The sequence below is a fragment of the Notolepis coatsorum genome (assembly GCF_963971535.1).
Source record: "Notolepis coatsorum genome assembly, chromosome: 10".
NCBI classification, from domain to species: Eukaryota; Metazoa; Chordata; class Actinopteri; order Aulopiformes; family Paralepididae; genus Notolepis; species Notolepis coatsorum.
The window spans coordinates 82984381-83128559 of record NC_140174.1 but is presented as its reverse complement, the minus strand read 5'-3'; the positions used below and the strand labels follow the sequence as shown (position 1 = coordinate 83128559).

The window sequence follows — 144179 nt, the reverse complement described above, 5'->3', positions numbered from 1 at the left end:
AACAAGAACGGGAGTGGTTCTTGTATAGTAAACAGATGGATATAGCAAGCTAGCATAAAGACACATCATATAACTGTAGATTGTATAGTATAGGATTGTATAGTAGTGTACATAAGACCCAGTGCCTCATCCGTAGCTAACAGTGTATTGCACTATCGCAGGACCTTAGCATGTCTTACCATGCTTTTTGTAAACTTTATGTACATGTAGCAGGGTGGATTATCCCTGCTTCGTGGGAACGGTTGCTGGCAGTCACAAGGTAGCTGGACACAGTAGAGCTCCGTCTGACTGCACCCTCGTCTTTGGGCCTGGAGTGTCAACCTGGGACCCGGTAGTGGGAGTGAATGGGGCCCGGGATTTACCAACCTGGTTTGGTGCTCTGGTCCTCCTCGCCTCTCTGGGGCGGTCAGCAGTACTCCCCAACTCGCTCTCACTTCCCTGATTACCTCCTTGGGCCCTCCCACACCTAGTGACTGATATACCTAAATAGATTCGTCCCTCCCGCAAGCAGTACCCTCCCTTGATGACCACTAGAAACCTTACAATGAAAAGGGGAGAGTGGGGTAGGAAGGGGTTGATTATGTTAACGTTACCCACACCAAAAGAGTTGTTAAACGGCTCATGGATAGACACGCACACAGAACTCCCATCTAATTCTTTAATGTTAATTCTACTGGTCAGTTACAATGATTTAATAATAGTGACCAAATGGACTGAAGTCCCACTATAGTTCCGTTTGTAACTCCATACCTCATAAACACGTATATTATATACCCACCTCTGGGTTAATATCAGGGATAATATACTTCAATGTGTTTGACTCATCGCCCACGTCTGGGTCTTCACCAGAGTCGGCGCCAGAGCGAATTTAACGGGGGGGCATATGGTCATTTCGGGGGGGCATAAAATATAGGCTTCAGAAAACGAATTTCCCGCAAACCAACATGCATTTCAAAACATGAGTGCGCATAAGAGATAAGACAGTCTCTCTCTCTCTCTTTCTCTCTCTCACGTCACAACAAACACACTGTACTGTATTGTATTTGTACCCATTCTGCAATCGGTTAATAACGTTTTCAATCAATCAATCAACTCGCGTCTTGCGCACACACACACAAATTAAACAGTATGAAATAAGCCAGAGGCTGGGCTTTACATTCATTAATAAGTGAAAGTAACTGTTAACGGTGCTCCTGGTTGAGAACACATTACTCACTGTCTGCATATGCCTTGTTATGTCTGTGCCAGCCAGTACTGTACAGCGGGGCAGGTCCATGGATCCTCTTACAACCACTACGCAACTCTCTGACTCTAAACCCGATCTCCGATTGACCCCCACCGCCCACCCCCTCCCCTCGCATATAATAATCAATAACTACACGCAAGCTTATCATGCAACGAAATAAGATTGGAGAGGGGGGCGAGACTGTTTGCTGTTTTTTATAAACTGGGATCAACACTGCTCAAAACGGCATTATTTCCGTATTTGGCTGCCTGCTGCGCCTGCGCTGTGATCACAGCGCATGCGCATCATGCACCCAATGCTGGAAATAATGCCATTTTGACCAGTTTATAAAAGATATTTAAAATGTTTATTAGCAACGCAGAGCTTTCTAACCCTCCCGTATCTCTGTCCAAGACCCTCGTGCAACTGGGAGTATCTTTGAAATTTCTCTGTGATACTTGTATAACGAATGGTTCGACCAGAACCAGTCCTTCAGGGTAAATCTAGGTTGGTTTCCTATTGAGGAGCAAGTGACTGTGGATTCACTCGGTGCATCAGTCACGAAAGGGGCTACGTGCGATCAAACATACACTTTTTTTAAGACTTTTTTTTGTTTAATTTCGTTTAATAATAGGCCAAATAGCCTATTTATAAAGGAAAACATCTGACTTTTACTATAATAAAAAGAATTAAATGTTTAATTATTTTATTTTTTTATAATAATTGCCTATGACGTTTTGGAGGGGCACAGTGCGTCATCTGGGGGGGCATGGCCCGCGAATGCCCCCCCATGGCGCCGACATTGGTCTTCACCCTGTATAATACCTCTGACAGGCTTTAATTATACGGCAAGAATAATACCTCTCTAGGCTTTATTTATAATACACCAGGGCCCTCATTCATCAACGTGTCTTACGCACAGATTTGTGCTTACCCTGTGCGTACGATCATTTCTAAGCAAAGAGTGGGATTCATCAATTTCAACTTGAACTTGACTCCGTGCTTACGTGTACGCACAGGTCAGAGCACACTTAGCTGACGCCCAGTGGTAGAATATATTATTACAACAAGGAAATGAGCTTCTGTGCATAATAACACTGGCATGTTCTGTATGAACCGTAATTCATTATAGTTCATTGTAAAATAGCAACAGTAGTGTAATTATGGTCAAAACCCTATAAATAGCATTTGGAATAATAGATCTTTCTCTCAGAATGAATGCAGCATGGTTTATATAGCGTTATCGGAATATACGGGGTGTAGGCTACTGACTGACTGCGCTCCGCGTAGCTTGATTGATTGATTGATTGAAAAGTTTATTAACAGATTGCAGAATGGGTACAGTACAGTACAGCTCAGTACATACAATTGTTAAGGGGATGCAGACCAGAGAAAGACTTTCGTCTTGTTTACATCAGGGTCCCCCATTTTCAATTCATCATAAATCATAAAGCTCAACTCGTTATTATTTTGCGCACAGACCGCAGAAACACGGGAACGTTTTGATTATATTTAAAAGGCTTTACGTTAAACGAAACAAGTGGAATTTCGAAGCTGTAAGCAGAATACAAGTCATATGAACACCCACGATATAGTGTTCTTCCCCCTTTTTACTGTATAAGAAAGAATAGAAAACGCATTGCAATGACACCTGGGCCCCGTTCCTTGTACCTGGATAACTGAGTTAGCCGGATAACTTTAACTGGATAACTGAGTTAGCCGGACTTTCCGGTTCCCCGTACGTGGATTTTCCAAATCACCATGACAACAGATCCAAAAGTTTGAGCCTGGTCGAAAGCAGAGTTTAAGTTCAAGTTAGCCTGAACCATCGCCACGCCCCCGCAAAGAAGTGACAGCCCGTTTCCTGAAACTATTCCCACAGTCTACGATCTGCATTATACCATTCTGAATTACGTTTTTGTGCTCCATTCTTCCAGAGGGGGCTTTTGAAATGTAAAATAGACCCAAAATGCTGATACTAAATTCACTTTGTCCTAAATAATGCACGTTATATATACCGTGGCGCTCGCTCGTGCGATGTACACATTATGTGGTTATTTTAATTGTAACTGGGATTAAGATGTCTGATGAGATGCGCTGTTTGACGGATTTGAGAAATTGAATGAGCCGTTGACGTCACATTAATGAATGAGGATAAAGAGATAAACTTAATTCAAAACAAAGGATATTCTAAACACGGGTCTCTCGTTCATTAATGTATAAACAATGAATTTATCCCATCTGGCACAGTGGTGCAGCGGTAGTGCTCAAGCCTGCCAACCCAGCAACCGGGGTTCAAAACCCGGTGTTACCAATATGATTTTTTTGAATATAATATTAATGATTATACGCCAAAGTAGCCTGGTTTTAAGTTAAAATATTATAAATCTACATGCATTGAGGATGTCATTCTTTATATAGCTCTCAACGTGCACCAAATTGAATTATTCCTATATTGCAAAAAGAAGGAAAAGACTAGGGTCTCGAACCCCGGTCGTCTGCGTGATAGTCAAAACAACAACCCGTTAGACCACATTGGAGATAAGTTAAAGATCGACTATACATCAATCAATGGGTAAGAGAGCCGTATCGTAATTCTGTATAAGTTTAACTAATTATTTTCGCTAGCAAGATCTCATTTGATTATTCAATCCAGCAGGCAAGTTTAAAGAAATATAATCTGATTGATTGAGGTAATGAGGGACTTAAAATTAGCCTATAGATAACGCATTTAACTTGTCGGCGAGGCGATTGAGCCGTATTGCAATCTGTCAATAAAGTTTTAAATCAATTAATCAATCAATGCCGTTAGAGAATCAGGATCTCTGCCATCGATACGTGCTGGCTTTTCGCCTGAAGCGGCCGCGCGCATTTAGCCTGAGTCGCAAGTCTGGCTTGAGTTAACGAGACTGAATCCACCTTCGAGGAACAGGAAAATCCCGGCTTCGAACATCGGGTTAACTGAAGCTGGATAATGACATCTTGATCGACTTAGTTGAACCAGGTACAAGAAACAGGGCCCTGATAGTGGACAGACTATGTATATGATGGGATTCAAGTTCGCGTTTATGTTGATCATAGGCATGCTGTCAGAGTATGATATCTTAATCAAACATTCTAGAACATTTGTCGTCACAGATCATGTCCTAATAGAACATAGGCTATGGCATGGTCCATCGTGATATTGTGTGGACTGTTATTACTGTACCGGTACCACCCATTGTGACAACAGCCTTGTGAGTCCCGCACACAAACATGATGGAATTCAAGTTCATGTATTGAAAGGCAGGCTACATCATACATGCAGTGAGATTCATTGTTCTTGTATATGCTCTCGTATTATTGTTTATATAGGCTACCCAATACTGACATCAAAATAGATTGTAGTATGCCTCTAGAAATCATATGCAGCAGGTAGAAAATTGACGGGAGATCCATCGCGATTTGGAATACAAATGAGGAGAACTTTAATCCCTGGGTATTAATCAAACAACACGGGAAAAGGCAGTCATATTCCAGCACGGTCTTTATTAGTGTTTGCGCTGCCCAGGCAGCAATGGTTAATAGATATCATATCCGACATCACCATTCTCATAACACGCTTCCCTCGGCTTAGTCCATTTTTCAACATTTCATGGGGGTATACCATTACCGTATATGGTTAATCGGGGCGGTTCTGGTATGCAAATACTTAAAACAGTGCACGAGCTCAAACGTAGGATCAAAGTCATATTCATCATGACAGGTGTGCGTAGAACCTGCGTACGCACGTGTGGTGAATCCCGATTTTCCTGTGCGTACACTGATTCTACATTCTGTGCTTACGTGTGGAAATAGAACATGTTCTACGCACACGTTGATGAATGAGGGCCCAGGTCTGTAACCTCCCCACAGGGAAAGGGTTAATTAGATGGGAAAATATTATTAAACACAAACACGTTATCACACTTAAAGAAAATGAAAGAAATCACAAGGTGGGCCCACAAATACCTAACCAAGTCCTATGCTAATGCCGGCATGTATTGTTAATGGGGTACCCCTAGAACTGTGGTTAGCAACGTTAGCTCGCCCGCAGGCTGCACCACACTGTGTACTGTGTAATAGATCCGGAGCATTGATGCTCAATTGTACTCAACCCAAAATGGCGGCCGCGCCGCACCACCACCGTCCGGGTGGCAAGATGGCGTCGAACGCTCTCGTCGCGGGTGCTAGCAGGCGGGGCTGGAGCAGGGGCAGTAGTGAGCTGAGAGCGTGTGCTGGGTGTTGGCGACCTCTGCCGGTCGGGACGATCTCCCGTGTTGGCCTGAAGTCAGCCGGTGCAGAACGGTTGTAAACAGCCGGTGCAGAGTCGACGGCGCGCATATATAAACTCGCCCTCACTCACACTGAAGCTACACTCTGGGTCCCAAACAGCCCACCTGCTAAACGATTATACTGTGGCGCAACGTGGTTGACTATACCACCGGTCTTCTTCAGCGCCTCGCGCTAGGGTTGCACTGGAGTCGATATAGCCGTTAGCCGCACGCTAATTATACCGTCACACTGCTACTGTAACCCGACAACTATGGACGTCAGTCCCGTGGCTCAGTCTCTCTTACTCACGCACTATCGCGGATACTCCTATGATAACCCGTCGCTCGCTCCGGCGGGGCTCTCTGGGGGTTCTTTAACGGGGCTATTCCAAAGCACCTCCCGTTGCAGCTGCGACCGTTCACAGCAACATCCCAAACAGAAGAGGCTCGCCTTCCCTCTTCCGCCTCCATATATTTCCTTCCATCTCTCTCCGACACTCTCTGCCTGCCACCGCCCCCTGCTGGTACCGCCAACTAGTCACACAGGGAAAATACTGATAGAGTATGGTCCAGTAACCCTGTTCATAATCCATATTCCAGCGATAGAAGGAGGAGGAGCTCGCGTCATTGTTCGTGAGAATATCAGTGGAAACTAATTAGAATGTCTTGGTGCACAAAGGGGAGATAAAAGGCAAGTCAGCACATCTGAATAATAGGCATATTTTCAGGTTGCTACATACATATACCTGTTATGTCTTATTCTTATTACTTGTATTATTGCACAAAATGTCTTATTCTCATCCTATTCTTATTATTGTATTATTGCACAATCGTTGCGGGCAAGACCCCCCACATTTCACTGTATACTTGTATGCCGTGACAAATAAAACTCTTTACTTGACTTGACTTCCTGCTGACTTGTTGTACACAATTTTTAAGCGTCAGCTTAATGTAAATGTTCCCGTTACTGAATAACATGCAAACTTCTAATCTTATTGTTATTGCAGCGGGTCTGTTTAGTGATGCTATCAGGAAGGTGGGTGGATACTATAGATAGTGGTAAATCCAGAATGTTGAGGGTCACCTCGTCCGGACTGATAATGAGGTGAGGGTTGATAACAGAATTATATGGGGCTGACAGACCAGTATATAAGGCCTGCTATGATCCCAGTTCAGGTGTATCTAAACAGCAGTGCTGTGTGTGTACAGGAGGGATCATGAAGTGTTTCATAGTAGTTTTGGTCTGCGGCGTGCTCGCAGAGGCGCTCATCCAGTAAGTCACCTCCGTCTGCGCCTCTACCTCTCTATACTGTACCTCTCTCTAGACTGTACCTCTCTCTATACTGTACCTCACTAGACTACCTCTCTAGACTGTACATCTCTAGACTGTACATATATCTAGACATCTGTACCTCTCTCTAAACACCTGTACCTCTCTCTAGACTGTACCTCTCTAGACTGTACCTCTCTCTAGACATCTGTACCTCTATAGACTATAGCTTTCTAGACTGTACCTCTCTCTAGACACCTGTACCTCTCTCTAGAGTGTATCTCTCTCTAGACTGTACCTCTCCAGACTGTACCCCTCTCTTGACAGCTGTACCTTTCTATACTGTACCTCTCTAGACTATTCCTCTCTAGACATTTGTACCTCTAAACTGTACTTTCTAGACTGTACCTCTCTAGACTATACCTCTCTAGACATATGTACCTCTCTCAAGACTATAGCTTTCTAGACTGTACCTCTCTCTAGACATCTGTACCTCTCCTTTATTGATCCCCTTGGGGATGACTGTACCTCTCTAGACTATACCTCTCTAGACTGTACCTCTCTGTACCTCTCTAGACTGTACCTATCTCTAGACTGTACCTCTATAGACTGTACCTATCTCTAGACTGTACTTCTCTAGACTGTACCTCTCTCTAGACATCTGTACCTCTATAGACTGTACCTATCTCTAGACTGTACTTCTCTAGACTGTACCTCTCTCTAGACATCTGTACCTCTCCTTTATTGATCCCCTTGGGGATGACTGTACCTCTCTAGACTGTACCTCTCTAGACTGTACCTATCTCTAGACTGTACTTCTCTAGACTGTACCTCTTACTTAACATCTGTACCTTTCTAGACTGTAGACTATAGCTAACCCCTATCTGCGTGTTTGTGTCGTTATTTTCCCAGTATCCCTCTGGTGAGACATAAGTCTATGCGCGAGGCACTCAGAGAGCAGGGAGTCCATCTGCCCTACCAGGACCCAGCTCTCAAATACCAGACAGAGTTTGCTGGCTCCGGCACCAACATGTACATCAACAACTATGCTGATGTACGTAACGAGTCCCTTGTTAAAGCAACTACTGCTGCTAGTAGTTAAGTCACATACACATTATGTTATTTACTTTCTAATCTTACTCTAGTGCTCTAATGCGTTAGTGCTCCTACTGCTGAGCTGAGCTGTTCTCTCGTCCAACACGTTTCATTGTACCGTTGACCTTGTTTTAACATACATGTGACCAATAAAGAAACTTGACTTGACAAACACATTGTAATAACCAATAATAAGTGACTTAACCCTTTCACTGCCACACGACAGAAGATTAACCCTTTACTATCACACAACCGACGGTCGCCGGTTAACCTTCTGTGTATTGTTGCAGTGAAAGGGTTAACAGTCTGGTAGTGTGGCAGTGAAAGGGTTAATGCTTAATTGGCCATCCATACTTCCTCAAACCTCTACAAGTGCTCACGTAACATACTGAGTAAGATAGTTAAAGCTGAGGTTTTTCACTATAGCTATCTGACAATAGAATTAGACAGAATTAGATGCTTTGAAAGTCTGAGAAGGGCAGATGAGAATTAGCAAACCTGATACACACAGAGCGCCTAACTGTTTGTATTCCTAAACAATGTGTTCCATAGACCACCTACTACGGAGCTATTAGCATCGGCACTCCACCCCAGTCCTTCCAGGTGCTGTTTGACACCGGCTCAGCCAACCTGTGGGTTCCTAGTGTCTACTGCAACACACAGGCCTGCAGTAAGTACAGTGTTGTGCTAGTGTAACGGTTGTCATCTGGTCAGAGATTGAAGAGACGGAACTGCTTTCGACTGTTTATTGCCTATAACAGACATGAAACAAAAACAGCTGTAGTGTTTTCCTGGTCACTGTACATCTGGTAGACCTCAAGCAGATGGGTATAACACTGCTCTTTTATAATGTCTCAATGACACAGTATTTATAAAAGTACATGTATTTTACATTCTCATAACAATTAAAATAACAAACCCACTACCCAACACACAGTATAATACCATTAATTCTATAAACCAAATTGGTAAACTTGCACGACCTGCTGGACATAGCAGGAAGTGCATCAGTAGATCCCCAACATATAATGATGTCGAAAATAACATGTTTGCATTGCATATGAAGCCACATACCTATAACAGACATGAAACAAAAACAGCTGTAGTGTTTTCCTGGTCACTGTACATCTGGTAGACCTGCATGTGTAACATGAAACGGTACATTAGACTTCCTTCTCAAGATTATTGTACAAAGAAAGTATTTGCGCCATAACACGTTCCTCCAGTTCCAACATTTGCAAACGCAACACACACATGGAACCAATACCAGCGGTCAAACCAACACAGCTATCATTACATTATGTAATACAGTGAGCGTTATGCACTAGGTTACCACAGTTTAATATTTAGACAAATTCTAACCAGAGAAATTAGTGAAATAGCAGAGCTACACTTCAATGGGGAACCTACCTCAAGCAGATGGGTATAACACTGCTGGGTAGGTACGGTGTCCCCACAGAGACATGCAGCGCGATATACAATGACCTCAACACGTCACCAGGTGGCTCCCAAAACAAATATGGTATGATGTTTCTCAATTTAGATAAAATTCACATGCAAACAAATATCATTTCTAACTCTGTTACACCAGTTACTGAAAAATAGTAACTCAGTTACTTTACTAGTTACTTCATTTCAAAGTAACTTCGTTACTGTACTAGTTACTTACACCCAAAAGTAATGAGTTACTGTGAAAAGTAACTATTTAGTTATTTAAAAAAAAAAGATTGCTCCCGAGTCCCATGCCCCAGATAGTACTCAAAATCGGTTGATCAACTTGACAGTTTCCATTCACATCACCGAACTCTGCTAAGCAATGTGGTCTAGATACAAACACAAATCTGACACAAACAAATGTTGTCCCGAGTCGATATAATAAGAAGTGCGCCGGTTGAAGGAACAGCCTTGATGTCACCGGAGCGTTTCATTATAACCATTATAATTCAAGGGTACTACGACTATGCGTGCACCTCATGGTACCAAAGCACCTCAAAGGCGCTTAAAACAAAATTACAAACATCACAAAACAAACTGGTCAGACTACTACTTGACCTGAACCCCAGAACCCACCTCACCCCTGCCCACTTTGACAACCTAGGATGGCTTAGAGTAGACGACAGAGTACAGCAACTTGCAATGGGCCTGGTCTACAAGATACACTATACGACCGGGGTACCCATGTAAATGTCAAAATACTTCCCAAAGGTCAGTGAATACCACAACCACTACACCAGAGGAAGCTCAACAAATCATGTAAAACCCAGATTCGGCTCAAACAAGGGACTAAACACGTTTCGCAATTATGCCACAACAATGTGGAACGCCCTACCCAAAGCTAGGGGTAACAGTACTGTATATTTGAATACCGTTTATGTCACAAATGTATCAGTACTAAATACCTATATGTCCCTATGCCATAAATGTCATGTATGTTGTGTATGTCATAAATGTCTATATGAATTGAAAATGGGGGACCCTGATGGAAACAAGACAAACGTCTTTCTCAGGTCTGCATCCCCTTAACAATTGTATGTATTGAGTCGTACTGTATTGTACCCATTCTGCAATCTGTTAAATAAAGTTTTCATTCATTCATTCATTCATTCACCATCTTGCAAGTTGCAACGTTGTTTAAGATATCAATCAAAGCGGCGGCTACGTGGCGTAGTGGGCAAGGCGCTCGCCACGAATGCGGAGACGCTGGGCTCGCCTGTTCGAGCCCAGCGCTCCACATTGCTTTCAGTTTAGCTGGTCGTTCATACTAATACACATTGGCCGTATTAGGGGGTGGAAAACTGATGGGTGGGGATCGGGCGTTGTGGACAGCGACTCCTACAGGTCGGTTGGTGCACCTGCGGAGTAGAATCAGGAAGTGTCGGGGGCAGCGTGAGCCTCCCACGCGTTACTCCTCGCCACTGAGAGATCGAGCTGCGCAGGTGAAAAGATGCGACTGCTGTTACCTCAAGTACCGGAGGGGACTTGTGCTATGTATGACTTAGTCCACATTGCAGCCGGCTTGTGGGAGGCAAGAAACAGCGTTCGTGACAGGGGAGGGTTGAATTGGATGATACGAAATTGGGATGGGAGAAAATATAGAAAATGGGAGAAAAAGTGGATAAAAAAAAAAAGATATCAATCAAAGCATTGCAACGTTAGAATAGTTAGGATATCAATTGTGCATGAAAGGACTATATTTATATTGTTTGATTAGTATTATGAGATTCCCTGGCAGATTTCGTACAGTCAAAATCCGTTGATCAACTTGAGTTTCAGTGAACACATTGCACTCACCAAAGTCTGCGGTGGTCGAGATGTAGTAACGTTACGTTAGTCCACTTGACTCCAGCAGCGCCTCAAACATGTTCTTTATCTCGTTTCCATGTTGTATATTAATTATCTCTCCAAGTAGTTGCTAAATGGTTTGTTAGTTTGTTACTGCGTTCTTTTTATGTAGATTCATAGCGAGCGTTTGTTTTGTTTACAATAGAGAGGGTCTATTTCTTTCCGTAGCCGCATTTCTGGTTTGCGCATTTCTGATTGGCCAGTGGCCAGACTCGCCTCGTATCACGCCCCCAGCATAGCGTTCCCCGCAGCCAGGCAGACAGGATATGAGGATAATAATAATAATAATAATAATAATAATAATAATCACTACCGCTCGCTATCAATCTACGCCGTATATAACGCAAATAACGCAGTGACGAACCATTCAGTAACGTAAGTAGCGTTACTGAATTTCAAAAGTAATGCGTTAGAGTACTAGTTGCGGCAAAAAGTAACTTCGTTTCTGTAACGCGTTACTTTGTAACGCGTTAGTCCCAACACTGAGTAAGTATAACTACTGTCTACATAGCTGTGGAAGAACAAACACACAAGGCCTGCAGTAAGTGTAACTACTGTCTACACCAGGGGTTCCAAAACTTTTCAGGCCGCGACCCCCGAAATAACAGTGTCAGAGAGCCGCGACCCCCACTATTATAGCAGGTAAAAAGAAATATATTATATATGGAAATGTATGGTTGAAACATGCAAACGCACACACACTAATAAGCATTGGAGGCTTTTAACCAGGGCCGGACTGGGGAAATCATTCAGGCCAGGAAATATAGTGCGAAATATAGCCCCAGTCAGGCCACTTTTTAAGCAGGGGGTCCCCCACCAGGACATTTTGTTACAAAGACTTCATTTCCTGCAGTCTGGTGTAGGCATTTTTTTTATTTGTATCTGCCAGTGTTTGTGATGGCATCACAAATTATTGTTAAAAAACAGGCTAGCAAGGGCGGTCAGGTGGTGTAGCGGAGATTGCGCTCATCACCAATGCAAGAGGCTGCGGTCTCGACTCCCGGAGTCAGCATTGCCTTGGCTTGGGCTGATCGTCATACTAACTCATTTGGCTGAGTTAGGGGGAGGGAAGTCATGGGTGGGAATCTGGCGTTGTGGACAGCGACGCCTACAGGTCAGGTCTGGGCGCTTGCTCAGCGGAGGCAGGACTTGATGAAGGCAGCGTGACCTCCCACGCGTTATGCTTCACCAATGAGAGTCCTCGCTGCCAGGTAAAAAAAGAGTCACTGGCTGTCGCCGCGTGTGTCGGAGGAAGCGTGCGGATGACTTCAGGGTTCCCTTGTACCGACCAGTAGGAGAACATGCGCACAACAAACAGGCAGGGGAGGGGGGGAATTGGCACAACGACTAAATTGGGACGGGGAGAAAAACAGAGAAAAATCTGAGAAATAGAGGATTAAAAGAAAATTAAAATAGAAAAAAACAGACTAGCATATATGATTAGCAACAACACTGATTTTGATGGATTTTTTGTTTTTTGTAAGGGTCCCGTCTCCACCAATCACATGTGGCTCCCTTTGTGTGTGTGTGTGTGTGTGTGTGAGCAAGAGAGAGAGATAGTTCTCCAACTTGTGTGGGTTGCAGTGATCTCCTGGTTGTTCCCCACCTAGGTTATCTAACTATTGGCCTGGCCTGCTTCTAAGTTCAGTGGCCTGACTGCATTAAAAAAATATATATATTATTTTTTGTATTTTTTTGTGAAATAATTTTTTTTTATTTATTTTTTTTATCTGGCCTCTGTGCCCGTTTTCTTAGGCAATTCGCCTCGCTGGTATGCGCGTCATTAGCGTTAGCCACGCTTTTACACAGTAGGCCTCTTTGCTTTTGGAAAGAATGATAAAAAAACAGCATTCGTTTTGCATTCGACTAAGAGGTTGGCAGTCGACTACGGCTCCTTTCGATCGATTAGTCGAGTCGATTAATTCGACTAGTCGGGGTCAGCCCTAGTAGTAAAAAATTTCTACACAACTGTGGAGGAACGAACACACAAGGCCTGCAGTAAGTAGTAAATAATGTCTACACACAGCTGAACGAACACACGAGGCCTGCAGTAAGTAGTAAATAATGTCTACACACAGCTGAACGAACACACAAGGCCTGCAGTAAGTAGTAAATAATGTCTACACACAGCTGAACGAACACACGAGGCCTGCAGTAAGTAGTAAATAATGTCTACACACAGCTGAACGAACACACAAGGCCTGCAGTAAGTAGTAAATAATGTCTACACACAGCTGAACGAACACACGAGGCCTGCAGTAAGTAGTAAATAATGTCTACACACAGCTGAACGAACACATGAGGCCTGCAGTAAGTAGTAAATAATGGACACAGCTGTGGAGGAACACATAATTGGGCTTCAGCACATCATCAACAACATCATCTTCTATCTACTGTGACTTTCATCTGCTTCTGACCATAATCACATTCATATTCAGTTTGTCATTATGGTCCTAGAAGTATATGCACGCACAAACGCACACATACATACATACATACATATATATACTGTACATACATAGGCTACATGTGTAGAAGGGTGGATTATCCCTGTTTATGGGTGTAGTTATACACAGCCACCTGGTGGCAGGATACAGTAGAGTTCAATCTATCTGCACCCCCGTCTTTGGGCCCGGAACGTCGTTCTGGAGGGCGGGCAGCAGGAGCGGATGGGGCCCAGGATTTACTAACCTGGGGGGTGGTACTCTGGTCTTCCTCGCCTTCCCGGGCGGTCAGCAGTAGCTCCCCACACACTCTCACTTCCCCCAGTACCTCCGTTAGCCCTCCCACACCTGGTGGCTGTTAGTTCAATAAAGTTATTGGGCTTCCCTTTAAGCAGTACCCTTCCTTGACCACCTGTAGAGACCCTTAATAATATGCTGCGAATGGGGTGGAAGGGTTAAATAAATATACCACAGTCATATGTATTTACCCGGTCAACAAGGTTAGCATATGATCAGAAATAGACACTCACACCGTGCTCCCATTTACTTCTCCTTTATGTAAGCCTGGTCAATTAGCAAGTTACAATTTATACTTTATGTGGTTCATATGGCATGTATTCACATTAGGCACCTAGTGCTCAATACATTATTACAAAACCCCGCTTGGATTAGGGGAAGACCCAGGCACATGGTAAGGAGTTCAATGGGAATTCAAGAACGTCACAGTTATCACAATACAAAAGAAATAATTTACATGTGGGCCCACGTTACCAAATAAAAACCTACACTAAAGCCGGCTTATAATGGTTGGGGTACCCCTAGACACTAGTCGTTAGCGTTTGCTCGAATGGATACTGTTTTGGGCACACGAGGTACCGCTGTACTTAGCCAAGATGGCGGATCCACTCTCACCACCCCTCGTCCGGGTGACAAGATGGCGTCGGGCGATCCCGCGAGCACAGCCAGCGGGCTGGGGTAGACAGCATGGGCAGTGGTGGAACTGGAGGAGCGTGCTGTGTTGTGGCAACCTCTGCTGGTGGGATGAGACGTCCACTGCGGGGCTGCTGACTGGGCAGGCGCGCTCTAAACTGTTTGGCTACCTTAAACACAGCTAAACTGTGGGTCTTAGTGAACCCTCCTGCTATCGTCTGTACTACTAACGCAACGTGGCTGTATGCACCACCGGTCTTCAGCGACGCTCGCCTGGTGATATACTTGAGTCACTATAGCCGTTAGCAGCATGCTAATACACCGCCCACACTTCTGGGATAACACGTTATCTATGGACGTTGGTTCTTCTTTCTGTATCGCTAACTCACACACTTCACTATCGCTTGTACTCATAGACGCCTGACCAATGGAGCAATAATAATACGCAATGACACTTAATAGCAAGTTTTTAAGTTTCCAAAGATTGTGTGACCCCCCACATTAATGGTTTGATCCAGTGCCCCACTGTCCCGACTCCCTCGTCATGAGCGTATTCGGGAGAGGCGCTGTTTTTTGAATGCCTGGTGAAGAAAAGTTCACCTCGATATTGGATTTAACATTGGCTTTGTGAGGATTATCCTTCTGCGTTTTACACCAAATGGAGCAAATAATTACGTAAGTCGAACACTGTGACTGTATACTAAATGCGCAAACAGATTGAAACTGAATATGTATCGTATTGGTGATGCGAGCCGAGTCGCTGTGCTTAGCGTTACCTAACCATTAGCTAGTGAATCTTTCATGAATGAATGAATGAAAAGTTTATTTAACAGATTGCAGAATGGGTCCAATACAGTACGGCTCAATACATACAATTGTTAAGGGGATGCAGACCAGAGAAAGACGTTTGTCTTGTTTACATCAGGGTCCCCGTGTTGATGTGGTCATGATGTTGTTGTTGTTGGCTTGTTGCTGCTGGGGATCGGATGTGAACGGAGGGGCTTCGGGAGGATCGGGAAAGTTATTATTATTATTATTATTATTATTATTATTATTATTATTATTATTATTATTATTATTATTATTATTATTATAGTAATTGGCTATCATACTGCAATATAAAGAATGAAAACTTTATTTAACAGATTGCAAAATGGGTCCAATACAGTACGGCTCAATACATACAATTGTTAAGGGGATGCAGACCAGAGAAAGACTTTTGTCTTGTTTACATCAGGGTCCCTGTGTTGACGGTCATGATGTTGTTGTTGTTGGCTTGTTGCTGCTGGTTATCGGATGTGAACGGAGGGGCTTCGGGAGGATCGGGAAAGTTATTATTATTATTATTATTATTATAGTAATTGGCTATCATACTGCAATATATAGAGTTTTATAGTGAAAAGAGCAGCTTTATTGGTCAATATTGAAGGCTCTATATTGCAGGAAATTGCATGTACAGGTGTTCATTAAATGTAAAAAAAATCTGCCGAACCACCCCTTGCCTGTCTTGCACACGCAAAAAAAAAAGGAAAAAAAATGTAAGAATACAAATAAATCTTGCACCCCCACGTTCAACTATAACTAGGCGGCCATGCTTGTACTTCTAGGATAACCCGTGTTATAGCAAGTACTCTCTATCACCCGTTGCTCTCCAACGGGGCTCTTCAACGGGACTCCTCAAACGGGGCTCGTCCAGAGCACACGCCCGTTGCGACCGCTCACGTCCGAGTTCACTGTCAAAGAGGACTTCCTTCTGTTCCACCCTCCAGGTAATCATCTCTTACTCGCTGCTCCTCTCTCCTCCGCTCCACCTGCCACCACTGCCCCCTGCTGGCAACCGCAACTGATCCCACTATAAGACAACTCCAGGCAGGGAGAAAGATGCTTCAATGTCATGTTAATGGTCCATATCGAAGCCGGAGAAAGAAGAGCACCTCGCATCATTAGTAGTCCGGGCGAGATATCAAAAGGAACACTGTTTATCACACTTTATACACACAGGGGAAGTAACAAGTTAGTCAGCACTTCTGAATACTTAGCAGAATATTCAATATGCTACACATGGGATTCTGATGTTCCAGTGTGATTACATGCTTCCACTAAGCTGGTAGTTATTTTTTTGGAACATCGACTACCATGTAGAACTAAGTAAATACATTCTGATGATCAAAAGGGTCCGCAGGCTTAAAGTCATGTTCATATGGTGCAGGCTTCAGTGATAATTCTGCTCTATGTTCTTCTCAGACACGCACAACAAGTTCTACCCCCAGAGGTCCTCTACCTATAGAGCTGATGGAAGGTCTTTCTACCTGCCCTATGGAGCTGGGAGTCTTCAGGGGATCTTTGCATACGACACCGTCAACGTAAGTCTGAGTAATCGTTCATATTATGCTTTAGCCGAAACTAGATAAGCCTCAAAGACATGACACCAACCAACAGACATCTATGTCTGTGGTTTATTAATAATACAATGACTGTGTGGCACAGCGGAATAACAACACAATCATCAAATTAGCTGATGACACAGTAGTGGTGGGCCTGATCTCTGCAAACAACGAGAGGGCCTACCTGGAGGAGGTCAAGGTTCTAGCGGGATGGTGTCAAGAGAACAGCCTCTCCCTGAATGTCAGCAAAACAAAGGAGATGATTGTGGACTTTAGGAGGGCGGGGGTCAGGGACTACAGCCCCCTCAGTATCGACGGGGCACCGGTTGAGAGAGTGAACAGTTTTAAGTACCTCGGAGTCCACATATCCGAGGACTTGACATGGACCACACACATTGACAGTGTTGTGAAGAAGGCATGGCAACGCCTCTACTTCCTCAGGCGCCTAAGGAAGTTCCAAGTCAGTCAGAAGATCCTTAAGAACTTCTACTCATGCACAATAGAGAGCATCCTGACTGGCAATATCACATCCTGGTTTGGGAATAGCACCGCACAAGACCGTAGCAGACTACAGAGAGTGGCCCGTTCAGCCGAACGCACAATTGGAGGGGGGCTTCCCACTCTCCAGGACATTTACAACAAGCGGTGCATGGGTAAGGCTAAGAGAATTATCAAAGACTCCAGCCACCCAACTGCCTCTTTGAACTGCTGCGGTCAGGCAAGCGATACCGGAGTCTCATGGCAAGCACAGAGAGACTCAGAAGAAGCTTCTATCCCCAGGCCATCAGGATCGATGCTCAACGAATAATACCACTATGTAACAACCATCAAATGCACTCACAGCACACACATCCACACACACACACACTCACTTTAAACAAACAACTCACCTAAACACACTTTATATTTATTGGTAAAGAATTTCCACTACAACCCATACCTCATTACACCTTACTGTAAATTGTACCTAAATTGTACCTCATCCCATTTCTGCTTTGCACTGTATAGTATATTGTATGGTAACTCAGTTACTTCTACTCTGCATTGAACATTGTATATATGTATATACTGAACACTTTTGTCTACATACTTGACTTCTATTTTATACTTGCTATACTTATTTTATACTTATCTATTTTTGTCTAGCAGTCTCTGGAGCGTAACAGAAAGAAGCATTTTGTATAAAAGTATTCTGTACTTCTGTATGACAACTAATAAAGAAACTTGAACTTGAACTTGACCAAAAGACCAAAACAAAATCTGACAATAAATCTAGCATTAGTCTATCGAGCATTAGTTTAATACACTAATATTATACTGCCCACTGTTCTGTTTGAATATAATCACTCCAGTCGTGTACTTTGGTGACAGGTCGGTGGCATTGTGATCAACAACCAGGAGATTGGTCTGAGCACTAATGAGCCAGGACAGAACTTTGTGGTGGCCCAGTTTGACGGCATCATGGGCCTGTCCTACCCAGCCATCTCAGCTGGAGGAGAGACCCCAGTCATGGACAACATGATGGCTGATAACCTGCTACCGGCAAACATCTTCTCTTTCTACCTTTCCAGGTCTCTAAACACACTGTGTATCTGCTACTACAAGTGGCCTACTGCTATTCTTGAAGTAAATCATGTACTATGTACAGGCTTGGGTTGGGTTGGATACTATGTGATTACAGTCATCTGATTGAAAGGTTATCCAATTTAAATGTCAGTTACAATATTCCAGTGGGTTACATTTTGACCTTGTTAAGCAGGTCATCACTAATCTTTATTAATTCATTAATTAAAAAAAAGAAAAGAAACGAATCGTCCTGACTAGAACACACGGTCTAGAAAAAAGTATATTTTCTAAAAGTATACTTTGTATAATTTTGATCTATTAAAAGTTGTGTTAAATTGAAGCCACTTAAGTTGTACTTACTGTAGTGTGTTAAAAGCTGTACTACAGATGTTAGTTTTGTATACCAAATTAGAACACTTTTCATACGTTTAGTACAAGTTTGGCAAGTTAAGTATAACTTAAGTTTGGTAAACATTTTTCAAGTGTACTTAGATTACACTCAGTCTCACAGTATATGAATGACTATCATACTAAACATGTGCTTTGAATTAGTACATGAAAGCACACAAATACATTGCAGGTATACTAAACAAAAAGTACATAATGGGTGGAATTCTATTTTCAACACAACTTTGTTTGAGGATGGGGAAATATGAATTTGTTTGACTTGGGTTATACTGACAATGGACCTTGTAATGGCAGAATTTCTTCGGAGTTTCGTTTACCATTTCGTTTTCAGTGCGTGCAGCAAAAAAGTTTCAGACTCGTGTCCAATGGCTAATACAAATCTGTATCCACAGTTATGATGTACACTCACGGACTCCAGGATTACGTTTGAAGGTTCTTTACTTTCTTTGGGCAGTCACACAATATACAACATCATTCTTCAACAGGATATAGATCGAATTAGGATCGGTGGACTACGTTTTGGACTACGGTCAAAAAGTTATGTGTGTAGTGCCGAGAGATGGGAGTCGGAGACGGTAGCTCGAGGTAGAGCGAACAGCATTTATTTGTGAGACAAACACAACATGCTACTGCTACGTTGCTTGCAGTCGACTGACCTGTGGTGGCAGGTAGTGCCACCTCATATAATGTTCGGGCGGAACTCTTGTTCCTAACAATAGTTCCGTGGGTGAATTATGTACAATTAACAATCACTACACAAGCCCCCCCAGAATTCATCCATGGTCAAAATCTCCACGGCGGGGAGAGACAACGACCCGGCCGCGGCGTGAGCGGACAACCGGGGGCGCGGTGCAAGCGATTGCCCCCTCCACGGCGCCCGGGGGCATGAACCGGCCACGGTGAGTGCGGAAAGCCAGGGGCGGGGAGGTAGGGGCGGCGCAAGCGCCCGCGTCCTCCCCGACACCCGGGGGCACAGACGTCGACGAGGCCAACGGCGGCTCCGTCGTTGGCGGGTCTCGGGGTAGCGGCGGACGGCCTCGGCGGGGGGAGAGGGCCAGCTCTAAGGGCTGGGAAATGTCTACGTGGGCGGGTTCAATCTTGTGGTGGTTGTACCCCACCTCAAAGGCGAGCCTTCGCCAGTCCTCAGGGGCCTGTGGGCTAGGGTGTCCGGTGGATAGGTCATTCAGCAGCGTCGGACCCGAGTGACCAATCGCGACGTCCTCCAGGCGTAGACTGGAATCTGCAGTCCCGAGGGCCTGGATGTCGTGGTCGGATGCCTGTTCCGAGCCCCTGTTGACGTAGTCAAGGTCCGGCTGTACAGCTCCGATGACGACGTTGGGCTTCTCGGCGACGTGTCTCGCGGCGCACTCTGAATCGTACGTGAGCTGTTGTCGTGCCGACCTTGGCTCCGCTACCCTTGACTCAGAAAACGTGAGGGGTTTGTGGTCGGTGAAAGCTGTAAGAAGGCCGCCGTATGTCGCCTCATCGCGGACACATGCCAACGAAGCCTGTGTCTGCGCGTTTATTAGGCGGCCATGTCTAATGTCCACGAGGAGCCCGTGTGCACCCAGGAAATCTGCCCCGAGTAGTGGGAACGAAATGTCGGCCGTGATGCAGTCCCACGTGAACCGCTGGCCCCCAAAACACAGTTCCACGGTCCTTGTACCGTAGGTGCGGATAGGGGTATCGTTGGCGGTCGTCAGGCGTGGACCTCTATCATCGCCGGCGGTGTCCTCTTTTGTAGCTGGCAGGACGCTCCTCTGAGCTCCGGTGTCGCAGAGAATTTGCAACCGGAGAGTGTGTCTCTAATGAAAAGCAGCCGGTTCGACATACCTGCGCTCACCGCTGCTACTGGGCGCAGGTGTCTGCGTTTATGCGTTATGACGAAAGTGCAAGGGGAACGGCATCTTGTCGCCCTCGCGCCGAAACGCGCGTGGTAATAACACAGGCCTGCGGCAGCGCTGCTCCTGTTCTTCCTCGCCCCTCCCCCCTGCGGCGTGTAACCGCGAGTCGAGGCTATTAGCCCTGGGGCAAAGTGTCGAGTGGCCAGGTAGAAGCGGTCTGCCTCTTCTGCCAAAGCACGGGGATCAGTAGTCGCTGTATTGGCAAGTGCCGTCTGCACGTGTGGCGGCATGTGCCTGAGAAACAGTTCGATAAACAGGAAATCAGGCCGTTCTGCACCCAGCAGGTTTAACATCATCTCCATGTGCTCCGAAGGTTTGCTGTCCCCCAAGCCTCGTATAGCCAGCAAGCGTCGGGCCCGCTCTGACTGTGACAACTCGAATATTCTGAGTAGGTGCGTCTTAAACGCCTCATATTTATTCCGGGCAGGCGGAGCTGTTATGAAGCCTACCGTCCTCGCCGCTGTAGTGCTCCCGAGGCTCGAGACGACGTGGTAATATCTCGCGGCGTCGTCGTCAACCCCTCGTAGGGCGAACTGCGCCTCTGTTTGAGCGAACCACGCCGCCGCAGAATGCTCCCAAAACTCCGGCAATCGAAGAATAACGGCATCGTTTGCCATGTTTGGTTCGGTCCCTGATACTTCAGCGAGACCAATGTCGGGGTCACCAGTGTAGTGCCGAGAGATGGGAGTCGGAGACGGTAGCTCGAGGTAGAGCGAACAGCATTTATTTGTGAGACAAACACAACATGCTACTGCTACGTTGCTTGCAGTCGACTGACCTGTGGTGGCAGGTAGTGCCACCTCATATAATGTTCGGGCGGAACTCTTGTTCCTAACAATAGTTCCGTGGGTGAATTATGTACAATTAACAATCACTACATGTGCTTCCATACTGCATGGGCACTGTCTTACTACTAACTAGGCACTTCAAGTTCACTGCATATAAAGACTCTCGCACATGCGCAGTAACACATCTAACGTACATGTAATGTTAATTCTTAGAAATAATTCGCAACTAAACTATAAACTTTCAAGGTTTGGCTCTTACAGACCTCATTCTCGAACATCTTCCTAAGTATCTTCGTAAAAGGTTTGTACTAACAAAATCCTCCTCCGGATTCCTGAACGTGTGAAGCGGTCTTCGTAAGTGGCCAAAATCATCGCAGCTGGGTTCCCATGAATGAAGAACATCACTCATACTTAAACTGTAAGTGCGATCTCGTACACCTTCATAAGGAGAGGCTATCCATTGCATCTGGTTCATGTTGATCCTTATGGGGGAAATATTCAACAGGTAGCGCGAAAGCAATTTGCCATGTTGAATTAATATTCCATATACCGTCTTGTTCTGTGTGTGTGTGTGTGTGTGTGTGTGTGTGTGTGTGTGTGTGTGTGTGTGTGTGTGTGTGTGTGTGTGTGTGTGTGTGTGTGTGTGTGTGTGTGCATGCGTGCGTGCGTGCGTGCGTGCGTGTGTGTTTGTGCACTGGGCGCATCTGCATCCTCACCAAGCCGTTTCCCCACTGGCTCTTAGATGTGTGCACTAAGCAATGTAAGAAATAAATAAAATAAAACCAACAATAAATAATATCATAGAGAACAAGACGGTATATGGAATAATAATACAGTCTATTCCACTATAGCTACATCCTCGCGATTGGGTTTAGTTCTTTATTTTCGGACATGGTTCGTTGAGTCAAAAAGGAATTCCGATGATGTCTGTAGAATGAAGTGAACACAATCCGCAAGGATTTCTCCCAAATGAAGCCGTTAAAAACACGGGCGCACACCAGTCTGTCCGACTTACGACTGCCTTTTCGAGTTCGTAAATCCTGTTCATAGCTACGAACGAATTTACGGAAAGAAGCCGTTCGAGAATGCCAAAAAAGTTCGTAAATCAGGTTACAAAGAATTTTTTTGGTAACTTTCTTGTAAGTCCGTTCGAGAATGAGGTCCAATGTCAGCAGAAATGTTACATCAAGGTTGACAGAGAGTGCTGACGAGTGATTTGTGAGTGTTTCTGTTACAGTTGTGTTGTGTTGTGTTGTACAGTGAAGGAGAGCAAGGCAGTGTGCTCTCATTCGGAGGAGTAGACACCAGCATGTACACGGGCAAGATTTACTGGACCCCTGTCACCTCGGAGACCTACTGGCAGATCGGCATTCAAAGGTCTACACCTTCACACACCAAACAGTGACATGATTGTTATACAAATTGCTCATTACTGTTGGAATGTTACTTCTAGGGTAATGGTTGCACCTACTGCTTACATTTGTTTGATTCTGTTCAAGACAATTCATAATATTCAATCGTAGGTTGGTGAACGACAGGTGATTGTAATCAAATAGAAGGTGATCATCATTATCGCATGACATCTGTGGCCAGTGAGCTGTGTCACTGCACCATGAAACGTCACAAGGATGAATAAAGACTCATTTCTGCATAAGAATCTGAATGTAAAAGGAGGACTTGATAACTGATAGTGTGTGTGATGATGACGACCCTGCAGCTTCCAGGTTGGAGGCCGGGCGACTGGTGTGTGCTCTCAGGGCTGCCAGGCCATCGTGGACACTGGGACCTCCACACTGACTGCTCCTCGGCAGATCCTGGGAAGCATAATGCAAGACATCGGAGCCCAGCAGAACCAGTATGGAAGGGTAAGGCCACACACACACACACCCCGCCCCAGTAGCATTCTCCATTGACAAGTATACGACTGGGTCTTGATTTCCCCAGCCTATGCCATTATATGCCATAGAGGTAAAAGAAAATCAAACAACCTCTACACCAAACTGAGTGAAGACAGACACGACCAGTAATGGAGACTATGAACAAACCGGAGGAGTTAGAGCATCACGTTGTGACTATGTCTCCATGTGCTGTTTGTTCCCTAGTACATGGTGGACTGCAGTCAGGTGTCCAACCTGCCAACTCTCACCTTTGTCATAAGTGGTATCGCCTTCCCCCTGCCCCCCGCGGCATACATCTCACAGGTGAGTCATGTGGCGACGCGTTCCGTCAGCGCATGTTGGATGAGTCATGACTCGTTGGGTCATTAACCCTTTCACTGCCACATGACAGAAGGTTAACCCTTTACTGTCACACAACCGATGGTCGCAGTGAAAGGGTTAACCGGCTGCCATGTGGCAGTGAAAGGGTTAACCTTCTGTGTATTGTCGCAGTGAAAGGGTTAGCCGTTTGGTAGTGCGGCGGTGAAAGGGTTAATTAGTGAATGATACATGTATTGTGCCGAATATAAGAAAGAAATATGAAAAAGGCTTTGTTTTATTTCCGCGGTCTAGACTTTTAAATGTCATTATACATTCACAACAGATCACGGCAAACGAGTCACCGCCTTTCTCTCTGTATCTCCCTCTCCATCTCTCACACACACACACACACACACACACACACACACACACACACACACACACACACACACACACACACACACACACACACACACACACACACACACACACACACACACACACACACACACACACACACACACACACACACACACACACACACACACACACACACACACACACACACGAGAACACTCTGCAGTGACAGGTGCAAATCAAAAGTTGGGCAAGTTGACAAACAACAGAGGAGGAGTTACGATGCCAATTTTAAGATCATGGTGATGAATCTGTCGAGCAGCCAAGACATAATGATGTTACAGAGTGTAATGTTATGCTATGATATTGAAAACCAAAATATGTTAAAGGAAAACTCCAACATTTTGGGAAATTCGCTTATTTGGCATCTACCCTGGAGTTAGACAAGAAGATACATACCCTTTTTCTTCTCTGTGCATGCAGTAGGAGTAGGAAGACACGCACCGTTAGCCTAGCTTAGCATCAGTCACTGGAAGTAGGTTCCTCCATTAGCCTAGTTCCAAACGTCTTCCTACTCCTACTGCATGCACAGAGAAGAAAAAGGTATGTATCTTCTTGTCTAACTCCAGGGTAGATGGCAAATAAGCTAATTTCCCAAAATGTTGGAGTTTTCCTTTAACAAGTCATTCGAATAAGAACATGGGCGCACACCAGTCTGTTCTTAGCTATGAACAAATCCCCAAAAATAAACTGTTTGATCGGCCAGAGAAGTTCATAAGTGGAGTGACGAAGAAATGTGTCCGTAACTTTCTCGTAAGTCTGTTCGATCATGAGGACCAATGATTGTGGTTGCAGGCAAGTGCCCTCACCACTAGATTAAGCCACCCATCCACGCTGATATATACACAGCAATATTACGATTATGGTTACTGTTGAGGTTCGTTTTAATGTTCACATAACGGTTATGGTTAAGATATGAAGTGAGAGTTAAGGTTAGTGTTAGGGTTAAACGGTTATGGTTAATTTAAGGTAACAGTGTGGTTAAGGTTAGAGTTTGGTAGTCTTGAGGTAAAGGCACTTGCCTTAGTTGCCTCTCGTGTGGTTTACTCCCCAGCAGGGGAACTTAGGTTTTCTGAAAATGTCAAAAGTTCAAAAACAAAATGTATAATATATGTACTTATTACAGACATACATACACATTGTGCATTTTCGATACAATACTTTATTCACTTTAACACACTTTATATTTATCTATTATTAAAGAGATTTGCACTACATTCATACCTCATTTGCACCCTACCCTGTATACCTCTGCATTGTACCTCACTGTTATATTATCGTATAGCTTACGCTCTGCTCGTAGTGGAACCTTATCCCTTTCAATCTAATTCTGAATAAAATGTCTCCACATGTACACACCCATCCGCCTGGCCACACCCACATCCGCTCCTCTACATAAGTGGGGACATGGCCATACTAACAGCTCCTTCCCTATTTTCACCACCGACAAGTGTCTGTATACACCACTTGAGTTTAGTGCCGAAATAGTTGTTGGAAAGGAGCTACGTGGACATTGTATCTTATTTTTCTCTCTCTCGCCAATTTACGAGAAAAGCTAAGTCATAATGTCTGCACCTTCAGGGGGTTCGAGCGCTCACAACGTCACCCTTCACCAGCGCTTCTCCATTGCCGCGTCCGCCATGCGTCGTGGGGCTGCTCTGACTCCATGGTCGTGGCAGTCAGATACGCCCGGGCGGCACCCGGTGGTGAGTCTGCCTCTCCGAGGGGCCGTTGAGCCGCCGTCTCCCGTGAGATGGCCTAGTTCCGGCCCTGATTCCCCCGCCAGTGGACAGTCGGCCGATAGGCCGACAGCTCCTCTGGTGGCTGGGGATTTGCGACACAGACTCTTCGCCTCTGCTCGCTCCCGTCGTAAGGCGACGAGCTGCAGGGGCGAACGGCCTGGCTTTGGGGTTGTGCTGGAGCCGGACGAGAGTGCTCTTGCCCTGTCTCTGTTTCCGATGGAAACTAAGGATCACATGGAGGGGGCAAGAGCGCTCTTGTTTGATGCCCCAATGAAGTCGTATCATTCTCCCCCTCGGGGTGTGGCAGGGAGTGTTGCGTCTCCTTGGGGTTCCTTGTTCTCCGGTGTTGGGTTAGAACCTCCGACCCTGAGACAAGATGCCCAGCTATCTGCCGCGTCGGATGGTGACGCCCGACATGGCAGCCTCCCGTACGTGAGGGACGTGAGTGACGTGGAGGGAGGTACGCAAGGGGAGTAGCTTGCCTTGTTCCCCGGGCTCATGGCGGCCGCCGCATAATGGCGTGGCTTTGCCGCAGCCTCTGCCTGCACCTGTTCCTGATGACATGATAGGTCATCTCTGGCAACATCGTCCTGTGAGAGAGACGGGCGTTGTCCGCCCATTCTTCCCTTCAATGGAGGCCGCCGCTAGTGACTCTCCCCGTTTATCCCTGTCCCCTTCCCCTCCCCAACATATAATTTTGTTACTAAATAAAAGGTCCCTCCTGGTGGGGGACTGTTTTTTGTTACAAACTGTGTGTTTATTCACTGTTATATATTGGGGATACGATGTGTAAACCCTCACCTAGCTGTGGGGTTGTGTGTTTGTTTAGGAGAGTAGTGCTCCAGGAACAGGTCAAGTTCTTTTGACCTGTTGCCTGGATTGAGGGATCAATCTCTTTGGGGGTTGTCTCCCCGGTTGTCTCCCCTGTAGCCTCTTTGAGTGCTTCAGGGCGGCGTGCTGTAGGGGGGAAGGGCCTGCTCTTCGATGGGCCCTGTCCGATACGCTGGCGATGTGGGGGGTAGTGTCACTAGTGACCGCCTGGTGGGGTCTCGATGCTGCGGCGTCGTTGGCCTCACCAGGCCCCCTTTTCCGGGGGGTCCTGACCCTTCCTGGGAGTGGGTCGTCCTTCGCGCTCCGCTGCTACGGCCTTGCCACAGGGTTGGGTTCTTGATTTTGACCCTGTGATGTTAGGGATTGTAACAGTTTTTTGTCCTTCCCGTTCGTTCCCTAGTGGCATGTGGGATGCGCGCCTGTGTAGTCGCGGGTTCTTCTGTGTGAAGGTAAGTCCCACGATCTGCTCACCCTGTGCGTTTGAGTTGCTAAACCCTCTTCGCACAGTCGGATCCGATTTCCTCCCGTCCCCCTCTAGGGAAGTCCGGGGGCTCGGGTCCTCCCCGGTTCTGATGGTTGTGGGGGGCCTCAGTGGGTACATTTGTCGAGCTTCCGCTCTGCTCAGCTCCTGTGTTCCACTACGAGCAGAGCGTAAGCTATACGATAATATAACATATGGTTATCCTATAACCATAGTTATATGAGTATAGCGAGCGCTCTGCTTGGACTCACTGAGGACCCTGTGGTCTTCGCCTTCGGTGGTGAAAGACTTGGGAAGGAGCTGTTAGTATGGCCATGTCCCCACTTATGTAGAGGAGCGGATGTGGGTGTGGCCAGGCGGATGGGTGTGTACATGTGGAGACATTTTATTCATAATTAGATTGAAAGGGATAAGGTTCCACTACGAGCAGAGCGCTCGCTATACTCATATAACTATGGTTATAGGATAACCGTATGTTACTCATTTTACTCTGTATTGTATATATGTATATAGACTTTACTTACTTTTTTTACTTACTTTCTTTTTACTGTATGTAGCACACTCTCAGGGGCTTATACAGAAACAAGCATTTCATCATAAAGTATTCTGTATTTTGTTGTGACAAATAATAAATAATAAACAAACTACTATAAGATAATGTACAATATGTACCTTTCTTCCTGTGGCCGATTAGTACTTTATTTACATATTTTAAGCGAGATCGGGCTGTAATTATCTGTCTCCATGTACAGCACAACGAGAACGGACAGGAGTACTGCTCAGTGGCCATCGCCCCCACCTACCTGCCCTCTCACGACGGCCTGCCTCTGTGGATCTTTGGAGACGTGTTCCTGAAGCAGTACTACTCCGTCTACGACCGCAGCTACAACCGTGTGGGCTTCGCCAACCTTGCCTGAACATCACAGCTGGAACCTGTAGAGGCTTTCCTCTAAGGACTTCATAGTTTAATTTTGTTAATGCAAATTAAATTAATTGACATCTCAACAATGCAGGTTGTGTTTCGTGTCTCTGTTTTTAGTTTCAAATTAAAGTAGAAACACAACATCTCTAGAGTTACATGTTTCTTTAACAGAGTAGAGATGAGAGAGTAAACCGTCAAATATGAATTACTGTTGTCCACAAGGGCCTGTTATCATGCCACCCGAGGCCATGAAGGAGAGGCCATGCGTGCGTGCATGTGTGCGTGTGTGTGTGCGTGTGCATTCCTAATTACTTTCCTTGACTGACATTGGGATAGTGAATGCCATGCTTACTAGCCCGGGACATAATTACTCTGTTCTAGAAATCAGCGACCTTGGCTGCGAGAGTGTGAGAATGTTTGTCTGATTAGGGTGAAAGCTCATTAACCTCTTAACATTCTGGGGACTGCATACGCTGCACTTTGCTCTCGTCTGCCAGCTCCGGGCAGCATTTTTCAATACATTGTTGGAAAGTTGAATTTGCCGCCTTTCGATCGTCACCACACTCAACCTATTGCGTGCTTCAGGTCTCGAGTTACAAGACTAAATATCTGGCGAGCGTCATTTGACAAGGCGTTCCGACAAGTGACCACGTCCAGTGGTAAATGGTCCTGAACTGACCAGTCACTGCGAAAATGATTGACCACCGTTGTAGCCAATGAGCGTCTGCTCCGAAATCCCAGACGAGCGTCGACAGTGGGGGAAGGTGACACAAGAAGACGAAGAAGTCCATTGTTTTGACTAGAGCATTGAAATAAATGGCAGTGGACGGACATTTTGGATAATCATGCTGAATTTTTACCGGTACACACATTACAAAAACCTTTGTAAAACATTCATCTTCCGTGGGTTTTTTATAAACTTTTGACCTATACTACATAAGACTTCAGGCTATGGAAATTATGTTTTCCAGCTCCTACCTCTCAGCTGGAACCCAAAAACAAATGTGGGGTATGCTTAAGGGGTTAATGACATGTTGGATATTCACCAGTGACATATTTTCACTACAACATTTCAAGGCCTCCATATATGATATACACACACACACACACACACACACGCACGCGCATACAATGTTGTCATTACCAAACAGGGAGATGCTTGTTGGGTCCTTTTAGGACATTATTATTGTCACTTTGAAAGCGTCTATAGGAAAACATCATTCTTATTTAGCATGATAAGCTTTAATCTAGAGATAAACATGATGTTTCATGACGCAAAGGTTATTAATGGTTCAAATCCAAGCAGTTACCATTTCTTTCAAGAGTTTTCTTAAATGGCAATCATTTTCTTAGAATATGCCACCATCTTTTTGTTGTGGATTTGGCCATTCAAAACTGCACCAGTGCTCTGTCTACTCATTATATATACTGTAGACAAACGGTGTCTAAGAAAGGCATGCAGTATCGTCAAGGACACCTCTCACCCCAACCACAGACCCTCTTGGAGGTGCAATAGGAAGGAATCTCTGTTCCAAGTCAAATAGGCTCAGGAACAGCTTCTTCCCTTCAGCTGTCATCTCACTGAACTCTGTACCACGGTCTGTACCTCTCCCTCTCTCTCTCTCTCTCTCTCTCTCTCTCTCTCTCTCTCTCTCTCTCTCTCTCTCTCTCTCTCTCTCTCTCTCTCTCTCTCTCTCTCTCTCTCTCTCTCTCACTATTACTACCATTACTACTACTACTACTACTACTACTACTACTACTACTACTACTACTACTACTACTACTACTACTACTACTACTACTACTACTACTACTACTACTACTACTACTACTACTACTACTACTACTACAAATACTACTACTATTAATACTACTACTACTACTATTAATACTACTTTTTAAGTTTTGTTGACCTTTCTTGTATATTTTGGTTTGTGTTCCTTCCTGTGCTGGACCAACAAGGTATGTAAATCGACTGTTTTCCACTATTACTTTTTATGGAATGGAATGCCAATGCTGCCTTCCAGTTAACTCACTCATACACCCGTTCTGTCCTCACTGTGGTACATGACTGAGATGGAGCTGTGGTACATGACTGAGAGGGGGCTGTGGTACATGACTGAGATGGGGTTGTGGTACATGACTGAGAGGGGGCTGGTACATGACTGAGAGGGGGCTGTGGTACATGACTGAGAGGGGGCTGGTACATGACTGAGAGGGGGCTGGTATACAGGATTGAGAGGGGGGCTGGTATACATGACTGAGAGGGGGCTGGTATACATGACTGCGAGGAGGCTGGTACATGACTGAGAGGGGGATGGCTGGTACATGACTGAGAGGGGGCTGGTACATGACTGAGAGGGGGCTGGCTGGTACATGACTGAGAGGGGGCTGGTACATGACTGAGAGGGGGCTGGTACCATGTATTGTGCATCATTGTAGGTCAAACCATTAAAAAGTTTATTTCCACAGCAGCCATTTTGGATTTTGGTCTCTCACAAATTTCCCCTGCCTTTTTAAAAAATACACCCCGGCTAAATTTGTTTATTAACCCTCCTAGATGACAAATCCATTGAGAAACGAAGTTCCACAGATGACCCAACTACTAGGTCCATATCGTATCATCATAATATTATTTAAAAAATCATTAAGATAAGGGTTCCCTTGATAAAGATGCATGAAAAGGCTGTATAATATACAACACCTGTAGCTCAACTGCAAAAACAGCTTTTTTGATTTGATTAGATTTGTATTTGGAAATTAAAAACACATCATAAAAACAAATTATCTTGACCAATTTGTATTCCTGAGGATATCACCTAAAAGCATTCATTAAAACACTTATTTCCAAGGTGGTCCTCGATGGAAGACATAAAAACACAGCAGATATAGCCTACTCAACTGCACATTTTTGCTCAACTGCAAAAAAAATTGCCTACTTATGTATTAGACAGGCACGTGCACACATAGAGCCCAACGGGTGCACAAGCACCTGCCCTTTTGTGCCTCATAAAAAAGTGCCCTTTTTATGCCAATTATTTTTACCATATTTTCTTTTTTACCTCCATATAGAGAGAGTGATCTGCAATCTGCTTGGGTTGGGGGTGCAATTCCTAACAGGCTCAACCATATGGATAAAAGTTCCCATATTATGTGCATTACACAAACTAAAAACAGATATTACATTACACAAACTAAAAACAGATATTACATTACATTACACAAACTAAAAACAGATATTACATTACATTACACAAACTAAAAACAGATATTACATTACATTACACAAACTAAAAACAGATATTGTCTGAATTACTAGAAGAAAGAAATGCACCACCTTTGGCTGATAGTAATTTATAAATTTCTTAGGATTTCTTTTGGTCTAATAAATGTTTAAGGTATGGATCCCCTGCTGCCTCCTCCTCCTCTTCCTCCTCCTCCTCCTCTTCCTCATCTACATCCTCCTCCTCCTCATCCTACTCTTCCTCCTCTTCCTGCTCCTCTTCCTCCTCCTCTTCCTCCTCTTCCTCCTCCACCTCCTCCTCCTCCTCTTCCTCATCTTCCTCCTCCTCCTCCTAATCCTCCTAAATCAAATCAAATCAAATTTATTTATAAGGCCCAACAACATACGTTAATGTCCCCATGGGCCGTACAGGTCTTCTTTAAACAAGTCAAGAAGAAAACATAACAATAAATCACGAACAGAACAAGGACACCATAAGGTCCAACAAATTTAAAATAAATGCAAATAAATGAAAGAATGCAAGCACTCCCAGACATACCCCACGCGAAGGTAAGGAAAAACTCACTAAAACCTAACAATAGGTAAAAAATAAAAAATGCTCCACAGGCAGTGTGGAGGAGAGAAACCTTAGAAGGGCCATTCAAGGGGGGATCTCCCTTCTTAGATGTCGGTGATAGTAGTGTTGCAGATGGACAGTTGATAAGCATGCACTCAAGTGTGTAGTGAAACACAGATGAGTGCATGCAATAGCAACTGAACATTTTGAAAGATTAAAGATAGAGCTGATAGCGATAGCAACTGAACATTTTGAAAGATTGAAGATAGAGCTGATAGCGAATCTATTTGAGGCACAGGGGCGGCGCAGAGAGGGTCGCGTCCTCCCCGTCTTAATCACAGGACATTCAACACTCCGGTCATTGCTCAGGGACAGCCGGAGACAGGGAGATAGGGGGCGGCGCAGAGAGGGTCGCGAGCTCCCCGACATCATCGCAGGATGTCCGGCACTCCGGTCACCACTACGAGACCTCTGGAGACAGGGGGGCACGCAGAGGGGGTCGCAACCTCCCGGCCTTCATCACGGGACGTCCGACACTCCGGTCAGCACTCCAGGACGGCAACTCACAGGGGGACAGGGAGACGGGACAGGCTTTTGGTCTAATAAATGTTTAAGGTATGGATCCCCTGCTGCCTCCTCCTCCTCTTCCTCCTCCTCCTCCTCTTCCTCATCTACATCCTCCTCCTCCTCATCCTACTCTTCCTCCTCTTCCTGCTCCTCTTCCTCCTCCTCTTCCTCCTCTTCCTCCTCCACCTCCTCCTCCTCCTCTTCCTCATCTTCCTCCTCCTCCTCCTAATCCTCCTAAATCAAATCAAATCAAATTTATTTATAAGGCCCAACAACATACGTTAATGTCCCCATGGGCCGTACAGGTCTTCTTTAAACAAGTCAAGAAGAAAACATAACAATAAATCACGAACAGAACAAGGACACCATAAGGTCCAACAAATTTAAAATAAATGCAAATAAATGAAAGAATGCAAGCACTCCCAGACATACCCCACGCGAAGGTAAGGAAAAACTCACTAAAACCTAACAATAGGTAAAAAATAAAAAATGCTCCACAGGCAGTGTGGAGGAGAGAAACCTTAGAAGGGCCATTCAAGGGGGGATCTCCCTTCTTAGATGTTGGTGATAGTAGTGTTGCAGATGGACAGTTGATAAGCATGCACTCAAGTGTGTAGTGAAACACAGATGAGTGCATGCAATAGCAACTGAACATTTTGAAAGATTAAAGATAGAGCTGATAGCGATAGCAACTGAACATTTTGAAAGATTGAAGATAGAGCTGATAGCGAATCTATTTGAGGCACAGGGGCGGCGCAGAGAGGGTCGCGTCCTCCCCGTCTTAATCACGGGACATTCAACACTCCGGTCATTGCTCAGGGACAGCCGGAGACAGGGAGATAGGGGGCGGCGCAGAGAGGGTCGCGAGCTCCCCGACATCATCGCAGGATGTCCGGCACTCCGGTCACCACTACGAGACCTCTGGAGACAGGGGGGCACGCAGAGGGGGTCGCAACCTCCCGGCCTTCATCACGGGACGTCCGACACTCCGGTCAGCACTCCAGGACGGCAACTCACAGGGGGACAGGGAGACGGGACAGGCGTTAGACAGCTCATGTGATTGTAGTGGGCGGACATAGCAATAGATACAAGTGGTAAGCATATATGTGAGTGGAGTAAATATATGAAGTAAGCATATTATGTGAATAAAATAGAAGTACTTAACCCAGCAATGAAACTGCGTTGACTGTTAATCTGTTAACAGTCTGTTAATACTGTTAATCAGTTGACAGGACCACGGACAGACGACGGTAGATAACTGATCCAAGGCCTCGTGGTGCATGTAGAGCAGTCACTGCAATCTTGGCCAAGACCCCGAGGCATCCATCATCTTAGTCAGCACTAGGAGACGGGCACTCAGAGAGATGGGGGAGGGAAGGGGGGGGGGGGAGGGGGAGGGAGGGAGGGGGGAGGGGGGGGGAGGAGTTAGAGAGTTCCCATGTTTGTGGTGCTGCAAAAGAGCAGACATGTAGTACCCTGTAGTGCCATGTAGTACCATGTAGTACCCTGTAGTGCCATGTAGTACCCTGTAGTACCCTCCTCCTCCTAATCCTCCTCCTCCTCCTACTCTTCCACATCATCGCCCTCCTCCTCTTCTCCTCCTCCTCCTGCTCCTGTTCCTACTCTTCCTCATCTTCCTCCTCCTCCTCCTGCTCCTCCTGCTCCTGCTCCTACTCTTCCTCATCTTCCTCCTCCTCCTCCTGCTCCTCCTCCTCATTCTCCTCCTCCTCCTCCTCTTCCTCCTCCTCCTCCTCCTCTTACTCCTCCTCCTCCTCCTCCTGCTCCTCCTCTTCCTCCTCCTCCTGCTCCTCTTCCTCCTCTCCTCCTCCTCCTCCTCCTCCTCCTGCTCCTCTTCCTCCTTTCCCCCTCCTCCTCCTCCTCCTCCTCCTCCTCCTACTCCTGCTCCTCCTCGTCCTCCTCTTCATCCTCTCCTCCTCCACGGGAGCAGCGTACTGGCTCATGTAAGATGGCAGGCCATGCATTATGCAGCAGCTTAGGCCACCGCGCGGGATATTTATGTCCTCTGCTACAGTCCACCTGTCGCTGCTCTGGTCATAGCGCTCCGCGTTGGAGATGGGGGTAAAGCCATTGTAGCCTCCGACCACGAAAAGCAGGTCGTCCAGCACCGCGATGCCAAAGCAGCTGCGGGGGGTGAGCATGTTGGGCAGGGCGCTCCAGCAGTCAGTCAAGGGGCTGTAGGCCTCCGCGCTATGCAGGTGGTTTCTACGGTCCCACCCTCCCACCTGAGGACAGGACACATGAGAGGAATGTTTTAGTATGTGGTTAAGGCAGGCAGACACTGTATTAATCCATTTAGGGAAATGAGGGCATCACAGAAGCATTGAAAGTCAAATGATACATATCTATAAAAATATTGAGTATAAAGCATTTGTCTCTGTGTGCACCTACCGCATAGACTTGTCCTCCGTATGCAGCGACTCCCACTCCGCCACGCCTGCTGCTCATGGGGGCGATCAGAGTCCACTGGTTGGTGTCTGGGCTGTGAACAGACACTCCGTCCTCCTGTTGAAGCCACCACAGATGTAAACCTGTAATAAGAAAGAATATTCTAATTTAGTTTATATATTCCATTTGATTTCATTCTACTTTAATTGTCTGTTAATGTTGATGCACCAAAGGACCCAGACACATCTTTTGTATGTGCAAGCTTACTTGGCAATAAAGACATTTCTGATTTCTGATCTAACGTTCCTTGTGTTCATCTAGCACCCTGTGTCCCTCAGTTCCACCCACCTTGCCCTGGAGGGCTGCTGCCCCTGCGTCCACTGGTTGGTTTCAGGCTCGTAGCGCTCATCGCTGTTCAGTACCACCACGCGTTCGTCCTTCCCTCCCATGGCGTAGATACAGCCATCCAACGCGACCACGCTGAGCTCACTGTGGCGTGAGTGCATGGGAGCCGCCTGCAGCCAGCTGCGAGTGACAGGGTTGAAGTTGAACCTGCACACACTGTTGAGAGCCTCTACGTAGTCCAAGCCGCCGATGCAGTAGACCAGACCGTGGAGATAAGCGGTGCCGTGGGCGGCCCGGGGACTCTCCCCCTCAACGTTCACGTCCATCCATCCACCGGCTCGGATATCGTAAGCCTCCATGGTCAGGATGCCGCCACTCCAGCCTCCGATGGCCAATAGGACCTCCTGGGGCCGGCGTGGACGCATCAGGGGGTTTGGGAGCCTGTCGGAGCCAGGGGGGTTCAGGACGCTGAGGATGAGGGGCCTGCAGTCGTGGCTGTCCCTCACCACAGGGTTGTTCTGGATGTTGTTCAGCAAGTAGTCAGGCCTCATCAAGCCCATGCGAACCTGGGAAGAGACAAGCAGACAGCGGGTACAACTTAGACATCGGTTGTAGACGGTTTCACTGGAATTCTGTTGCTAGGGAACAGTTTGGACCCAAGTGTTTGAGAACCACTGTACTAGGGAACCTAGTGTTGTTTTAATGTAATGCACAGTAATACAATTAGTTACCTTGGGCAGCAGCAAAGGGATGTGTGTTTTACGCTCCTCACGGGAGTGGTCGATCCAACGGAGGACGGCCTCGAACACCGTCTCCTCGCTCTTCACGTTCAGGTCATCCCTCTCGATGATGTCCACCAGTTGCTGCAGGGACAGCTCCACAAACTCCTGTGAGACGCGCAGCATCTCCTCAAAGTGGCACACGATGCAGAGATGGGCCTTGCGCCTCAGGTCAGGGCAGTTGTAGATGTCCGCCAACCTCCAGATGCCGACAAAGTTTTCCAGAGACAGCTGGCCTTCTAGGAAGTCAGAGCACGCTCCTACTATGCCAGTGACGCGAAGCTGGTCTGCAGCCACCAGAAGCTCTTCCACATTCTCTGCTGTCAACAGCACAAAGCGTGTGTAGGCGTACTGTGGAATAATATATTGATCCCCCAACTCTCATGTAAAGACATTCCCCTCCCCTGTATCTATCCTGTGTCCCCCCCCCCCCATTTGACCTATCAAATGGGACCACCTCCCCCCTTTTAACTATATAATGCTCCTCCCAACAACATTCCAGGGCCCTCATTCATCAACATGTTCTACGCACAGATCTGTGCTTACCCTGTGCGTACGATCATTTCTAAGCAAAGAGTGGGATTCATCAATTTCGATTTGAACTTGACTCCGTGCTTACATCTACGCACAGGTCAGACCACACTTACCTGGCGCCCAGTGGTAGAATATATTATTACAACAAGGAAATGAGCTTCTGTGCATAATAACACTGGCATGTTCTGTACGAACCGTAGTTCATTATAGTTCATTGTAAAATAGCAACAGTAGTGTAATTATGGTCAAAACCCTATAAATAGCATTTGGAATAATAGATCTTTCTCTCAGAATGAATGCAGCATGGTTTATATAGCGTTATCGGAATATACAGGGTGTAGGCTACTGACTGACTGCGCTCCGCGTAGCTTGGTTGATTGATTGATTGAAAAGTTTATTAACAGATTGCAGAATGGGTACAGTACAGTACAGCTCAGTACATACAATTGTTAATTGGGGATGCAGACCAACTTTCGTCTTGTTTACATCAGGGTCCCCCATTTTCAATTCATCATAAATCATAAAGCTCAACTCGTTATTATTTTGCGCACAGACCGCCGAAACACGGGAAAGTTTTGATTATATTTAAAAGGCTTTACGTTAAATGAAACAAGTGGAATTTCGAAGCTGTAAGCAGAATAAGTCATATGAATATAGTGTTCTTCCCCCTTTTTACTGTATAAGAAAGAATAGAAAACGCATTGCAATGACACCATGCAGATAGTGGACAGACTATATGATGGGATTCAAGTTCGCGTTTTTGTTGCTCATAGGCATGCTGTCAGAGTATGATATCTTAATCAAACATTCTAGAACATTTGTCGTCACAGATCATGTCCTAATAGAACATAGGCTATGGCATGGATCGTGATATTGTGTGGACTGTTATTATTACTGTACACCGGTACCACCCATTGTGACAACAGCCTTGTGAGTCCCGCACACAAACATGATGGAATTCAAGTTCATGTATTGAAAGGCAGCTGGCTACATCATACATGCAGTGAGATTCATTGTTCTTGTATATGCTCTCGTATTATATTGTTTATATAGGCTACCCAATACTGACATCAAAATAGATTGTAGTATGCCTCTAGAAATCATATGCAGCAGGTAGAAAATTGACGGAAGATCCATCGCGATTTGGAATAGAATTGAGGAGAACTTTAATCCCTGGGTATCAATCAAACAACACGGGAAAAGGCAGTCATATTCCAGCGCGGTCTTTATTAGCCGACAACAAAATAGATGCCTCTGAAAATCATATAGCCAATCGAACACAACTAATAAAGGCATTCATATTACAGCACGGTTATAATGACACACAACCAACGCCAAACAGTGGTCAACGAACGGTCTTTATTAGTATTTTGAGCTGTCCAGGCAGAATTGCAGCAATGGTCTTAGGGAGCCGTTGATATCTGACATCACCGTTTACAAATCCGCCTTTTATTTATCCCATAATACGCGATAGTATCTTCTTGGTTCGACAGCAGTGAATTCTCCATGGAGTTTCTCGGAGTTCCGCTCGGGTCAGTCCATTATTTCACATCCCATGGGGGGTGTTTCCTCACTTTCATGACCATATATGGATAATCATGCACGAGCATTGACGGTAGAACAAAGTGGTATTCATCAACACGGAGGAGCATAGAGCCTGCGTACGCAGTGTGTGATGAATCCCGACTTCCCTGTGCGTACACTAGTTCTACATTCCGTGCTTACGTGTGGAAATAGAAATGTTCTACGCACACTATTGATGAATGAGGGCCCAGGTCTTTACCTGGGTCATTTCAGCTGATCACCTGGGGCGAGAGCCTCAGCCATTCTCTCTATGTACTATGTATATTTCTATCTGTCCAGTTAATAAACTTGTTATTAACTGAACCTCGGTTGACTGAGTACATTCTTCAGGATATCCATTATATCCCACAATGGCGTACTCTATGATGAGCTGCATCATACCCGGGGACACCCCAGGGATACTGTAGACTGGTTTCTCTGAGTCGCTCCAGCGAGTGAAGAGGGCTCTGTGGGACGCAGAGTATAGAGATATCTAATGCGTAAACAGTAAGCAACATTCTGTCCTGTGTAGTCATATATTTTCACTGTAGAAGTATAGGGTCTTAGCACAGTAGAAGTATAGTATCTTTTTACAGTAGAAGTACAGTATAGTATCTGTTTACAGTAGAAGTACAGTATAGTATCTGTTTACAGTAGAAGTACAGTATAGTATGTGTTTACAGTAGAAGTGCAGTATAGTATATTTTTACAGTAGAAGTACAGTATAGTATCTGTTTACAGTAGAAGTGCAGTATAGTATATTTTACAGTAGAAGTACAGTATAGTATATGTTTACAGTAGAAGTACAGTATAGTATCTGTTTACAGTAGAAGTACAGTATATTATATGTTTACAGTAGAAGTACAGTATAATATCTGTTTACAGTAGAAATACAGTATATTATAGGTTTACAGTAGAAGTACAGTATAGTATATGTTTACAGTAGAAGTGCAGTATAGTATATTTTTACAGTAGAAGTACAGTATAGTATCTGTTTACAGTAGAAGTGCAGTATAGTATATTTTACAGTAGAAGTACAGTATATTATCTGTTTACAGTAAAAGTACATTATAGTATCTGTTTACAGTAGAAGTGCAGTATAGTATCTGTTTACAGTAGAAGTACAGTATAGTATCTTTTTACAGTAGAAGTACAGTATAGTATCATTTTACAGTAGAAGTACAGTATAGTATCTTTTTACAGTAGACACAGTATAGTATCTGTTTACAGTAGAAGTACAGTATAGTATCTGTTTACAGTAGAAGTACTGTATAGTATCTGTTTACAGTAAAAGTACAGTATGGTATCTGTTTACTAACCAAGCGAACCTGACCCAAGCTAACCTAAACCAAGCTAAGCTGAAGCAAGCTAACCTGAACCAAGCTAACCTGAACCAAGCTAAACTTACCTGAAATAGTCACTGCAGTCACACAGGAGGGCCTTGTGGGCATTCAACTCAGTGCTGTTGACTTTAATAACCACATCACAGAACCTTCCCTCCAGACGCAGCTCATTAAGGATTGTGTAAGGGCAACCTAACAAGAAAAGATGCCAGTGAGGGAATACTGGGTGAAGCTCTTTCCAACGCGTGGTGCTTGTTGATAATAAAATTATGTCTTCTCCTTGAGTATGTTTGAGAGTTTTTATTCGTACTTGCAGTGTGGACAAATATAAGCATACTGTAAACTCTGTGTTTAAACTGGAATTTAAACACAGGATAATTGCTACAAAATAAACCCAAAAAGTGACTCAATATAACTGAAAACAAAACAAATGCGCACAGTAAAAAGACAGTGTGGCTTCCCTGTGATAATTACCCAATTCCCTCCCGCTGCACACCTGTGAACACATACATATAGGCTGCGCCTGAGCACATCTGAGCCCCGCCTCCTGTGCCCACTGCCAGCTAATTGGTCAACACTGTCATGGTGACACGGTGCCTTCATACAATAACGTAACTGCAGAAAATCATTAAATTGGCGACAACACACCGGCCCCCAATTGATACTATATAAAAACGTAACAATTCAATGCATGCAAGTGATTGTAGCCAAGTACGTAGTCCACGTTGATATTTAATTCGTAATGTTCAAAGTTCATGTAGTCCAAAGGAAAATGGGTATTAATCTAGTCAGCTTCCAAAAGAAGACAGATCTTGGTGATCGGTCGCTCCAGAATGTTATACTTGGTCTGAACTTTCACAGATCGCACAAGTCCATGTCTGTCGGGAAAGGTCTGCAATACCTTGCCCAACAGCCAGGATCCACAAGGGGCATTAGAGTCCGCAATCATGATGACGTCTCCTGCGACAAAGTTCCTCTTGTCCTTTGTCCACCGTTGTCTCTCCTGCAACAGCGGTACATATTCTCGAATCCACCTGTGCCAAAAGAGGTTGGAGAGGAATTGAACTTGCCTCCATCGACGTTTAGAGTAAGAGTCAATTTTGCTGAAGAGCCCTGGTGGCAGGGAAGGTTTGCCCTTTAACAGGAGAATGTGATTCGGAGTCAATGGTTCAAGATCATTTGGATCCTCTGAGGTTTTTGTAATGGGACGGTCGTTCAATATGGCTTCCACTTCGCACAGGAATGTTTGTAATCCTTCGTCATCCAGATGTTGTTGATGAAGAACAGAGGTCAGCACCTTCCTGACCATGCGAATTACCCTTTCCCACACTCCTCCATGATGGGATGCAGCTGGAGTGTTGAAACTCCACTTTACTCCAAGATGAAGTAGTGAGTTTGATATTTTCTCCTGGTTCAGGTGAGTTAGAGCTTCTCTCAGCTCACGTTCTGCCCCAACAAAGTTGGTTCCGTTGTCGGACTTAATGTGTGACACTTGGCCTCTTCTGGAAATGAATCTGTGTATCGCGTTAATACAAGAACTGGTGTCCAATGAGTAGGCCATTTCCAGATGGACTGCCCGGCTGGCCATGCAGGTGAAAATAACTCCATATCGTTTGATGAGGCTACGGCCTCTCTTCACCTCAAATGGTCCAAAATAGTCTATGCCGACATTTGTGAACGGTGGAAGGTCAGCTTGCAACCTTTCCTTTGGTAAGTCTGCCATCTTTTGCTCACCCAGCTTTCCTCTATTTCGTCGACAGACAACGCAGGAGGTGAGTACTTTTCTGGCAGCAGCATTTGCTCTGGTGATCCAGTACCGTCTGCGAAGTCCCGAAAGCAGGTGGTTCCTTCCACAGTGTCCCAGCTGTTCGTGCACGTGGCGTAAGATGAGAGTGGTGATGTGTTGACCTTTAGCAAGAATGACTGGATGTTTTATATCATCGGGCATTGCTCCTTTGCTAAGTCTTCCTCCCACTCCTCTTTTCCTTCTTTTAAAGCAGTGATTTCATCACTAAACTTGTCCATTTGACAGTATTGAATGATGGCTCTTTCAGCCGTGTCGATGTCTTCAGGACATAAGGTGTGACCACCCATTGTGGCTCTGAAACTCTTCATGTCCTCTTCCACTTTGTTCTTATGAGTTATGTCAAACTCGGTGCGGGACAGAGAAGCTTGTATTTCTTTTCTCCTTTGACGCAGCACCTGCAACGTCTTCCTCAGCTGGAGAAACCATGCAACTGAGGTCTTAAGTCTTTTCCACGAGGAGAAGTAAGTTATCAGCTGATTTGTTGCGTTTGGTGCGTCGTTGATGATGACAGCATTAACTGAGACCTCTCCTTGGACCTCTGGATCATCGCTGTTGACGGAACTTGAATCCATAATGTTAAGAGGCCATTCTTCCTCACTTTTGGAAAGGAACTCCGGGCCGTGGATCCATCTACTGCAGGTGAGAATGTGTTCAACTTTCACCCCGCGGGAGGCCTCGTCTGCTGGGTTCCGTTTTGTGTCAACGTACCTCCATTGTGAGATATCTGTAGCTTCTCTGATAGGGGAAATCCTATTAGCAACAAATGTGTGAAAGCGCTTTGTTTCATTTCTGATGTATTTTAACACTGTTGTGCTGTCTGTCCAGAAGGTCGAGTTCTCCAGCTCCAGTTGTAACTCTGATGTCAGGAGCTTGTCAACTCTTGCAGCCAGCAGCTGTCAGTTCCATCCTTGGAATTGTCACACTCTTTAGAGGAGCAACTCGTGCCTTTCCTAGAACAAAAGACAGATGGATCTTCTCATCATTGTTTTGCAGCCTCAAATATGAAACTGTGCCGTAGCCATTCTCGCTGGCGTCAGAGAAGTGGTGTAGTCTGGCACCTGTGAGCTGTCCAAAATCTTTGGGTTGAAAGCATCTTGGCACACTAAAGGTGCTGAGTCTTTTTAAGTCCTCTAGCCACCCTACCCATTGCAGCTGATACTTTTGAGGAATACGCTCATCCCAACTGTAGTTCATTTTACAGAGGGTTTGCAGCAGCATCTTGGCAGGTAAGGTGAAGGGTGCTAGAACCCCAATAGGGTCGTAGACTGAGCTTACAACAGACAAAATACCTCGCCTTGTGAATGGTCTGTCTTGGACTGACATCTTGAACCTAAAGGTGTCCGTTTCTGCACACCATTGCAGTCCCAGGGTTCTCTCGACAGGAAGGCTGTCCCTGTCGAAGTCCAGTTCTTTTACGTTCTTGGCTCTTTTTTCTACATCAATGGCTTCCAACACAGATCTGCTGTTGCTCATCCACTTCAACAATTGGAACCCTCCCAACTGGCATACAGCTGTCAGGTCTGTAACCAAATATATGGCTTCTGCCTCTGAAGACACAGATTTCAGGCAGTCATCCACATAAAAGTTGTGCTGGATGGTGTCTGTTATGTGGACTGGGAAGTCCACATAAGGAAGGAAGGAAATCCACGTCTCGTTTTGCCACGTGGACTTGATGGTACATAGCCTTTACGTCAGCCATAACTGCTATAGAGTTTAGGCGAAACCTTGTGAGAACTCCAAGCAGGGAATTCGTCAAGTCGGGTCCCTGGAGTAGCTTGGTGTTGAGTGACGCTCCCTTGTAGCTTGCTGTACAGTCAAAAACCACTCTCAAGTCTTTCTTTTTAGGATGGTGTACCCCGTGATGAGGGATGTACCACACCTTTCCCTCTTTTCCTTCCAACTGGTGCTCTGGCACTTTCTCTGCATAGCCGTTGCTTATGACGTTATTGAGAAAGTTAGTGTATTCTTCTTTGAAGGTAGGATTTTTGTTTAATTTCTTTTTTAGGCAGAGGACTCTTTGCTCAGCAAGGTGGCGGTTGTTGGGCATGACAACGTTGTCCTCTCTAAAAGGCAATGGCAAGCAGTAATGTCCATTCTTGAGTTCGGCTGAAGTATTGACAATCTGCATGAACTTGAGGTCTTCTATGGACATTTCTGGCTTGTCTGCTGTTGATTTCTCGTTGAAGTCATGGTTGTATTGTTCAACCAACAATTCCTCTATCTGAGCAATGGAGATGCGGTTGGCTGTGACTGTGGGGCAGCCGATCCCACTGTCATCGCCTTCTCTCAATGGTCCGTTAACAACCCATCCCAACAGGGTTTTAACAGCGTAAGGTCCTTTACCCTTGCTGTTTATCACCTCCCATGGCTCCATTGCGCCTGGAGTGTTAGTTCCAATTAACAACTCCACGTCAGCGACAATAGCAGGAATTTCCACAGTGTTCAAGTATGGCCAAGCATACAAATCCTTCTGTCGCGGGATGTTGTCGCGAGTCACAGGCATCTTGTGTTGGGTATACACATCAGGCAACTCAATGTAGGTGTCACTGTTTAGTGCAGCAACCTCTAGTCCCGAGATGACGTTACTGTTGACGAAGCTTTCTTGGTTCATTGTTTTCATTAGGAATCTAGTGTTCCTTCCTGTCACGTTGAGCTTCCTCATGAGTTGCTCGGAGCAAAAAGTGGATGAACTGCCGGGATCTAGGAATGCATACGTTTTATTATTGCAAAACAAAATTATTAAAAGTCAGTACTCAACACACAATGCATAATGAAACTAACAATTAAGATGGCTGAAATGACATGCAAGCACAGAAACAGAAAGCAAAAAAAATATATAATAATTAGAGGTGGGCATAGATTAATTTTTTTAATCTAGATTAATCTATCTGCAATCCTGGATTTAATCTAGATTAATCTAGATTAAAATGGCTCAAAAAAAAAAAAAAAACTGCCGAAGGCATTCAAAATATGTGTGTTCTACCCAAATAATGACCAGAAGTAAGTCCTTACTTTTTCTTTCCTCCTTATGTTTCTCAGGCCAGGTGGCCCATTACACCATGAGCCCATCTCCCGTTTCCAAAATGCAATACAGACTGTTTGAAAAAGCTGTTTTGCTATGATAATTGGTAATGAAATATCAAAATAATGTTCAATAAGATGTACTTGTGTTTAATAAGTTGTTTTATTCAGAAGTTAACACAAATAAATAATATTACCAGTACAGTACAGTATCTAGCACTCTCAGGAGCAAAACAGAAAGAATCATTTCAAACTTGAACTATGTGACATGGCTTGAATCAACTGCTCCAGTGGAGTTGCTCAGTGGCCAATGGTGTCAACTGTGGTTGTACTGGGCAGCTCCCAGGTGTGAATGGAACTGTGTGAATGTGAAGCAGGGCGTTCCTGAAAAAGAGCATCTGTGCTCAGCGAACCTACCCTGGGTAAATAAAGGTAAAAAAAAAAAAATGTAAAAAAAAAAAGAATTTTAAATTTTTTTTATATTAATGCGTTAATTATATTATCGCGCGATACTAGTATAGCGTTAACGCAGCACGTTAACGCCGTTAACGGCCCAGCTCTAATAATAATACTTTACCGTATACAGTGTATATTCAACGAAATTACCAATTATACCAATGTCTTATACAGGATATACCCCTAATACCTGTTATCTAAAACCCTACACACATATGCTCCAGCTCGAACCCCCCCCTCCCGGACCCCTCTTTGGATAGTACCTCCATTATCCCTCGCTCCTAACCAGACACTACCATTATAAGCTAGCTTTTATTCTCTCCACCACTTCTAACCACATTGACATTTTGGATTCATTGAGACCCAGAATTCTTGCTGTAGATATTTCGAGATATGTAAGAAACCAAACTTTCCGGCAAATTTTTTCCGGTTGAAACCAGCGTGATGCGATCAGCTTTTTAGCTACTGTGATACCCGATAAAACCAATCTCTTTAGCTGTGGATTTACTGCAAACTCAAAAACATCATTCAATAGTAATACAGAGGGGTGTACTGGTATATTCCAAGATACGAGTTTTGATAATTGTTGGGTTACATCTTTCCAGAATGCCTTAACTGGTGGGCAGTCCCAATACATGTGCATAAATGTCCCTTCGTCTCCATTTGTACATTGGGAGCATTTGGAGTCTTGTTTAAGACCCATTCTGTTCAGTCTTATAGGAGTCAAGTATGTCCTGTGAATATAGTTAAGATTGATTTGTTGATGGTCCGGGTTCCTTGATGTAAATCGGACATTTGCCCATGCTCCTTGCCAATCAAAGTCACTTTCCAGGTCTGGTATATCCCTCCTCCAGACAGAGTCTAGTTGGAGGGTTTCATATGAGGACGTTAGTAATTGATGATAAAAACCTGAAACAAAACCTCTCGATGTCTCTCTTTCATAGAAGAATTTGTGGTATCTGTGGTGTTCAATTGGTATGTCTAATGGAACACCGTGAGACTTCAAACATAGCCGTAACGTTAGGTTATGAATATAACCAAGTTCTGTTAACACTAGTGGACGCTCTGTGTCTGTTGCATATATCTCGCTTCAGCATATATACACTGAATAATTTCACAAATGTACCTTTAAATGCCAGCATTCATCTGGCCACACCCCCATCCGCTTACCTATATAAGCAGGGATGGTGCCACACACTCATCTCCTTCCCAACAAATTTCACCACAACGAAAAATCAAGGGCCGCAGCGGCGTCTAGACGCAGAGCGTCCACTAGTGTTAACAGAACTTGGTTATATTCATAACCTAACGTTCTGTATCACACTAGCTCCCGCTCTGCGTCTGTTGCATAATAGGAGCTGAGCGGGAGCTAGAAGCTCGACAAATACACCCCGCTGAGGCCCCCCACAGCCATCAGATCAGGGAGGGCCGAGCCCCCCCGACCCACCCTAATGGAGGGCACCCCCCCTATTGGTGGCTTCACGGGAGAGCGACGGACCTGACCGTGCGAAGAGGCACTCAAGCAACTCAACGCACAGGGTGAGCAGACCGTGGCTTGACCCCACGACTACACACACGCACAACCCGCATGCCACCCGGGAACGAACGGAGGAAACAACCTCGTTACTGCCCACTGAATCACGGGGTCAAGGGCAAACCCAACCCCGTGGCAAGGCCGCAGCAGCGGAGCGCGAAGGAAGACCCATACCCACCAAAGGGACTGGACCCCCTGGAACGGGGGCCCGGAGAAGTCCATGATGCCAGCATCAAGACCCCACCAGGTGGGCACTTAGTGACCCCGCCCCCCACATCGCCAGCGTATTCGGACAAAGGCCCCTCAGCCGAGCGGGCCCCGTCCCCCCAATAGTACACCGCCTGGCACAATGACCCTGCAGAACAGGCAGTCAGCATGGCCGTAATCACACAAAAAAGGTTAACCAACGGAAGCAGGCAGCGCACCGGGGAAAAACCAGGCAACAGGCTGTTAACCCTAGCCTGGAGACTGCGGACGAGACAGGCGCCATAGGGGACAGCTGAACACAGCCGCCCCGGCGGAAGGGGCGTATGCTGGCGTTGTTGTATGACCAAGCCTCCATTAAAAAAAACCCACCCAGAGGGGTTGAGGCAGAGAAGGCTGACACGATTGGCAGACGTCATGAACGTGCAGGGGCACCCTCAACCGGTGAACCCGGGAGTTGACACTGCTCCAACACACCAGGGAATCAACCACCTTGGTGTTACCCAATGCGGTGGTTGTTCCTATAACCCCTCAAGAAAAAACTCCAAAACACACCTGCGGGTATACACCGGCTATACCGCAGTACAAGTGTTTCAGTTTTCAAAAAGGGTTAACCCAGGCCTACGGGTCTGGCGATACGGGAAGCACAGGGTCACCAGAGGAGGTCAAAGACCACCCCAACAGGCCCCTCTTCGCCATGCGTGAGTGAGGAGCGAAAAAGAATGGAGAACCCGCCCCTAAGCACACCGTACTTGGTATTCCCAGACGGTCTCCCAACCAAGTACTAACCAGGACCAACCTGTGTAGCGGCCGAGATCCGACGAGATCGAGCGTGTACAGGTTGGCATGGCCGTAAACCATTACGACAGTGCTGAGTAAAAACGTACCCAACCAGGGTCTCCATAGTGCTTAACCCTGTGACACCCGGACCGACCTGGCATTTTTCCCCCTGAAAAAAGCCCAAGTCCCTCAGGGTACCAGAACAGCAGATCTGCATCCCCGGCGGACAACGGGTTCAACTGATCCGGACCAGCGTGACCAGAACCAGTCCCGTGCCCTAACCACGCAGACACCTACCAGGAGAAAGGGCAGATATGCGTGTTGATCTTAACATGAAAAGAAGGCGCCACCCAGACGTTCGGGCGAACCACGCCCGGTGGCCCACCCCCAGGGCGTGAGACCCCTCTACATATGTTCAGATCCATTCCGTCATCATCCCCCAGACATGAACGAGAATCCGTCGACAACCAACCCAGGTCGTGGGATGTGGTCGTCGGAAGAGGAAAAACCTCCATCTCAGTTGCTCTATAAAAACGCCGTTTTAACCTCAAGCAACCAAGGCGTGCCAGTCAGTCGCCTGTTTACAGCGAGCTAGCACTATATGTGCGTTGGGGCACACCCCCATCAATGAACAGGCTATTTAGACCTGTCATTGAATCCCCAAGGCGCCCAGGGGAACGACAAGAGGGGTGTGACACTTCCTAACTCCAACACTTTTTGAATAGAAAAGAAGGAAGCACCAACAGTATGTATCCCAGTCTACACAGCCGGGGGTAAAAAAATTTCACATTTTTACATCCCACCACCCTCCCATAGGAAGGAGACGGGGATCCCCAGAGAGACTTCCCACGCGAGCTGTACAGATTGAAAAGAATATATTGCACCTTGAGCCATGTAAAAAATTGGTTTTAGGGCTCTCCGGGGAAGAGGCACTGAACCCATACACACTCAATAATCGAATTGAATCGAATACATACACAATAGAATAGGACACCTACTAGAGGGTCCACTCACTTTGACAATCTGAGGAGGAAGGCTCTGTACTCTGATGGAGGCTCCCTCACATGGAAGGAGGAGTCCGAACTCACAGAAGGCCCGAATAGGCGCTTGGTGAGGAGGAGCCCTGACAACCCCCCCGAAACAGATCCATCACATGGACCTGAACAGCACACGGAAGTCCTACCAACAGAGACGCGCACGGTGACGTACTCTATGGCGGGGGAATTTCTGCGGTGCACACGCCCAATATTCCAGGCCGTGGGACCAGGAAACTCCCCCCCCCCCACACCCCGTAACGTGCCGAACCGCAACGTGACAGGAACCTTGAAGGACAGGGGGTGTACCCCTGACCGACAGAAACAAGGGGGAGAGGAAAGGTTACCAGTTCACCCCTTTACGACCCCACACCCATGATACGATGTAATGACAAAAAGAGAATATGACACAGTCATAGTCAGCTCTATGAAGCGTTTGACAGCTTCACACAGCGCATGAGCTAACCTGCTATCTGATTTTTACTAAGGAAAAAACACAGAATAGAGAGGGCTCTCTAAGAGCCCCGGTCCAACATACACATGTGCTTCTGTGGCCAGTCCAACCCAGTTGTAGGTCACATGACACACACAACCCATCATCACCTACAAAAAATGGCAAAAACACTCTACAGAGGAACACCGTTTTTCATAATGAGAGAATACATAATTCTCGATTAGTATCGGCCACAGGCCTTGCTAAGCACACACGACAGCGACCAAACAATCTTTTCTTTTAGGAAAATAAAGTTTCTCCAGCAGTTTTAGCACAACCTCAGCAATCAAGCTAAGGGTTACATCGCATCCCTACCACACAAAAGACACAATGTAGTGCAACAACATGTCTGATAGGAGTATGAAAAAGTCCCAGGGAAAACACAATCCTCCTGCTTTACCCTTAATACGGCCAGTTAAAACAGGAAAACCTGTTAATATGTGAACACACTGTTCATTGTCATCACAGGCTGAGAAAAGAATATTCTTTCACTCATTTGTCACTAAGCATAGCTTCATAGGTTAGTTACCTTAGTTGTGAGTACACGGTACATAACAACACACATGATGTTTCTCACATAACAACCAGATCATTTTCACATCCCGATTTGCACGGAGAAGCTAACTGCCAGTGACAAAGACAGTTCACACATAACTCGCGTCGTATCCTAAATGCATTGCAGCAACACACGTTTTGGGAAAACATCGTTATTCACAAAACATTTAGAAAGGTAAAGCCAGAAGACGTGTTATAAGGTCTGGCCAAACCTTGTCCTACCCGGAACGTAGATCAGCGAAGTGCAGTCTCAAGACCCCGTAGAAAACACAGCCATTCCTGTGTTGTTCGAACTGGGCAGCGCCGCTGCTCCAACCAGTCGCTACAGTCCTCTTTGTTGACGCAATCCCCGTCCTGGCTCAGGGCAGGGTCGACGAACATCCCCTGTCAAAGATGACGTCGTAGTCAAGAGTGTAAAACATGTTATAATCAAAGCACGTTCAACAGAGTAGCATTAAGCTAACGGCCGCCCCAACCGTCGGTCGCTGCCGCCCCTGCTCGCGAGACGCCGAGCGAACGGCACACGCGACCAGAGGGAAGCTCGCGGCGGCGCGCGAGGAGCCGGAGCTACCCCGCGCTGGCCTTGTCCGATAGCAGCAAGCTAACGTTTCCTAGTGATCACAACCGGCTAGCGCCGCAGCTAACAGCTGACTGGCTAACAGTAGGCCCAACCTCTGTAGGCCACGCAGTGATCCCAGCAGGCTAACGCCGCAGCTAACAGCTGACTGGCTAACCGTAAGCTAAGCAGCTATCACCTGAACTTGTACACAATGATATAACACTCACCCAGACAGGCCGCCGTTCTGAAACCCTCCTCACTTTTTAAGAGAAAAGAGAAACAAGATGTCAACACAGCTTTACAACGGTGATTTTACCAACACCCGACGGAATCAGCACAATACCAAACTGGCTTGTGTAGCTGACTTGAACATGGATCTTCCGCTATCGAACATCCATGCACATATCTCCTCGTGAAGGAATACTCTCATTTGGATATGAAAGAAGGGGCTTAACACGGGACAGAGAGATATCCACTCGTCCAGAAAACACAGGGATCACCAGTGTTAATGGTCGCGGCCCACTAGTTAAACTAAAATGGCTTCAGACCAAGGTCTTCTGTCGCCTAGGAGACTGAACAAAGGACCCTAGCCTGGGGCCGGTTTTCATAACATTATCAATTAGCCCCCATAGCACTAACAGACAAGTGGAGCCTGCCAGCAAACAGTACTCACCCAACCTGAAAACCCACCGCTTCTCACAACAGCGGCGCGTCTACAGTTCAGCTGTGCCCTGAAAGGTTTCACCCCAACCAACACAGCAAGGAACTGCAGTTGAGAGGCATGCAGCGGCGTGCTCCCAATACAAAAACCGGTGGAGGATTTTAGAATGATCATCATCTTCCAGACACTCCAGTACGAAGACAATATCGCCGTATTTTCTCGAAAATAGTGAGAGAGAAAATAAAGATATGATGTCAACGTATCTCCTTGTGCTTCCTTTCCTCGTAAACATTGCTTTTCCAGCCAATATTTTTCTCCACGTCAAGTGGGCATATAGCAACACGTTGCTTGTGATGAAATTTGAGAAGGAGATGAGTGTGTGGCACCATCCCTGCTTATATAGGTAAGCGGATGGGGGTGTGGCCAGATGAATGCTGGCATTTACATTTGTGAAATTATTCAGTGTATATATGCTGAAGCGAGATATATGCAACAGACGCAGAGCGGGAGCTAGTGTGATACAGAACTGTATGTAAAAAAGCCATGTGGACTTGGTGAGATAAAATTTTGTGCATATTTCTCCATAACTACAAAAACCCTGGTTGTTAAAAACATCCCCTAATGAGTGTATGCCTTGCTCTTCCCATATAGGGAATCTTATAGGACGTTTTTCAATTAAGAGTGCATTGTTATTGAATAAGGGAGTGTGATTGTGCCATTTTTGTGGGTTAGGATATTTTTTTTGTGTTTCACGCCATATCCGGATCGCATGGGTAATTATGGGGCCAAATTTCCGCTCACAGTGCTTGATTGGTAGTTTAGTGTATGCTATGTCCTTCAGTCTATGTGGGGCTACTATGTTTTCTTCCAATTTTCTCCAGGATACTAATGCTTGGGGATCAAACCATGTTGTCAATGGTCTTAATGTGTACGCCTTAAAATAGTGGAAAAAATCTGGAAATGCCATGCCACCGTCTGCTTTATTTCTCTGTGCGGTGGATCTTTTTATACGTGGTGGTTTGTTATTCCAAATAAATTTGTATGTGGAGGAGTGTAATCTTTTCCAGTAACCCTCTGGAGGGGGTAACGGTAGCATTGAACTGAAGAAGTTGATTCTAGGTAGTACATCCATCTTAACTATTGATATCCTTGCCTGTACTGAGTTTTTAAGTTTTGCCCACCTGTCAAGGTCGTCTTTGATTTTGTTTTGGATTTTTGTGTAATTGTGCTTCACCGTTTGTCTTATGGTGGGGAATATTTCCACTCCCAAGCATCTAAAATGTTTTACCATAGGTATCTCACCTGGGAGGGTTATATCTTTTTTTGCAGGGGTGTTAAGTGGAAGGAAAGCCGACTTCGGCCAATTTATCTTAAATCCCGATAAATCACCAAAGTTCTCAATCAACTTGAGTAGATGAGGCAATGTGGTGTTGGGGCTTTGCATGAACAATATTACGTCGTCCGCATATAAACTAATTTTATGTTGTGTGCCCTTGATTACGATTGGTTCTATGGATTGGGATTGTCTTATATATTGTGCTAAAGGCTCTAATGATAGATCGAATAGTCCGGGACTAAGAGGGCAACCCTGTCTGGCTGAGCGTGATACCGGAAAGATTTTGGAGATGATTGTACCTGTTGTAATCATGGCCGATGGGTCTTTGTATAATACTTTAATCATATCAATGAATCCTTTCCTAACCCCATCCTTTCTAATTTTTGATTGTGCTGCCTTTCTTTGCCTTGATCTTGACAGGCACAATAGACAAAACGCAATTCTGTGCTCCGGCCCCTATGTGGCCACAAGTTTTGGGAATGGTGACTTGACTCATTCTGTTTTCATCTCGTGTGTCATCTTGTCGTGATCTTAGTTCTTTCCATTCCCTTTCATGAATATGGAGAATGGTAGGATGTCTTAGGTTACATATCTTACAAGACAGCCTACTATGGCACTGTGAACTTATGTGCCCGACATATAGACATCCAAAGCAAGCACCCTTTCTTTTTAGAAAATCTATTTTTTCACCATGCCGCTTCTTCTCCATCTTAGGACATGCTTCCAAACTGTGGCCCTCTTCACACAGCAGGCAGGATTCTCTTGTTGGTTTGTCTCTCTCCTCTTGATTGTCAAACTCAACAGGTGCCACTGCTTCCTCTCTCCTGCATGCGTCCTTGTGATGTTTTGTTTCCAATCTTCAATTTTGACATTGAGACAACAGTGTCTAGAATGTCCCCGTACAGTGGATCAGATGCAATAGACACTTGTCTTTCAATGAAGGTGACAACTTCACTGAAACCTGCTTGACGATGATGTCTCTCCTGATACTCAAAAGCAATGTTTCTCCATCTGTCTCTGAGTTTGTAAGGTAGCTTCATGATTATTGCCCGTAGGTTTGATGGCATATTCATCTCAGACATGTAGCTGATGTCCTCCATAGCATTACAGCAGCATTACAGCATCTAGCCTTTTGATACCCCCTGTCGGATGGCATATGTTGACAGCTCTTTACCAGCTCTTTAGGTTGCCCTCGAGTGTACTGCTCCAGGTAGTACAAGCAGTCCACACTGTTAGCAGCCTTTCCTTCCACTCCATGTTCAAAGGCTCTAATGAATGTGTTGTACTCAAAAGGGTTTCCATCAAATATTGGTATATCCCTGGGGGGTAGTGATAGGGAAGATTGCTGTTGCACAAGTAATGCTGTGATGTCATTTTGCTTCTGCATGATCGTGAAAATATTGCCTTGATCCTCACTGCTTTGAATGGGTTGCTGTGGTGGATATACAGCATGAGGTAGGTGTTGAGATCTTTGTGGCATGCTTGCAGTGAGAGTTGGAGCACTTGGTTTTGTTTTGGTTCCTTGAAAAATGATTTCCTTGAGCCGGGTGGCTACAGTACTGAGCTGATTGTATGGGTTTTGGTGTGATTGAGTTGGTCTTGCAGGTTTGCTGCCTCCTGTTGGTAGAAATCTGTATTGCTGTGTTGAATCCATTGGCTGTGCATCAATTTCCATTGCAGGTCCACTCCCTCCTGTTGGTGGATAGTTGACATGACAGTCTGACATTGATGGAATGAATTGTACAGCAGAGGGGTTGAGAGCAGCCTTTTCTTTTGACGCATACGAGTTCATTCCGTCTGTAACTCTGCTTTCAATGTCAGACCCTCTGTTCCTGAGAACAGTCACCTTAGCTGTCTGAGCAGCAATTTGACTTTGTATTTCAAGCAATTGTCTTTTTTTTCTTATTTGTGCCTCCTGGGCTTCCATTTGTGCTTTTAATTGTGCCTGCTGGGCTTCCATTTGTGCCTTTAATTGTGCCTGCTGGGCTTCCATTTGTGCCTTTAATTGTGCCTGCTGGGTTTCCATTTGTGCCTGCTGGGCTTGCATTTGTGCCGTTATTTGTGCGTCCTGGGCTTCCGTTTGTGCCTTTAATTGTGCCTCCTGGGCTTCTTCCAGTTCATGACTTTCTTTTAAAGCCATTCCCAATACCAAGAGTGCCGCCACCTCGGCCTGCGCCAAGATGGATGCAGAAATGTTTGATGACATTGAGTGTCTGGTAGAGCTACCACGTGACACCCTTGATTTACCCGTATTGGAAACACTGTCATCTGGCCCAATACTATCCACCTCCTCATTTCCATTTGACACAGTGTTGAAATTTGAACCGTCATTATCAAGAACCTCGTTTGTATATGACACAGCATTGTTATTTGAACCGTTGTTATTCAGAACCTCATTTGTACTCGACACAGCATTGTTCTTTGGGTCAACCACAATCTCAGTTGCATTGGGCACACCACTGAATTCATAATCATTGTCATCAACTTGTGTGGGTGTGCACTGCTCCCTCTTAGCAAGCACCCATTTCTCCATTTTGTCAATGATTTGATTAACATTGTGCATGTGACCTTGAAACCATTTTGTTTGTTTAGACATTTCGTCGTCAGGCAATAGAGGTTTTAGTGATTCATGCAACCGTGTAGTTTCACCAAACAATTTTCACAGTATGTCGTGCTTAATTTGCATGACGGAAATATTTTCATTTGAGCCCATCATTTGATCCAACTCTTTAGCCATTTTACACAATTGTTTCAGTCCAAAGTTCCTTTCTTTATGCAATAACATGATTTTTGTTTCCAAAGCTTTAAATGTGGGCTTAGAAAGCCTTTTGCCAAGTTCATTTTCTGTTTCATTTTGATTGACAGCTGCATCCATTTCAACGTTAATTTCCTGATTCCCCACGTTACTCATGTTTATAATGTCAAGCAATAGGCGGAGGTTTTACTTAGAATTCTTGATGGGTTTGCCTATATCCAGTTGCGCGAGCCCACTCCTTCCACAACTTTATTTCATTCATTCATGAATCCGACTCACCGTAGCTTCTTTGATGTGTTGTTCCGCGTTGCGCTGCGTGCATGTTGATATCGTGGTTTGAATCGGCAGAAACGTCAATGAAAGGGCCGCTGTTCCTTGACTCCTTCCGTGTCTGTCTGCCTTCAAAACAATCTTGTTTAGAAGCTTGTCTTTTTACTTGTGTAAGGGCAACCTAACAAGAAAAGATGCCAGTGAGGGAATACTGGGTGAAGCTCTTTCCAACGCGTGGTGCTAGTTGATAATAAAATGATGTCTTCTCCTTGAGTATGTTTGAGTTTTTATTTGTACTTGCAGTGTGGACAAATATAAGCATACTGTAAACTCTGTGTTTAAACTGGAATTTAAACACAGGATAATTGCTATAAAATAAACCCAAAAAGTGACTCAATATAACTGAAAACAAAACAAACGCGCACGGTAAAAAGACAGTGTGTCTTCCCTGTGATAATTACCCAATTCCCTCCCGCTGCACATTTGTGAACACATACATATAGGCTGCGCCTGAGCACATCTGAGCCCCGCGTCCTGTGCCCACTGCCAGCTAATTGGTCAACACTTTCATGGTGACACGGTGCCTTCATACAATAACGTAACTGCAGAAAATCATTAAATTGGCTACAACAGATTGTACAGGACATTGTTTCCTTTTCCATATGGGGATTTTAAATTGTATCTACAGAATATATTCAAGCTTACAGACAAATAGCCGGAAACAACAAGTGAGATGTTCACTTGTCTTCTGAGATCTGAGATATTCTTCTTCTTCTTTAGTATTTCCGGCAGTGTAGACGCATCGTGGCGTATTACTGCCCTCCGCAATTCTTTTGATGAGCTCTTCTTCTTCTTTCTTCTTTTGAATTTCCCGCAGGCGTATTACTGCCCTCCTCAGTTCTTATACTACGCTAGTGGTGTGCCATAGTTAGGCCTCTGGTAAACCAACTTTTGATTGTTTACCCTCTTCTTCTTCTCATCTTCAAAACACACTATCTCCTTCTTCTCTGCTCCTCTTGCCTGTCCAATACTAATAAATACAATAACGCTATATCCTCTGGTACAACTCTGAAGCATGCAGAAATGTCAGCACTGCCTCTGTGATCAGCTGGTGGTTCTCATTATCCATGCCAAAGAAAGATTTAAGAGAGAAGGAAGAGACTCCCAACTCTACCAGACTTTTATAAAAGATTTCCCTCTCTTTCCTATACCTTTCACATTCTAGGAAGACATGCCCGACAGTTTCAGTCTCTCCACATTCACACCCCCCATCTGGATGTTTTCCCACAATGCACAAGGTACTGTTCAACCCACAGTGTCCCAGCCTCAATCTACACATCTTCACCCTATCACTCCTAGACCCATATCCATCCACCTTGATTTTGACCCGAGGCTGCAGAGAGAAATAGTGCCTTCCCTTGGTCCCCCTTTCCCACTCAGCCTGCCACTCAGCCTCAACTCCTTTCTTTATCTTCTCTCTGAGTTCTACTCTTCCCATTGAAATGCCTATCTCTTCCTCCCTTCCCAGGCTCTGTTTGGCAAGGGAGTCAGCCATCTCATTTCCCGCAATCCCAGCATGCCCCGGAACCCAACAAAACTCCACTGACCAGCCTGCCTTCGCAATCCTATATAAAACCAACATTATTTCCTGAATGAGATCAGGGCGAGCTTTAGACCCACCTGCACTCAGAGCCATCAGTGCAGCAGCCGAGTCAGAACATATAATCACCTGGCTTGGTCCCACTTCCTCCACCCACCACAATGCCCAGAGAATGGCAAGCAACTCTGTCACAAATACAGATATTCTTTGTCCCTTACCGATCCCTAACCAAGGCACACACCACCCAAAGCCTGCCCTCCCACTTTCAGGATCCACAGAGACATCAGTGAAAACCTCCAGAGACCCTGAGTCCAGAAGGAACCTCTCTATTTCTCCCACAATCTTGCCCTTATCATCCTCCATCAAGAACCTAAATTCAATGACTCGATCAGGAACTAGCCAAAATGGCACTGACAGCCAACGAGTGTGCTCCGCAACCCCCACCTGATGCAATCTCAACTTCCTGGCCACTGATCAATACTGGACAAAAAAGGCTTATACTTATCCCCATCTCCTGAAAGTAAACACCTAGCTGGGAAGGACAGACTTGTCCGACCCAATTTTGCCCAGTACTGTAGCCCTAACTTTACTCTCCTCAGGTTTAAGGGCAACTCCCCCATTTCCACCAATAGTGCTGGAACTGGGGTGGTCTTAAAAGCTCCACAACAGATTCTCAGAGCCTTGCACTGAAGCACATCCAGCTTTCGTAAATTAGACTTGGCCGCAGAGCCGTACACATAACAGCCATAATCAATTACTGACCTGATCATCGCCTGATATATCCTGAGAGAATTGTTGAATATATACTGTACACAAATGTTCTAGAATGTTTGATTATGACATCATACTGTGACATCACAAATGTTCTAGAATGTCCTATTATGACGTGACATCATGAATGTTCTAGAATGTTTGATTATGACATCATACTGTGACATCACAAATGTTCTAGAATGTTTGATAATGACATCATACTGTGACATCCAGTGATGGGAATAACGGCATTAGTTTTTTCAGTAACGAGTAATTTAACGGATTACTCTTCCAATCTTAATAACGCCGTTACCGTTACTGCCAAAAAATGCGGTGCGTTACTATGATTGAAGCTGTTTTTTTCATCAGAAAGATCTCTGCGCTGAGAAGCAATACTTTTTTTCCTTGGTTAGTGGGCAGTGGTTGAGGTTGAGTAGAATGTCATGGTAAGCCAATCAGAGGTAAGTAAGTAAGTAAGTGAGGTGGGCGGGTGTTCGAAATAATCCAGAGTCTGACACACGGCGACAACACAAGCGACTCAGTCAACGACAGACCGCGGTTCCGTGTATGTTTTGATAATTTGTTTGGCGAGCCCAAATAATCCAAAACGAATCCAACGAACAACACAAGCGAGCAGTCAACGACAGACCGCGGGTCCATGAGCATTTTTTGTTCACTCTTGTGGTCATTGTGTTGCAGCGCAGGGCACTACAGTAGTGGAGGCTACAACCTTATCAACAGTGCTGCACTTCCTGGTTTAATAGCACAGTCTTCAGGTGCTCAGAGATATATATATATATCTGTATGTCATGCATGTCTTAAATGTCATGATTAGATTAGTTTAGATGATTAGATTAGATTCTTATAACTGTATGTTGTGTATGTCATAAATGTCATGAATTGAAAATGGGGGACCCTGATGTAAACAAGACGAAAGTCTCTCTGGGCCCTATTCCCCGTACCTGGCTAACTGAGTTAGCCGGATAATTTTCAGCATAGCTTGACTTAAGCTAGACATTTCCGTTCCCCGACGTCGGATTGTCTAAATCGCCATGGTAACAGATCAGAAGGTTTGAACCTGCTCCAGAGCAGGGTTTAGTTCAGTTAGCTGGATAACCTGCATGGCCACACCCTCACAAAGAAATCCCAGCTCGCTTCCTGAAATAATTTTCACAGTCTAGATCCCATTATGCCATTCTGAATTATGTTTTTGTGCTTCGTTTGAAATGTAAAATAATAGGTCTACCTAAAATGCTGATAATAAATCATATTCAGCCTATGAATTTACTTTGTCCTATATAATGCATGTCATATTTATACGGATACGGCGCTCGCGACACACACAGTTATTTTAATAACGGACTAAACGGATCATTGCAAATGTGAATCCCGCTGGGATATTTTTAATGAATGAAACCTATCGGGTGTTTGGCTCTGATTAGTTTAATATTCTTCGCTGTGTATTTGCTTAACGGAGCACCCGGATGCGTTTCATTCAAGCATATGAAGCGTCTATGCGCGGATTGTGGATATGAATTATGAGGAATCTGAATTTGTGGAGTATTTAATTGTATCACTGTCACTGTGACAGTGTCACACGTTATTGTGATATTGTAACTGGGATTAAAATATATGAGGAGATGCGCTGTTTGATGGATTTGATGATGTGACGTGACTTGATAAATTGAATGAGCCTTTGACGTTTTTGATGAAAACGCATTTAATGATTTGAGAAAACGCATTTATCTTTTCAAGCACTCTTATCTGATGATGAACATGAGGTGTCACTGGTATAAACCAAAGGGTAATCAATTCAATGCATGTATGGATTAGGTCCGAAACAGATTAAAACCTGATTAATAGTGTAACTGCAAGCCTCCCTCCAAGCCTCTCTTTGGAAACCATGTATATATATAGTACATAATACCTAAGCACATACAGTACAGATATCCTCATAATATAATTTGTCTCAATTAGATATACTATTTGGGCTTGTTTTTATCCTTATTCTGAAAGAGTTGAACTAATTATTTCCGCTAGCAAGATCTCATTTGATTATTCATTCCATAAGCCTACTGCCAGCAGGCACGTTTAAAGAAATATAATCTGATTGATTGGGGTAATGAGGGACTTAAAATTAGCCTATAGATTATGCATTTAACTTGTCTGTGAGGCTATTGAGCCATACTGCATTGTACCCATTCTGCAATCTGTTAATAAAGTTTTAAATCAATCAATCAATCAATGCCGTTAGAAAATCAGGATTTCTGCGATCGACACCTGCTGTCTTTTCAGCTGAGGCGGCCGCGCGCAATTATCCTGAGTCTCAAGTCTGGTTCGAATGAACGAGACTGAATCAGCGTTCGAGGAACAGGAAAATCCCGGATTCAAACATCGGGTTAATTGAATCTGGATAATGGGACTTTTTATCGACTTAGTTGAACCAGGTACGGGGAATAGGGCCCTGGTCTGCATCCCCTTAACAATTGTGTGTATTGAGCTGTACTGTACCTGTAACTGAGGGGTTACAAAACCCTGACTGTATTAAAGATTGTGATATATTAAACCACTGCTAGTTATGTACTTTAATTACTGGCCAAACAGTACATCAAATATTGATGGTGAACACCCACACAAGAACACGGCATTGACACAGAAATTCTATTGGAGGGTTATTTATTATTAGGCAATGTTAGGTTACAGATTGAGAATTAGGGTCGCGCTTATATGGCGGAGAATATACGTAAAGTCAGTCAAGAGCATAAGTCAATGAGAATAGTAGGAATACTATGATGGGTCTAAGCTGACGCCACCTGTTGTATAGCAATTATATAGGGCAACACCGGTACCAACTGGAGACACTGGGTTCCCTCCGGGGTGTAAAGCCGGGAGGGGTAGAGGAATGTTCGGGTACCCAGTCTGAGACAACGAGGAATAAAGAGGCTCCAAGTACAGGAGCCGGTGCTTGTACTCCCTTGATCAGCAGACAAAAGCAATAGTTGTAATCCAATATGCTCGACAGCATTGACGACAACCAGCCAGCCCCTTCCACGAGGCGGGCCCGAATGGTAATCCTCACGAGGTTAAATCCCAAACGACAGTGGAATCAACGGTGCTCTTCTCCGGTGGTCACGGTCCCAAAGCAATATAATCCAACCAGAAATGGTTCTGCAATCGCCGGTGCCAATTCCCCTGTGTACATGTCCAACGGTTCTCGCCTAGGACTCCTCGGGTGTGGGCACGTATTTAGGCCGCACAGCCTGGATAAGTGCACTAGCTAAAGACACGACGAACCGATGGGTAATGCTACATACGGAAGAACTGTGACCGCATGATATACAATAAATGATCGACTATTACTTCACATTAGATTAAGTCGAACTCAACGTTACTGCGTTAAACTCTGACACTTTAACATTCTATTCGCACGTGGTTCTCAATGCTCTATTTAGATGCAAGGTTGCTCACTTCACTGCACGTTGACTCGTGGTGAAGGTATTACTAGTAATGAACGAATTGCTGCTGTTTACACCTGCGCCGTATTTATACCTAAGTGAATATCTAGTCCCAACCTCAGTTCTTGTCTCGTATTACTACGCAGACTCTGGGCATGTACTGACATGCCCGGAGTTGCCTTTGAACTTGCCGTTGGGGGCTTGGTCGTTGGCGCCTGGGGCCGCTGTCCAATAGGAGAGCGAATATTACTCTGGTCTGTATGCAGGTAAAGGGATATTCCATGTATATATATAAATAATATACAAGGTATATCAAACGATACATATATATATTCAGTTTAATCTGGCCCTTCACAACAGCCGCCTCCTAATTAGTCCGCACCTAATTAGTTAAAAGGAAGACAGATTAATAGTCCAGTCAACTGCTCAATGTCTGTTGTGAGGAGTAGGTCAATCTACAAAGTCAGTGGGTCATGGTCGTCATCAGGGGAGTCAGGGAGCCTCGGCAACTCTATCAGCCTCGCCACGGGTCGGGTGTAGGTCCGCCCCTGGACAATAACTTCTGCCGCTCTGACCTTTCCGTCGGCACCAGTGATCACTTTGCCTACGCGGCCGGCCGGCCACGCAGCTCGGGGTAGTGACTGGTCTATGATCATAACGACTGTGTCCACTTTTAAGTTGTCCCTGTCCTTGACCCGCTTCTGACGGGCTGGAAGGGATGGTAGGGAGCTTAGGAGGAAGCGGGCCTGAGACTGGTTGATCTGTGCTTGGCTGTGTCTCCACATCCTCCGTCTGTTCCTCTTGTTCGGTCTGTACCCCGTCTGAGGAGGGGCCGGTTCCGGCCGCCCCATCAAGAAGTCGTTTGGGGTGCTGGGTTCGAGGTCAGCTACGTCGCTTGGAGCGCAGCTGAGGGGGGTGGAGTTCGGAACTCCCTCTTCTTGGGCCCACGGTTCTCTCACAGGCCTCTCGTCTAATGTCAATAGCCTCTCAACGGGCTGTACGAGAGAGTGGCCGGTGTCACTCACCTTTGTGTGCAGGCAGCGTGTAGACGTGGGTTGACTGTCAAGTCCGTAGAGGGGGCCCTGGAGCGTCCACCCCAGTCGGGTCTGAACCGCGACTGGGCATCCTTTGGGTCCGATGTGGGCCGCCTCAATTGGGAGAATGAGGTCCGCGTGGTCGGAGCCTATGAGCAGGGTCGGTGTGGCGCCGTCGATGAGCGGTATAGGTAGTTGACGTAGGTGCACGTACTTCGCCATCAGCTGTGGGATGGGGTAGTTGTACTGTGACAGGCCTATGTCGTGGCTGGTGAAGACGTTAGTGATGCTATACTGCTTCTCGGGCTGCTCGACCGCTGCTATCGTGAAGGAGACATTTTCACCCTTTATGGTCTTCCGGTCTCTTCTAATGGTACGGATTGTCATTGTTTCTTTGGCACCCCGCAGGCCCAACTGGGCTGCGGCGGAAGCGAGGAGGAGAGTCTTTTCAGACCCATCGTCTAGGACGGCGTAAGTGTCCAGGACCTTGTCCTCGTAACTCAGGAGCACTCTGACCACTTTGATGAGCACTCGGGGGCTCCCGCTATGCTGGTCTATGTGGAGCACTCCTGTTGGTGGGTTGCCTTGGATCTTCTGTAGTGGTGCCGACTCGCGGTAGTCCGAGTAGCACCGTGACTCCCAGTGTCTGCTGTAGCAGTCAGGACACCAGGGGGGGGGTCCAGGACTGGTTTGTGGTGACACCGCCTCGGCCTGATACATCACCGTGACGGGCCCACTTTGGTTTCCTGGCGGACGCTTGTTGCTGTCGTGCAGGACCTCCAAGTGGGCGCCGTCGCACTTGCTGCATTTCTTCTTTAAACGGCACTCAGCTGCCATATGGCTGCGCGCGCAGTGGAAGCAGCGGCGGTTGGCTTTGATCCACTGACTCACCTCGTCCGCGGTCAGCTTCTTGAAAGTGTCACATTGAGACAGCCAATGTTCCTCTTCACAGTACTGGCATACAATCTTCCACTTCTCCTTGACGTGGGTGTTGTGGCTCGTCTGCCGTGGCTCAACCTCGGCTTGGTGCATAACTGTCACGGACCGGCGGTTGTCATTGAACCTCCGCGGTCCATCTCTAGGGCTAGAGTCACTCCACACGAATGTGTCCAGTCGTAGACTGCTGACCTCCCTGGCGAGGAAATCAGCTAGGTCTAGGAGGGATGCTTCTGGGCCGTTGGGGTCGCGGTGGTCTCTCTGCCGCCGAAAACGCTCTTGGCGGGCTGGAGGGAGCTTCTCCAGTATTCGCTCCACATTAGAATTTGCATACAGTTCATGTCTCCCTTTCTCCTTTTGGGACCCCAGCATCCCCACGAGGGATTGTACCTTGATAGAGAGGTCATCCAGTGCTCTATTGTCTTTGGCTGGGGGGAGGCGGTCGATATCCCGTATTTCTTGGATCACGTAATCCCATATGCGTCCATAACGCTGGTCGAGGGCCACTAGAGCCGCGGAGTATGCGGTGCTTGAGTTGGAATATGCCAGCGCTATGTTATGCGCTCTGGGCACCTTGAGATGCTTGAGGAGGATGGCATATTTGTACGACTCGTCGGGGACGTCGGACATCATAGTCTCCAAACACATGCGTAATTCCGTGTACTGTGCTCTGTCCTCGCGCGTAAAGTCGGGGAACGTCGGTGTGCCAAGGTACGATGCCATGGATGGCTGGCACATTGGTGAGCGTAGGGGAATAGGCCTCCTGGGCGAGTCTCCCCGTACGTGTGGTCGTGGGTTAGTACTTGGTGGGTACCAGAGGCCGGGTCCCCAGGTGCTGTTCCTCGGTGCTGACTGTACGTCAAACTCACCCGTGAGTTGGGTCGGGGGTTTGTAGTGCAGTGACTCGGGGCTGGGGTCGGGGCTGTACTGGGCCTCTTGGTCCAGAGTACGTTGCTGCTGGTGGGCTTGACATTCCTCCTCTTCCTCTTCCTCTTCTAGGTCCTGGAGTCTTCTAGTCAGTCTCTCGGCGACGTAGGCCGGTTCTTCCCGTTGGCTGGGTCTCATATGGACCGGTCGGGGAGGGGGGTCGGAGACGTAGACAGGTTCCTCCTGTTGGCCGGGTCCCGGGTCGCTTTGTCGGGTAGGGGAAGGTGCCCTAGACCCTTGTCGTGATGATCTCCGGGAGCTCCGTGCGGAGAGAGGGGGTGTCGCCCTGGCAATCAATTGTTCTATCATCTGCGCCTGCAGCCGGTCGCGCTCTGCTTCGCGCTGGGCATTGGCGGCGTCGCGCTGTGCATTGGCGCGGTCTCGTTCGATGTTCTCTTCCGTCTGAAGGCGCCTCTCCTCCAGTCTTATGCGGTCGTCCTCACTCCTTTGTTGCGCCTGGAAGCGCTCTCGTTCGGTTGCGCTCACTAAGGGCTTGCGCTTGGAGTTGCGTGTGAAGGCGCTCTCGTTCCGCTGCAGAGTGTTCGCGCTCGCTTAATTGTTGCGCCCGGAGGCGCTCTCGTTGTTCGCGCTCGCTCAGGGCTTGCGCTTGGAGTTGCGCGTGGAGGCGCTCTCTTTCCGTGGCGGAGTGTTCGCGCTCACTAAGCGTCTTTGCTTGAAGCCGGTCGCGTTCACCCTGAAGTCGGTCTCTTTCGGTGGAGGCTGTCAGTGTGGCGATCAAGGCTTGCGCCAGTATCTGGTCTGCCTCGCTGGGGGATGACACTGACGGAGGTGATCGGGTTCTGACAGGGCTTGTTGGAGATCTGTTCTCCTGGCGCGCTCCGAGGTCTATCTCCTGGGCGCGGTTCTCTTCTCTTGGTTGTGTGTCGGGTTCTATCCCTGGAGCGCTTTCTTTATCCTGGAGCGCTCCGGGGTCTATCCCGGTGACGCTGTCTGGAGGTATAGTCATGTCATGTCCCACCTGGTCCCCCCCGTGAGCTGAGTCAGTTTGGTCTGAACCCACTGGGGTCTCTACTGGCAGGGTCGCCAAGTCGATAGGATTGGACATGCTTTGACTATCCGCTTTATCCGTATTTAACGTCTGTTTAGATAAGCTAGGGGGTAGAACGAAAGCGAATTCCTCCAGATAGGGAGGTGGCTGACGTTTGCGCTGCGGGCGTTCTAGCTTGGGAGAGCCGCTTGGGGAGTGTTCACCGCTGGCCATGGTTAATATTAATATTATATTAAATAGTACACTGATACCCTCCGGCTCGAAGGACCAATTGTAACTGAGGGGTTACAAAACCCTGACTGTATTAAAGATTGTGATATATTAAACCACTGCTAGTTATGTACTTTAATTACTGGCCAAACAGTACATCAAATATTGATGGTGAACACCCACACAAGAACACGGCATTGACACAGAAATTCTATTGGAGGGTTATTTATTATTAGGCAACGTTAGGTTACAGATTGAGAATTAGGGTTGCGCTTATATGGCGAAGAATATACGTAAAGTCAGTCAAGAGCATAAGTCAATGAGAATAGTAGGAATACTATGATGGGTCTAAGCTGACGCCACCTGTTGTATAGCAATTATATAGGGCAACACCGGTACCAACTGGAGACACTGGGTTCCCTCCGGGGTGTAAAGCCGGGAGGGGTAGAGGAATGTTCGGGTACCCAGTCTGAGACAACAAGGAATAAAGAGGCTCCAAGTACAGGAGCCGGTGCTTGTACTCCCTTGATCAGCAGACAAAAGCAATAGTTGTAATCCAATATGCTCGACAGCATTGACGACAACCAGCCAGCCCCTTCCACGAGGCGGGCCCGAATGGTAATCCTCACGAGGTTAAATCCCAAACGACAGTGGAATCAACGGTGCTCTTCTCCGGTGGTCACGGTCCCAAAGCAATATAATCCAACCAGAAATGGTTCTGCAATCGCCGGTGCCAATTCCCCTGTGTACATGTCCAACGGTTCTCGCCTAGGACTCCTCGGGTGTGGGCACGTATTTAGGCCGCACAGCCTGGATAAGTGCACTAGCTAAAGACACGACGAACCGATGGGTAATGCTACATACGGAAGAACTGTGGCCGCACGATATACAATAAATGATCGACTATTACTTCACATTAGATTAAGTCGAACTCAACGTTACTGCGTTAAACTCTGACACTTTAACATTCTATTCGCACGCGGTTCTCAATGCTCTATTTAGATGCAAGGTTGCTCACTTCACTGCACGTTGACTCATGGTGAAGGTATTACTAGTAATGAACGAATTGCTGCTGTTTACATCTGCGCCGTATTTATACCTAAGTGAATATCTAGTCCCAACCTCAGTTCTTGTCTCGTATTACTACGCAGACTCTGGGCATGTACTGACATGCCCGGAGTTGCCTTTGAACTTGCCGTTGGGGGCTTAGTCGTTGGCGCCTGGGGCCGCTGTCCAATAGGAGAGCGAATATTACTCTGGTCTGTACGCAGGTAAAGGGATATTCCGTGTATATATATAAATAATATACAAGGTATATCAAACGATACATATATATATTCAGTTTAATCTGGCCCTTCACATTCATATATTCATATGTTTTGAGCAGTTCATATATTTGTTATTTATTATTGGTATAGTGCTTAACACTTTGAGTGCCATGCCGGGTTTTCCTTTTTACCCCCTTGATGCCACCATCCACTCCCAATGTTAACGTTAATATCGCCTAATCTATGTTTTAAATGATGGCTATGTGTCTAATCTGCCTGTCGCTTATCAAAGACTCATTTTCCAGTCAACATTGGCAAGGCAGATTGTATTTTTATCGCTTCATTTCCGTTTGATAGCATTTTGAAAATCACCCGTTTTCCGAGGAAAAACAACACATTCTATGATAATCGCCTTTTACTGGAATATTCCAGAACGTTGTCATTTGTCGGCCTATTTATGAATCGTTTTCAAATAAACGCTAGATGATCGATAGTATATGTGTGCGCACGCACGCTCGTGCCGTGCGCTGATAATCGCTGCTGTTATTTCCTCATGGCTTTTACAGTCAAAACAGCTATATCACATATAGTGGAAACGCTTATATCTCCGTGAAAACGAGTCTGATTATCCTAACACTGATAACATAGCTTCCTTACCGGAGGTCAGATGGTATCCAAATGGTTTATTCCAATTTCCGATCGCCATTCGAAAAATTCGATAAATGTATTGATCAACCGTGTATACAGTAGAACACATGATCTGCGTGGTAGACCCCGGCTGCATCAGTGAGAAGTAAAATGTGGAGTCAGAAATCCGTTCTCCCATTCACTTTCATTGAGTCCATTCCAAAAGGGTGATTTACCATCTGGGAGACGATAGGGGGGCGCTTTTTTCAGATCTGAGCGCTGGCGGTCCCTGGATCTCCAACGGTAGGCTCGCGTGATGCAATATGATTTCAGATCGCTAATAAAGAAAAAAGAAAAAATACCCGAGAATAGCCGTGACGTGGCACTCAACGGTCGGGGCGTAAACCCGAATATTCTCGGGCGTGGCACCCAGTTGTGGCCTGTTGAGGGGCAATACATATCAAAAGTTCCAAAACATCTATTGTGTTTGTATTTGTATGATCCACTATATAAACATAGTAATTATAATATCTACATACATGGCATTTGATTGGAGGCTAGTCTCACTATGTCCCACAGCAACATTAAAATAGTTTAGATTTGTGTATGTTGTTTATGTAACAAATTTACTTGAAAGTAACGCAATAGTTACTTTCTGAAGTAACTAGTTACTTTTATAATTTGTAACTGAGTAAGTAATTTAGTTACTTTTTGGAAGAAGTAACTAGTAACTGTAACTAGTTACTTTTTAAAAGTAACTTGCCCAACACTGGTGACATCACAACGGAACATGTTTGAGTCCCATTTGAATAATTAAAATAATATGTTGACATTAAAAAAGAACAAATAAAATGATTAAAAAAAAACTACATAAAACAATTAGTCAAATAATAAAATATTTAAGTCAGTTTTGAGCAGTGCCAACCGAGTCTGCTGTCCTAACAGACTTGGGGTCTGTAGGGTAAGCACTTATTCCCTGAGCCCTGAACATTTATGGAGATGTATGGGCCTTTTAAGTCAGTGATTAAAGTGTCTTTCAAGGATAAGTGAGCTCCTGCACTGATTATTATAGTTCAATATTCAATATTTGATCACCAAAACCCCCCAAAAAGCATAAAAAGGCCCCTCCCCGCCCAAAAAGGGCCCCCAAAAATAGCACAGGCCCAGTGTCCTTTTCAGCCTTTGAGCACCTGCCCCTCTAAAGTCCTGTGCACGTCCCTGGTATTAGCCTACAGGGAAAAACACATTCACAACAGGCAGCAATGTTTATTTTCAGCCAAGTATGGTAATAAGGTAACTAGTAGGATATATGTGGTATGGATTACTTACTCTTATAATTTATTACTATCTGTGGTAGCTCTAGTCTCACCTACACAAATTGTTTTTGTGCTGTCCATTGATCATGCACCTTCATATGGTAGGCACATTAACTGTAGGTCAAACTCCCCCAAACAAACAAGCATATATATATGCTATATAAATCACATACAACGATCTAACTATTACTCCTCTCTGAACATGAATATAAAACAAGAATGTGATCTATTAACTGTGTAAACCTTATGCAATATTCATCATTGATATTTGAATACTTGAAATCTGTATGAACTGAGTAGTTAGTATCAAATGAAATAAGATGGAACAGCTCCATGCATTCATTGAATAAACAACTATTTGCTCATTACCAGTCAGTGCACGTGAGCGGCGTGGCGCGTGAGCGGCGCGGGGAGCAGAGCGGGCGGTTTTGACGTGAGCGAGGAGTGGGTTTTAAAATGGGTCGGCGCGACGTCCGGAGCGAGAGTTCTCCTCCACTCCAATCCACTCCGGGCCGCTCACAGTGGTTTAACACTGATGTAATATACATGTAGTACAATGCCAAAGCAACAGATGGCGATGTACAAACATGAAGGCCATTTTCAACCAATGAGAAGGGTGAACCTGTGATATCCTGTTCAGGCTTTGTCACTCACATCCTGTTAGAAAAAGTTTTGACGCCATTGTTGTTGTTGTTAGCTTACATGCTAACGTTAATGGCAGCGACCATAGCATTGTGGCTAGGCTAGCTATCATCGCTTAATAGAGCTAGTGAATGGATAAACAACGTTATTTAACATTGCAGAATGGGTACAATTACAATGTGGCTCAATACAAACAATTGTTTGGGTAGTTTAGTTAGGGTACAGGGTGCTGCATGGTACTACGGGGTACTGCATGGTACTACATGGCACTACGGGGTACTACATGGCTCTACATGGTACTGCGTGGCACTACATGGCACTACATGGCACTACGGGGTACTACATGGTACTACATGGTACTACAGGGCACTACGGGGTACTACATGGCACTACAGGGTACTACAGGGCACTACAGGGTATTACATGGCACTACAGGGTACTACATGGCACTACAGGGTACTACATGTCTGCTCTATTGCAGCACCACAAACATGGGAACTCTCTAACTCTTCCCCCCTCCCCCCCCCTCCCTCCCCCCTTCCCTCCCCCCCCTCCCTCACCCATCTCTCTGAGTGCTCGTCTCCTGGCGCTGACTAAGGTGATGGATGCCTCGGGGTCTTGGCCAAGATCGTAGTGACTGCTCTACATGCACCTCCGAGGCCTTGGATCAGTTATTTACCGTTGTCTGTCCGTGGTCCTGTCAACTGATTAACAGCATTAACAGACTGTTAACAGATTAACAGTCAACGCGGTTTCATTGCTGGGTTAAGTACTTCTATTCTATTCACATAATATGCTCACTTCATATATCTACTCCATTCACATATATGCTTACCACTTGTATCTATTGCTATGTCCACCCACTACAATCACATGAGCTGTCTAACGCCTGTCCCGTCTCCCTGTCCCCCTATGACTTGCTGTCCTGGAGTGCTGACCGGAGTGTCGGACATCCCGTGATGAAGGCCGGGAGGTTGCGACCCCCTCTGCGTGCCCCCCTGTCTCCGGAGGTCTCGTAGTGGTGACCGGAGTGCCGGACGTCCCGTGATGATGTCGGGGAGTTCGCGACCTTCTCTGCACCGCCGCCTATCTCCCTGTCTCCGGCTGTCCCTGAGCAATGACCGGAGTGTTGAATGTCCCGTGACTAAGACGGGGAGGACGTGACCCTCTTTGCGCCGCCCCTGTGCCTCAAATAGATCCGCTATCAGCTCTATGGTGTTCTTGTTCTGTTCTTGACTTATTGTTATGTTTTCTTCTTGACTTGTTTAAAGAAGACCTGTACGGCCCATGGGGACATTAGCGTGTGTTGTCGGGCCTTATAAATAAATTTGATTTGATTTGATTTGTTAAGGGGCCCAGGGGATGTAGACTGTTGTAGTTTGAGCTAATTTACACCATGCTCCAAAAAAAATTAAAAATCTGCCGAGCGATGTGGCGCGGGGAGCGGGGAGCGCTCGATTCAAGGTGAGCGGTGAGCGAGCAGAGAGCGACTTGGGGGCGGGGTCAACATGAGCGATTAGCGGAGCGGACCAAGCTTTAAAGAGCGAAGAGCGGATTTCTCGCCCGCGCCGATCCGCTCACGTGGCCTGTTACCATTATGGTATTGTTTAAATTGTACAGCTTTTTGCACATCTTTGTCAGGGAATTCCAACAATTCCGGACCTGAATGTACCAGTTAATTGTAATCATCTCTCTCTCCTTATGTTTAGTCAAGCCAGGTTGTGGAGGAGAGAGACAGGGATGAACAGGCTATAGACTACTTTGCCCATCCTGAGCCTGCTATGATGCAGATGTTTTTACATCACCACCCAAAACAAAATTCAGCCAAGAGTGAGTGAGTACACTGGTCCACTTGCACTGGTACACTTGTCCATGGCACTTACTACCCAGCTTTGTAGTGGTTTGGGGGAATAGTACAGTAGGTACGCATATTTAAGGGGACCGCAAGGATGGTGTACTGGTGGGTGGTGTCCGAACGATTATGGTGGGCCGGTCTGGCCAAAAATGCCCGGGCCGATTTTTGGTCCCAGTCCAGCCCTGCCTCACGACACAGGTCTGGCATAAGCTGCCCTTTCAGGTCTTGCTCAAAAAAGAGATCTTTGATCTCAAGTGACTACCTGGTAAAATAAAGGTTAAATAAAATATCCAGGATTTACGTGCACTTAACTTGTTCTAGGCAGCGAGTGTATCACTCTCAGCCAAGCTCTGTGCCCATGCCCACCAATCCAATTTTATCATGTTATTGCAGAAATAATTTGGATATAAGTATTACTATTACTAATACTACTACTACTATTGCTACTAGGCTACTACTAATACTATATACTACTACTAGGCTACTACTACTAGGCTTTGTTGAATCTAGAGGGTGTATGTATGGTTGTAACTAACTGTAATTGCCCTATACTACTCCCATGACTGCATATATATCTGTGTCCACTGGAGGGCGCTATAGGCGGAGCTTCTACTGTCTACGCCAGGTTGGGAGTATATAAGTCTTGGTTCCCTCCTACTTTTTCTTCTTCCCACACATGCCTCTCCCGGAGAGGAGAACACATGAGCTGTTGTGGTATGAGTCAATGTGAATGAATAAACCGCTGCCAGCAGAGCAAGGCCACAGATGGAAACCATGCCTCTTGTACATATTATTGTCGCCCCATAGCCATTTCTGTTAACAGGCTTCCACTGTTACTACTACTACTACTAGGCTACTACTGTTACTACTAGGCGTCTACTGTTAATACTACTACTACTACCACTATTACTACCAGGCTACTGGTCATTTTCCAACGTTATGCGTGTGGAAATCTTATTTTCATGTATAAGCTTTGCTTTGCAAGTCCTATTATTTAGGTGTTGAGATGGAAATGTTGTACTGTTAATGTCCCCCCCCCCCCCCCATTTGAACGTATAATGAATGTACAATAAATTAAGTGTTTCTGAATCTCTGAATGGTTATTTTATTACCAGAGGCTCTTAAAGAATAACATGTATGAATTCTGAAATTGGCCGTAGACCTGTTCCATTGACTGTAGGTGTGTCACAACCATTCCACAGGACCATAATTCATGTTATTATTTACACCTGTGTTTAACCTGTGATAACATGTCAAAATGGCTGATGTGAAAAGGGCATTTTTTTTTTTTACTTCAAAATATTGTACACTATTTGACTGATTCAAATGATTTTAATTATGTCAATGCGGCCTTAACAAGTTCTGTTATCCTTTAATTGTGTTAGGGAATAAAGTCATGTCAGCTACAGTACTGCAGATGGACCACAGCAACAGCAGCATTTTCCTTTTGAAAGGAACTTTATTTTACTTGAGGTGCCCTGTTCTACTATCCTGTTCTATTTATTTCCCCTAGTTGCCATTGTATTTTATTTTTCATATATTTATATATTTTTGTTTTTACGTTTCATTTAACATTTTAAGTGCATATGAAAAAGCCTGCAGGCATGTATTGTAAAGCCCTGATATTACACACTCCGATACAGTAGATGGCGGTATTTTATCACGTGCGATCCACCATTATATTTACAGGAGAAGAAGCGTTGGCAGGCGCAGCAGTTAGTTATTCAATAAATGTGTTTTGCAGGCTGAGTGGAGGACAGTGTTGCAACCAATCTGTCATCATGGCTGCAGCCACTGGGTCACTTTATCTGGGCTTGGATTTTAGTACACAACAGGTAAAGCTTGTGTGATGTCACGTCACGTCACGCTCCTAACCTAAACGTACTATACTGTACCGTACAGATCTATGAATGAAAAAGAGAAGCTCTGCTCTTTTTCATTCATAGATCTTTGTTTCATATCTTCTCATAATGCGTTTGTCAGAGCAACACTTTAAACTATGACTACAGCTAGAACTAGTCGGCATAGACGGTGCCTCTCTAGGGCCAAAAGCCAGCAGTTGCACAGTGATATTTCACTTCAGTAGAATTAGTCAACATCAGCATTTATCTGAAGTTGGTAAACTCGTGACACTGTCGTCAAACTTACAGTACATTGCAATGCATTTGTAATGACATTTTGACATGCTGTGAACTCTTATTAATTTCTCACCAACCTCATGTCTGCAACATGTACATCATTACTAAAACAAGTGCAAATTCGCAAGCTATTTCAATAATAAAGAACTACAATTTTACTTGCAGGTTTCCAAGCAGACTAATTGTTATTTACAAATATTTAGTTTTATCATCAAATAATAATTCCAAATGTGGTTTGGAATTCTACTGCATATTGCAGTAATGAGAGAAAGTGCATTTTAATAAATGTTTATGTAAAAATAAAACTATTTACAGCTTTATGTAATTAACATTCATTTTCACAATTGGTTGAAAAATTGTTATGTAATACGATTGGTAATACGTAGGGATGGGTCTAGAAACTGGGCTTCAAATTGTCAAATTATATTTGCATCAGTGTTCCTAATAATTTAAGACATTTGTTTTTTTATGCCCCAAAGGAACAAAATCCTATCTATAAAGATCTTATATAAACTATTCAGGTGAAATCAAAATGTTGTGAGATTCACCCAGTAGCACAAACATATTTGTGTGTTCAAAGTGTTCAAAAGTGCAAATCCAGCAAAGCGCTCACAAGTAACATGTAGAATGATGCCACACAGCTTGGTGAGGATCGGATCGACTGGGGGAGGAGGAGGAGGAGGGAAAAACTAATCTAAATGACACAAAATCATACTGGTAGGTCCTTATGGCAGACTTCATACTGGTAGGTCATAGCAGACTTCATACTGGTAGGTCCTTATGGTAGACTTCATAATGTTAGGTCCTTATGGCACACTTCCTACTCGTAAGTCCTTATGGCAGACTTCATACTGGTAGGTCCTTATGGCAGACTTCCTACTCGTAAGTCCTTATGGCAGACTTCATACTGGTAGGTCCTTATGGCAGACTTCCTACTGGTAGGTCCTTATGGCAGACTTCATAATGTTAGGTCCTTATGGCAAACTTCATAATGTTAGGTCCTTAATTTAGGGATGCTCGATATTGGCTTTTTTACCGATACCGATATTCCGATATTGTCCAACTCTTAATTTCCGATACCGATATCAACCGATACCGATATATGCAGGGTTTCCCCGTCCAAAAAACTGAATAATTTCAGGTAACTAATAATTTCACTGGATATATATATAACAAATATTGTTATTGTTTTTTTTTTTTTTTTAACCGATATTTTCCGATATCACATTTTACTGCCGATATCAGCCGATAATATCTGACATCCCTAGTCCTTATGGTAGACTGCATACTGGTAGGTCCTTATGGTAGACTTCATACTGGTAGGTCTTTATGGCAGACTTCATAATGTTAGGTCCTTATGGCAGACTTCATAATGTTAGGTCCTTATGGTAGACTGCATACTGGTAGGTCCTTATGGTAGACTTCATACTGGTAGGTCCTTATGGTAGACTTCATACTGGTAGGTCGTTATGGTAGACTTCCTACTCGTAGGTCCTTATGGCAGACTTCATACTGGTAGGTCCTTATGGTAGACTTCATACTGGTAGGTCATTATAGCAGACTTCATACTGGTAGGTCATTGTGGCAGACTTCATACTGGTAGGTCATTATAGCAGACTTCATACTGGTAGGTCATTATAGCAGACTTCATACTGGTAGGTCCTTATGGCAAACATTGTCCAAGAGGAGCATTATTTTTGTGATTTTGTGTATATGCTCGTTTGAAAATGTATAATTTGGTCTGGTGTATACTCGTGTATACTCGTGTATACGGGAAACTATAGGTTTTGAACATCTCAGAGTGATTGCTCTGCAAGAACTCCTCCCCCTCAGAGTGAGTCAGGACAGACAGGGATCAGGAGAGACACTGTCTAAACCAGGGGTAGGCAACCCTAGGCACTTTTTCATAGGCACAGGGGGCAGCATTAAAAAAATATATATATATTATAATTTTAAATTTTTTGCTTTGAAATATTATAGTGAAATATTTTGCACTGTTGTCGCATTTATCTTGTTGAAATCCTCCCACAGGTTCTTTTTACTACCACATATTTAATTGAGACCCTTTATTTGTTTATTATTTCAATTTAGCTGGAAATACATTGCTACATCATTCAGTAACATTTGCAGAGCCTTATAACAAAAACATTATTACGGTCACCATTGTGACCAGTGGGATTAATCAACAAATTGTATTATTTATTTTTCTATTTCATTGAACATTGCACATGTTAAAAGCAATTTTTTTACTCAAAAGGTGAGTATTACCAAGTCAACTTGTGTTCTTAAAACAATGACAATAAACATAGTTTTATTAGGTTGAAATAATGTGGTTGTGTACTTATTTTTCTGTTAACTTATTATGGATTGAAAACTGAACCTTAATGCACAGTAACTGAACTCAATATTTTTAAGTTCTGGTAACTTATTATTATAATTTTTTTTTACAGTGTAGTCTTGCGATCAATCAAAACTTATTTACACGATATACCTCACATTCACCCTCCATTCACATCCTGGTGTTCTCCTGGTGTTCTCCATTAGGCCTGTAGGTGGAGCTATGACAGTACACACACCGATGGTGTGTGATGTGTCCAAAAATGAATGGGCAAATGTGAGTGAAATGGTCGCACTGTATGCAGCTGTTTGTCTGCATTGCATCCCCCCCCCCCCCAACTCAGATTTAGGGTTGATACAACCATCATAATAACATTGTTAATAATAACAATAACAATAATGATGTAATAATGTAAAAATTATCATTAAAAAGACCTGATTATGAGAAAAAAAATTACGATGCATGGAATATTGTTGAGGCACACTAGTTACAACTATATTTCAAACAGGCACTCCATGTCAAAAAGGTTGCTGACCCCTGGTCTAAACTAAACGATCAGAGTTCAAAAGGTAGGCGATATTGCCACCTGGTGAGATTCGATCGTCATTGCAATTCCAACTTAGGCAGATGTGCCAGGGAGACCTAGGGAGCTCCGGCTGAGTGTATAGAACAGGGATCAAAGGAAAAATATCAAAGGATCAAAACCTGCATATACTCGGGTATGGCGCTCAACGCATGTATACTTGGGTTTGGCACAGAAAGTGTTAATCTCTGAAAAGGTTGGAGCAAATAACAGGCGTTATTTGGATGAACTGACAACATATTTGGAATCTAAATGGGTACATTCTCGCCTGAAAAGATATTAAAACTGTATAAAAATGGTTCTAGGTCCGAAATAGGCCGTATGTTAAAACAGCGTTTGGCATCTAATCAGAGTGCAAATGACAGTAAAGTGCATTAACACATTGAGTGCCACGCCCCTTCCGGGAAGTGCATCTGGCCTTGCCGTCCATTAACCTCATGTAAACGCGCACCTTGTTTGTAGAGCTAAACCTATATTTTATATTATAGCTATGGGTCTAATAACACTGTCGATTTGTCAGTGAGTTGCTTCCAGTCAACGTGCAAAAAAATTATTATTTTTTCATCTGTACATTTCCGTTTCATACCGTTTTGAATATGAATATAGTTTGGGTGCTTCTGAGTAATTCCAGGAAAAAGACGCGAAAACAGCGTTTTTGTGTAATTCATTTCATTCAGTAATTTTTTCGCCGAATCTTCCTGAAATCAACGCTAGATTATCATTATTATCCTTCCTCGTGCATACATGAAATGTGCCCTGGAGCATGGCGCTCCCCCCCCTCCCCTCCTGCACCCAACAGTAAAGAGCCACACACATAAAACACAGATAGCTTCAATCGCGGTAGAAACAAATATCAGATCAACGCAAGATTTTATATATAGAGTCCTTACCTGGTCTCTGATGTAATGCAAAAAAAATAATCCAATTATCTGTTTGCCATTCCAGTTATCCACAGCGATCATGTCCCCGACATTACAGAGCGTTACACATGAATGGGCGGGCGGGGTCAGTTGTCCAAGCCATCCCTACAAGCGTGTGTTTTGACGGAGTGTTTAGGACCACGCTGCAGCTCGGTACAGAAAATAAACTACACCGTTTCTAATGGAGTGCAATAGCGGCCGAAGGCGTTAGATGGCGGTATAAGACAGTCTGCCAGCTCAGACATATTCAGAACAGTATGCACAAGGTGCCCCGCTGAATTATGAATGGCAATAGCGATTAAAAGAAATACTGTGAGAAAAACGTAGTTCTTACGTTTCCGGCACTCAACCGTCGGGCAACAGAAACGTAGTTCTACGTGAACGGCACCCAATGTGTTAACAATATACAATGTACAAGTGATTAAATGTGATATATATATATATATATATATATATAACATGCTATATGTAATATATGCTAAACTGATACAGTATTATTATTATACAGTGATACAGGTATAAATATACTATGGTAGTAACTAAGCCATACTGACCAGTGGTATAACTAGTAAGAGTAGGTATGGGATACAGGTATGTAAACGGGTCGGGAATATATGCAGGCATATTCAGACAGGTGTCAAATAAAAATAAATATACATATATGAATATATATACGGTATATACACAGTATTATACATACAGTTATATGTTTTCTTTAGGTAGTTACAGTGCAAGGCAGTTGTGGACAGTGAAGGCAGTAAGTTCAAGTTTGCTTGTATTTGTCACATATAAAGTACGTAGTGTACATTACAGTGAAATGCTTGGTTCTGTATGAGCCCCTGAGAATGTGTTTCATACAGTAAAAGAGGAATAAAGTCCCAACACTATACAATATACAACTAAAGAACAACTAAGTACAATGAAGTAAAAATGCAGGCAATGAGGTACAACAATGCAGACAATCAAATGAGGTACAAAAATGAAAACCTTAAAAAATGCTAAAATGAGGTATGGATGTAGTGCAAATCTCTTTAATAAATAGATCAAATATGGTGTAGTTTTAAAGTGTCTAAAGTGAGTGTTAAGGTGAGTGTTTTTTAAAGTGAGTGTGTGCATGTGGATGTGTGTGCAATGAGTGTAGATGGATGGGTTGATGTTACATAGTCATTGAGCATCCTGATGGCCTGGGCCCAGGAGTTCAAAACATTGAATCCCTATTGATTGATTGATTGAACATTTTAATGAACAGATTGCAGAATGGGTACAGTACAGCTCAATACACACAATTGTTAAGGGGATGCAGACCAGAGAAAGACTTTCATCTTGTTTACATCAGGGTCCCCCATTTTCAATTCATAATGAGTTGAAATTAATTTATACAAATCTGATCCAATCAGATAGGGATTACAAGTTTTGAACTCCTGGGCCCTGGGGATAGAAGCTCCTTCTGAGTCTTTCTGTACTGGTGTTTGACTGGTCCACAGTGAATCCAGTGACTTAAGAGATCCATCTGTTAGCTGGGAGCCAACCTGCCTCTGTGCTCTGCTGTGTTTCTTTCAGCTGAAGGTGGTGGCTATTGATGGGAACCTGAATGTGGTCCACCAGAATAATGTCCAGTTTGACAGTGAGCTGCCTGAGTTCAGGTAAGAGGTTGCTGTATGTAGTCCAGGCATTTTACCTTAAAATGTGGGTCAGCCTCACACAATTTGCAACAAAAACAAACTCAACAGATTTTGTGTCCTCAATATGTTCTGAATGAGAAAATAAACAAACAACAACAAACAAAACAAACATAACTCTGTATGATATAATAATACTGTATATACCGTATATATTTGTATCCACTAGTATGTATATATCCCTTACCTATTTGTATTATATTATGTTATACCACTGACCAGTATGGCTTACTATTACTACTACCATAGTGTAATTATACCTGTGTACATAATAATACTGTAAATTGTTTCAGATTAGCAATGGAGAGAAATAACTATCAAACGGACCAATTAAAATCAAACTGCTGATCAAACTAACATATTCAAATCAAACTGCTGATCAAACTAGCCAATTATCAAAATATCAGTCATATACTTCTTTCTCATCCTCCTCTCTCTCTCTAGTACCCAGGGGGGGGTCCACATACATCCTGACAGGCTGACAGTAACATCTCCTGTACTGATGTGGGTTAAGGTAGGACACACACACACTGTAGGGCAGTGGTCAGCAATAGGCGGCCCGCGGGCCGAAATTGGCCCACCAGCAATAATATCTGGCCCGTCAGATTATTTTGAGAACATGATTTTTTTAAATATATATTTTTTTATATCAGACCGATTAGGCTAGGCTATATATTAACTCATTCAGCGCCAGATATTACCCTCATCCTGTAGTCAATGCGCCAGCTTTCCATTGCCTATTTTCACTGTGCGTCACGATGTTTGCAGAGCTATATCTATATTCTATATTATAGCTATGGAGACAATACTATGGCTCATTTGACAGTCACTATCTCTCGTCCAACATGTAATACGTTCGCGTGTTATCCCGTGGTGAATATTGTATAGTTTCAGAGTGATCCAGGCTAATTCCTGAAGAGCTGAGTTATGGAGCGCTATGTGAATTTAGCTAAAGTCGTTCGCGTTGCTCTCCTGGACACGTTACTATTTCAAAATCAAAGGTATATAATAGGTATTATGTTTCATCATGAATGCATCAAAGGGGGGGGGGGGGTTTGATGCTCTGATCGTCGTCATACGTTTTGGTAGGGCTGGGCGATATAACGATAACGATAAATATCGCGATATATTTTAATAATCGATATCGAATATTTTTTTTTTTTTTTTTTTTTTTTTTGGTGACCTGCAACAGGGCAGTTTTAAAACCAGAGACAGTGGACAGACTTGTCTTTCTTGCCTGCAACTTAAAGTAATGGCTTTGCTTGTCCAAATGACAATACTGACCAAATTGAGATTTATTTTTCTCTTGTACATTTATTTTGTTTGCTTTCTAATTTAAAATACAGTTTGAAACCGTCTGTACACAGTAGGCTATGTGTGCTAGCAGAACTAGACTCCAGTCACGAGTCACGGTGCACATGTGCGGTGGTTTGTCCACCAAAAAAGCGCCAAAAGATCGAAAATAAACTAGCAGAGCCAGAACTGTTCAACTCCCCTGGAGCCACAGCCAGCAGAGAAGCCGGTTTACTTTCGCTTTTAAACCAGCTGCAGCCTGAGAACTGGAGTGTGAGGGGATGTAACACTAAAGATGGCGGCAATGACAAAGAATTGCTGCAAAATAAACATACATCTGTTGTTAAATTTTTTATTTATTTTTTTTAATACTGATAACAATTCGATAATTATCGATATTGAGAAATATGATAACATTATCATATCGTTATCGCGATATGATTTTTTTCCATATCGCCCAGCCCTACGTTTTGGAGTACGTTACATATGATCGTTGCGATTGATGTGAAATCATTGTTGGATCAAAGTAGGTTTGATGTCATATAGTCCTTACCTTTACTAGGAGGTATCCCAAAAAGAATATTCCAATTGTCTGATCGCGTATTCCAGTATTGATGTCCATCGGGTCACCGACATGAAATGGCACACATTACACATGAAGTGTGCTGAACACGTTACAAGGTGCTCGGATGAAGCGTTTAACTTGGCTTGGTCTAAATTCTCCGCCCGGACCATATACAATGTAACACACAGTGTGAAATAAGGTTTCAAAGGGTAGGCGATACTGCCACCTAGCAGGATTCGGCCGGTATTGCACTCTCGGGGTCTCAGAATGAGTTCCAATGATAACACAGAGGTCCATGAGAGTGTATAGGATACTAAAATCGAAAAAAAGGAAAACGGACCAAATAATGTATATATATGTGATTGGCACTCAACGGTTGGCGAGCAAACACGTATATACTGTACGTTAACACATCCACCGCCGTTCACGTTGTACAGCGTTATTGCCCGCCATGCGTTGTCTGCCGAACCACGCTGTACAGCGATATTGAGATCATATTTAATTTTTTCGCCATGGCATTCATAATTCAGCCACCCAGCCTCTGGTGATACAGTGGGACTCTGCACAATATTGCAACGCCTCAATACCGCCACCTGGTGGATGATCGGGCGAGTTACAACCGGAAATGGCAATCGGTGCATCTGGGAAATCTGTCCGGCAGTCACATATTGTTGCGGGACTCCAGACATACACTGGCGTGCATATGGATCGCTGCCATAACTCAATAATCGATATGATTTGGGCGTTTATTGCGCCATACAAACCGGAAATGGATCTAGGAGATCGACGTCAAATAAGGGAGATCTTTTTCCTCCAGTCTCGTCGGCGAACGGTAAGAGGACGCCAACGTCATTTTCAGCCCAATTGTCTATTTATTTCACCGCAAACCGATCTGATCAATATATCACCCATACTACATAAAGCATTTACTGACGATCACGGAATTATAAACGACCCCCCCCCCTTTCATCCGCGCATGATCACGCATAACGTATACGATCATGTACAGTTGAATTTTTTAATATCGCGTGTCTAGGGAATAGACGGCAATCGATAATCTATATATGCGTTTAGGCCTATAGCTCACGTTCTAGGAATTACTGCAGAAAACGATAAAAACATACTTATATTCTAGAAGGTATTTTTGTATGAATATATGAATGAAAAAGTATAACGTTCCTAGATCCTGAATGATAGATAATCGATGTTGAATGGGCCATAGTAATGTCAATTTAGCAATACAATTTAAAAAGTTATAGCCCTGCAAAGAAGGGGAACTTCTCCATAGACAAATAGAGCTGGCGAGGGATGGTAAATTATGAATTTAACCCATGGCGATCAAAGTGTTAAAGTGCAGATTGGCTTAGAGGACGATAATGTCTTGTATGAACTACCAGTAATATAAATCATATTAACAACAAAAATGTGTTCTATCTTCATGTCAGATGATTTTCAAAAAGGTACACGAGTCAATGCAAAAAAAGAACAAGCAAATATACTGCTGAAAGTTCAGAAGGTTGAAAAATGTTAATCTAGATTAAAAAAAATTAACGCTTTCAATCATTTAAATTAATCTCAAATTAAAGCATTAACTTTGACAGCCCTAATATATATATATATATATATAGTCCACAGCACGCGATAATTTGCTGTGTAATTAATTAATCTAATTAACGCGATAAACTGACAGCCCTAATATATATAATATATTTAATTAGATTAATTAATTACACAGCAAATTATCGCGTGATGAAAATTAACTAAAAGTTCATTACAATTTTTTTTTTTTTTTTATATAATTTTTTTTGTATCTCATTCATTCCATAAGAATGTAGAATACACATTTATAGACGTTTTTTTTTAATATGGTCCATTTGCATGTTCTTGGTATCTGATTCTAGTGACATCTATGAATCTCAGGGAATGTATTCCCAGTGTCAGAAATACTGTGGGCTAGATCCACAAAGAATGGATTGCACGGAGCAAGTGGCACCCTTACTTACAATTCATTATGAATAAAAAATGGGGGACCCTGATGTAAACAAGATGAAAGTCTTTCTCTGGTCTGCATCACCTTAACAATTGTGTGCCGTACTGTATTGTACCCATTCTGCAATCTGTTAATAACATTTTCATTCAATCAATCAATCAATCTGCGCGGTGATTGATTGAATGAAAATTTTATTTTGAGTAAATTGTAATGAACCAAATGAGAATATCAATAAATTTTTTTTTATCTTTGACTGTGAATAACACCATGCTCAAATTGACCAGACCTGAAAAATCTAAGCAAATTAATAGATGGAAGATGATTTTGTAGATACAGTACTGAATTCTGCCATCTGACATGCACTTTGAAATATGATTATAGAATATAGAGTATCAGGCATAAAATGGTTATGCGATTAAAATGCGATTAATTAGATTAATTAATTACAAATCCTGTAATTAATTAGATAAATTTTTTTAATCGCCTGACGGCACTAATATATATTAATATATATATATATATTTATTACATGGCGTTTTCACATTCGGCGAAATGCTTGCTTGTGATTGGTCAATAGCCCCCCGACAGCGGTCATTATTTTTCAATAATGACCGCTGTGGGACAATAATGACCGATGTGCGCAGCTGTTCGCAATCAAGCCCACATCAGTGCAGCAAATCAGACACACTGCCGCGGCTGCACTGACAGATTACAGCGGAGCCAGAACAGAGGCTGCCCGCGATAATAATAATCACTTTATTTGGGCTGACACTGACAGAGCCACAGAACAACTGCGATTTGTCAAATGAATTAGGTATATTGTTAGTAAGTTAGCCATGTAATAAGCGGGATAATGTATAGCTTTACTCGGTCATTGTCGCAAAATAATTGACCTTCACTGACGTTTAAAACACCTCGCCGAAGCGGCTCGGTATTTTAAACTACGTGTCGGTCAATTATTTTGCGACAATGACCTCGTAGCTATACATTATCCCTTACATAATATTAGTTCATTATATCTGTATCTATCCCATACCTACTCTTACTAGTTACCACTGGCCAGTATGGCTTACTACTAGGGATGTCCCGATCACATTTTTTTGCTCCCGATCCGATCATGTGATTTTGAGTATCTACCGATACCGATCTTTCCCGATCCGATATTTAAAAAAATTTTATGTAAATTATTATTATTATAATATTTTTTTTCCATCCCAATTTCGCCTCACCAATTCTTCCTTCAATTCTCCCCTCCCCTGTCTCGAACGTTGCTAGACTATGCCTCCCACTGGTCGGCTGCAGTGAGGACCAAGCCTTGCATCACGTGTCCCCTCCGGTACACGAGGAGGCAGCTGTCGCATCTTTTCAACTGAACAGCGCAATCTCTCAGTGGCAAGGAGTAATGCGTGGGAGGCTCACGGTGCCCCCGATACTTCCTGATTCTGCTGTACAGGCGCACCAACCGACCTGTAGGAGTCGCTGTCCACAGTAGCAGTGTGCACCCAGCATCTCCTGCGTTAGTGGCGAGCGCCTTGCCATTAGTAACCGATTTGACGCATTTTTGTCAGAAACTGGCGAAGCGAGACTGTTGCCTCAATAGTCCCTCGAGGGGCTCGAGGTGGCTCGAGCGCCGGTGGCTCACAATACATTCACCCTGAATGTTGACGTTATCCAGGTGAAAAGTTAACTTCATTCAAGCGAGGCATTGCAACCGGAGTAATCTAAAAACTGAATGATGATATGCAATTTAAAACCAAAACTAAGGCCTCAGTATGAGTTTAAGATGTGAACATGGTCATGTTTGTTGAATAAAAAAAATAAGTTAAAAAAATTATAATAAAATAATCCAGATTTTTTTTTATTTTTTTTTATCCCGGGGCCGATCACGTGATCGGATCGGGACATCACTACTTTCTACCATAGTATATTTATACCTGTATCGCTGTACATAATTATACTGTACATACATCAGTTTAGCAAATATTACTCAGTAGTAGCTTGTTATATATATCACAATTAATCATTTGTACATTGTATATTGTTAATGCACTTTACTGTTACCTGAATTGTGTGTTTGCGTTCCCAGGCTCTGGACCTGCTAATGGACAAGATGAAGAGGGCCGGATTTGACTTCTCCAAAGTCAAAGCTCTGTCTGGGAGCGGCCAGGTGAGACGTTTGTCATTACTGTCTCCCAGAGGCTGTAGTGGACTAGATTTTAATCCATAAATATTGCACCAAAAATAATGCACGTGTTTGAGGTTAAGAATTGGCATGGCCCTTGACCTTTCACCTCAAGATATCTTAATGACAATGGGGTCAATAGAACCACAATAGTCTCACTTTTACATCCATGCCCAATTTATGCTAGTTCCATGTAGCTCAGGGTCAAAACTGTGCACTTCTTTGCATACAATACAAATATGCTGTCTTTGCTTTTTGAAAAAAGTTTATATTGACCTATTTCTGCACATTGTGATCCCTTAGGGCATGCGTCCACCTAGCTCACATTTCCAGCTGGAAAACGCTGGCAGTGCGCCGGTAGTGCTGGGGTGGAGCGCTTGCGGTGAGAGAAAAAAACGCAGCGTGAGCCTTTTGTAGCTATGGCAACGAGCTGTCAGTCACCAACCTACCTGATGACGAGAGAGAAAGAACTCTAGCGACAACTACATGACAGCCATCTTGTAATAATAACTTTTATCGTATTTTACTGCCGCGGTTTTGCACATATAGCATATTTTAATACACTTTATTGTATATTAATTATATAGTTATTGCCTGACACCACAGTTCGCCCTTTGCTTTTTATTCGCTTTTTATTAGTGTATTCGTGTAGTTTTTAGTGTATTCGTGCCCTCATACTGCTCCTGTCTCTTGTGGGTAGATAGGCAGGCAGCTCCGGTGTCAGGTTACAAACAGAGTGGTAGATATGACTGGCTGTGATTGGTTGTCTGAAAATGCGCTCAGTGCATCGCTCTGAAAAGTTCAGAAGTGTTCAACTTTAAACGTTGGGTGCTGCTGCACAAAAAAACTGAAAGGCTCTGAAAAAAGAAGCCGACTGCAACGCATTTCCTATAGGCGGCAGCATGCGGCCGCATACGCTCCCTCCCCATTGGGATCAATTGAAAAAAGACGCTTGCGGCCATAAAAATTAGATAGGTGGACCCGGGCCCTTAGTCTCTTGGAATTGCATAAATTGGGTACAAAGCCGAAAAGCATTCACATGTGATGATGTGAGTCTTCACAGTACCGTAGTTTTCTATGCGAGTCACACCATTTTTTGTTTTAAACTTGACCTCATTGTATAAAATTATACTTTTTTTCCACACCTTTCTAAAAGCTCTGTGGATGCATAACTTAAAAAAAATAAGTTTGATGATGATGTGATGTACTGAGATCATGATACAAAAATACTTTCCAAACCTTTTTTTCAAAGACATAAATCTATATGCCAAACAAACATTACATCCTTTTCCTAACTAATTTTAAAACATTGCAGATGTATTGCTCAGATTTCACACAAAGCTAGATATAGAATAGAAATAGAATAAAAATACTTTATTCATCCAGAGGGAAATTTGGCATCCCGTCCCATTCATCATAATAACCCCACAAGATTACACAAATCTCTGCCAGTGTCCCCATAATGATAAAGGTAATGATAATGCCATTGTTGCCAGAGGTTTGCTGTTGGAAGTTTGCCGCTACTAGCAAACATTTGTGAACTTGTGGCAAACTGTTAATCCCATGTAGCCAAACTTAGTTGAGAAAACTTTGCAAACATATCCGCTCTCGTCAGCTAAAAGAATACAAATGCACTTAACGTGACAGTCAACATTGGTGAGACTGTACGAGGGCAGTTAGGTACATTTGGCAAATACAGTTGGAAAAAGCCAGTTTCAAGGAAATGGTAAATACATTGTGTCATGTTGAAGAACGAGAAAACCAATGTTAGCTTTAGGCTAGAGCAGCGTTTATTTAAATTGCATATTCCACCTCTGTGAGATGGTCTACAACATTAAGAAAAAAATCTAACCGTTTTAGTGGCGAAATAAAGAAATAATAATTGATTCTCTCGCTCTCTCTCTCTCTCTCTCTCTCTCTCTCTCTCTCTCTCTCTCTCTCTCTCTCTCTCTCTCTCTCTCTCAGCAACATGGCAGTGTGTATTGGAGGAGAGGAGCCTGTCAAACACTCAGACAGCTAGACCCAGAGAAGACTCTTCATCAGCTGCTGCAGGTGTGTGTGCGTGTGCGTGTGTGTGTGTGCTTGTGGGAGTGTGCAGTAGGCATGTGTTCACACATTAAGTGTCTGTGTTGTGTGTGTGTCTTTGTGCGGCTGCTCCAGGGGAGTTTCTCCGTGGCAGACAGTCCTGTATGGATGGACTCCAGCAGCACTCTGCAGTGTCACCACCTGGAGTCAACACTGGGGGGCGCTCAGAGGCTGGCTGACATCACAGGCTCCAGGGCTTATGAGGTGAAACTCTTTGCTTTTGTTTTTTTCTATGTATGTGCTGGTCTGTGTGTGTGTGTGTATTGCTCTCCATCAAATGTTTGCAGGAGCTCATACCATGGAGGTATTATAGACCTGGGGAGTGAGATTCCACCTGTGATTTCCCCCCATTGAAGATCAAATATAAGTATTACAGCCAAACCGTATTTTTGTGTAGGTTGATAATCTTTGATGGTTATTTAATTCTTATACTGTTACAACCAATAAAGGTAAATGTTTTAACTTCATCTTTGTGATAATGTGTTTTATATTCTACTCTTCACACTTGTTTCCATGGTAACTACTACAGTACCGATATGCCTCGGCATGCATTTGTGTTGTTCTCTGCATTCCCTGCCATCTTTGTTTTCTTTGTAGCTATCAAATTAAAAGGTGCCGATATACACTCTCGGAAGGAATCCTGAACATGTATTCATTTGTGTTTAGCTCTGGTCGCCAGATGAGGCCAGCTGTAGGTGAATGGTGTTGGTGTTGCTGGGTGGCTGTAGTAGGTGCTGACTAGAAAAGAGAGCTCTGGTGCTGGGTGGCTGTAGTAGGTGGCTGACTAGAGAAGAGGACTCTGGTGCTGGGTGGCTGTAGTAGGTGCTGACTAGAGAAGAGGGCTCTGGTGCTGGGTGGCTGTAGTAGGTGCTGACTAGAGAAGAGAGCTCTGGTGCTGGGTGGCTGTAGTAGGTGCTGACTAGAGAAGAGGGCTCTGGTTCTGGGTGGCTGTAGTAGGTGCTGACTAGAGAAGAGAGCTCTGGTGCTGGGTGGCTGTAGTAGGTGCTGACTAGAGAAGAGGGCTCTGGTGCTGGGTGGCTGTAGTACCTGGCTGACTAGAGAAGAGGGCTCTGGTGCTGGGTGGCTGTAGTAGGTGGCTGACTAGAGAAGAGGGCTCTGGTGCTGGGTGGCTGTAGTAGGTGCTGACTAGAGAAGAGGGCTCTGGTGCTGGGTGGCTGTAGTACCTGGCTGACTAGAGAAGAGGGCTCTGGTGCTGGGTGGCTGTAGTAGGTGACTAGAGAAGAGGGCTCTGGTGCTGGGTGGCTGTAGTAGGTGCTGACTAGAGAAGAGGGCTCTGGTGCTGGGTGGCTGTAGTACCTGGCTGACTAGAGAAGAGGGCTCTGGTGCTGGGTGGCTGTAGTAGGTGACTAGAGAAGAGGGCTCTGGTGCTGGGTGGCTGTAGTAGGTGCTGACTAGAGAAGAGAGCTCTGGTGCTGGGTGGCTGTAGTAGGTGACTAGAGAAGAGAGCTCTGGTGCTGGGTGGCTGTAGTAGGTGACTAGAGAAGAGTGCTCTGGTGCTGGGTGGCTGTAGTTGGTGACTAGAGAAGAGGGCTCTGGTGCTGGGTGGCTGTAGGTGACTAGAGAAGAGGGCTCTGGTGCTGGGTGGCTGTAGTACCTGGCTGACTAGAGAAGAGGGCTCTGGTGCTGGGTGGCTGTAGTAGGTGACTAGAGAAGAGAGCTCTGGTGCTGGGTGGCTGTAGTAGGTGGCTAGAGAAGAGGGCTCTGGGGCTGGGTGGCTGTAGTAGGTGGCTAGAGAAGAGGGCTCTGGGGCTGGGTGGCTGTAGTAGGTGACTAGAGAAGAGGGCTCTGGGGCTGGGTAGCTGTAGTAGGTGACTAGAGAAGAGGGCTCTGGGGCTGGGTGGCTGTAGTAGGTGGCTAGAGAAGAGAGCTCTGGTGCTGGGTGGCTGTAGTAGGTGACTAGAGAAGAGGGCTCTGGTGCTGGGTGGCTGTAGTAGGTGGCTGACTAGAGAAGAGGGCTCTGGTGCTGGGTGGCTGTAGTAGGTGGCTGACTAGAGAAGAGGGCTCTGGTGCTGGGTGGCTGTAGTAGGTGGCTCTGGTGCTGCCTTGTCCAGTACTGATAAGATAAGATGAGATATTCCTTTATTGATCTTGACTAGCTCCTCATAGAGGGGGTGGGAGGGATTCTCCAGGATAGTAGCCAGCTTCCTTCTCATCCTCTTCTCCGCCACCACCTCTAGTTTGACCAGCTCGACTCCCACCACGTAGCTAGCCTTCCTCACCAGCTTGTTCAGTTTGTTGGTTGAGTTGATGGTCAGTTGAGTTGATGTAGCCCCCCAGCATACTACAGCATTGGACACTGGCTACTACAGATTGGTAAAACGACTGCATCAGTCTATTGCACGCGTTGAAGGACCTGAGTCTCCTCAGGAAGAACAGCCTGCTCTGTCCCTTCCTGTAGAGGGCGTCTTTTCCAACCAGTCTAATTTATTGTTTAGGTGTACTCCAGGGAACTTGTCTCCACCTCATCCCCTCGGATGGTGAAGATGTTAGAATAGTAGGGGTTAGCAACAGAGAGGGTTTACTTTTAATACATTGTGTTGATCAATCACTAGATACTTATTTATAATATTCATAAGTAAAAATTTAGTTGCACAATATATGTATGTAATTTCTACTTTAGGGTGGATTTTCCATTTTTAAAGATATTTTGCTCAGGTTTGATATTTTCTCTCTTTACATATGTATTCATCAGATGCCAATAAAAACCCATCTTTGAAGCCGTCTCCCTTCTCCACCTCACTCTCTAACTCTCCTCCTTTTTCTCTCCTCCAGAGATTCACAGGTAACCAGATTGCTAAGATCCACCAGACCATGGCAGAGCAGTACCAGGACACAGAGGTGACCTTTAGAGGGATTTACACTAGGGATAGGTACCGAGTCCGGTACTTTTAAGGGTATTGACCGAATCACGTCAGTACTACAGAATTATTTATTTATTATTTAAAAAAAAATTAAGTCCGATAACGTCAACGTTTCGTTTGCCGCTAAACGAAACCTATGAAGTATGCCGCACGTTCACGTCAACGTTCATGCGCACAATACACGCTTACCTATTTGACTTGATTCAACAACAAAGCAGACTAAAGTACAGAAAAAAGCGACCGTTTGGTACCGGTATCGATTCACAGGTACCCAACCCTAATTTACACTAATATAGTGTGGCTTTGTTAGCGGTCAACCTCCTGATATGACCTCCTGAGTGTGTCTTCACCTCCTGATATGACCTGCCCCCAGAGAGGGAGTGTGCCTTCACCTCCTGATATGACCTGCCCCCAGAGAGGGAGTGTAGCAGGGGGCATCAAATGGTGTTTTCAGCTCCGCCGTCAAAGCTTCATGACTGGAGTCCTGATTCAGGGCTAATTTCTAATCTTAAATGGGCACTTCACCAAAAAAACAATGCTGATTTATTTTTGCACATAATCTCACACACTAAGGGCTAGATCCACAAAGAATGGATTGCACCGTGCTAATTGCACCCTTACTTACAATGAATTATTAATTGAAAATGGGGGACCCTGATGTAAACAAGACGAAAGTCTTTCTCTGGTCTGCATCCCCTTAACAATTGTGTGTATTGAGCCGTACTGTATTGTACCCATTCTGCAATCTGTTAATAAAGTTTTCATTCAATCAATCAATATGCGGGCGGGATCCACAAAGAATGGATTGCACGGTGCTAATTGCACCCTTACTTACAATTCATTAGGAATTGAAAATTGGGGACCCTGATGTAAACAAGACGAAAGTCTTTCTCTGGTCTGCATCCCCTTAACCATTGTGTGTATTGAGCCGTACTGTATTGTACCCATTCTGCAATCTGTTAATACAATTTTCAATCAATCAATCACCTGCGCACCCTCGCACTGTAAAAACATACAACAAAGAGCTGACAATGACAAAAGAGGTGATTATTCTGTTAGAGGAAAAAGTGATCACAGCAGAACGTTAAATCAAAAACACTAGACTGAACTTAAATTTCAACTATAAAAACTCTCTCACACACACACACACAGGGAGAGGGGGAGAGACAATAAATACATTTGATGTTGCCTTCATATTTGGACCAATATCTCCCTGCAATTTACCCCCCTCCCCCTCTCCACACACACACACAAAAGGCCCCTCCATAGCTCTCCACACGCGCCTCTCTCTATCCTCTGTTACGCGCAAGCAGTGCGTGTGTCTCTGATGGATGAATCTGTGGAGCGCACTGGAGTAGATGGAGAAACGATAGGAAATATAGAAATAGATGCATTCGTTAGAGAAAACCAATTTCAATAATCTATGCTTTATTCTATGCCTTATTCTATGCGCACTGCCAGCCAGCCTTTATGGGACAGAGAGATACAATTTCAATTTTGACGGAGAGAAGATAATCTCCTGATTCAGATATAATTGAACACAAAGGTTCCAAAGATATTTAATGTTTCTCTGCATATTTTCACACTGCCAACAAAGTACTGGGTCCATGTCCGTTGTCTCTTGTTTGGAATAGATTTGGTGCCAGCTGTAATTTCTGCCTGTCTCCGTCATCGAAACTTGAGGCCGAAAGTACTTAACCACTTCCCTTGGACAAAACTGTAGTTTTTTCACACAGCATGGGAAATAATACAGCCGGATTATCTGACAATAATTAAGATATTTACAAGTCGGATTAAGTTGTAAATAAGGAGACGGATGGAGAAGATTTCAAAGCACTCAAAATTGCCAATATAAAAATGTCGACCTATTTCTGAATTATGCATCATTTTGCCATTTTCTGAGGAATCGTGAGCTCCTTAACACTTTCAGTGCCAGCAGGGGGCGCACAATTTAGCGCTTGAGTGCCAGCGCTCTATTCAATGAGAGGGCGAGCAATTTGCGAACGCATAAACTATATCTTAAATTATGGCTATGTGTCTAATACGCCTGTCGCTTATCAGTGACTTGTTTGCAGTCAACATTGTCGAAACGGATTGTTTTTTAATCGGTACATTTCCGTTTTATACCATTTTGAAAAACGCGAATGTTTTGAAACTTCCAGAAAAAAAGGAGATTCTGCAGGAATCGCCCTTTAGTGGAATACACAAAATACGTTGTCATTTTTCGGCCTATTTATGAATAGTTTTCAAATAAACGCTAGATTATCGATAGTATATGTGTACTTATGCACGCTAGAGAAGCGGGCTGAAAAATCGATTATACATTTCCTGATCAGCCCACACACACACACACACACACACACATATGGGACACGCTGAGATATAGGTGAAAAAAAACTCTGATTACCCCAAGACTGGTAAAATGTATTCCTTACCTCAGATCAGATGTTCTCCAAAAATATTATTCCAATTCCTGATCGCCATTCCAAATATCGATCGCGTTTATTGATCCAACGCTGGGTACTGGAAACACATATTCCACGCTGTTCTGAGGGTGGGCAATGAATGGGATCGTCTCCGGTTACATGCCTGATAAGTAAAATTTGGATTCCGGAGTATTTTTTTCCCATCCATTTCATTCAGTCCAATCCAATGGGTGCAATACCATCCGGAGAGACGATAGGGGGCGGTATTTTCCGCGTTCGAGCTCAAAGCCAGTCCCAATGGTAACGTGAGGCTAGATTGATGAAAAATGAATGGAAATCACTAATAAAAAAAAAAACGATTCAAAGCGAGATTTCTCGTCGTTGGTACTCAACGGTTGGCATGAAATAACGAGAATTCTCATCGTTGGCACTCAAAGTGTTAACACATTCGCGGCCATTCGATTTCCCCATCTAGCTCTAGCTGGGCCAGGTTTCCATTACATAGTTTCACTGTGCGTCACCTTGTTTGTAGAGCTAAATCTATATTTTATATTATAGCTATGGATACAATACCATGGTAATTTGACAGTAACTATCTTCCATTCAAGATGCAAAAAATAATATTTTTTTTCATGAATACGTTCACACGTTATCCCATGGTGAATATAAGTATAATTTCGGAATGATCCGGCTAATTCCTGGGAGGCTGGTTATAGGGCGCAACGTGAATTCTACCAAAACCATTGGCGTTTCGTACCTGGACACGCTACTATTTCTAAATCAAATGTATATAATAGGTATTATGTTTCATTATGAATGCATGAAAGGAGGGGGGGTCATTTCTGATTATTTGATTGCCAGTAACGGCATTCGTTATTACCACAACACACGCCGATCAGGGGGATGGGTATGAAAACCTTGCACGATCAAGCTGAAATTTACATCAGATAGACCTTACCTGTGGTCGGTGGTATTCCAAAAAGAATATTCCAATTGTTTGATCGCCATCTGGTCCATCGTATGTCCATTTGGTCCACGACATAACCCACCACAACATATGGATTGGGGGTCCCGAAAACGATTCAATGCGATCGAGTGAAGCCCTAGGTTTCCCATTACTAGAAAAGTGCGCCCGGAGCGGTTTGAAGTCCCGGTCTGGAACAGGGTTTACTGCACTCTCTATACTGCCTACTAGCAGGATCTGGCCGGTACTGCACCTTCGGAGTCCCAGTATGCCTTTTAACGGCAACATACAGGTCACTGACATTGAATAGGATATTCAAATCGAAAAAAGGGAAACCGTTGGCGCCCAATAACGTATATGTACGTGGTTGCCCGCGAAAGTGTTAAACAAGGCGGGTTAGATGGTGCCGAGTCACAAATGATCTAGATGACACGGTAGCAATATATTGTCTTATAGGGACTGCTACCTTATCATTTCATTGAGCTATAATTAACACAACACAAGGATTCAATGTCCCCAATGACATCACTGGTGGCCATATAAAAAAATATATGTCTCTTTTTTTCTTCAGAGAATTTCCTTGGTCAGTAGCTTCGCTGCCTCTCTGTTCCTTGGGGACTACGCTGCTATTGACTACAGTGACGGTAGAGTTCATTCACCCTTCACATTCACACCCACACATTCATTCATGACTGATTCATATAGAAATTAATCCAATCAATTGAACAACAAAGGCACCACCCTACATGTATGTCTAACTGACATAGAGAACCTGGAGTATATATATATTGATTGATTGATTGATTGATTGATTCCCCAGGTTCGGGGATGAATCTTCTGGACATCGCCACTAGAGACTGGTCTGAGGCATGTTTGGAGGCCTCTGCCCCTCAGCTCAAGACACTCCTGGGTCCACCACAGCCTTCCACATCAATACTGGTAGGGTGTGCGTGCGTGCGTGTGTGTGTGTAATGTTAGTAATTAATGAATTCCACCTTTATAAAGTGGGGACACTTAGATCAAGCTCACACATTTACCCAAATTTAGAGTTACGGACAACTTTCAGTAGTTACTATTTATTTTGATACTGATGAAGGAGAAAGATACACTTGGCTGTGTGGCAGCCCCAGGTCCACAAGTCTTCAGCCCCAGGTCCACAAGTCTTCAGCCCCAGGTCCACAAGTCTTCAGCCCCAGGTCCACAAGTCTTCAGCCTCAGGTCCACAAGTCTTCAGCCCCAGGTCCACAAGTCTTCAGCCCCAGGTCCACAAGTCTTCAGCCCCAGGTCCGAAAGCGATTCAATGCGATCGGGGAGACCCCTCGGTCCAGGCTACTCGAAAACTCAGCCCGGATGAATTTCAATGATACACAGCCACATACACAGTCACAAAGGGAGTGCAACATCGGCTGCATACCACCAGGCGGCGGTATTGTACTTTTGCAAACTTTTGCATTCCATATGGTCACACAGCCTTCCTGGATGATTTATGAATGGAAATAGCAAATAAAAGAAATAACGATCAAATAAGGCGCCTCCCTCAAACTGAACAGTGACATCTCCTTAGCAAATGACCTCAATACCTTCTATGCGAGGTTTGATGCTGGTAATAACAACACCAGCTCACAAGCCACGGCAAGGGGGGGGGGGGGGGGGTCGGCTGCTGATGGAGGCGCAGTGTTCAGGGTAACAGAGCATGAGGTGAGGCGGACCTTTAAAAAAGTGAATATCAGGAAGGCAGCAGGTCCGGACGGCATCCCCGGCCGCGTCCTAAGAGTCTGTGCCGACCAACTGGCCCCAGTATTCACTGACATCTTCAACCTGTCCTTAGAACAGGCTGTCATCCCCACCTGCCTGAAGAAGTCCACTATTATCCCTGTACCCAAAAAATCCAAGCCTGCTTGCCTCAACGACTACCGCCCTGTAGCTCTCACCTCCATAGCCATGAAGTGCTTTGAGAAGCTAGTAAAGGGCTACATCTGCTCCTCCCTCCCCATCAACATGGACCCCCTGCAATTTGCATACCGCCCCAACAGGTCCACGGAGGACGCCATAGCCCATGTGCTGCACACAGCAGCATCACACCTGGACAAGAGGCAGGGGAACTATGTGAGAATGCTATTCATCGACTACAGCTCGGCATTCAATACCATAGTCCCCTCCATACTCATAGCCAAGCTCAGGGACCTGGGCTTTTTTCTATGACCTCTGCCAGTGGGTCTTGGACTTCCTGACTGGCAGACCCCAGGTGGTGAGAGCAGGCAACTGCACCTCCTCATCCATCACCCTCAACATAGGGGCCCCCCAGGGCTGTGTTCTGAGTCCCCTCCTCTACTCCCTGTACACACACGACTGTGTGGCTCAGCGGAGTAGCAATACAATCATCAAATTTGCTGACGACACAGTGGTGGTGGGCCTGATCTCTGCCAACGACGAGAGGGCCTACCTGGAAGAGGTCAAGGTCCTGGCGGGATGGTGCCAGGAAAACAGCCTCTCCCTGAACATCAGCAAAACAAAGGAGATGATTGTGGACTTCAGGAGGTCGGGGGTCAAGGACTACAGCCCCCTCAGCATCGACGGGGCACCGGTTGAGAGAGTCAACAGCTTTAAGTACCTCGGAGCCTACATATCCGAGGACTTGACATGGACCACACACATTGACAGTGTTGTGAAGAAGGCACGACAACGCCTCTACTTCCTCAGGCGCCTAAGGAAGTTCCAAGTCAGTCAGAAGATCCTTAAGAACTTCTACTCATGTACAATAGAGAGCATCTTGACCGGCAACATCACCTCCTGGTTTGGGAATAGCACTGCACAAGACCGAAGCAGACTACAAAGAGTGACACGTTCAGCCGAACGCACAATTGGAGGGGGGCTCCCCACCCTCCAGAACATTTACAACAAGCGTTGCAAGGGCAAGGCTAAGAGAATCATTAAAGACTCCAGTCACCCGAACAACTGCCTCTTTGAACTGCTGCGGTCAGGCAAGCGATACCGGAGTCTCAAGGCGAGCACAGAAAGACTCAGAAGAAGCTTCTATCCCCAGGCCATCAGGCTGCTAAACGAACAATGAATGAACACTACACAACAACAACCACCAAACGCACATAGCACACACATCCACACGCACACACTCACTTTAAACAAACACACTGTAGCACCCACTCCACACACTTTATAGCACACACCCACTTTAAACAAACACACTGTAGCACCCACTCCCCACACTTTATATTTATTGATGAAGGATTGCACTACAACTCGTACACCTTACTGTAAATTGTACCTAAATTGTACCTCATCCCATTTCTGCTTTGCACTAGATAGTACTGTACATTAGTACACTGCATAGTATTGTATATTATATGGTAACTCAGAACATTGTACATATGTCTATACCGAACACTGTGACCTCATTTTCTTCTTCTAAATTACATGCTATACTATGTTATTTGATACTATCTTGTCTAGCACAGTCTCTGGAGCGTAACAGTAAGAAGCATTTTGTATGAAAGTATTCTGTACTTCTGTATGACAACTATTAAAGAAACTTGAAACTTGAAAACTATACGTGGTTGGCGTTATTCGATTGGTGGACAAACACGTATATATGCGTGGACGGCGCTGAATGAGTTAATATAAATGCATTTTTTTATTCCAATCCCGATTTGTATTTGAGATTCCTAAATTCCATCGGACTTGACTTCTTCGTGCCCCTCAGTGAGTGTAATACCAGCATTCAACTGTATGCGCCACAGCGGTTTCTGCCATCATCATCATCACCACCCACGCTATGTATAAAATATATAGGTCCGCGGAGAGGCACGCTGAGGAGGCCGTGCAAACTGCAATGGAATACGGGGCATCTCTCTCTCTCTTTACCTAATATTTTGATTCTATCCTGACATTTTCCAGTTGGAAGGGCAGTCTATATGCGCAACGGTAAAAAAAAAATTTAAAGGGCACTTTTTTATGAGGCTCAAAAGGGCAGGTGCTCGAGCACCCCTTGGGCTCTATGTGTGCACGACTGCACATGCCTGTTGTTGAACCTTAAGGCGTGTTCACACTATCCGCGGATATTCCGGACTTTCTGGTGGACCAAATGTGAAAATGATACATTGTTTGATTTTGGTCTGCGTTCACACTACCCTTTTTGGTGTGGATCTAATTTGTAAACAAAGGACATACAGTCGTTCATCTATTGGACTAATAGCACTCACAAACGTAAACAGTTGCCGACAGCGTAATGAGAGAGATATGTCATTACGAGCGCGGCGCAAGTCGACTAGAGAGTAGAGAGAGAGAGAGAGAGAGACTGTCCGCACGTGGCGCGAGTCTAGAGTAGAGAGAGAGAGAGGAAGAGAGAGACTGCGAGTCTAGAGAGAGAGAGAGAGAGAGGAAGAGAGAGACTGTCCTGTCCACGCGCCTGTCATTCATTTGAGTTGGGTCGCGCGCAAGCTGTCGCTGTCAAGTTGGCGCTGTCAAGTTGGGTCGCGCGGCAGCCGCCACTAGGCGCCTGTCACTCATTAGCTCTAGATTAGGTACTATATAAAGTTTGATCGCGTTCACACCAACAGCAAACGCACCATGGTCCACTTTGAAACGAACCGAGTCCCAACTTTTCAAGAGGACCATGGTTCGGTTGTTTGGTCCTCAAAATAGTTCGGTTTGTGTTCACACCTGTACAAACGAAACGGACTATTGATCTAAAGGGACCATGGTCCACTTAAAGTGGACCAAACAGGGTAGGTGTGAACGCGCCCTAAAAAAACCCAATAAAAACTATTTAAATAATAACAGTGTGAGCGCTCACCCCACCTCTCAAGCACCTGGTGATTTAGTGATTGACAGTGGTGAAGTATCTCTATCTTCATTTATACCTATATCTAAGTTCAGTGATCGTATAGTCTTTTACCCTTTTCCCCTGCATTGTTTGGTATTTCAGATGTTCGGTTCAATTAAAGGAAAGAAGCTGACGAGGTGGTCTAATCAAACAAACTGCTGTGTTTATTACTATTAATAAACCACAGCTTAGGAATCAAAACAAGTAAAAGCTCTTTACTTCAATCTAATTGTCTCTTTGATGTGGCAGTTTGGTCCATGATCCGATCAGCTAGGGCCGATCAGAGCTTTCTTCTCCGGTGCTGGTGTTGTTGTCTCTCGGGTTCCCATGCCAACACGCGGCTTCTCTCGTGGTTGGTGGTCGCCAGGGCAACCTTGGGTCTCCGTGAGTATCAGCGCTCAGGCAGAGAGCGCTTGTTTTCGTCTCTCCTCGGTGGTAGGCTCTCCTGCTGCGAGGCGATCGTCTGTCATCGGGTGTCTCCGTGGCGCTGTGTCTCCGGCTCGGCTCTCGAGTTGCCGGCTTGGTGAATCTCCCTCTGTCGGTGGAGGTTTCAGCGCTCCAGTCTCCAGGTCCCTTCTGGGTGTCTCCGTCTCCAGGATCCCCTCTGTCTCCTCGCCTGCCCTTTTTAATGACATAGAACAAGACCTCTCCCCTGCCTGTCTAGTGACGTCACTCCCACAATCGGGCTTCCCCATTCGCCAAATTCCTTCTAGCAGGAACCCCTTCTGTAGTGACACGTCCTGACACAGCCTTGGTCTGCTGACACAACAGTTTCACAATTAGAATCTGCCGGGCTGTTTTAGCAGTTTAGTCATTACTTTATTAGGGAATCCGTTTCACTGAGTAACACATCCTCATGTTTCTTGTGACACAATGTTTACATTAGATTGTCTAGATTGGAGAAACAGACTACTTTGTTTCTTGATTAACCTCTGACCAATACTGTACAGCCTTATCTTCCAGCATTAAGAGTTTTTTATTCCTTATTGTGACTACCGTTATCCTAATAGTTTTAAGTTATGCCCATTTTGTAACTCATGTATTTGTCTATTTAAATGTTACATCCTACTGTTTGTATTGTCTATTCTAAAGTAATTTGTAATCTAGGTTGTAGCTCTATTTTGATCACTTAAATATTTTGTTCAGTATTAACATTAATTAACAAACGATGTCTTTGTATTCGGTTCACTTATTGTCAACTTTTCTGGTTTTGCTAAACCTTTTATCTAATGTAATTTTGTATGACAGATATCTTTTTAGTACATTAGTAATTTGCACCGTTTTAACTGGTGGCATTTCTACTGTGATGTGAAATGGGAGATTCTCACCTTTCTGACCTCTGTACTTTTAGTCAGCATGCCGTTGTAACCTAAATTGCTTTAGCTTAGTGTAAATATGACATTTGATCCCAACTGTTATTTTCAGTTTGTCTTAGTTCCTTTCTCCATCTATTTGAGATGGCCATTTCCTAACCACAGCTGCTAACCTCATCAGATAAGGTGCTATTCTGCACCGGTGGAATGTACCCTAACGTCATAAACAGTCCTTTGCTTTATCAGCAAACCACCCTCTGTGATTAGCCCTGACGGCAGATGCGTCCTGGAGTTGGCTGAGTGCGGGGTGAGCAGATGTCCTCTCAACCTCTTGCCTAGGGCCACAGAAATAACTCACATGGGGGTTTTCAAAATGGCCCTTCTTATCAAATCAACTTTTCTATCTACTCATTACTTTGTACATTTCAGTTGCTATGTTCAGGTTTCATTTAGAAATATACGACAGTGGCTCAGGAGGTAGAGAGGTCGTCTGGTAATTGGAAGGTTCCTGGTTTAATTCCCGCTCCTCCTGGACAGCGTGGTGAAGTGTCCTTGAGCAAGACACTTAACCACTAATTGCTCCCGATGAGAAAGTTGCCACCTTGCATGGTTTTCAGCGTCTTTGGATTATTGAATAAGATTACTATATAAATATGACTATATAAATAAAATGTATTATTATGGTTGCCTCTGCCGTTGGTGTGTGAGTGAATGTGAGGAACAAATTGTAAAGCGCTTTGGATAAAAGTCCATTTACCATGGCAATAAGCACTCATAATTCTCAAAAATAACCATAATTGAGGCTCCCCTTGCCTATTCTGTTCACTACTCTGTTCACTACTCTGTTCACTATTCAGTTCACTATTCTGTTCACTATTCTGTTCACTACTATGTTCACTATTCAGTTCACTACTCTGTTCACTATTCTGTTCACTACTCTGTTCACTATTCAGTTCACTACTCTGTTCACTATGCTGTTCACTATTCAGTTCACTACTCTGTTCACTATTCTGTTCACTACTGTTACGCACCCCAGTAAGGGGACGCAACACAAGGCCACAGACAGGGTAGGTGAGGGTGCAGTGACACAAAACCACGGAAACAATTTGCTAAATAATAGTATTTATTTTACAAACACAAAAAAAACTCAGCAACACAGAGAGCAAGGAGGACTACCTAGTGGCACCAAATTAAATACAAAAGGAAATGAAAACCCACCCCCCCTTACAGGCGCTGACGCCCAAAAGTACAGGTGGTGGTGCTCACTCTAAAGCTGGTGTCTTTAACATCAGGTCACCTACGTGATGCAAAATGTAGACCCAGGGTATCTTCCTGTCCTCAATGTCCCTGTGTGCGAAACAAAAGTTTAATACACAAGAAAAAAGGAATCACCATAGGCTGGGTGACAAGGGAACAAATATACAAGGGATTAATACAGAAATGTACTACAAACACCAAAAGACACAAGGATTCCAATAAAGAACTATTCACCAAAGGTCCTACTCAAAAGCACACAGCTCTACAATTACAATAATGCTCCAAAAGCCACAGTTCTACAATAATGCTGAACACAAAAGATATCTCCTAAACTAACTAACAGCACAAAGTACCAGAGCCTTCACCAGCTCTACCAAACATACCCCAAAGAGCCACGGCTCTATAGCAAACGACAGAGAGAGAAACTGACACAAAGACTGGGACATATGAAGGGGTGTGGAGGTTGATTGCAGACGAGCCTCAGCTGCTTCTGCTGTTGCTGGAGTGAGATGGTGATTGACCAGCTGCTACTGGAACTGAGAGACACCTGAGAATGGGGATATGTAGACACTTTCACAGTATTATTGTTGTCTCACTCTTCTGTCCCGTCTTGCACTTTACTTACTTAATTATTTATTTACTGTTGTATTGTTCTTAATTTGTGAAAAAAGCATGCACTGTAATGTCAAATCACGTTCCATTTTGTACCTATATAAAATGGCGAATAAAGTAATCTGAATCTGAAGAGGGAGACACAAGACCACAAACAAAACATGCCTATATATACAACAGATAACATACATAACTCCCTCTATATACATACATAAGGACAGGGTCTGTAACAACTACTCTGTTCACTATTCTGTTCACTGCTCAGTTCACTATTCAGTTCACTACTCTGTTCACTATTCTGTTCACTACTCTGTTCACTACTCTGTTCACTACTCTGCTCACTGCTCTGTTCACTATGCTATTCACTATTTAGTTCACTACTCTGCTCACTATTCTGTCCACTGCTCTGTTCACTATGCTGTTCACTACTCTGTTCACTGCTCTGTTCACTACTCTGTTCACTGCTCTGTTCACTACTCTGTTCACTACTCTGTTCACTACTCTGTTCACTGCTCTGTTAACTATGCTGTTCACTGCTCTGTTCACTACTCTGTTCACTGCTCTGTTCACTACTCTGTTCACTGCTCTGTTCACTACTCTGTTCACTACTCTGTTCACTGCTCTGTTAACTATGCTGTTCACTGCTCTGTTCACTACTCTGTTCACTGCTCTGTTCACTATGCTGTTCACTGCTCTGTTCACTACTCTGTTTACTACTCGGTTCACTACTCGGTTCACACGGCCCTGAATAGTTTCTTTACGGACCACAGAACAGACCTGCTAGCTGGACGTTGTCCCGAGGAGGTTAAATACCCACACTCCTTTAACCAGCACTAGTTGTGAATCACTCAGTATTTGTGTAGTAGCCTTGGTGCTTGAGATGGATAATATGAATTTGTTAGTATTAATGAATGAATGAATACTTGTTGGTTCTAGAGGAGAGACAACAACATGGACATTGTACTCTTCTAAAGACCTTTATTTATTGCTCTGTCCTTAGGGCTCTGTCTCCTCCTACTATACAGTATGTCTCTTGTTGGTCTCTGTCTCCTCCTACTATACAGTATGTCTCTTGTTGGTCTCTGTCTCCTCCTACTATACAGTATGTCTCTTGTTGGTCACTGTCTCCTCCTACACAGTACTACCCAGTAATGCCCTGAACAGGCTACAATATGTCCAAAATTCTGCTGCCAGGGTTCTCACCCGCACCAAGTCCTGGCACCACATCACCCCCACCCTCATCCACCTCCACTGGCTTCCAGTCAAGTCCCGCATCAATTTCAAGATCCTCCTCATCACTTACAAAGCCCTTTACTCCCTTGCCCCCCGGTACCTAGCGGACCTCCTCCATCCCTACATTCCGCCCCGGAGGCTGCGGTCCTCTGACTCCGGTCTCCTCTCCATCCCCACCACCAACATGCGGACTGTTGGTCCCAGAGCCTTCTCTGTGGCCGCATCCACCCTCTGGAACTCACTCCCTCCAAACATCCGTAGTGCTACATCCCTGCACTCTTTCAAATCCCAACTCAAAACCCACCTTTTCACCAAATTTGTAAATTACTCTGCCTGATTTCCCCTTTTCTTTCGTTTTCTTTCTTTTCTTTCCTTTTGATTAATATTTTGTTGTTACGTTGTTCCCTGTCCCCCTCCCTTAGCTGTTAAGCGCCTTGGGTCTCCTGAAAGGCGCTATATAAATTTAAGATATAATAATTATTATTATTATTATTATATCTCTTGTTGGTCTCTGTCTCCTCCTACTATACAGTATGTCTCTTGTTGGTCACTGTCTCCTCCTACTATACAGTATGTCTCTTGTTGGTCACTGTCTCCTCCTACTATACAGTATGTCTCTTGTTGGTCTCTGTCTCCTCCTACTATACAGTATGTCTCTTGTTGGTCTCTGTCTCCTCCTACTATACAGTATGTATCTTGTTGGTCTCTGTCTCCTCCTACTATACAGTATGTCTCTTGTTGGTCACTGTCTCCTCCTACTATACAGTATGTCTCTTGTTGGTCACTGTCTCCTCCTACTATACAGTATGTCTCTTGTTGGTCACTGTCTCCTACTATACAGTATGTCTCTTGTTGGTCACTGTCTCCTCCTACTATACAGTGTCTCTTGTTGGTCTCTGTCTCCAGGGCTCTGTGTCCTCCTACTATGTGTCTCGCTACGGCTTCTCTGAAGACTGCAAGGTGGTGGCGTTCACTGGGGACAATCCAGGTAAAAGAAATAGCTTGGTTTGATTTTTTTTTTGGCCATTTTCCCACCCCTCACTTCCTCAATGGCATGCATATCAGGAAGTGAAAGTCAATTGAATCGTCTCTCTTAATCAGATAATCAGAATCAGAAAGGTCTTTATTGCCAAGTAGTTTACAAATTTTGGTAGTTTTTGGTGCGACATTAACGGACAGACAATTACGGTAGAAGGAAATCGGCTGTCCCTGGATTGACTGATGTCTCTGGATTGACTGATGTCTCTGTGTGTTCTGTGTCCTAAGCAGTTCTGACTTCTTTAATTAATTCTTATCTTTCAGGCTAATGAGAATGTTTGAAACTCACAAAGAAATTGACTCATCAGAAAATGTAAATAAAGTAGTAATCGGCCACAGGCCAAGTACATAATGTATGTTATGTTATAGCCATAAGTAATATTACGTATTGTATAAGTCATATATTTACGCTTTGTATTGGCAAAAGTCCAAAACAAACACTGCGACCGGGAGTTGGACCAAAAATGATTGTGGTTGTGGGCGAGTGCCACTAGACTAAGCCACTCACCCACCCTGATGCAAACACAGCAAGACTATGATTATGGTTAGATGGTTAGTTTTAACGTTCTAGCGTCCTCTCTGCCACCACCTCTAGTTTGACCAGTTCGACTCCCACCACAGAGCTAGCCTTCCTCACCAGCTTGTTCAGTTTGTTAGTGTCCCTTGAGTTGACGTACCCCCCCCCCCCCCAGTTTACAATGGTAAAAAAAGTAAGGCTGAGACCATTTATCGATAATTATAGATTTATCGATAATTATCAATAACTGCGTGAAATCGATCGTTAAAAAAAACTATAAGTGACGCCACTTATCGATTTCATGCAGTTATCGATAAGTGGTCTCAGTGAGGCATTCACCTGTAGGGGGTAGGTGCGCGAAAGTTACCATAGCTCAGTGTAGGAAGGTCCGATCGACTCTGGGTTTATCTCTACGTGTTCAGGAGACTCGGGTGCATAAAAACCTGATCATTGTTCATGTCTCTAGTACCCCTACAACCCGACGTACGAGTGAACCTATGAAGGGGAGCAAGATATGGCAGGATACTTATTTTGAGAACTCGTTAACCACTAATAAGCTACAAAACCAAACTGTCTATCATATCGAAACGGGTTGTATAGGAATAAAAAAAAAAAATCACATCTAGAATTTGCCCACCCAATTGATACCAAAAAAGTGTTTGGCCCAAGGACTAGAAGAGCTACAGTATTGATTCGTCAGTACTTCCAATTCGTGACCAGATAATTGAAGCTTCTGTTTTCTGTCTGCCATTGTCCTAGGAGGACATGCATACTGTTGCATGGGCAGTATTTATACTACTTTACCATATCAGGAGCAAATTGCTCTCCGTGAACCAACTGCATTGACGGATATCGGGAGCAAATTGCACACCGTATGGGCCTGTTTGCGCTATATCATCCATGCAATATCTTTAGTGAATAAGTCGCAAAGATGGAGCAAATAGCCGCAGCAAAACACACGCAATTAACACTTTGATCGCCATCGTTAAATTCATAATTTACCACCCCTAGCCAGCTCTATTTGTCTATGGAGAAGTTCCCCTTCTTTGCAGGGCTATAACTTTTTAAATTCTATTGCTAAATTGACATTATTATGGCCCATTCAATGTCATATATCTATTGTTCAGGGTGTAGCAACGTTATACTTTTTCATTCACATATTCATACTAAAATATGGTCTAAAGTATAAGTATGTTTTTATCGTTTTCTGCAGCTTTCTCCAGAACTTGATTTATAGCCCCAAATGCATTATATTGATGATCAAATACAGTTTGGTAGCGATCGGTGCCAGATAAAAAATTTCAACTGGAGGTACTTCTAGAAGTTACTACGTATCATCTGATGTTGACCGGATGGGCGGGGGGTCGTTTCGTGGGCAACGTTATATCATTCATCTAGTGTGGGTCATATGATCATCAGAGCAGTTTATATGGAACACGTTAGAAAATAACGCTGGATCTTACCGTATCTTCCTCGCGCCGTTGGACGATCAGCTTGGAGTAGACAGTTTCCGATTATGGGATGTTGATCTAGATGAACCATTTCCAGGTTGTATAATACTATATACGTCCAAATAACGTTGTTTATTGAGTTAGGGCGAGCGATTGATTATCCAGTGTGTCGAGATGGAGTCCGGCTAACGATCGCGAGTGCCCGGACGAAATATGGATGAGCACTTCCTGTTTGGCGCGTCACTTCCTGTTGGCGATCTGCCGATCGGCCACCAGATGGCGCTCTTGAACCGTTAGAGAGTTGAGAGGAGATCAGCAGTATATCTCAGGTCCCCGGAGGAGAAATATGATTTCGATCACAGATTTTTGAAATATTGATATCAAAGACGAGTTACAGCGTCTTCGGCAGAATGAGCATGGCGGGGAAAGATGAGTTCCAGCGTTTTCGGCGGTTAAAGTGTTAAGGGTGCTATTAGCGGGCGCAATCCATTCCATCCATGTGAATATTTTAACATGTGCACGATTGCCCTGTGTGATTACATTGCAGCCCGTTTTGCGGCTGCTGGCTGAAGTGATCTCTCTCAATACTGGACCAATTACAAAACATTTTGTTCCTATTATTTATTTAGACCACAAAGGATGTTAAAATAGGGTCCAGGTTTAGAAATACCGGAATTATCCTTTAAATAAGTCGTCCTTTTGTTTGTTTGCAGGTTCCCTGGCAGGAATGAGACTCCAGGAAGGAGACATTGCTGTAAGTTCTTCTAAGTCCCAACAGTAAAGTACTGTAGTGAAGAAATTAATAACTCATTAATAGCCATTTTTCAAATCTGTAGAGTCAATATGTTAATGTTGTAATACATAGGTGTCAAACTCATGGCCCGCGGGCCAAATGTGGCCCGCCACGTCATTTGATGTGGCCCCCAAGAGCTCTGGTAAAAAAATAAATATATATATATATTTTTTTTTTACACATTAATCTTGGGTTCAAAAATAGCGGCGTTAAAATAATTGTGGGTTAATGCGTTAATAAAGTTTTAACTTTGACAGACACATTCTTACACACATGTATGTTGAACATCTGAGGAAAAAAGCCAAAAGCACTTACTCCTCAGACATTCTTTGACAATTTTACAGCCCAAAATACAAAAAAGATCCAGGCGGAATAGGTAACAAAGGGTTGAAGAAATATTGTCTGAACTGTCAGATGCAAACTGGCTGTGTGACATAACCGAGCATCTCGCTCAATTGAATAAGAAGCTGTAGTGACGCAAACAAGTCCCACCCAAAACTTGACCAATATAGTTGTGAACTGAGACGACCCTTATTTTGTTATTTTTGAGTACAGTTACAGTTGTGTGTTCATGCAGACACATAATAGCAATTTCATTACGAATTGAAAATGGGGGACCCTGATGTAAACAAGTCGAAAGTCTTTCTCTGGTCTGCATCCCCTTAATAATTGTGTGTATTGAGCTGTACTGTACTGTACCCATTCTGCAATATGTTAATTAAAGTTAATTAAACTATCTTCCATTAGTTGGATGTATGGCCTCTGCAAGGTTGTGTGCAGCCATTTGTTTTTGTAACATCTGCTACATCTGTCCCACGTGTTCTTTGCAGCTCACAGTTGTTAGTTCTGCCCCTCTTGACTGTGACAAAAAGGTTTTGAACAAACTTAATGTCATAGCTTGTATTTGATGATATTCTTCTTTGTTATTTACTTGAATGGTTTGATCATTGATTGATGGAGTAATATGGGGTTCTGATCAACTAAAATTATTTATTAAAATAACATAAGCTAACATATATTTTTACATCTATGCAAATGCATATGCAATATGTATAACTTGAATAAGTAATAAATACAGAAACAACATGTTTAACAATATGTAAATGAGTAGCTACATTTATTTTACATTACATTAACATTTATACAGTCTTTGGCCCTTTGAGGGCAACCATAATGCTGATGTGGCCCTCTGTGAAAATGAGTTTGACACCCCTGTTGTAATACATTTGTTATAAACAAATGTTTATTCAAACATCAAGAATAAACAAGTGTGTGTGCGTGTGTGTGTGTGTGTGTGTGTGTGTGTGTGTGTGTGTGTGTGTGTGTGTGTGTGTGTGTGTGTGTGTGTGTGTGTGTGTGTGTGTGTGTGTGTGTGCGTGTGTGTGCGTGCATACACATGCAGGTAAGCCTGGGCACCAGTGATACAATCTTCTTATGGATCAAGGAGCCATGTCCTGCTTTGGAAGGACACATCTTCTGTAACCCTGTAGACCAATTGTCATATATGGCCCTGCTATGGTAACACACACACACATACACACACACACACACTGTACATAAGTGCTGAACTTTTTGGCTAAAAAAAAGTATATTTTGTAACCACTCTAGGGCTGACCCCAATTAGTCGAATAGTCGACTAATCGATCGAAAGTAGCCGTAGTCGACTGCCAACCTCTTAGTCGAATGCAAAAAAATAAATAATTATTATTTAAAAAAAAAGATAATTAATCTTTTGTATCATTCTTTCCAAAAGCAAAGAGGCCTAGAAGCGTGGCTAACACTAATGGCTCGCATACCAGAGAGGCTAACTGCCTAAGAAACGGGCACAGAGGCACTGAAAGAGGATTTCACCCGTCTAATGAACACACTAGACTAGACAAATATCAAGATGTATCCATCAGTGGACAAGAAGCCTTCAGTCGACAACTTCAGACATTAAGCACCCCCCACAGCCCAAATGGAATGATAAAATATAATAATAATAATAATACATTTAATTTTTTTAAATATATAGTTACATTTTATAGTCGACTACCAGTCGACTATCTGCAAAGTTCGGCCAATCAAAGTCGACTATACAAATCCTTAGTCAGGGACAGCCCTACACAACTCTGTGTTTATGTGGGTGTATTTATGTATTATGTGGGTGTATTTATGTAATATGTGGGTGTATTTACGTATTATGTGAGTGTATTTATGTATTATGTGGGGTGTATTTACATATTATGTGGGTGCATACGTGTGTATGGGTGTTTTTCCTACCCAGCTTCAAGAATGGCTCACTGACCAGAGAGCGAATTAGGAATGAGTGTGCTGGAGGATCATGGGAAATGTTCTCCTCTGCACTGAGGGACACACCCCTCGGAAATCATGACAACATAGGTGATGATGTCATGCTTTGGATTTACCTTCTTTCCTTTGTTGATTTTCTTTCGTAGATAATTTGAACATTGATGGGGTGGTTTTGCTTTTTGTTGAGATATGGAAACGCATCTGGGGAGGGTGCCTTGATGCGCACTTGCGTGCAGTCAATTGTGCTGATGGTGTTGGGCAGACCAGCAATGGCATGGAATCCTCTCTTGACTGTTGTTGTTCAGTATATGAGAATTTGATGTATTGTGTGGCCAGTTATATGATTCCATCCACGACTCGCTGGAGGTCACGGCTGATGGATGGCTGCAATATGGCCACCCTGTCTCCCAGCTCCCTCTGGAATGTCCCAGAGGCTAAGAAGCCTAAGGTGGACAGTACCTGGACATGTGGTAGCATAGGGTTTGAGTGTCTGGTCCGTCTTATAGTTTACTCTCAATAACTGTCAAACTAAATAAATGTGTGCAAAATAAATCAGTATAGTTTTTTGGTGAAATGCCCCTTTAAAACAACAGGCAGGCTAAAGTATACTAGTAGAATGGAGAAGTACAGTGCTTGGACTGATGTGATTGGTTGACTGGTGTACTTCCAGGGTTCTACTTTGATGTGATGGAGATCACTCCGCCTGCTGTGGGAGTTCACAGGTTTGACCGAGGCACCAATCAGGTTGGTCCAGAACACAATCAGCAATGAGATAACTGTTTGCCCACATGGACCTATTTTGGGGCCAGGTGGGGGGCAGTTTATCATTAACATGGCAATTGTATTAAGATTTGTTAATGTGTATCAAAATGCTTGCCTGAATATCAGTATTCTGTACTGCATTTTTAAGGGTACTTTAACTCATTCAGGGCCGAGGCCTTTCCCCATCCTGTTCTAGCTAGGCCAGGTTTCCATTACATATTTTCACTGTGTGTCACCTTGTTTGTAGAGCTATATTTATATTCTATATTATAGCTATGGATACGATACTATGGTCATTTGACAGTAACTATCTTCTGTCCAAGATGCAAAAAAGAATTAATAAATTTTTTCATGAATACGTTCGCGCGTTCTGCCGTGGTGAATATAAGTATAATTTCGGAATGATCCGGGTTAATTCCTGGGAGGCTGGTTATAGGGCGCAATGTGCATTCTACTAAAAGCATTGGCGTTTCGTCCCTGGACACGCTACTATTTCAAAATCATATGTATATAATAGGTATTATGTTTCATCATAAATGCATGAAAGGGGGGGGGGGGTGTCGTTTCTGATGCTTTGATTGCCAGTAACGTCATTCGTTATTACCACAACACACGCCGATTAGCTGGATCGGTTTGAAAACATTGTTGGATCAAGCCGAAATTGACGTCAGATAGTCCTTACCTATGGTCGGGGGTATTCCAAAAATAATATTCCAATTGTTTGATCGCCATCTGGTCCATCTGATGTCCATCTGGTCCACGACATAATCCAGCACAACATATCCATCGATTGTCCCGAAAACGATTCAATGGGATCGAGTGAAGCCCTAGGCTTCCCTGTACTAAAAAGCTGCGCCCAGAGCGGTTTAAACGTAACACCCGGTCTGGAACAGGGTTTACTGCACTCTCGATACTGCCTACTAGCAGGATCTGGCCGGTACTGCACCCTCGGTGTCCCAGTATGCCTTTTAACGGCAACATACGGGTCCGTGACATTGAATAGAATATTAAAATCGAAAAAAGCACAAACGATCCAAAAACATATATATCCGTTTATGGCCCTTAACTCATTCTGCGCCATCGCTTAATGCGCTAGAACGCCACCGCTTTAATCAATGGGGGGACTGCGAGATTTGCGAGTGCTTAAAATATATCTTAAATTATAGCTATGGGTCTAATACACCCGTCGATTATCAGTGAGTTGCTTCCAGTCAACATGTACAAAACTGATTGTTTTTTCATCTGTACATTTTCGTTTTATACCATTTTGAATATGAGTATAGTTTTGGTGATTCTTAGTAATTCCAGGAAAAGACAAGATAATAGCCCTTTAGTGGAATACACTAAACACGTTGTCATTTTTCGCCTGATTATCGAATCTTCCTGAAATCAATGCTAGATCAGCATTATTATCCTTCCTCATGCAAGAATGAAAAGAGCCCTGGACCACGGGGCTCCCCCGCCACCTCCTCCCACCCAACGGCACACAGCCACACACACACACACACACAGAGACAGCTTCGATCGGGGTAGAAAGACATATCAGATCAACGCAAGCTTTTATATATAGTGTTCTTACCTGGTATCTAATGTAATGCAAAAGAAATAATCCAATTATCTGATCGCCATTCCAAATACTGGTCGTGGAGGTCCGTTGCACATTACCGAGCGTTACACACTGACGGCGGGCGGGGTTACTGTTCCATGCCATCGTTGTATAGGCCTACCTCGCCTGGGTATTTAAACCCCGCCCGCACGGCTCGGATCGTCCCAGAAAAGAAACTACACCATTCCTAATGGAGTGCAATACCAGCTGGAAGGCGTAGATGGCAGTATTTGCCCTTTTGCGAGCTCAGACCCATTCCCAATAATAACATCAGGCTGGATGGATGAAAATGAATGGATATCGCTAATAAAAGAAATAACGATTAAAACCCGACTATACACGTGATTGGCGCTGACCGGTCGGCGAGTTAACCCGACTATCATCGGGTCTGGTGTTGAATGAGTTAACCGTTGGCGCCCAATAACGTACAAAAACGTTGTTGGCCGTGAAAGAGTTAAGGGTATCTTTTGCCACAGCCTGTACATGGTTGATGGAAATACTTGAAATGATTGATTCAAATTAAATGTATCCTCTGCCAGGCTAATAAAAAGATGACCTACTGTGGAGACCTGCTAGGAGAGGACTCCTTACTGGGTGATATGAAAGGAATTCATATCATGATAATCATCTGAATTCCGATATTGATATATTAGGAATGAGCACGATCGGAATATGAATTTGGGAAAGCACGGATAATGAGATGGACACAAATGTTTTTTATACTTGGATATGCTTGTTTTTTTTATATTATGAGCTCCATTGACGCAATGGCACTCCGCCTAGGTACCGCCATTGTGTTTTGTGGTCAAAAACGACCTATAGAACTGCCCTGTCTCTTTGGAAATATTAGTAATACGTTTTTGGAAAGTTGTGCGTCAAAAGAGAGAAAGGATAACAGGATCGCAATTTGGAGTCGTCTCTCCTATCCCGGCTGCTTCATGATGAGCAAGGTCTCCCCTACATTTTCAAAAGCCTAGAGAAAGCTTGTCTTAAGTCATCATCATGAGTTATGCATTTTAAATGTATTATATATTTATCATCTCGTGTGTGCACCTTTTGGAGACATTTCAGAACCACAACCCGAGATGCGCTGCACTTCTCTCCTATTCACTGCTATTTATCATTCTTATGTAGGAGGAATTTGTTAGATAATAAACTTTAGAAATCTTTTTGATAGGGTGGCTGAGTGGCGCAGTGGGCAAGGCGCTTGCCACTAACGCAGGATATACTGGTATCGAGCCCAGCTCTCGGCGTTGCTACCGGCTTGGCCGGCCGTCATACTAACACAATTGGCAGTATTAGAGGGTGGGAAAGCCGGTGGGTGGGGATTGGACGTTGTGGACAGCGACTCCTACAGGTCGGTTGGTGCGCCTGTACAGCAGAAACAGGAAGTATCGGGGGCAGCGTGAGCCTCCCACGCATTACTCCTCGCCACTGAGAGTTCGAGCTGTCTGGTGAAAAGATGCAACAGGCTGCCTTCTCCTGTACCGGAGGGGACACGTGATGCAAGGCTTCTATCCACACTACAGCTGACCAGTGGGAGGCATAGTCTAGCAACGTTCAAGACAGGGGAGGGAAGAATTGGAATTGCAAAATTGGGATGGGAGAAAAATAAGGAGAAATATATTTTTGATTTTAATTTGTAGGCGAGACGTGTGCATTTTCTTTAAAGATTAGTTTCCAACGTGCATAATAAGTATGCTTAGACTATAAAACTGATTTCGTTTTCAGAACATCACACAAATATTATATTAACCTTTATTGTCAGAGAACAACACAGTCTTATGGGCAGCCTACATATTAGTCTACAGGCTGCGTAAAAAGAGATGAAGAAATAATAAGAGAAATTGAATAAAAGAGGCAAAAAAGTTCATGTATACTGTTATATGGACAGATGTTGTAAATATTTATTTCAATTTATGATTGTTCAATGTCCCCCAGTTAAAACTAGGTTTACTTAAAAATAAAGAGAAAGAGAGAGAGCACAAGTACAGATGACAAGTACAATATGAGGAGGTAGAAATATATTTCATAATTATCTGCCAATATTAAATCAATTTGATGCATTGAAGGCACAACAATTGCATTGGCATTATATTTGCCAGATTTAATGTGACTTCCTTTCTAATGTTGTTAATTTGATTACATAATGTTCCCCTCTTGTATTGTACAATAATTGTTGTCCAAAAATAAGGTATGAACCACGCCCACTTCCAGTCTGCAGTCCGAATACAGATACAGATAATTTAGTTGGTTGAACAGATACAGATACAGATAATGATGTCTTTCCACACCCCTACGATATAGATCGCAATATTATGATATTATATTAGATGATGTCACACATCTAATAAGACAAGTTTCTTTCTCTTCCCCCACTCAGGTGGCAGGTTTCTCTGCCCAGACGGAGGTGAGGGCTCTGGTGGAGGGACAGTTTCTGGCTAAGAGACTCCATGCTGAGAGACTCGGTTACAAGATCCGTGAGTTAATAATGCCGCTACATAAACGTCAACCTCCGGCACGCTGCACTCTGCACACAAAAATGTTGGTCGGGGACCTTCCTCAGATACATTATATGGAGTTAGGCTATGTGTCCACAGCGGACGTTTTATGAGTTGTCAGCTCCTTTCTGTCATTAATTTCTATGCTGGAGAAGCGTCAGGCTCGCTCCTCTTCCCAGAGCCGCGCCTCGCGTTTTATGAGCTCTCGACGGCAGCGTTTTTGGCAGAGCGCTCCCAGCTCATAAAGTTGAAAGTAGTTAAACTTTTGGAAAAGCAGCGCGCTCATCAATCATCGAGGAAGGGGCGGAGCCGCGGCTGGCGCGAGCCTCAGTTGCATTCAGAAAAACGCTCAGAGCTTTTTTTCTTCTTTTTTCAAAGCGGTCCGCCTCGAAAAAAAGGCTATTAGTGGACACATAGCCTTACACTCACAAAAGCCATTGTCACACCATTTCTAATACATTTTAACCGTTTAACCCTTGAGTAAAGAAATATGTATTGTGTCTTGTTTATATCACCAACAGTATAAGTTATAACCCTTTGTGTGTGTGTGTATAGTTCCTGGGACCAGAGTTCTGGCTACTGGTGGTGCCTCCTGCAACAAAGACATTCTTCAGGTAAGGGTATGTGTGTGTGTGATTTGAGGTGTGTGTGTATGTATTGGGACTGCTACAATAATCAAATGATCTTGATCATATGAGACGATCATTATTATTCTGTATGACCACAGTCATTGTTTTATTTTCTCCTTTAGATATATTTCCTCTTCCATATTAAAAGGTGCTATAGATAACATTCAGCCACTAGTTGTCGCACTAGAGCTCCAGCATGTCATTTATCCAATGATCTACAAGTAGATTCTGATGGCGAACATGATGGTAATGTCGTTTAAAAATGCCACATCGGGAAGTACATTTTTTCGACACAGAATGAAAAAAAGCCACTTTCTTAGCCGAATTCTACCTGCATTTGGCGGGTGGATGTTGACCCCTGCAGTGCTTGCAAGATTATAGGTTCAGAGAGTCGAGACCACAGAATTAACCACTTGTGAAAATAGCTGTGGTTATGATATTACCTACAAGTTAACCACCACAGAATTAACTACATCATCACTTATGAACATAGTTGTGGTCATGGCCGCCTAGTTATAGTTGAACGTGGGGGTGCAAGATTTATTTGTATTCTTAAATTTTTTTTTCCTTTTTTTTTCCTTTTTTTTTTGCGTGTGCAAGACAGGCAAGGGGTGGTTTGGAGTGGGTCCGGCGCGACCCCCTCCACGGCAGATTTTTTTACATTTAATGAACACCTGTACATGCAATTTCCTGCAATATAGAGCCTTCAATATTGACCAATAAAGCTGCTCTTTTCACTATAAAACTCTATATATTGCAGTATGATAGCCAATTACTATAATAATAATAATAATAATAATAATAATAATAATAATAATAATAACTTTCCCGATCCTCCCGAAGCCCCTCCGTTCACATCCGATCCCCAGCAGCAACAAGCCAACAACATCAACATCATGACCGTCAACACAGGGACCCTGATGTAAACAAGACAAAAGTCTTTCTCTGGTCTGCATCCCCTTAACAATTGTATGTATTGAGCCGTACTGTATTGGACCCATTTTGCAATCTGTTAAATAAAGTTTTCATTCTTTATATTGCAGTATGATAGCCAATTACTATAATAATAATAATAATAATAATAATAATAATAATAATAATAATAATAATAATAATAATAATAATAATAATAATAATAATAATAATAATAATAATAACTTTCCCGATCCTCCCGAAGCCCCTCCGTTCACATCCGATCCCCAGCAGCAACAAGCCAACAACAACAACATCATGACCACATCAACACGGGGACCCTGATGTAAACAAGACAAACGTCTTTCTCTGGTCTGCATCCCCTTAACAATTGTATGTATTGAGCCGTACTGTATTGGACCCATTCTGCAATCTGTTAAATAAAGTTTTCATTCATTCATTCATGAAAGATTCACTAGCTAATGGTTAGGTAACGCTAAGCACAGCGACTCGGCTCGCATCACCAATACGATACATATTCAGTTTCAATCTGTTTGCGCATTTAGTATACAGTCACAGTGTTCGACTTACGTAATTATTTGCTCCATTTGGTGTAAAACGCAGAAGGATAATCCTCACAAAGCCAATGTTAAATCCAATATCGAGGTGAACTTTTCTTCACCAGGCATTCAAAAAACAGCGCCTCTCCCGAATACGCTCATGACGAGGGAGTCGGGACAGTGGGGCACTGGATCAAACCATTAATGTGGGGGGTCACACAATCTTTGGAAACTTAAAAACTTGCTATTAAGTGTCATTGCGTATTATTAATTTGATTGAAATTACGTAGTTATGGTTAGATTTATATATTGGGGGGGGTGGATATATCATATTTTTCATATGATCAAAAAGTGGGGGAGCAAAACCAGACGTTTACCCCCCCATGTTCAATAGTGGTAGAGCAGATGCTTCGAGTGCTCCATTGGTCAGGCGTCTATGGTTGTGGTTATGATATTACCTACAAGCTAACCACCACAGAATTAACCACATCATCACTTATGAACATAGTTGTGGTTATGATATTACCTACAAGCTAACCACCACAGAATGAACCACATCATCAAAACATCACACCCCTTATCCCAAAATGCCAGGCTGTCCCTTTCACACAGACGCTGGGGCGAAACCACCCCAGAAATGACCACATACCTGAAGATGGCATAATGCTATATCAACTTTGACCCCCCATTCCTTTCATACAGAATGGCATGCTGGTATAATGGGGTACATAACAAGATTCACAGCTTGAATGGGCAATGTGAAAGGAGCTACAGATAACATTTTATTTTCTTTCCTTAAAAAAAAAAATAATGTATATATATATTAGGGCTGTCAGTTTATCATGTTAATTAGATAAATTAATTACACAGCAAATTATCGCGTTATGAAAATTAACTAAAAATGTATTTAAAAAATAATAATAATAATCATTTAAAAAAAAGTATTATTACTTTTTTTTTAATCTCATTCATTCCATAAGAACGTAGAATACACATTTACAGGTCGGCTAAGTGGCGCAGTGGGCAAGACGCTCGCCACTATTGCAGGAGATGCTAGGTTTGAGCCCAGCTCTCGGCATTGCTACCAGCTTGGCTGGTTGTTCATACTAACACAATTGGCAGTGTTAGGGGTGGGAAAGCTGGTGGGTGGGTCCTGGTTGTTGTAAACAGCGACTCCTACAGTTCGGTCGGGGGGGCCTGCTCAGCGAGGAAAGGATCTAAGGGGGGTAGTGTGATCCTTCCACACGTTACACCCTCTCAGTGAGAGTCCGTGCTGCCATGTGAAAAGAAGCGGTTGATTGGCTACACATGTGTCGGAGGAAGCATGTGATAGCCTCCACTCTCCCAGACCGACTGTAGGGGGTAGGTGCGCAGCGACCAGGAAGGGGATTGGGAATTGGCATAACAACTAACATTGGGATGGGAGAAAAACGGAGGAAAAAGGAGGGGGAATTTTTTTCTTTTTTTAAAGAATACACATTTACAGACTTTTTTTAATATGGTCCATTTGCATGTTCTTGGTATCTGATTCTAGGGACATCTATGGATCTCAGGGAATGTATTCCCAGTGTCAGAAATACTGTGGGCGGAATCCACAGAGAATGGATTGCGCGAAGCAAATTGCATCCGTGGAGCCTGCTCTGCGTCTGCGAGCTATCCACGAAAGCACATTGCTCGATGAGATACCAGCGCAGACTAGTGTTGTCACGATACTGGAATTTCGAACTTCGATACGATACCTTGAAAAATATCGATATTCTATACCATTTTCGATACCACAGGGAAAAAGGTTAAATCTTAAAATGTAAAAAAAAAAAATAGTAATTTGATTGAAATTACGTAGTTATGGTTAGATTTATATATTGGGGGGGGGGGGGGTGGATATATCATATTTTTCATATGATCAAAAAGTGGGGGAGCAAAACCAGACGTTTGCCCCCCCATGTTCAATAGTGGTAGAGCAGATGCTTCGAGTGCTCCATTGGTCAGGCGTCTATGGTTGTGGTTATGATATTACCTACAAGCTAACCACCACAGAATTAACCACATCATCAAAACATCACACCCCTTATCCCAAAATGCCAGGCTGTCCCTTTCACACAGACGCTGGGGCGAAACCACCCCAGAAATGACCACATACCTGAAGATGGCATAATGCTATATCAACTTTGACCCCCCATTCCTTTCATACAGAATGGCATGCCGGTATAATGGGGTACATAACAAGATTCACAGCTTGAATGGGCAATGTGAAAGGAGCTACAGATAACATTTTATTTTCTTTCCTTAAAAAAAAATAATAATAATGTATATATATATATTGGGGCTGTCAGTTTATCACGTTAATTAGATAAATTAATTACACAGCAAATTATCGCGTTATGAAAATTAACTAAAAATGTTTTTAAAAAATAATAATAATAATTATTATTATAATTAAAAAAAAATTATTATTATTTTTTTTTTAATCTCATTCATTCCATAAGAACGTAGAATACACATTTACAGGTCGGCTAAGTGGCGCAGTGGGCAAGACGCTCGCCACTAGTGCAGGAGATGCTAGGTTCGAGCCCAGCTCTCTGCATTGCTACCAGCTTGGCTGGTTGTTCATACTAACACAATTGGCAGTGTTAGGGGTGGGAAAGCTGGTGGGTGGGTCCTGGTTGTTGTAAACAGCGACTCCTACAGTTCGGTCGGGGGGCCTGCTCAGCGAGGAAAGGATCTAAGGGGGGTAGTGTGATCCTTCCACACGTTCCACAAAAAAATGATAAATATATATATTTTTTTTTATAAATTTTGGTTTTGTTGCTGGTTGATTCTCCTCAGCTTCTCTCTGGTACTATAAGAGAAGATAAATATAACACTTTTAAAACCCTTTGTTTATCTTTAGATCAGACATTTAAAAATAACTAAATGATATAATCTTAGAAATTAAGTAAAGTTAATAGTACTGCGTGTTAAGCATAACAGATTGATTGATTGAAAATTGTATTAACAGATTGCAGAATGGGTACAATACAGTACAGCTCAATACATACAATTGTTAAGGGGATGCAGACCAGAGAAACACTTTTGTCTTGTTTACATCAGGGTCCCCCATTTTCAATTCATCATAACATATATGACATACAGATAAACAGTATTGTTACATCCAGACATTTATGACATACAACATTATTATCGATTTCCATTCATTTTTCATCAATCTAGCCTCATGTTACCAGTGGGGATCTGTCTGAACTCGAACAGGGAAAATACCGCCCCCTATCGTCTCCGGATGGTACTGCACCCCTTTGGATTGGATTGAATGAAACGCATGGAGAAAAGAAAGTCCTGCTTCCACATTTTACTTGTCAGACAAGTAACCGGAGACGATCCAAGTAATCGCCCACCACCAGAACAGCGGAAAATGTGTTTCTCCAGTACCCAGCGTTGGATCAATAAACGCGATTGATATTTGGAATGGCGATCAGGAATTGGAATAATCTTTTTGGAGAACATCTGATCTGAGGTAAGGAATCTATTTTACCAGTCTTGGGATAATCAGAGCTATTTTCACCTATATATCAGCGTGTGCCATATGTGTGTATGTGTGTGTGTGTGCGATCAGGAAATAAGATAATCGATTTTTCAGCCCGCTTCTATAGCGTGCATAAGTACACATATACTATCGATAATCTAGCGTTTATTTGAAAACTATTCATAAATAGGCCGAAAAATTACGTGTTTTGTGTATTCCAGTGTATTCCAGTAAAGGGCGTTTATCACAGAATCTTTATTTTTTTTTGGAACTTTCAAAAAACGATGGGTTTTTTCAAAATGGTATAAAATGGAAATGAACCAATTAAAAAACAATCCGTTTCGACAATGTTGACTGCAAACAAGTCATTGATAAGCGACGGCCATATTAGACACATAGCCATAATTTAAGATATAGTTTATGCGTTTGTAAATATGAGAGCTCTGTCATTGAAGTGGGTGGTGGCACGCAACAGGGTTCACTCATAAATTCACTCATAATTCATAATTATTATTGGGCGGCTAGGTGGTGCAGTGGGCAAGGCGCTCACCACCAATGCAGGAGACGCTGGGTTCGAGCCCAGCTCTCCGCATTGCTATCAGCTTGGCTGGTCGTTCATACTAATACAATTGGCAGTATTAGGGGGTGGGAAGCTGATGGGTGGAGATCGGACGTTGTGGACAGCGACTCCTACAGGTCGGTTGGTGCGCCTGCGCAGCAGAATCAGGAAGCGACGGGGGCGGCGTGCCCTCCAAACGCAGACCCCCGACGCTGAGAGATTGCGCTGTGCAGGTGAAAAGATGCGACTGCTGCTTCCTCGAGTACCGGAGGGGACACGTGATGTAAGGCTTAGTCCACATTGCAGCCGGCTTGTGGGAGGCATGGCCTAACAACGTTCGAGACAGGGGAGGGTAGAATTGGACGATACGAAATTGGGATGGGAGAAAAATAGAAAATGGGAGAAAAAAGTTGATAAAATATTTTTTTTCATAATTATTATTAATTTACATATATATATATATATTATTCTTTTTATTATTATTATTATTTTTCTTTTATTAGAAATGTTTTCCTCTGTAAATAAAATTCCAGTGAATTTTTTTTCTTCTTCAAAAATTGCCAAAAGTGACAGCTCTGAGCTCTCTGATCAGGCCTGCAGTCAGTAATGGCTAGCTGTCAATCACTCAAGTGCAACTTTCCCTGCACGGGTTGATCTTTTTATTCTATTATCCAATCAAAATAGGCTATTTGAGTCATCTAAGCCCTGCCCGTGCGCACGCTACTCACGAACGCGGGTTGAATGATTGACTGCCCTCGACGGTCTGAGACTCAATCAGAGAGGAGCTGCGAGACATGGCATAGACCACTGCACTTCCACGTTACATGGAGCTCGTGAGGAGGAGGGGGGCGGGGGGACGAGAGCAGAGCGAGTAACAAGACACTTTAGGGAAGTGAGGAAGGAAGGAATGTTTATGATTCCCAAGATGTGATGAGGAGATATCAATAGAGAAGGAAATAAGGAAGCTGCAATATTCAATGGAAGATGAGATCGGTCACTGCTTTGGCTGTTGTGTGGTGAGTGCATTTAAAATATATATATATTTTACAGTGATTATGATTATGAATTCATTGGCCCGCTGTGGCCTTGCGTGTGTACCAACACAGTTCGCGCAGGCACCAGGTAGCCCCCAAGGACCACATGAGTCGCCGCAAGCCTTGCTTGCGTTTCTAATCAAATATTAATATCGCCGCGGGGAGGGGGGGGGGGCATAATCCCATGGGACAATGGGATTGACCGATATGTTTACCAATATTCCAATGTACAGTTTTGCTGTACCATTGACTCAGAATGGTCTGTTTTATTGAAATCGTCACAGCAGTATAGTTTGTTTATACTTCAGAAATATGATATTTAAACATGGTCCCCAAAATGAATGGAAGCGAATGAGGAGCCTGACACCTGGGAGGAATGGGGGTGTTGCAGCGTTGGGGATGTTTAGAAAATATAATTTAAAATATAATTTTGTGCTTCACCAAGAAATTTGGTCAGCAGCCGCCACTGGAGAGTATATACAGTTAATTTACTTCTGACCATTATAGTCAAAGTATTTTCCTATGAACTGAAACTTATAAGACCACATAAGGCTAGCATCATTCAGTTACAGCTACTGTATATTGGCCAACATTAGCCAGCTATCTAGCTAGCTACTGCACCATGAACTGCCAACTAGCCAGCTGGCCACCCCCAATCCAGCCAACCGTACAAATTACGGTCTCAGCCAATCACATCGATATGTACAGTTAGTTAGCTAGCCATTCCATTGCGAATTAAAAGGTAGGCAGGGCAGCCAGCCAGTATTAGCTAGCTAGGTAGCTAACGTTAGCCAACTGAGAAAGATAGCTAGCTAGCCAACAGCTAGCCAACAGCTGCAAGCCTGCAACGAAGGCCAACATTAAACTAAAGTCAATCGTTTAATGGGTCATTTTGTTTAATGATTCAGTGATGTTGAAAGAAGAGCTGTCGAGGCTCCACTTGGAGCGAGTGAGAGCTGAGGAGTTGTGTTGACAAGACACTCCGCGAGGGGAGGGGGGAGTGGGAGGGGCAATGCCGCAGCAGCGTGTGTGCGTGTGTCAACAAGGAGAGGAGACTGCGAGAACGCCAGCTGGTATCGATATTGCGGGAAATGAGTATTGAAACTGTTTTAAATATTCAGAATTGATATGTATCGAAAAAACTATATTTTTGACAACACTAGCGCAGACACGCCCAATATGTGTGGCTGCGAGCAGTCTGCACTCTGCACTCCTGACAGCACTCTTGGCAGAAATGTGTGTGTCAAAATGTAGCGCGCTGTCATGTTTAGCGCGCTGTCCAAAAAAATAAAAGACATTCGAAATCAAGATGGAAAGCAGTAAACTGGACTGTCATACTATTCATTTGCACTAGCACTATTGCACTTGCGACATTGATATTATATTATTGATGTTATTATTTATACATGCTATATTCAGTATGTTTGTATGTGGTGATGCTCTAAACTCAATTTCGTTGGACCAACAATGACAAAGATTCTATTATTTTGCACTCATTACATTTCACTCATTTGAGAGCGAGATGCGCTGGCTTTGCTTTGGAAAAGGCGCCAAAGCCTCTGTAGATTCCGCCCTGTGTCTGTTACTAGGCTTGAGTAAATTGTAATGAACCAAATGAGAATATCAATTAAATTTTTTTATTATCTTTGACTGTGAATAACATCATGCTAAAATTGACCAGACCTGAAAAATCTAAGCAAATGAATAAATGGAAGATGATTAAACGGATGGTTTTGTAGATACAGTACTGAATTCTGCCATCCGGACACATTTGAAATATGATTATAGAATATCAGGCATAAAATGGTTATGCGATTAAAATGCGATTAATTAGATTAATTAATTACAAATCCTGTAATTAGATTAATTATTTTAATCGCCTGACAGCACTAATATATATATATATATATCCACAGATCATTTAGAAAGGTGTGGAATAAAAGTATTGCCAAAAAAAAGATTGATGAATTAATTTATTAGTCCAAAATGAATGTTGTTGTAGCCCCTCCCTACTTGCCATTTCCCCATGTGGAATGCACCTGATTGGATAAATGACATGCTGGTCAAGGCTGCTTCCCATCCATCTCCTACATCCTGTGTCCCATCTCTCAGGTTCTTTCAGACGTGTTCAATGCTCCAGTCTACACTATTGACGTGGCCAATTCAGCGTGCCTCGGCTGTGCTTACAGGGCCCTGCATGGTAAGACCTGATCCCAGAACAGCCGTTTTTCTCTTTTCAGGATGTGCCTACAGAGCCCTCACCCGTCTGGTTTCAGGGATAACAATAGCACCATCTCACCAGTCTGGTTTCAGGGCTGACCATAGCACCATCTCACCAGTCTGGTTTCAGGGCTGACCATAGCACCATCTCACCGGTCTGGTTTCAGGGCTGACCATAGCACCATCTCACCGGTCTGGTTTCAGGGCTGACCATAGCACCATCTCACCGGTCTGGTTTCAGGGCTGACCATAGCACCATCTCACCGGTCTGGTTTCAAGGCTAACCATAGCACCATCTCACCAGTCTGGTTTCAGGGCTAACCATAGCACCATCTCACGGTCTGGTTTCAGGGCTGACCATAGCACCATCTCACCGGTCTGGTTTCAGGACTAACCACCATCTCACCAGTCTGGTTTCAGGACTAACCATAGCACCATCTCACCTGTCTGGTTTCAGGGCTAACTATAGCACCATCTCACCGGTCTGGTTTCAGGGCTAACCATAGCACCATCTCACCAGTCTGGTTTCAGGGCTAACCATAGCACCATCTCACCGGTCTGGTTTCAGGGCTAACCATAGCACCATCTCACCAGTCTGGTTTCAGGGCTAACCATAGCACCATCTCATCAGTCTGGTTTCAGGGCTAACCTGCAGCAGAGTGGCCTATTGGTACTGCCCATTTAAGACAACCAGTCTAATAGCCATATAGCCCCTCAGCTGAGATGATTGAGAGCAGAGCAAGAGATAGATGGTTCCACAACTACCTCTCTGATAGACAGCAGTGTGTGAAAGCGGGTAATGTACAATCTGCATTTTTTATCAATAACAAAAGGTGTCCCCCAAGCTTCCATTTTAGGACCCGTCCTTTTTTATAATTGACATCAATAATATTGTCCAATCTTTAAATAACTAATGTCCAACTGTATGCAGATTATACTATTTTGTATTTTTGGGCTGTCTCCGTACAATTTGCTGTTGAAAATCTGCACCTTTCTTTTAATGTTCTTCAAATCTGGTTAAAAAGCTACAAACTAAACCTGGCTTTTTACATAGAAATGGAACCTGCTTTCCCATGTTTACTAGTAGAAAAATAATTGTTGAAACTGTATTACTCTCTGTCTTGAATTATGATGATGTGATATATAGATATGCTGCTGTTACCACAATTAAACCCTTAGGGTAGGGTGACCAAACGTCCTCTTTTGCCCGGACATGTCCTCTTTTCACGCCCTGTCCGGGGCGTTCCATAAATTCATGGAAATGTCTGGGGTTTCATTGTTTTTAAGTTTCAGTTTCACGGCCCTTTGCGAGCATCTGAAGGCTCGGGACTGCATTTTTCGCCGAACATATAAATTACCGAATTAAAGCGATGTTCGTTGCCGTTCGAATGCCATCTGAATCGCCCAAATCCGTGCCTCGGTTCTCGAGTTACATGCCGATATGTCAGGCGTGCGCCAGATTATCACCCCGGACTCCCGGAGAAGCATGCAGCTGCAGAGCCGCAGAGCCAGCAGCGCTCTCGGGCCGCGCGCTGACGGCCGCGCTGTGAGGGCCGCTCAGCAGCGCCACCCACCCAATGGCTGAATTGCCAATGGCTGAATTGGAGTATTGCACTGTGCGGGCACAGCTGCAAGATCCGCGCGGGGCCAGACTCGAGGGAGTAAATTAACCTACTTTTGCTCACACAATATCTTGAATGAATGCGTTTTATTTATTTCGAACATAAATTGAAAATAAATTATAATAAAAAACAAGTAATAAACAGATTAAAAAACAAACAAGCAGGAGTATAGAATGAAGTGTAAACTTATGTATTCCTACCCCCTTGATTGATTGATTGATTGATTGAACACTTTATTAACAGATTGCAGAATGGGTATAATACAGTACGGCTCAATACACACAATTGTTAAGGGGATGCAGCCCAGAGAAAGACTTTAGTCTTGTTTACATCAGGGTCCCTCATTTTCAATTCATCATATGACATACATGACATACAGATAGACAGTATTCAATATACCTTCACACTCTATTATCTTATGCAACTCATATTCACTCCACAAACTGAAATATACATACATTGTTGAATGAACAGCTTGTTTCTTGAAGTTAGACTCTCCTCTAAATTGTAACCCCCCTCTCTATAACAGCATTTTTGGATGTTACCCGGGAGTGAATTGTTTCGTGCTTTAAACATGATTTGTGCAGTCTTAAATTCAGCCAGGTCCCAGAGTTTCATGGCATGTGATTTAAAAAAGAGTGTGTTTGTGTGTTCCAGATATCCTACCTTATTGATAATCAAATCAAAATCAAATGTATTTGTAAGGCCCGACAACACACGTTCATGTCCCTTCAGGCCCATGTCCCTTCAGGCTATGGATTTGCAGTGTTTTCCAGCTTATACAAAAAATATATATATTATTTTGGAATATTGCAACTATACTACACAAAAACGTGAGTACACAAGTTCAACTCATGCTCAGCCCTATGTTACTCATTAGCACTAAAAGTGATTTTTCTTTATTGTGTACGAAACATGAGAATGTTATCTTTCAAAAGAGACCAGGCTTATGCATGTGTTATAAGCATACAGTATAAAGATAAGCTTTGCAAAAAAAGTATGCAGTCCTCAAGTTAAAAGTATAAAAAAAGAATGGCCGCTTTTCTGGGTGCATGTTTCCAAGTATATGTTAAAACAATAAAGGCATCTTTGAGTAAACTTTTAGTAGAGATTCAAGATTCAAGAGGTTTATTCATCACATACAGTACAGTACACAAGACATAGTGAAATGAAGGTGGCCATGCCCGCTTCGATTGTGCAAAGTATCATTAAGTATCTCGAGGCTGGGGCCAGCATGTCCTCTTTTTTGGAAATCAAAATATGGTCACCCTACCTTAGGGGCGAATTCACAAAGAATGGGTTGTGCAGCGCTAATGGCACCCTTAACTGCGCAAGCTTAGCGTGTGCTATCTGCTCCGTCTTTGCGAGCTATTCACTAAAGATATTGCGCGGATGATATACTAGCGCAGGGGTGGCCAACCCGCGGCTCGCGAGCCGCATGCGGCTCTTTGCCCGTCAATGTGCGGCTCTTCCATCCATAAAAAAATTATAAAAAAAAAATGTATATATATATATATTTTCTTTTTTACTTATTTTTTTTTTACTTTTTTTACTTTTTTTATGTCACTCATTCCATTAGGACGTAGAATAAACATTTAAAAAAAATCAAATGGTCAATTTGCATGTTCTTGGTATCTGAATCTAGGGACATATATGGATCAGTGTCAGAAATAGTGTGTCTGTTACTAGGCTTGAGTAAATTGTAATGAACCAAAGGAGAATATCAATTCTATTTAAAAAAAAAAAGAATTTATCTTTGACTGTGAATAACACCATGCTAAAATTGACCAGACCTGAAAAATCGAAGCAAATAAATAAAGGGAAGATGATTAAACAGAAGGTTTTGTAGATACAGTACTGAATTCTGCCATCTTTTTTATAATGTAGATTTCTCCACCATTTTTCATCGTATTACAACATTGTTTTTTGCAAGACGTTCACAGAAAGGTAGAGAAACTAACTGCGTTCTGTTTTATGGCAATAACGTTCAGGTTTGTGGGAGATAATCCCAAAAAATAAGAGAAATAAAAAAGTAAATCCAGAAGTCAGATGATTGACAGGGGCTGGTGTGAGCTGGGTAGGGTAGTTCTGTATCGTTAGTGGCTTAGCTTGGCATCGCTACTGCACTATCTCGTGTACGTGCACGCGTACTGAATAAACCACAAATGTACCTCTAATACCAGTATTAGTCTGACCACACCCCTCATCAGCTTACCTTCATAAGCAGGTGTGTGGTCACCTGCTCTCCTCCTTCTCGCTTTCACCACAAGGAAGAGGTGCCTCGGTAGATCCCCACACTTGACACCATGATGGAAGAAATTGGATTAGGAACAGCTTGGGAAACAAGGATACGTTGACATCATATCTTTATTTTCTCTCTCACTATTTTCGAGAAAATACGGCGATATTGTCTTCGTACTGGAGTGTCTAGAAGATGATGATCATTCTACAAACCCTCCACCGGTTTTCGTATTGGGAGCACGCCGCTGCATGCTTCTCAACTGCAGTTCCTTGCTGTGTTTGTTGGGGTGAAACCTGTCAGGCCACAGCTGAACTGTCGGACATGCCGCTGTTGTGAGGAGCGGTGCGTTCCAGGTTGGGTGAGTAGTGTTTGCTGGCGGGCTCCACTTGTCTGTTAGTGCTATGGGGGCTACTTGACAAAGTTTATGGAAACCGGCCCCAGGCTAGGGTCCTTTGTTTAGCCGTCTAGGCGACAGAAGGCCTTGGTCTGGCGACCATTATAGTTTTAACTAGTGGGCCGCGACCATTGACACTGGTGATCCCTGTGTGTTCTGGACGAGTGGATTCTCTCTGTCACCGTGTTAAGACCCCATCTTTCATATCCAAATGAGAGTATTCCTTCACGAGGGGATATGTGCATGTAATGTGCGATAGCGGCAGATTCATGTTCAAAGTCAGCTATACAGGCCAGTTGGTACTGTGCTGATTCCGCCGGACGTGTTAATGTCACCGTTGTGAAGCGGTGTTGACGTCTTGTTTTCTCTTTTCTCTTAAAAAGTGAGGAGGGTTCAGAACGGCGGCCTGTCTGGGTGAGTGTTATGTCATTGTTTACATGTTCATAGCTTACGGTTAGCCGGTCGGTGGCCTGGCGCGGGGTAGCTTGGCTTCTCGCGCGCCGCCGGGAGCTCGCTCCTGATCGCGTGCGTCGTAGATCGGCGTCTCGCGAGCGGAAGCAATAGCACCCGAACGGTTGGAGCAGCCGTTAGCTTGATGCTATTCTGTTGAACGTGCTTTGATTTTAACATGTTTTACACTCTTGACCACGACGTCATCCTTGACAGGGGATGTTCGTCGACCCTGCCTGAGCCTAGACGGGGATTGCGTCAACAAAGAGGACTGTAGCGACTGGTGGAGCGGCGACGCTGCCCGGATCGAACAACACGGGACGGCTGTGTTCTACGGTGGCTTGTGACTGCACTTCGCTGATCTGCGTTCCGGGCAGGTACGGGGTTGGCCAGACCTCATAACACGTCTTCTGGTTTTACCTTGCTAAATGTATTGTGAATAACGGTGTTTTTTCCCAAAACGTGTGTTGTTGCAATGCATTTGAGATACGTTGCGGGTTGTGTGTGAGCTGTTTTTGTCACTGGCAGTTAGCTTCTCCGTGCAGGTCGTGATGTATTGATCTGGTTGTTGTGTGAGAAACATCATGGTGTTTATGTGTACCGTGTACTCACTACTAAGGCAACTAACCTATGAAGCTATGCTTGGTGACGAGTGAGTAAAAGAATGTTCTTTCTCAGACTGTAATGACAATGAACAGTGAGTTCACACATTAACAGGTTTTCCTGTTTTAACTGGCCGTATTGAGGGTAAAATAGGAGGATTGTGTTTCCCCCCCCGGTTCCCTGGGGACTTTATCACCTCCTATCAGACATGTTGTGCATTAATTGTGTCTTTTGTGTGGTAGGGATACGATGTAACTCTCAGCTTGATTGCTGAGGTTGTGCTAAATCTGCTGGAGAAACTTATTTCCTAAAGGGAAATTGGTTTGGTTGCTGTCATGTGTGCTTAGCAAGGCCTGTGGTCGATACTAATCAAGAATGATGTATTCTCTCATTGTGAAAAAAACGGCGTTCCTCTGTTGAGTGTTTTTTTGCCATTTTTTGTAGGTGATGATGGGTTGTGTGTGTCATGTGACCTACAACTGGGTTGTACTGACCACAGAAGCACATGTGTATGTTGGACCGGGGTTCTTAGAGCCCTCTCTATTCTGTGTTTTTCCTTAGTAAAAATCAGATAGCAGGTTAGCTCGTGCGCTGTGTGGAGCTGTGAAACGCTTCATAGAGCTGACTATGACTGTGTCATATTCTCTTTTTGTCGTTACGTCGTATCATGGGTGTGGGGTCGTAAAGGGGTGAACTGGTAACCTTTCCTCTCCCCATTGTTCTGTCGGTCAGGGGTACACCCCCTGTCCTTCAAGGTTCCCGTCACGTGGCGGTTCGGCACGTTACGGGGGGGGGGGGAGGGAGTTCCTGGTCCCACGGCCTGGTATATTGGGCGTGTGCACCGCAGGAATTCCCCCGCCATAGAGTACGTCACCGTGCGCGTCTCTGTTGGTAGGACTTCCGTGTGCTGTTCAGGTCCATGTGATGGATCTGTTTTCAGGGGGGGTGGTCAGGGCTCCTCCTCACCAAGCGCCTACTCAGGCCTTCTGTGAGTTCGGACTCCTTCTTCCATGTGAGGAAGCCTCCATCAGAGTACAGAGCCTTCCTCCTCAGATTGTCAAAGTGAGTGGACCCTCTAGAAGGGTCCTTTTCTATTGTATGTATATTCGATTCAATTCGTTTATTGAGTGTGTATGGGTTCGGTGTCTCTTCCCCGGAGGCCCTAAAACCAGTTTTTTACATGGCTCAAGGTGCAATATATTCTTTTCAATCTGTACAGCTCGCGTGGGAAGTCTCTCTGGGGATCCCCGTCTCTTTCCTATGGGAGGGTGGTGGGATGTAAAAATGTGAACATTTTTTACCCCGGCTGTGTAGACTGGGATACATACTGTTGATGCTTCCTTCTTTCTATTCCAGAAGTGTTGGAGTTAGGGAGTGTCACACCCCTCTTGTCGTTCCCCTGGGCGCCTTGGGGATTCAATGACAGGTCTAAATAGCCTGTTCATTGATGGGGGTGTGTCCCGACGCACGTATAGTGCTAGCTCGCTGTAAACAGGCGATTGACTGGCACGCCTTAGTTGCTTGTGGTTGAAACAGCGTTTTTATAAAGCAACTGAGATGGGGGTTTTTCCTCTTCCGGCGACCACATCCCATGACCTGGGTGGGTTGTCGACGGATTCTCGTTCATGTCTGGGGGATGATGACGGGATGGATCTGAACATATGTAGTGGGGTCTCACGCCCTTGGGGTGGGCCACCAGGCGCGGTTCGTCCCGACGTCTGGGTGGCGCCTTCTTTTCATGTTAAGATCAACACGCATATCTGCCCTTCTCCTGGAGTAGGCATGTCGGCGTGGTTAGGGCACGGGACTGGTTCTGGTCACGCTGGTCCAGATCAGTTGAACCCGTTGTCCGCCGGGGATGCAGATCTGCTGTTCTGGTACCCTGAGGGACTTGGGCTTTTTTTCAGGGGGAAAAATGCCAGGTCGGTCTGGGTGTCACAGGGTTAAGCGCTATGGAGACCCTGGTTGGGTATGTTTTTACTCAGCACTGTCGTCATGGCTTACAGCCATGCCATTCTGTATGCGCTCGATCTCGTCGGATCTCGGCCGCTACACAGGTTGGTCCTGGTTAGTACTTGGTTGGGAGACCGCCGGGGAATACCAGGTACGGTGTGCTTAGGGGCTGGTTCTCCATTATTTTTCGCTCCTCTCTCACGCATGGCGAAGAGGGGCCTGTGGGGGTGGTTTTTTGACCTCCTCTGGTGACCCTGTGCTTCCCGTACCGCCAGGCCCGGTCCGAAGTGATGTTTGCAACCCGTAGGCCTGGGTTAACCCTTTTTGGAAACTGAAACACTTGTACTGCGGTATAGCCGGTGTATACCCGCAGGTGTGTTTTGGAGTTTTTTCTTGAGGGGTTATAGGAACAACCACCGCATTGGGTAACACCGAGGTGGTTGATTCCCTGGTGTGTTGGAGCAGTGTCAACTCCCGGGTTCACCGTTTGAGGGTGCCCCTGCACGTTCATGACGTCTGCCAATCGTGTCAGCCTTCTCTGCCTCGACCCCTCTGGGTGGGGGTTGTTAAATGGAGGCTTGGTCATGCAACACCGCCAGCTTACGCTCCTTCCGCCGGGGCGGCTGTGTTCAGCTGTCCCCTCTGGCGCCTGTCTCGTCCGCAGTCTCCAGGCTAGGGTTAACAGCCTGTTGCCTGGTTTTTCCCCGGTGCGCTGCCTGCTTCCGTTGGTTAACCTTTTTTGTGTGCTTACGGCCATGCTGACTGCCTATTCTGCAGGGTCAGTGTGCCAGGCGGTGTACTATTGGGGGGACGGGGCCCGCTCGGCTTACGGCCATACCGACCTGAACACGCCCGGTCTCGTCCGATCTCGGAAGCTGGGCAGGTTCTGGCCTGGTTGGTTCCGCCTGGGAATGCCAGGTGCAGTAACTGAGGGGCCTTTGTCCGAATACGCTGGCGATGTGGGGGGCGGGGCACTACGTGCCCACCTGGTGGGGTCTTGATGCTGGCATCATGGACTTCTCCGGGCCCCCATTCCAGGGAGTCCAGTCCTTTTGGTGGGTCTGGGTCTTCCTTCGTGCTCCGCTGCTACGGCCTTGCCACGGGGTTGGGTTTGCCCTTGACCCCGTGATTCTGGGGGCAGTAACGAGGTTGTTCCTCCGTTCGTTCCCGGGTGGCATGCGGGTTGTGCGTGTGTGTAGTCGTGGGGTCAAGCCACGGTCTGCTCACCCTGTGCGTTGAGTTGCTTGAGTGCCTCTTCGCACGGTCGGGTCCGTCGCCCTCCCGTGACGTCCCTAATAGGGGGGCTACCCTCCATTAGGGGGGGTCGGGGGGGCTCGGCCCTCCCTGTTCTGATGGTTTTGGGGGGCTGTCAGCGGGGTGTATTTGTCAGCCAAGTGGCTCCGCTTGGCCTCCCTTGTGCAGTAGCGATGCCAAGCTAAGCCACTAACGATACAGAACGTTAGGTTATGACTATAACCAAGTTCTGTTAGTTAGGGGCGATGCTTGGCATCGGACGCCGCTGCAGCCCTTGTCCTCACCTTGTGGTGAAAGCTTGGGAAGGAGGAGAGCAGGTGACCACACACCTGCTTATGAAGGTAAGCTGATGAGGGGTGTGGTCAGACTAATACTGGTATTAGAGGTACATTTGTGGTTTATTCAGTACGCGTGCACGTACGCGAGATAGTGCAGTAGCGATGCCAAGCATCGCCCCTAACTAACAGAACTTGGTTATAGTCATAACCTAACGTTTTAGACTACACTCACTTTTGGCTGTGCCACTTCCTCCTGTCAATATGCGCCGGTTTCCAACTCAATGCCCTTAGATTTCTATAATCTTATATTTCACTAATAACAGTTAAAATAATTGGTAAACAAACGTAATGCTGAAAATATACACTTTTACTGTATATCTCGGGCTTAAGAGGTTAACCCTGTGAGGCCCAAATTAAAAAGACATTAGCAACTTCAGAGGCCAGAGGGTGGGACATATAAACACATTTACTATCAAATAGCATTGTGAGGCTGAACAACAGGACCACTTGACTATACATGTGCTTAACATTTTTTAAATAAACATTCTTTTTTTAAATGGCTAAAAGTGTTTTTGTAATTTTGCAACCGTGGGTCTTACTGGGTACTTTTTACCCTGTGAGGCCCAAATAAAAAAGACATTAGCAACTTCAGAGGCCAGAGAGGGTGAGACCTATAAACACATGAAGGGTGCCGTGACGGTTGAGAAACGCTGGTATATGGTGTGGCTCTTTGTCGTACCACAGTCATTTTTGTGGCTCTTAGTCTCTGACTGGTTGGCCACCCCTGTACTAGCGCAAACACGCCCATAGGTGTGCAATTTGCTCCTGATATCTGTCAGCGCAGTTAGCTCGCGGAGCAGTTTGCACCCGGCAGCGCTGTTGGCAGATATCAGGAAGGGGAAAAAATAAACCCGAAATGAGGGAGAGGGAAGCTCTTTGTTTATTTCTTATTGTATTTTGTTTATTTCGTAATGTATAGAGCTTGCTTAATTAGTTTTTTCATGACACATTGCATCCTTTGTTTGTGTTTGTGTTCTGTATTATAGCTGTTGAGACACGGTGTGGCTCATTTTGACAAACATTACTTGTAGTCCAGCATGGGAATAATAGTTTGTTTACACACGCTGTAGTTTGTAGTTTATTACAATATTTCCAAGATAATAGTATTTTTTCATAGATCGCGAGATAAAACGCGGTATGTGCAATAAGCCCAAACCGTTCTGGCTGATCCCCTGAAACCCTGAATACTCCCAAATCAAAGGTATATGATATGTATATATATACCATCACAAAATCATCAAGGGGGGGGGGGAGTCGTTTGAACTCAAGTCGAACTATGATCGCGTTTGCCGAGCATGTTTTTTGTCCGGTGAAACACAGAACTGTGATAGTTAGAAAAACACGTTTCAGATTCGGTAAAATAGACATAGAATGTACCGTACCTTACCTTAGCCAGAAAGTATTCCAAGAAGAAGAATTCCAAGTGATCGCATCGCGATTACCATTGTATATGTCTATACACGTTTCGATGGTAAAATACGCTTAGGCGACGGAATTTCTAGGCGATCAATGTGAATCTATGTCCCTGCAGGAGGAGTGGCCACTGAAGCAGAAATTAAAGTTAGAGTGTGATTCAACCCAAGCCATCGCAGTTCAGACACGGACGATACCGCCACCTGGTGATAGTTGATCGGCATTGCAGTTCTAATGTGTGGGGATGGTCGAAAATGATGCAGATCGCTCTAGGCAAGTCTGTAGAGCGGGGATCAAAGTAAAAAGATCAAACAATCCAAAAACTAGGGATGCACCGATCCGATATTGGTATCGGTATCGGCCGCTGATATTAGCTGGATCGGTTATTGGTAAAAAATATATATATCGGATTGATTTTTATAATAAATAAAATAAGAAATAACCATTCAGTACATTTATATCTGTGTTAATTTGTTACATTTAGTTTCACTAAGTTAGGAAAGTAATGTTTTAAATCAAGCCTGATGTTGCCTTGCACAAAAGAATGATCACAGTCTCTTCCACACAGTGACAGTGAGGCATACAGTTTATTAATTGAATGAAGTTTATTTTCTGTCTTTGTTTACAACAAATCAAAAACACACTTGTGATCCATTACAATTCTTAAAAACAAAATAATCTCGGGTTTTAATCCATATTTCTTTTATTAGCGATATCCATTCATTTTTCATCCATCTAGCCTGACGTTATCATTGGGAATGGGTCTGAGCTCACAAAGGGCAAATACCGCCGCCTATCGTCTCCCGGATGGTATTGCACATCATTGGATTGGATTGGCTGGGACTGTGCATCAAAAAAATAAGTCCGTCCAGGTTTTATTTCTCGGGCATGCAGTATTGTTATAACAGATGGACTGAGGACACTCAGAGCAGCGTGGATTATGTGTTTTGGATATATAACGTTGGATCAATAAACACGATCAATATGCGGCTACGTGGTGCAGTGGGCAAGGTGCTCACCACGAATACTGGAGACTGGGCTCGAACAGGTACGCCTCCCTGTTCGAGCCCAGCGCTCCACATTGCTTTCAGTTTAGCTGGTCGTCCGCACTAATACACATTGGCAGTATTAGGGGGAGGGAAACTGATGGGTGGGGATCGGGCGTTGTGGACAGCGACTCCTACAGGTCGGTTGGTGCGCCTGCGCAGTAGAATCAGGAAGCGACGGGGCGGGGCCCCTCCAAAGCCCAGACCCCTGACGCTGAAAGATCGCACCGCGCAGGTGAAAAGATGCGACTGCTGTTACCTCGAGTATCGGAGGGGACTCGTGCTATGTATGACTTAGTCCACATTGCAGCCGGCTTGTGGGAGGCATGAAACAGCGTTCAAAGACAGGGGAGGGTTGAATTGGATGATACGAAAATTGGGATGGGAAAAAAATTGAAAATGGGAGAAAAAGTGGATTAAAAAAAAATAAAATGCGATCAATATTTGGAATGGCAATCAGGAATTGGATTAATCTTTTTGCATGACATCAGATGTGAGGTAAGGCCTTTATGTTACGAATCTTGGGGTAATCAGATGTTCCTATCACCACCATCGGAGCGCGTGTGTGTGTGAGGTTTGCGCCGACCAAAGTACGGAGAAGCGATTTTTCAGACCCGCTTCTCTTCGTGCATGAGGACACATACTATCGATAATCGTTTACTTGAAAACTATTCATAAATCAAGCGACAAATGGCACGATTTTTAAGGAAATACATTCATGCTCGATTTGCTGGAGTGTATTGAGATGAGACAGAACGCCCTAGAAATATATTGATATTCATCACGGTATAAAATGGAAATGTATGAAAAAATTATCTGTTTTGTGCATGTTGACTGGAAGCAACTCATTGACGATCACTGTGTTATTTAGATCTATTGCTATTATATTTGATATGTTTTAAGCACTCGCAAATAAGTCCTATTCTCCATTGGATAAAGCGTTGGCCCGAAGGGCCATCAGCAGAGGGCGCTGTTGGCCCTGAATGAGTTAAAGGTCCCATATTTTGCTATATTTTTCACAATTTTTACACAATTGTACACAATTCCTGGGAGTCTATGGAACACATCTGTACATTTTTTTTAGGGCTCTCAGTTTATCGCGTTAATTAGATTAATTAATTACACAGCAAATTATCGCGTTAAAAACACAAAATTAATAAATAAATAAAATAGAGATTTTACACTTTTTTTTTAAATGTTTTATCTCATTCATTCCATAAGAACGTAGAATAAACATTTACAAACGTCACAAAGCGGCCGACCCGGGTTCGATTCCCGGACCCGGCGTCCTTTGCCGAATGTCTTCCCCCCGCTCTGTCTCCCGTTCTTCCTCTCTCTCTCTCTACCGGACTGCCCGGTAGAACAAACAAATAAAAATCTACCAAAAACATAATTAAATTAAATAATAATAATTGTAATGAACCAAATGAGAATATCAATTCAATTATTATTATAATTTTTTGTCTGTGAATAACACCATGCTAAAATTGACCAGACCTGAAAAATCTAAGCAAATAAATAAAGGGAAGATGATTAAACAGAAGGTTTTGTAGATACAGTACTGAATTCTGCCATCCATTCCAGACACATGCAATTTGAAATATGGCCTAAAATGGTTATGCGATTAAAATGCGATTAATTAGATTAACACTTTCTTTGCCACATCCTTATACCATCCTCTGCCAGCTCTATTTGTCTATGGAGAAGTTCCCCTTCTTTGCAGGGCTATAACTTTTTAAATTGTATTGCTAAATTGACATTACTATGGCCCATTCAACGTCGATTATCTATCGTTCAGGATGTAGGAACGTTATACTTTTTCATTCACATATTCATACTAAAATACGGTCTAAAGTATAAATGTTTTTATCGTTTTCTGCAGCATTCTGCAGAATGTGATTTATAGCCCTAAATGCTTTATATTGATGATCAAATACAGTTTGATAGCGATCGGCGCCAGATAAAAAATGTCAAATGGACGTGCTTCTAGAAGTTACTACTTATCATCTGATGTTGACCGGATGGGGGGGGGGGGGTCGTTTATAATTCCGTGGCCAACGTTAGATGATTCATGTAGTGTGGGTGATATGATCATTAGAGCAGTTTGTATCGAACACAGTAAAAATAAACGCTGAAACTTACCCCAGTCTCATCGGGCCGTTGGGCGATGAGCGTGGAGCAAAAAGATTCCTATTATGGGATGTTGAAATATGCGATCCATCTCCAGGTTGTATAATAGTATATACGTCCAAATCATGTTGTTTATCGAGTTATTGGTATCGGATCGCTATCCATTGTGTCGAGCTCGAGTCCCGGGACCTATAGCGAGTGGTCGGACCGAATTTGGATGAGCACCAGTTTCCGTTTCCGGTTTGGGCGATCCGCCGATCGGCCACCAGATGGCGCTCTTGAACCGTTGGAGAGTTGAGAGGGGATCAACAGTAGATCTCAAGTCTCCGCGGGAGAAATATGATTGCGATTACAGATTTTTTAAATATTGATCTCAATGACGTGTTACGGCGTCATTGGCAGATTAAGCTTGGCGGGGAATGACGAGTTACGGCGTCCTTGGCGATTAAAGTGTTAAGAGAGAGAGAGAGAGAGAGAGAGAGAGAGAGAGAGCTCTCATACACGTGAGGCGCGAGACTTGGAGCGCACTGCTTTCTGAATGATATCGGGCAGTGGCAGTTTTTGGACTACACGCTGTTGTTCAGGACTCATGCCGTGCGTGAGAGAGTTCGCGGCGAGAGTCTCTCCCTCTCTCTCTCTCTCAATGCAGTGCGCTCCGAGACTTGCACCGCGTGTGTATGAGCCTCTCTCCCTCTCTCTCTCTAGGAACACTGTCGAACTCTTTTGAGGAAGTGCTGACTGACAGGGAAACCGCTTCCGCATTATTTCCACTCGCTTGGTTTTGCTCATACTTACTCAACGTTACACTAACTCCTCCAATCACAGTTAAGAATTCTTACACGTCACAGATCCACGTAAATTCAGAATGGCTTGGTTTAGTGGGGGAGATTCTTGTCTCAGCTGAACTGGAGGAATGGGACTTGGTAGAAATTTCACATCTAGTCAGTGTTGGTACAACCCCACATTGCTAGAAAACAATGCAAACCACTGGAAAAGGCCATTTATAAGATAGGGGCCCTTTAATTCTTAACACATTGACTGCCGTTCACGTAGATCTACGTTTCTGTCGCCCGATCGCTGAGTGCCGGAAACGTAGATCTACGTTTCTGTCACGGTATTTCTTTTATTATTTCATAATTCAGCGGGGCACCTTGTGCATACTGTTCTGAGTGTGTCTGAGCTGGCAGACGGTATTATACCGCCCTCTAACGCCTTCCGGCATTATTGCACCCCGTTATAAACGGGTTAGTTTATTTTCTCTACTGAGCTGCGGCATGGGGGCAGGTCCTAAACACTCTGGGTTATTGTCGGATTTATCTTTGTTTTTGTTACATGTTTTATTATTGCCTGCATCTCGGCATCATTGAAAATGAGGGTGCAGTTCAGATAATTAAATAAAGGTTGAATGAATAATAAGTGTTTTAAAGTGCCCCCCCCCCCCCTCTTTGTGGATTCAAATTAAGCTGTGTGTGTGTGTGTGTGTGTGTGTGTGTGTGTGTGTGTGTGTGTGTGTGTGGGTGTGGGGGTGGGTGGGTGGGTGGACTGGTAGCAGGGTCTGGGGTGTCCTTCTCAGATGTGACCCGGGAGGCTCCAGCTCCTCAGCTCGCAGTCACTCCTCACTCTGGAGCTCAGGAGGTACTTCATCTTTTTTCTGTCTCCACCGCTCTTCTCTTTCTTACCCTTTTTCTCTTTTGTCTTTTCCAGAGATAAAGTAATTGTAATTAACATAAATGTAAATAAAGCCATCATATTTGATTGCAAAACTCAGTCTGCAAAAGTGGTCAGTTGTGAAAATGTTGTCTTTCAATTGATTGACTATAACTGTTAGCTTTTATAGTAAACATGTTCTTAAACATTCAAACTGATCATATGAAAAAAAAAAAAAAAAAAATTGTTTTGCTTTTATGAAACTTTCCCGTGGCCTAAATGAGGATGTAAGTGCTGGGCACGGCCACATATAGCGAGAGCCAAAATTCCATATCCCCATGCATGATCCCCTGCAATGAGGGAGTTGTTTTTAAAACAATAGAAAGGGGCTCAATTGAGGCGGTTAGGTGGTCGAGCGGAGATTGCGCTCGTCACCAGCCCCGGAGCTGAGTTGGATTTGCCTGTTCGAATCCAGCTCACAGCTCCGGGGTTGTCACCAGCTTGGCTGGCCGTCTGCACTGATACGATTGGCTGTATCAGAGGGTGGGAGAAGCTGGCGGGGTGGGTCCGGGTCGTTGTAAACAGCGACTCCTACAGTTCGGTCGGGGCGCCTGCTAAGCGCGGATTGGACGTGAGGGGGATAGTGTGGTCCTCCCACACGCTACGCCCTCTCAATGAGAATCCGCGCTGCCAGGTGAAAAGAAGCGGTGATTGGCTGGACGTGTGTCGGAGGAAGCACGTGGTAGCCTCCACTCTCCCATATGATCTGACTGTGGGGGGTAAAGCGCAGCGACCAGGAAGGGACTCGGAATTGGCATACGACTAACATTGGGATGGGAGAAAATCGGCGGAAAATGGAGGGGAAAAAAGACCAATAAAAAAAAAAAAAAAAAAGAAAGGGGCTCAATTGCAAACAAACACAAGAGGAGATAAAGGGCAGCCTTGGATAGTGCCACGTGTCAAGGGGAAGTAAGCAGATCTAAAATTATTGGTACAGAGGTGAGGCATATAATAAATGGATCCAGGAAATACATTTGTCACCAAATCCAAATATCCTCATAACTAAAAATAGGTAGTTCAACTATATTCTATCAAATGCTTTTTCATGCATTGAGTACAACAGCAGCTTTTGGGGCATTCGATGGTGATGTGGAATAGACAATATTTAAACATTTCCTCGTATTTATAAAAAAAATAAAATAAAAGCGAGTGGTGCCTCTGAATAAATCCAGTCTTTTCTTCAGCAATAACATGAATGAATGAACATTACATTTATATAGTGCTTTTCTACACACTCAAAGTGCTCCCCACAATGTAGGGTGGAAATTGCCAATTCACCACCACTGGTAGCACCCAACCTTGGGCTACACAGGCTCAATGGCTGTCATACACTGGCACCAGGCACACATCACACTACACAATGGCTGAACGGCTCAGGAGACAGGGATTGGTGTCAATTAAGGAGGGATGGATGATTAGGTGGCCTTGATGTCAGAGACCTGATTGGGAATTTGACCAGGATCGTCAGGGAACCCCCTACACTTTGCGATAGGCGCTCTCGGTTCTTTAACCGGCTGTCGTGTGGCAGTGAAAGGGTTAACCTTCTGTGAATTGTCGCAGTGAAAGGGTTAACCGTTTTGGTAGTGCGGCAGTGAAAGGGTTAATGACGGAATTCAGGACCTCGGTTTAACGTCTCATCCGAAGGACGGCACTTGCAGCTGTAATGGGGGCATTGTTACTGACAAGTCCAGAGGACAGAGTGCTCCCTGCTGGCACAACATCACCACTTTGCGACAACAGACTTGACTGGGGCTCGGGAACGGTGATCTTCCGATCATGAGTCCGGAGCTCTACTCATGTAGCCACGCTGCTGGACATCAAGTAGAACCTTCTCTAAGCGGCCAGAGAGGGTCTTGGCTAGAAGTTTACTATCCACACATAGAGGGGAGATAGGTCTATATGATGAGCAGTCTATCGGGTCTTTCCCTTTTTTAAGTATAAGGTTGTAGCCTGTGTAAGTGTGGGAGGTAGGGAGCCCTTTGCCAAAGAGTTGTAATTTTTTTCTCTTCTGTATTGTGTCTGTTACAGTAGTTTTAGACAAGAGAATAAACGTTTTTGATAATCTGTTAAACACAACTTCTCTCTTGCTCTGTTTTCCATCCTCTTTTAAACCTAATCTGATTGTATGTGGGTTTACACATACTGTATACCTGTCATGCCTGTGACATTTGAGTGTGTGCATGGTTGTACTTGTGTTTTTGACTGTTCTCTACGTGAGTGTCTTTGACTGTGTTCTATGTGTGAGTGTCTTTGACTGTTCTAATTTTTTTCTCCAGATATCCCAGCGGATGCTCAAGCTCTATGCCAGATTTGAAGAGAAGATTCTACAGCAGTCGCAGCCTTCATAATTCTTCACAGTTCCTTCCACCAATCATTCCTGTTGGAGGAGCTCTCTCTGAATAATAGGAAATGGAAAGAATTCTACAAAAAGAATAGTTCAAATCTATCATTATTTTTTTTTATTATTTCTTTAACTTTATTTTTTAGCGTTTATCGCTTTTCTGGTCAAACATGACCGACAGAAACAGGTTGAAATGGGATGTAGAGCAGGGGAAGACATTCTGAGAAATTACGGCGGGTCCGGGAATCGAACTCGTGTCCCCCAGATCCATGACGAGCGCGGTTTTCCCCGACGCAGAAATAGCGCCGAGATATGCGGTGAGCTACGGGAGCTCCCCGCAAATCTATCATTCTTTATTCGTTATGGACAGAGCTGTCCCTTTTGGGTCATTCCAATTTAGGACAATTTAAGAAAGGACCAGACAGAACTAAGGTGGAAAAGGTGATTGTCAAAATCTAAATATTAGGATAACAGTAGATGATGTGAAATTGCCTCTCAGGATATACTTTACCCTATGATTAAATGCTGAGGTTCATTATTACAGTAGTATCCAGTTTAACGCCAGTTTAACGCAAAGTGTAACGCACACCTTGATGTCACAAGACGTTAATGCCCCAAAGCACCAACTGTAGTAAAACGGACAAGACACTAGAGGGGAGCAGAGAGCAGTAGACCTATTTCATAGTAGTGATCGCTCAACCCGATTCCTTGGTCATTGCAATTGACACAATGGCCAGAGCTGCCAACTCTCACGCATTGAGCATGAGACTCAAATAACCCTTTGCACACGCTCTCCTGTAAATAACCCTCTTCACACGCTCTCCTGTAAATAACACTCTTCACACGCTCTCCTGTAAATAACCCTCTTCACACGCTCTGCTGCTAATAACCCTCTTCACACACTCTACTGCAAATAACCCTCTTCACACGCTCTGCTGCTAATAACCCTCTTCACACACTCTACTGCAAATAACCCTCTTCACACGCTCTGCTGCTAATAACCCTCTTCACACACTCTACTGCAAATAACCCTCTTCACACGCTCTGCTGCTAATAACCCTCTTCACAAGCTCTACTGCAAATAACCCTCTTCACACGCTCTGCTGCTAATAACCCTCTTCACACGCTCTGCTGCTAATAACCCTCTTCACACGCTCTACTGCAAATAACCCTCTTCACACGCTCTACTGCAAATAACCCTCTTCACACGCTCTCCTGCAGATAACCCTCTTTGCACGCTCTGCTGCAAATAACCCTCTTCACACGCTCTCCTGCAAATAACCCTCTTCACACGCTCTCCTGCAGATAACCCTCTTTGCACGCTCTGCTGCAAATAACCCTCTTCACACGCTCTACTGCAAATAACCCTCTTCACATGCTCTGCTGCTAATAACCCTCTTCACACGCTCTGCTGCTAATAACACTCTTCACACGCTCTGCTGCTAATAACCCTCTTCACACGCTCTGCTGCTAATAACCCTCTTCACACACTCTGCTGCTAATAACCCTCTTCACACGCTCTGCTGCTAATAACCCTCTTCACACGCTCTGCTGCTAATAACCCTCTTCACACGCTCTCCTGCAAATAACCCTCTTCACACGCTCTGCTGCTAATAACCCTCTTCACACGCTCTGCTGCTAATAACCCTCTTCACACGCTCTGCTGCTAATAACCCTCTTCACACGCTCTACTGCTAATAACCCTCTTCACACGCTCTGCTGCTAATAACCCTCTTCACACGCTCTGCTGCAAATAACGCTCTTCACACTCTGCTGCTAATAACCCTCTTCACACGCTCTGCTGCAAATAACCCTCTTCACACTCTGCTGCTAATAACCCTCTTCACACTCTGCTACTAATAACCCTCTTCACACTCTGCTGCTAATAACCCTCTTCACACACTCTGCTGCTAATAACCCTCTTCACACGCTCTGCTGCTAATAACCCTCTTCACACTCTGCTGCTAATAACCCTCTTCACACGCTCTGCTGCAAATAACGCTCTTCACACTCTGCTGCTAATAACCCTCTTCACACTCTGCTGCTAATAACCCTATTCACACTCTGCTGCTAATAACCCTCTTCACACTCTGCTGCTAATAACCCTCTTCACACACTCTCCTGTAAATAACCCTCTTCACACGCTCTGCTGCTAAATGGGACATATTTTTGTCCTTTTCAACAAGTTAATATAGGTCTTTGAGGTCTCCTAAACATGTGTTCCACTCAGAGTATGCATTCTAGCAACCTCTATACCCCTCTGTTTCAGTCATGTTCTCAATTGGCTGTTTCTGTAATGAGCAAGCCACTTTTATCATACAAATATGATAATTATCATACATCTAGTGGCCTGTACCATCGAAATAACTAAATCCAACTTTCACACACGCACATACACACACTTTATTAACTACATTGATTGTGGCTGCAATTCTGAATGGCTTCTTTCAATAAGAGCTGAACTGCAGAAAAGGCACATATTTCACATTTTCTCAGTGTTGGGACTAAAACTATGCAAAACACAGGAATTTTTTTTTCACAATAGGTCCCCAAGCTGGTCTATACGATTGTGGAGTCCCAATTCGAAAATCCACAGCTCATAAACCCCACCTCTCCCTTCAGCCCTCCCTCTGAGTGAAGCATTGAAGCCCCTCCATAAGGACCCCCCCCCGAAACTAAACAAAAAAAAGTAATCACCTGTCCTGAGAAATTCCACGACCATTCTTCATTCTGAGCCCTTAGCTCTTTCTTGATCCAGCTGCTTTTTTGTCATGGCCTTTTCAAAAACTGCCTTTTCTTTTTTCCCACTTCTTTCACAGTGGACGCTGCTGGAGGTGGGAGTGGAGCTTGAAAGTTGTCTGCCATAATTTCTAAATAATTATCTACTTTTCTAATCTACTGGTAGACAGGGAGTTCTAACTAGCTAGGAGCTGCAGCATTGGCTATATGGCTAGCCTTCCGCTGCCCAGATTGGCAGGTAATGGTTAGTTTAGGATCAGAGTAGAATGGAGCAACAGATTTTTGTTATTCATTCTTGATATCTCTTATATTACTCCACTTATATACTGGGCTCCACTGTAACAAATATATCAACAAATATAACAAAAAGTGTTTTTGGGTACAATCCACCTTTAACTGCTCAGAGGGAAAGGGTTGGTCCGCACCTAAAGAGTGGAGTGGGAATATGAAAAGTTGTCATAGACTTAGTATGGAGGAGGGATATACCAGATTTGGAAGTAGATTTTGATTGGCAAGAAGTCTGGGCAAACGTTCGAATTGCATCACGCAACCCGGATCATCAACAAATTAATCTTAATTATATTCACAGGACATACCTGACTCCTATAAGATTGAACAGAATGGGACTTAGACAAGATTCTATATGTTCTTTATGTACAAATGGTGATGAGGGTACATTTATGCATATGTATTGGGATTGCCCACCTGTTAAGAAATTCTGGGAAGAAGTGACCCTGAAATTATCAGAATTCTTCTGAATATACCTGTACATCCCTCTGTATTGCTGTTGAATGATGTCTTTCAGTATGCAGCCCCTATACAGCTAAAGAGACTAGTTTTATCCGGTCTTACAGCTGCTAAAAAGCTGATAGCTTCACGGTGGATTCAACCGGAAAAAATTTGCCGGAAGGTATGGATTCTTACCTATCTCGATGTGATTTATCTAGAGATATCTACAGCAAGAATTTTAGGTATCAGTGAAACTAACATTGCAATTTGGTTAGAAGTGGTGGAGAGAATAAAAGCTAGCATATGAATTGTAGTTCCTGGTTAGAAACGAATGAAAATGGATGGATTATCCAAGTGGGGGTCCGGGGGGGTAGAGCGAGCAAGAGCATATGTATGTATTGTATTGGACTGCAAGTATTAGGTATATATATCCCGTAAACTACATTTATATTGATTTGAAATGTATAATCCAGTGATTTACTTAGGATATTTACTGTTAATGCTTGTGTCTAAATTTGTTATGTTTAAAAAAAAAAAAAAAGTTGTCATTTGATTATGAAGTTATAGTTCTAACCTTATCTAACGGAAAAAACAATGATTCTTTAAAACAATGAAAGGATGTAGAATGTGGAGGATTGAGAGTGAACAGAGGTCTGTGCCGAGTGTGTGCGAGCTTCAAGGTCCATGCAAGCAGGGAAAGAGAAAAGGAAAATAAAACAAAAGGCACATGCAAGCTTTAAAGCACTAAGTATTTGTACTCAAGCATTGTACTTGAGTATAATTTTGAGGTATATGTACTTGCTTGAGTAATTTACTTAGTTATTTTGGTAATTGCAAAATTACTTTTAATT

The 144179-nt window shown here is 44.1% G+C and overlaps 2 protein-coding genes across 2 annotated transcripts in view; both read left to right on the top strand.

The window, feature by feature from the left end:
• Window positions 1–28234, top strand: part of LOC311235615 (gastricsin-like) — a gene marked incomplete at both ends in the record, with an annotated part of 34672 nt that extends 6438 nt beyond the window's left edge. The window contains 8 exons of the mRNA XM_084323079.1: window positions 7700–7841; window positions 8435–8552; window positions 16843–16961; window positions 18354–18553; window positions 22909–23025; window positions 23366–23513; window positions 23751–23849; window positions 28070–28234. Of these exons, the coding sequence (XP_084179205.1) occupies window positions 7700–7841; window positions 8435–8552; window positions 16843–16961; window positions 18354–18553; window positions 22909–23025; window positions 23366–23513; window positions 23751–23849; window positions 28070–28234 (1108 nt within the window). The remainder of the gene's footprint in view (window positions 1–7699; window positions 7842–8434; window positions 8553–16842; window positions 16962–18353; window positions 18554–22908; window positions 23026–23365; window positions 23514–23750; window positions 23850–28069) is intronic.
• Window positions 28235–72405: 44171 nt separating this feature from the next.
• Window positions 72406–139945, top strand: xylb (xylulokinase homolog (H. influenzae)). The gene is made up of 19 exons (XM_084323870.1): window positions 72406–72508; window positions 78213–78295; window positions 78776–78845; window positions 84266–84346; window positions 86327–86413; window positions 86522–86650; window positions 89240–89305; window positions 93290–93362; window positions 93539–93657; window positions 102880–102961; window positions 105693–105733; window positions 107175–107290; window positions 108039–108154; window positions 108735–108808; window positions 112816–112912; window positions 113489–113547; window positions 122260–122347; window positions 137362–137447; window positions 139796–139945. The coding sequence occupies exons 1-19, from the start codon at window positions 72455–72457 to the stop codon at window positions 139865–139867; spliced, it is 1593 nt and encodes a 530-aa protein (XP_084179996.1). The 5' UTR covers window positions 72406–72454; the 3' UTR covers window positions 139868–139945.
• Window positions 139946–144179: the final 4234 nt, after the last annotated feature.

What these genes read in the sequence shown, in the direction of transcription:
- xylb (XM_084323870.1), top strand. Translation starts at nt 72,455, where the DNA reads ATGGCTGCAGCCACTGGGTCACTTTATCTGGGCTTGGATTTTAGTACA. An exon ending in GTTCACTGGGGACAATCCAG is followed by an intron (nt 102,962 to 105,692) that starts GTAAAAGAAATA and finishes GTTTGTTTGCAG; the next exon opens with GTTCCCTGGCAGGAATGAGA. An exon ending in GAGACTCGGTTACAAGATCC is followed by an intron (nt 112,913 to 113,488) that starts GTGAGTTAATAA and finishes GTGTGTGTATAG; the next exon opens with TTCCTGGGACCAGAGTTCTG.